This window comes from Chironomus tepperi, unplaced genomic scaffold (assembly GCF_022539635.2).
Source record: "Chironomus tepperi strain 1889 unplaced genomic scaffold, CSIRO-AGI_Ctep_v1 contig_450, whole genome shotgun sequence".
Lineage (NCBI taxonomy): Eukaryota > Metazoa > Arthropoda > Insecta > Diptera > Chironomidae > Chironomus > Chironomus tepperi.
In genome coordinates this window covers 604,237-707,227 of record NW_027226572.1, presented here as the reverse complement: position 1 = coordinate 707,227, position 102,991 = coordinate 604,237, and the positions used below count along the sequence as shown (strand labels likewise).

Here is a 102,991-nt window from a genome sequence, read left to right as displayed (position 1 = left end):
GTTCGCATTATGCTTGATTGTCTGAACGGATTAATCGGGTAATTAGCGAAAATTATAATATTATTGAAATACATAGTGTAGGTAGTATGTGCTTTAATTTAAAATTAAATTGGGAATGAACCGCTGTCGATTTTTGCTGTTGAATGTGTCCAGACTATGGACCAACGATCGCTTCATTTTAATAAGCGTTATGGCTAATAAGAGCTTATGATGTGGAAAATCTTTAAAGATTCTAATAAAATTTTATTCAATCCTCAATGAGTCTTGGCTTTACTTACTTACTGGAACCATTCTTCGATGTGGAACCTAGGATACTACAATAGGCTTTCCATCTAACTTTTATGCTGGACTTATCATAAAGCTTTTCTACAAATTATTTGTTTCTGCATCTAACTGAAATTCTCTTGGAACTATCCATGTTGAATGTTCCATTCTTAATGTGACATAAAATTTTATAATGTTGAAATTGCATAATTTCCATTGCCATGCAATTCATTTTCCTTAATTCACTAACCATAAAGCTCAATTGTGATCTATAATCTCCTTTAGATGACGTCTAAAGATACCTCTAAAGCTTGTAATAGCTATTTAATCATTTAGATTATACCCATTTCTTTTAAAAGAGGTCAACGACCACTGTAAGACTTGCTTTTAGCGTAACTTAGGGCTTGGGGAGATTCTACACGAGACATGATAAGTGAATGGAATCTTAAAGATGTGTGTCTTCTAAAATCACCTAATGTCAACTTTTTACCTGATTTGTGATTCAAAAGCTGTTTTTAAACTACTCTTGACTCAAATTGCTTAAACAGTAGTAAGCAACCACTTCAAAATGCGACATTCTTGAAGTTTTTCCTTAAAAGTTGGAACCAAATTGAGTGCTCTTGTTATGAGTGTCACTTCAGGAAGTTTCGCATGTGAAAAGCGTTGTAGACGCGCTTAATCACGGCTTGAAGTTGATTTAAATTCTATATCGAGTCAAGTCGACTTTTCCATACAAAATCCGAGTCAACTAAGAGCTCTGCACTTAATAAAATGATAATGCGCCAAATTCACACAACAACAGTTAATTGCAAATTGCTACTAATGATAAAACATACCTAAAAAGTATAATTCTATGCTCTTTAACTGAGAATATTCATTTATTTATTATTTATCTATGTTGAGTATGACATGTATATTTGTAGATTTATATACACAATACCTTTTCTAATATTTGTGCTTGTGATACAAAAAATTTATTTCTTTTCTTTTATCATTTTCCTTGCTTCATATTATGTATGTTTTGTGCTGAACAATATATGAATATATTGAATCAAACACAAGAATATTATCTTTATGAAAAATCAGCACAAGATTCATCATGATGAAAATTATTTTAGACATATTCAGGCTGAATATAATATAGAGAATGAGGTAGAATAAGTTAAATGAAAAAAAGGAGGGTGCAAAAATTTATGCATACACATATTGAAAGAATTTAATATTAAATTTCCTTTTGAATTATTCAACAAAATAAGAAAATTTCTCTTCCTCGTGTCTTTATATCAAGTTTCTGCTTAATAAAATATCGCAAAGAGACACAAAATGAGCAAGGAATGAGGTGAGATTGTATAATCAAGTGATTGGAGATGACGTGATAAATGAGAATATAAGAAAATATTTCTACAAAATTTCTTGAATTTTCTTAAAGATTGGAAGAATTTTTTGATGATTTACTTTAATTAAGAATGCAAAAATGACTAAAATTTGATTTATATGAGTTAAAAAGACCAAAAAAGTGATCAAAGTAAGCGAAATAATACAAATAATCAAGAATGATTCATCAATTCCACATCCTTAGCCTACTCAAGTAGGCAAATCTACTCTATAACTAGTTAAAGTCTAGTAAATATCTAGTTAATGACTGTTTCTATCAGTTTTTTGTCCAAACAAATTCAATTTAATAAATTGAACATTTTAACGGTCAACTCATTTTCAAATTTACAATTTAAACTTAGCTCCACACCCCTTTTTGTATTCATTTCAATTTCAACTTCAAATCATCAATTACTTTCAATAAATCAACAAAAATCTACTTTAATTTAATTATTAGACTTACTCTTTATTGCATCCTATTATAAATGAAGCCATTCAACAATTCTATTACAATAATTGTTCAAAGAACTGAACAAAAAGTTCATATTCTTCTAAAAAGCTTGATACTCGTCTAATTGAAGTCTTAGAATGATTCAATTCATAATTGGAGTCTTTTAAGACTTCATTCATGAATTGTTGTCTAGTTAAATGATGAAACACATGTTATCAAGTTGTTTTGTTGAATGGAAGTTTATAAAATTATTGGGAATATCAAAATAAAACTCATTGAACTAAAATCTTTAATATCCTGCATATTAAAGCCTACTATTAAAGTTTTCTCGATGAAACCACATACAGAACAACAACAGTAAGAAGTAAAGTTCTTTTCAATTGTTGACAAGCATCTTTAGAAATTAGAATAACCAAAATAGCATCAACAAATCGAGCACAAGAAGACGACAAAAAGTAAAAATATTTTCCAGACATACTAGAAAGACTTTTCTTTTCTTCCACATTCAGTCTCGTATTCAATTTTTCACAATAACAGACAATTCTACTTCTCTGCCCCTCTTATCAATGATAATATCTTTTTCCTTGATATGTGGAAGGGAATGAGATGGTTTATTGGTGAGGATTGACATTTTGTCCGGAAATATATGGACTAGGAGTAGTTTTTGGGTTGGGATTGATAATTCTTGCGATTATTTCTATCAAAATGAATCTACTTCCTTATTTTGATGGCTGTACGGATCCACTGTGATTCATGACTTCCTATGAATGTCGCCAAAAACTAGCTGTATGGCTTGTCAATTCTTGATTCTAAATGTAATACTATTGCGATCAACAGTCTCTTTTCATGAGTTTTATGCCCGCTCACGTGATTTCTTGCCAGGTTTCTTGCAAAAATGAACATTTAAGACTTCTTATTCTTTACACAGAAAGCTTACGGCGTAGATATAGTCGAAAATCTGACCCTAGGCCAACGTTACTCTTACTCCAGAGTCAAGTCAGACTGGTGTCGGATTTTTGGACATTTTCTCACATTGTACTTACTGGGTTAATAGAACATGACCAACTAAAGATTCTTGAATAACACAAGCCAGTTAATTGATTCAAAAACTGGCATCAGACTGTTGTGACTTTAGCATGATATCGGTTTCAAATCGGAGTCACGCTAGTCTGGGACCGGATTTTTGATCGATCAATCGATAAGAGCTATCCGAGGGTTCACTAGATACAGTTGCATGTGGACAACATTCTTAGATTAAAATAATGGCTGATCAGCGATTAAAGACACTGTCTACAGATTGATCAAGATAAGGGTGGAGTGGAGTGTGGTAAAGCGATTTGACTCCCAAACCACCCTTCCCGATCCTCTAAAAACGTCCCTGATTAAGATACTTAATGCTTACAACTTAATTCCACAACAAACCAACAACTCTATTCACGATTCAACAGATGATTTACTAATAAATTTATCAGAAAAAAATGCGTCCCAAAAGCCCATCCTCAACTTTTCCCATCTCACATCTACCTTGTATTATTATTAAAGCTTCACCATTCAAGTCCTTATAGATACCAACAGACAAATAATGATGGTGATGATGATGTTATTATTCATAGGAAAAGCCTTATGGCTATTTATATGGTATGAATACTGCCATTACTCTCCCTTTTTTTCTGTGTTGTATACGTTCATGCTTTATACATTCTTCTTCTTTTTTTTTCATACGTTCGTTGCTAACAATCGAATAAACAAAAGTATCATTATTCATTATTTGTATCAAACAATTGCTTACTTCCCTCCTTTTTTTTTTGTTACTTAGTCTGACACATGAAATAAAAGGTTGAGATGTACTATTTGTACATACATAACAACTACATTGTGATTGTTCTGCAAGACAACGACCAATCTTTCATTTATCTTGCATGATTTTTCAGTTTTATGTGGATTAGAATGAAAATGAGATGAATAAGCTGACTTTGTGTTTTTGAACTATTTCGTGACGTTGGTTGAGAGGATTAAAGCTGATTATACGTTGAATGACTTTGTTTGTTTGGATGATAAAAAGTGGGTGATAAATATGCAGACGGTTGTAAAAATTTCAGATGAAGAGTGACTTAGATGTGGAAAACATTTTTTATAATGTTTTGCTAATGTGTAGAGGTGCTAGATTGACATTTAGACTGACATCACGTGCAAACTGACACAGAGTTGGCAGGATTCTATTCTAGAGCATCCTAAGGTTTACAATACAAAAGCGCTGCCGAATTTGAACTGACATATGTACATGCTAATAAGTTTACATGAAATAGACAGGAAAGCGTAGCGAAATATGAACAGACAGATATAAGATTAAACTGATGGATAGCAGGAAGAATCAAAAGCAAAAAACCTTGAAAGCTGACCAAAGTACTCTTGGAAAGAAGTTGTCGGATAAAGACAGTATTGTAACTTGGTATTCGTAAATGACAGACGGAAGTAGCAAATAGATCCAGTTTCAATCAAGATCTATCCTCCCATGGATCACAATTGATCAGTACGTACGTCCATCGAAGTAAGTAGCCTTAAAATAGAGGTTGACAGCCACGTTTGATTAAAAAAGGATATTTGAAAAATTTCCCATGCCGAGTTTTGAACCCTAGGTCTGCTAGTGAATGATGATTAAATCCCGTAGAACGAAGCCACTACGACACCAAGCCACTTTGACTGGATGTGTTGTATTGAACAAAATTGACTAATTATCAAGCACTAGGGGCATATTCAAAGAGGACGGAATGTTTGAAACCGGCCACTGCAGAGTTCCAAGCACTACAGATAACTAAAGTCCACCTTTATTTTATGAGTCAATACATACTTTTCCATCTTTTCATATCAAAATTCTCCTTCTTGCATTAATTTCATCAACACATTTTCAATTCTAAAAAGTTTTCCATTTTTCCTGAGAAAAAAGACATTCGTGACACAAAATTCAAATCAATTTATGTGAATGTGTGTCTTTCCTTCCTTTCATTGTATCATCAATGAATAGAAAGAAATATGCAAATTTTTTTGAAAAATACTCAGAAGATCTGCATAATTTTAGCCCAAAGCAATCTCTTCCTCAAAATCAATAAAGATTTTTTTCTTGATGAAATAAAAACCTAAATAAGCTTCACAATAACCTTTTTTTCATTCATTCACAAAACATTATCTCAGCGTATCCTCGGCACATAAATTTTTTATTTGAAAAGGAGTCAAAATAAGAGGAAAAAAAGATTTGGGGTTATTCTGTTATTGCGTAACAAAAAATATGGGGACTTTTAGACATCCCTCTCCCTCTTCGTAAAAACATTTCTATGCAGAGGCATATTCGGTTGTCAAGTTCAAATCCACTATGCTTTTGACTCCCAAACTCCCCCCTCCAGAAAGGGAGAAGGAGAGGTTGTTTGGGGTCAACATTCTCCCTTGACCCATAAACCCCTCTTCTCCTTATTGACCAACAATCCTCTCTTTTTTTTTGATTTTCAAACCCTTTTTACCCTTTACTTTTTCTCTACCTTTAGACCAACAAACCCCTTCATCCAATTTGATTTCCGAACCCTTCTTTCATTTTTGACCCTCAAACTCCTCTTCCTTGTTTTATTCCTGAACAACCCTTTTTCTTTTGAACCCGAAACCTCTCTTTCACTTTTGTCCCCCAAAACACTATTTTCCTTTTGACTCTTGAAACATTTTTTACTTTTTGACCCTAAATCCCCTATTTCGTATTCGACACCCAAATCCATTTTTTTACTTTTGACTTCCAAAAACCTATTTCTCATTTGACCCCAAATCCCTCTTTCCCTTTTTGCTCCCGAACTCCTCTTTCCTTTTTGACTTCTTAACACCTCTTTCATTTTTGACCCTCAAACCCCTTTTTCCGTTTTGACCCTCAAACCCCTCTTTCTCTTTTAACCCTCAAACACCCCCTTCCTCGTCCCTTCTTGGAGAAAAACTCTTCAACTCGTTAGGGTATTTCGTGAATATGTCTAGGTATGCCATTGTTGATTGTTTGATTCCTATCAAAATCTTAACATCCCCCAACCCTTTTCCGCTTCCCCAGAGCAGCAGTGAGCAACCTTCGACCAAAACAGCATGTGACCTAAGGCTCTTGTCATTTTGAAATATTTTGATGGCTAACTAGTGAACCCTAGTGTGTACTTCAGTTCCTTGTGTGCCGCGACACACATATTGCCAACCACTGCCTTAGAGCGTTCCGAAACAACTGAACAACCCCCAATTTCCAATAAAATGAAAAATATTTTCAACATGATGATAAATACATACCTCAAAAGCATTTTCACATGCACCACAAAACTCATCAAACATCCTTATCTGCTTGTCCAGTACAACATCCAATAAACTTCATCAATTTTGCGTGAAAGAAGGGAAGAAGAAAAAAAAATATTTTATGTGCTGAAAATGAATTTGTTGTTTCGTGCACTACAAATAACCAGTCATCAAAATGATAGATCTGTTTACGTTCTTCCTTTTATCTCCTGTGTGAATTCATCTATTTCAAGTATAATACTAGATACGGTATGTGGTTCAAATGAGGCCATAGTCAGTTGCTATATGGATAACTCACTCTACCCTAAAAAAGCTTATGCATCTCAACTCATCAGGCACATCAGTCACGTTTTTATTATTGTTTTGATGATCAATTTACTATTTAGGATAGAATCACGTTCATCGTCCTGTTTATTTCATTTTGTAACATCTTTGTTCATCATCTCCTTCATCTTTCCCATCTACTCCTTCATATCCTATGGATCTATCATATAATTCTCCTTTAGAGCTTTGTATAGCAAGCATATGTATGATGTATGCCATGTAATTCAAGGATGTGTGTGCAAAATGGTTTTGAATGTTAATGAATCAAAAGTTTAATTACTTCAAACAGATGCTTCACATTTATCAGCTTAGTGTCTGATGATGTAATGATGATATATATGTGTGTGGATGTGCAGCACATGTGTGTGGATTCTGTTTTATATGTGATGAGTTAACTTTAAAGGTAGGCAGTTTTGAGATATTTGAGATGCGCGTGGCTTTTGGTTGGATTGGGAATGTTGTGTAGTTTGACTGTTCTGTTGTGGATTGTAGGCAAATTTTAGGTCAGGAGGTTGTGACTCTGGTGGATCTTTTATTTATTACATTTAAATATCTCAACTTTGTATTGGAAATTGACATGTGATTGTCGGCGATAGACACATAAACAGGCCTCATCTGAAGGAATTCATGGTCTCAAATGAATTGATAACTTCCTGGTGCCTAACTACTCTTTATTTAAAGACATGTTTCTTATTATAGATACATGCTTACTCGTAGGCACTGTTCACGATGCGGTTTGGACACCTCAATCTCTTGTTGTTAACGTTGCGATGTAGCGTTGCTGCTGTGCGACTTCATTATGTTGCTTGGGTTACTTAATTCATTTGAGCGATCTTACACATCAATTGGAATTCATGAATTGGCTAGCAGTTAACTTAGATGAAGAATAAGGACAGCTCTAACGTTGGTTACCACCCGGAAGGCACATGGCGTGGAAAAGGCAACGCTGATTTGAACTCAGACTGGATTTCACCAAATTTGGTTTTAAGCAAGAGTCACTTCCACTACCAGTCAAGAATTGGTAATTGACAAGCGGTAGCTAGCGATAGAGCCAGCTTTATGTGCCAACTGAGGGAGATCATCATCAGATACGACCAGCGAAATAATAAAGTCACCAATTCAGAGTAGCGACAACCTGGTGTCCAATTTTTGATCGACTTGCCCTATTCCTTTAAGTTCAATGATTTATCCACCTCCAAAATTAAATTCTCAAGCATTTTTTCAAATTTTAAACCCCAAAAAAGAGCCTCACCTTCATCCACATGAGCCATCAAAAGAACGAATTAAGTTTGATGAAGCATTAAAACTAAGCGTCTGACGTATAAAATGAACAATTTATTATATGAATTTATTGAGGCACATCAAAAATTTTATGAAAAGAAATATTTCAAAATGTTGAATATTGAAAAACTATTCATCGGTTCTATTTGAAATCATTGATTTCTTTTTTCTCGCTTTCTCCTTTGCATGCATGCATGAGAAAGCTTTGAAAGCTCATCACAATTTTTTTTTGAGGTTTTTCCATTTACGATTCTTTAATTTTGCCTTTTGATGGTGCTTTCGTGGTATTTTGTGGCATTGAATTGATGGTTTTTATGAGAAATGTTCATTTAAAGTTGTGGAAATTGTTGAAGAATCTGATTTGGTGTTTGATGTAAAATAACGGCTTTTTGAAATTTGAAAAGGTCAAAATTGAGAAGATGAGTTTTTGAATTTCAAATGACCGTTTTTTTTTCTAAAATTGTTATTTTCAATTGTAGTGGAATTTTGAGATTCAAAATTGAGAAATCAAAATTGGCATTATCATTTTTTGAATTTTTATTGACCGCTATTTTTTGAAAATTTGAAAATTTAAATTTTCATTTTTGATTGCAATAAAACATTCGAAATGATTTCTAATGGCTTTTTGAATTTTTAAAAACTTGAAATTTACAAGAATAGATTTTTGAATGTTCGATGACCGTTAATTTTTAAAATTTTTATAATGGCAATTTTTTGAATCTTAAATGACCGTTATTTTTTGAAATTATAATTTTCAATTTTTGATGGCAATAAAAACTTTTAAAATGAAAATTCGTTACTTTTTTGAGATTTAAAAAATCGAAAAGAGCAAAATGAATTTTTAAAATTTAAATGACCGTTATTTTTTGAAATTTATTTTTTTCAATTTTAATGGCAATAAAAACACATTTTTCAATTCATTTCCCAAAAAACTGCGTTCAAACAATTTCATCCACGTCCAAAAAACCCTCAAACATCAAATAAATGCACACCGAGTTATGAAAAATAACGTTTTTTTTTACCATGCACAAAATCCACAGTATGGAAAGAAACCGATTCGCAAATTTACAGTTCAATAATTTATGATCATGAAAATTGAAATGAATATGAAGTGCATAATATTCAGCATTTTCATCCCTTTTTTATACTCAATATCCCGTATATATTTCAATAGATGATAAAATAGACACACAGAGAGGAAAAAAGTACTTTTTTTCATAAATTTTATTCGCAAAATTGCAATTGAATGAAGAGTTGGGTGAATGAATGAAAAGCTCATTATAAATACAGTATGGATGGAGGTTCATTTATCTTATAAAGAGGGATTTTTTTTAATAGTTACAAAAAAAGAGAAAATTTGTTCGGATATGAGTTATGAGCGAAGGATACAAGGATGAAATGGAGAAAAATAAAAGTAATAAAGTAAGCAAATTTAATTTACAGTAAGCAGTGAAGCAATGTCAAGGTCTAATCAGGGATTTGAGCTTGGCAAAAAAAGGAAATTCAATTTAGTTCTTTTATTCATCAAATGAAATGATTCTTTTGATTTAAATGTGAATTAAAATTGAAATTCTTTAAAATTTGTTGAAATTTGAATTTGAAAATTTTGTTGAAATTTGAATTTAGAAATTTTGTTGAAAATTGAATTTAAAGATTTTGTTGAAATTTGAATTTGAAAAGTTTGTTGAAATTTGAATTTGAAAATATTGTTTAAATTTGAATTTGAAAATTTTGTTGGTATTTGAATTTAAAAATTTTGTTGAAAATTGAATTTGAAAAGATTTTTGGAATTTGAATTTGAAAAGTTTGTTGGAATTTTGAATTTAAAATTTTTGTAGAAATTTAAAATTTGAAAATATTGTTGAAATTTGTATTTGTAAACTTTATTGAAATTTAAATTTAAAGATTTTGTTGAAATTTGAATTTGAAAATTTTATTGAAATTTGAAATGAAAAAGTTTCTTGAAATTTGAATTAAAAGATTTTGTTGAAATTTAAGTTTGAAAATTTTGTTGAAATTGAAAATTAAAAGTTTATCAAAATTTGAAACTTAAAAGTTTGTGTAAATTTTAATTCAAGAATTTTGTAATCATTTGAATTTAAGAAGATTTTTGAAATTTGAATTCAAAAATTTTGTTGAAATTTGAATTTAAAATTTGTTGAAATTTGAATTTTAATAGTTTGAACTTTAAAATCTTTTGAAATTTGAATTTTAAAAGTTTAATGAAATTTGAATTTGAAAATTTTGTTATAATTAGAATTTAAAGATTTTGTTAAACTTTGAATTTGAGAAATTTTGTTGAAATTTGAATTTAGAAATTTTGTTGAAATTTGAATTTAAAAATTTTGGTTGAAATTTGAAATTTAAAAGTTTGTTTAAATTTGAATTTGAAAATATTGTTGAAATTTAAATTTAGAAATTTTGTTGAAATTTGAACTTGAAAATTTAGTTGAAATTTGAATTTGAAAATTTAGTTGAAATTTGATTTTTAAAGCTTTATACAACTTTAACCTTAATTGACATCAGTCATTATATCACTCATTATACCAACTTTCAAATCTCTCCTTTCCCCACAAAAAAATTCTTTCTATTCATCCCAATCATTCTACACATCCACCTCATCGGGTTAAAATTAACATATTCACTCTTCAAAACTCATTAAAATGCGACACAAAAACCACAAAATCACAAATAATCATGATGATGAATTGGTAGGTCAATAGAATTGAAAGTAAATTTCCATATAATATTCCTCTTTAACATAGCGATTAATCACAATTGTGGTGAAATACTTAATGCTGCTAATCTGGCATTTGTAAAATTCCACTATGTCAACAAATCAATTGAAAATCACAGCTAGACATACCATCAATTACAATTCATTCATTTTCATTTGTGCATGTATATGTGGATGTATAAAATTATTGGGAAAATTGTCACAAATGATCATTTATCATAATTGCTATGATGCATATACACATTTATCTCATTGAATCTTGATAAATGTGATGTGAATGAATTGAAGTCTACAACAATATTCAGTCGTATGTCGATATGTAAATAAGTTGAACGTACGCAGACATCAATCAGGAATGGTACTGGGTTGGGATTATGGTGATGCTGTGAATTGATATGTAGGCAAATCTATCAATATAATGGTAAGGCTTCGATGGCCTAGTAGTTAGGACAACGGACGAGAAATCTACTTTTCATGATCTGTGTTCGATTCCTTCTGACGGATTGATCGAGCATTACTTAAAGTGTTGACCCAACAGGCAACGTACCGCTTTTAGGTACCGTAGTTGGTCTTTGTGGTTACACTGATAGATCCAGCTTCCGACGAACTCTAATTTCGACAATCGGCCCTCGTGCGCCTTCACCAAAGAAGTAAGTAAGTAAGTGGTCTTTGAAAGCGTGCTCTTTACTTGTTATGGTTGTCGATATGACAAAAGGATGCAACAATAGGATATGGATACAACAATTTACATTCTACACGCATATGTCTGATCACCTGCCTATGCATGCCTTTTAATCAACTTCTATTGAAAAACCGTCTATTGATGGATTTAATTGACATTGTTTTCTGCTTTTAATACAATTTACTCTCAAGCTGGTTGTCTTTTCATGAGTGATTTCGTGCTTGCGTTCATCCGTCAGGTAAGCCATCCTTTTGTCCATGTGTTTTAATTTCTAAGGCTCATATTGTATTGCATCCAGTTTTAGGAATCGACAAGTGTAAGCCAGCATAAGAGCCAACTTCAGGCAACATCCATGGGAGGGCATGAATCATAGTTGATCTACACGTCCAGCAAAGTAAGCATGCCCATAATCAGGGTTGTATCCAGGGGACGATTTCTCAGGTTATGGCACTGTTCGACATGCATACACCATTAGGACGGTACAGTACACCTGGTATTGTAAATTGGAATGTATACCTGTGTCGAATCATTGGTGCACCATTATCGTACCAATAAACCTTACCAGGTACATCATTGGTACACTACTTTATGTACCTATACCGTACCGAATCATGTCGAACAATGCCGAATCATGCCGAACTATGCCGAAACATACCGAACTAATACGAAATGTACCGAAATATAACGAAATGTACCGAACTAAGATGAAATGTACCGTACCGTGTCGCACCTTGATAGTATCATGCCGTACCAACATCGCAGAATTCGGCTTCAGGACTTCCAGCAAACTGATTTCAAAACTGTTCCTGTTTAGACACAACCATCCCCAACTCTGCCAGACACTATATCCACAAACTATATCCATAAATACACACACAATTCATAATGTGTAAAGTAAAACATCAAGCATGAAAACGATATATGCAATAGCCGAGAATATTTTATCAATTCATAAATTGATACATAACTCATGACACGAATTTCAATTATGCATAGAATTGCCATTCCATTCACATATCAATTATCAACTAAGAGCAATAATTCTTGTGGATATAGAGAGACAGAGGAGCACGGAACCCAACATATGTATACAATTTTTATTCATGCTTAACAGCAGCAGCATGTTTCAATTAATGAATATAAAGGAAAGATGAAAAATTAGAAGTTAGATGGAGGGACACGACACGATGTTTGAATGCTGGTGGCATTTAAATTGTCCTTTTTTAAGTCTCTATTCTCTCATTTTTTTCCCCCATTTCAAAATTAATTTTAGCGTAAAATTTAATTGCTGTTGCTTGCCTTGTGCTACATACTCTTATACATGTTCATAACATTCAACAAAGCTTCTCCTTATTTTTCAGTATATTAATTTACAGTCTGCTGGTTTTTTACGTTTCTTTTTTTGATGCTTTTCATTATTAACAAAGGAATTATTCTTTATGTATGCAAAATTCAATTCTTTTTGTTTTTTGTCCTACTCGCGACGTTTTATAATTTCGTTGAGTTGCCTTTCTTTTGTGTTATTAGTCATGTAGCATATTTTGAAGAGGATGTGCAACTTTGAGGTTGAAATTTGTTTGTGGCATTAATATACTTACTTACTATCTTGGCTGCGGCGCTCGTGGGTTCATTGCTGCTCGGAGAGAACGTCTCAAGCCGACTATATCCTTCGAAAACTCCTTCCAATTTGAAATGTTAAGGACTTCAACGAATCTGGTTAAATTTATGATTTTGCTGCATTTAAGATGGTAAAATGAAGTCGCCGACAGAGGCATAACTTGAAATTATTTGATTTTGTGGCAAATTATCCTAGCAAATTGAAGAATTTTGTTCAAAAACGTTAAGTTTACTCCCATTTAAATACTTCCTTGTGCCTTGATAATGTAGTATTCAAGTTAGGAAGCTCAAACATTAAACAATCTAGTTCATACATTTGTCTGAATCTAAACACTAATTAGATTCTTAGTTAACTTAACGATCATTGCAAATTTGAAATTTATTTCGTTAAATTTATGAAAACATGGAGTCAACTTCAGGTTGATCGAATAGTTTTAATCCGTACATTAAGTCAAAGAAAGCATTGTTTCAAATTATTTTAGTGAATTTTACTCAATTAAAGGTTGATTAAAGTAAATTAAAGCTTGAATAATATTAAAGAAGGAAGACTAAGGCATGAAAGATTAAAACAAGGAGAAATGAAGTAAATATAATCTGTGAAGAGTCAATTAGAAGCTAAAATTTTGGTTCAAACATCAGATCAAGTTTTGGTTCCAATATTCGTAGATTCAGTAAGAACTAAAGCTAGAAAATTGTAAGCTGATTAATAACTCCAATAAATATAAAACTTAGGTCAACGGAAACGAAATATTCAATAAGATTTGATTTAACCTTTAAAATTCACAAATTAAGTTTGAGTTTAGTTCCATTTTAATAAACAAGTCTATTAAATATGTAATTAGTAAGTATATTTAGCGATCTAAAATTAAATTGATCAAACCACAAAATCAGAGAGCATTTAACAGGTTGGTAATTACTTACTTACTTCGCTAAACGTGCAGATCAATTGAGATCAATGTTCTTCATCAGTTTCCGTTTAAAGCTGGATTTTCCGCTGTCTTCCGTCGGTCAATCATCAATACCAAATGCAATACTGCCTCTATCGACAGCTTCCTACAACAGGTTAGTAGATAAACTCAAATGACATCCCCTCAACTCTATACTCGTCTATCTCATTACCTAACCTTTTAAACCTTAAATATTCACGCGATATCTTTATTCTATTGAGCCAAATTTTCATTTCAACCTTACATCCCAATTCCTTTTCCGTTATTCAGCTATATTGAAAAACCCATTAACACTTTTACCATAACCGTAATAGGTCATTTCGTAATGTGATCACGTAGTTGTTATTGTTTTGATGACCAATTTTCGTACGATGAAATAGCTCACGTTCCATTTTTTTCTCCTTATTCTCTCACTTCATTCTTTCTCACTCACTCATTGTAGGGCTATTGGAGGCATACAAGAACACTGAATATATTCTAGATGTATTTTTTTCTGCTGATTTGGATAAATATCGCGTAGGCATCAACATCATTTCATGTTTGTTCTTATTATCATGTGTTTATCCATCTTACTTCCATGTTCCTTATTTTTACTCTCAAGAAGATGTTGATGATGATGACATTTTACCATCATATGTGTCCCCTCTCAACGATAATTTTCATGAGGAATTGGATAACATACATATTGTGATTTGGACTGAATGGGAAGGACACATGGTGAATTTATAAGTGACTGAAAGGCACAGAATGACTTTCTTGAGTCAGAGTTGCAGAAGAGGCACCTGGCATAGGCAAAAACCGTACAAATTCTTGATAAATTGTCAATTTTTCCTAAAAAACCATACAAATTATCAAGAAATTGTACGGTTTTGGCCAAAATTGCAAATCGGATCTGTCACATGCAAAAACCGTACAAATTCTTAATAATTTGTACGGTTTTCTTATAAAACCATACAAATTACTAAGAAATTGTACATTTTTTGTCTGTGCCAAGTTACCTGTTTTCCAACTCTGTTCTTGACTTACTTGGATAAGCAAAAAAATTTATTTTTTTCAATTTCATATTTTTGGATGAACTTCTTCTTGTAAAAGTGGACATAAATTTATTTTTGATGGATTTTTATGGACGATTTGACTCCGTCTGAGTATGATGGGGTTGTTGAAGTTTGCTTTTTTTTTTCTTGAAGAGGAAGTGAACACTTTTTGAACTTTTACTGCAGTCATTTAGTTCAGTTGACATTGTTGAACTGTGAAAATGTTAAAGATGTATTTTATGTCTGCATTTAAGGTTTGTTGAATTTTTTTAATTTAAATTTTATGGAATTAAAGCTTTGAATTAACATTCTAGGAGATGTGAAAATTGTTGAAATTGTTTGAATTCTAAATTTAAAATTTTTTTGACAGTTATTTATTCAAATTTGTTTTGGCCGTTATTTTAATTTGTCATTCAAATTCTTGACTGTTATCTTTAAATTTTTATTGAAAAATTATTCGTTCAATTTGTCTTGACTGTTGTTTGAATTTTTTGACCGTTATTTATTCAAATTTGATATTTTTATTTCAAATTTATTTTGATTCGGTGAATTAAATAAATTTTTAATCGTTTTCCAAATATTAAGCACAATTTAACAATTTTTCAAACATTCAAAATTTGAAAAAGAAGCAATTTGTCATCATTTCAGACTTAACTCTATTGACTTTATAACATTAAGTCACTTTAAAAATCTTCAACATTTTCCTCTCAAATCGATCAATCAACTTTTAAATCCTTACATGACAAAAAATCCCTTCATCTTCTTTAAACCCACAGTGCATTATCATTCGTCGAGAACATCTTTTACATTCACATGAACTCAGTTGTAATATTTTTGTTTTGAATTTTGAATTATTTTTCTCCATTTTAATCTCTTTTTATCGAATTTTAAATTTATGCAAAAAGCAACAAAATGAAGAGGAACAATTCTTATTCCGTTTCGTTCCATGAGATTTGTTTATGAGATTGCGGAAAAAAATGTATAAATTTCTCTCGTTTTTTTTTCATATTGTTAAAAAAGTTTTTTTATTTCACTTTTAATACTTTTAGCTGCTTTTTCTGCTTGTTCTTTTCAACTTCCAGCAGAGCATTATTTTTTTTTTGCATGTATCGATAATTCTTTTTTAAAGAAGGAGAACTTTTTTTTTCTTCTTATTCTTGGGAAGGATAATACAACAACAATGAAGAAGAATAAAAATTGCACAGCCATAAATTTTACAGAAAACAACGAAAAAAATATTCCATTTTTGCATAAGCAGTTAAGCTAAAGCTACGATAGAGGAACAATTTGAGTTTAATATTCCTATAAACATTGAGACTATAGACGCATTTTTATCAGAATTGTCATATAAACTCATTAAAATTCATCTAGTTTCTACAAATTTGAGATTTATGACGTTATATGCTTAAAAATCAAAGTTCAAAGTTAATATTGAGGATTTAAGATTCAACGGTTACTTTCAATTTGAATTTTTCTAAAAACACGTGTTTTTCTTCACCTCAAAAAGTTTTTTGACATTTTTAAATCAACTAAAGCATAAAATATCCAAAACTTTTGTTTTCCTTGCTTAAAAAAGTGGCAAGCATCTTATTTTATCAATTTCAAGCATTTTGAATCCTTAATTTGAAAGAAATTGACAAATTTTTGAAAATTTTAAGGTTAAAAATTCAAGTTTTTGTATTTTTTATGATGAACACCTCAAATCTTGCCTAAATTACTCTCTTAACCATCCAAAAGTCCAAAACGCAACCTTTTTCATCCAAAAATCCAGTTTAAAATCCAAAAGTTTGTAGGAAGTGGAAAGTTTTTATCCTCACTGTTGTTCTTTTTTTGAAAAAATGAAAAGTATATCGATTTGTGTATATGCTTAGGAAAAATAAATCAATGCTCCTCATGCCATTGCCAACAACTTCTCATATATGCTCTCCTTTTTTTTCAAGGTAGATAAAATAATTTCTGCAATTTCTCTACCTCGTTCCTTTTCATTCTTCGCTTGTCGATATATGATTTATCTGTTTATATCTATTTCTATAAAAAAAAGCAAGATTTTGGAATAAATTCAAGTTTTTTTCCTCTTCATACATTCATGATTCAAGGAGAAGATTCTTTCCGTAAGAATAGCTAAATCGATTTTGTTGAAAGATGTGCATTATGACAGTAAATAAATGCAATGAAAACTTATATATCTGCATGTTATAATGATATTAGAGTGATTTATTGTAGGTTGAATTGAGAACAATTTTATATTTTACATTTAAGCTTATATTTTTTTGTGTTCGATGATTGATTGGAAATGTCTGCGATTTGTTTTGATGTTTATTGAGTTTGATTTGTTGTGCTGTGCTTTTTTCGATGATTTTTGTTTTGAGTGTCTTGTGGAAGTGAATTTCTACAAAATTATAAGTTGATCGTGCATTATTTATCTGATTGTACTGAGTTCTAGATGGCACATTGCGTCAATTATGTGGATTAAGATTAATGTTTGATGACTTGATGCCACAACTCGAAGTCGACTCGAATTTGAAATGGAGTTGAGTCGAGTCAGGATGACTTTTCTCTACAAACTCCGAGTAGGCATCGGGCTCTGATTGATGCTGATTCCATGCAATATTTGCGAAATTTACGTCGAACTGAATGCGATTTAGTCAGAGTAGAATCATAATATAAAGCTATATATTGACGAATTTGCCAATTTGAGAGTAAGCCCTCTGTTACTGAGTGATTAGGCAAAAGAACAGATATTTGTATCATCCTGTTGTGATTGCGTGAGTTCGATTCCTATTACAGACCGATCTTTGTTAGAATGCTTTTCCAAGATACCTTTATCCTGACTCCACTTGAGTTGAAAAGGTGTCTGAGCCCCATTCTTTGATACATTGGATAAGGAAGGGAAAAGTATCTAGGAGAGTTCTGTACAAACATGTTTAAATCATGTGACACCTTGGTGGTATGCGACGACCGAAACAGAGCCCGGGATGCGATTCATGGCGTAGAGATATTGTGCAGTATGTCTAGTTTGAACAACACTGGACTAAGATATGCAAGATTAGAATCTCCTTGAGGAGCTAGGGTTGAGGAGTTTAGCATGTCATAGAATACTTTAGGCAGGATAGGTGAGACTTAGATCACCTAAGTGGGACATCTTAGGATGGGGATTTCATAAAATCCATGCAAGAGCAACAAACACTCTTGCATTCCAGTTTCATCCACAATAATTCCTCTGTTCATCGTTCAAAAAATATCCAACAATTGCAAAACTACAAACCAAGCTTTGATTTTACATTTTTCTACTTCCACAAGAATTTACAGAAAAGTTTACCAAAATATTTATCGCTGTTAGTCATCGAATAAAACCAAAAAAAAAGAAAGTTTTCACTGAAAAATTTACCGCATCGTAAATGAACAAAAAATTTTTATTTTTTTCCATTCTTTCGTATTTTCTTGTTCCTCATCACATAAAGGAATCTCTAAAACTCAAAGCACTGCGGATGTTCATGGAAACGGAAGAGATTAAAAAAAATTTGTTATGTAGAAATGGCTTCGAGAAACATTTTTACATGCACTGGTCTACATAAATATGATGTCTATATCCATGTACAGAAAAAATCATCATCATCAACATCATCATCATCGTGCCATCGTTGTTTGCCATGCTAACTGCAGCAAGTCGGTTCTTTTGTGTGTACAACAAAACTATGTGGATATTGTCTATGTAAAAAAAATATCTATGCATATAAAATTGGGGATAGAGAATCAAGACATCTTTTTATGTCATGCTATGAGAATAGCTTAAAAGAGGTAGAGTATGTAGGATGCTGATGATGAATTGAGGTTAAGGCGCTCTTTGAAGGATTAGAGGTGGTTCTTGCTTTGTCACTGATGGGAGTTGTCCTCGGAGGACAACTGCTGTTGATTCACGTCGACCTCCGAGGACAACAACCGCCGATGTGCGTCGGCCATCGAAGACAACGATCGCCAAAGAGCGTCGGTCACCTTTTCGGAACTGACCGGTACCGGCATTCTAAATCTGGTGATTTGAAAATTTTTTTAAAGTCAGGACTTAATTTTGGATCATTAAGAGAGAATTGACATGTATCGAAGTGCCGCGATGTCGGAATGTTGAAATACTTCTGTATAGATTATAGTTCGAATCCCAAAAAGTATTTCCTCGATCAGAACACATTGAGATTCGGTCTATGTTCGGACCAATTGGATGTTACAATCAAAATCAACTGGCTTCCGTCCACAGAACGAATAATAATGTCTAAAAACAGCTTCTTGCTTGCTTGGTGCCATTTCCATGCCAGATTTGACTTTCCAAACAGGGTTCCTGATGCCGACAATAAGACTTTCCGGTCTCGAGGTTTGTCGACTTTAGGAAATTCTTTTGCAATTTCGGTCCCGGTCTCCAGAGTTAATTAAGTCCTAGACTTCGGGAAACCTTACCTTCCAGGTCCTTTATAGCCATCAATTCTGTCGCAACATCCACAACATTTCAACATCCATCGATCAAATTCCATCTCCACATCAAACAACCCCAATTCAATCCACAATGTCCCCGAAAACAATCCCTCATATCATCCACAATAACTTGCTAACAATTCTTTTTTCACAGTCTGGTGAGCCTTCATGGCTCTAACAGTGTACAAATGCAAAGTATTATGGCGATGTACGTCATAGGATTAGAGATTAGATGTTGTGTAAAATACTAAAAAAAAAAAAGAGAGAAAATTTCTCATTCTACCATAAATTGCACAATTCAGCGAAAGGAATGAATGGCAACGAGTCTTGTGTCTCATGCTTTGAGGAGCCCGCTTCTATGGAACTATCATAAAGTGAAAATCTTCATGTTTATTTGCTGTTTGCTAGACAACAGTAGAGAAAGAAGAGAAATATAAAAGTGATGGGAGAGGGATTTGTTCGTAAATGAGGTTATGTATTTGAGGGAGATGAGGGTGGGTATGGGTGGTGTGACAAGGGGAAGAATTTTGAATATGTGTGAGAAGCTCGAGCAACACAACAGTTGATGTGACATCGTTATGTTGCTGTGTTGACGACAAGACAATCGAACGTGGAGGTGGTCTGAAGGATAGTTTGGAGCCATTCAAACGGAGGCGAGGTGCGGATGGCAAAAGGAAAAATTTGGAGACGTTTGTGAACCTGAGCGACACACCACAGTTGCTGTGACATCGTTATGTTGTCGTGTTGACCACACGACATAAAGGTGACTCGATTCCAGTTTTTGATCTATTTTAAAGATAGGGGGAGAAGGACAAGTGGCAGATGTCGAACATGCACGATACAACACAGTTGCTGTGGCATCGTTATGTTGTTGTGTTGTCGACAAGACTTTAAGATGACATGAAGGTGACTTGATGGTAGTTTAAGACCCATTTCAATGAGTGGGGGAGGGTGGCAAGGGTTAGAAAGTCAGCTATGATAAGATGGTTTGACCCTCTTCGTTAGGGACACCATCCACATCTCAATCCCAATAGACGTCATTCACCCTCAATCCCATAATAATTTCAACATTGTGATGTGGATGTCTGAGCATATCAAGTGAGTTGAACTGTGTACATATGTGTACATTTAGCATGAATAAAGCAAAGAACTAACAAGCGTAATGAAGAGCGAAGATGTTAAACATGATTACGAACAAATTTTTGTTGTTCTTGTACTCATGACTTAGTCTTAAAGACATTCTCACATATGATAATAATGAAGAAGGTTGAATCAACTTCCACTGGCCCCGTTTTCTGTTCCTTCATGAACGACGACGACGACGACAAAACACAATAAAACTTTTATCATTATTACTTGTTTATATGTTCTTCAGTTCAGTCAGTCCTCCTCCTTCATTCTTGTGAAGTTGAAAGAAAGTTTTTTCCTTTCTTTTCCGACTTCTTCTTTTCATTTTTATTTCTATTCTTCTGTCAATTTGCTTTTATTGCTTTAGTTTTAATATTGTCACAAGGGTGTTGAAAAGGCACAAACAGTATGGAGAAATGAAATAACAATAAAATAATGAAAAAGGAAGAAAGTTTGCAACTAATAATTTTATAGCCCGTTTTTTGTGATGTTTTGAGGTCGTGGTCTTTGTAGTTTGTCTGGTTGGCATGTCTGTGGCATGCTGTTGTGATGTGTTGGCGACAAATTGATTCTGCCACACGAGCTTTTACAGAGCGGAACAACTTTGAAGTCCGGATTTCAAAGTCTTAGAAGGCTACGCGGAGATCCACATAGAGTCTGAATTCCAGCTAAAGGCTCTTTTATTTTTATATCAAATGGAAGTCTCCAACTTTTGGCAGTCATATGGCCTAAAAAGCTCCTTTCCAAAACCTTCTTCATTTGAGTCGCTCGGACTTAAAGCAGTTAAATCCAGTAAGAGGGATTTACAATAAAGAACTCATATTCAATCTGCAACTAAGTGTGAATCATGTCAATAGGTCAGAATATGCTACAAAGAATTCGAAAACTAGATTATTAAATCTCGCAAGAGAAAAAAAGAGAGAATTTAAGATTATCAAGAGCATTTAAATAAGCTCTTAATCCCAGATCCGTAGAGTCTGCTTAAATGTGTCAAAGGAAGGATTTATTACAATGTTTTGGTTCTTGGAAACTTTAAATATTGTTGATCTAGCTATTTCAGTTTTGCAACACTTCTAAATATTGGGATATTAAGTTGACATCTACTCGGACACATCATTGGATACAGACATTTATGTCGTCAAAATAAAGGTTCGAATCCTACTACAAATTGTAAATCCAGGTTTGAATTCGGTTTTGTCGAGCCCTTAGTATTTAAGAATTCCTCCCTTCCGTAACCTCCTGCTTCTTTCTCCGCTAAGACTCAATAAGGGAACGGCTTCTTACTCGTTAATAACATAATAGCCAGCGAGTCATTTTGTTCACCGAAAAGATTCGATAGTGTTTGTCCAAATAGAGTGGGTTGGTGTTTGTTCCTCTTGGATACGCCTCTAAGTGAACGATTCCTAGTATTACATCCTTTCAAGAAAAATGCAGATCATTCACGAATTTCAATTACAATTTATTTCCAGATGCGTCATTGACACTTGAATAGCCAATCGTGCAATTAATAATTGAATCTCAACAAATACAGTCTTTATGCTCTTCAAAAGCTTATAATAAATACTCTCCCATCTCATTCTAGTCCACCAAAATCTCATTAAAAGAGAGAGACCTTATCAATTAGTAATATTTATTTTTTCAACAAATTTTAATCCACAAAAGCTTGATTAATCGACTAGTTTATGTAAATTTACAACCTTGTGGTTTGCTGCCAACTATAATAATTTTAAAAAAAGTCATGAAGTAAGTCAAAAAGCTGAGAAAATAACAATAAATTTTCATGATTTATTTTCACAATTTTTAGAACATTCATCAGATTGCAGCTATTATATTGCCATTTAATATTAATCACAACATGTACAATTTTAAAATGTAAATATAAATCGGATGTGGTATGGCAGTCATACAGTTGTGATGTGACGGAATGGAATGAAGAGAATGGAAATTATGCAAGAATTTCATCAATTGAAGGTCAACATTATCCTGACTATACAAATATGAATGTTCAAAGTTTACGTATTGAAAATACCGATAGAATTGAGCATCTAACAAATGATATATTTACAAAATTTAAGAATCTACGTTATCTCGTCATACATTCAACGACATTGAGATTTCTATTACGCGGTGATTTTATTCTAGCCAAGAATTTAATGAATGTTCATATAACACACAATGCGATTACAGTTTTAGAGGATTATTGCTTTCATGGTGCTGATATGTTGAAAACATTGAATATGCGAGAGAATCGTATACGAAATGTGAGTGAGAATGCATTTAAAGGATTGACAACATTGAAATTTTTAACGCTTACATCAAATGATATTGAGTCATTGCATCCGACAACGTTCAATGATCAAATTTATCTTGAGCAATTGTCATTGTCGTCAAATAAAATTCGACATTTGGATGAGCGTTTGTTCAGCAAAAATCGTAATCTTGAAGTGCTGTTTCTCGATAACAATCAATTGATGTCAATCAATGGACGAATGTTTGACAATAATTTAAAATTGAGAGAAATTTACATGGATAACAATCATATTAAGCATATTGCAAATGTGCAACATTTTCTTGTGAATTTGAAGGGTTTGGAAGTTGCTGTTTTTAGTAACAATAAGTGTGTTGATTTGATGCTTTTTATCATGAATCGGTTGCATCCAATTTATAGTGAAGTGTTTCAGAATTGCTCGTGAAAGATTGGTCTTTTTTTGGATGAAAATAGAGATAAAGGATTGAATATTTAATGGATTGTGACTTGTTAAACCAAATTTCTTCCCCTAAAATTCAATGTAAATTCTTTAAAACAGTCTAAATAAATTTGAAAACTTCATGTTTTAAATGTAATTATAACTTCATAATTAGAAAATTTGTAACGTTTTAAATAAATTTGAAAATTTCACAAATTGGGAGCTAACTTCATGCAATAGAAAATTCAAATAATTTTTTACCGTTATAAAATTGAAATTTCAACGTAAATTCTTCCTAACGATCTAAAAAAATTCAAAATTCAAAAATAAAAAGAGCTAACCGTTAGAATTTTAAAATTATATTTTTTCGGAATTTAATTCATATTTAGATGTCTACGAAGTTAAAAGTTGAAATTTTCTTGTTTAATATTTTACAAAAAAGTTATTTAAATTAAATTAACAGCAAAATTCAAAGTTGAAATTGCATTAATTTTATTTTACCCAACATTCTAAACAGAATTTTATCTCAAAAAAATTAAATAAAAATAAAACGATTTTTACAACTTTTTAATTAAATTCTCACATTTTAAAAGATGAAAAATAAGATTTTTTCCACATTCCCATAAACTGCATTTACATTCTAGCTTTTCACACATCAGGAAATAAAATAAAAGAAAAATTCTTTATGCAAATGCATTTTATGATTAAACTTTTCTTCCTTATTCTGTCAACAATTTCTTTTTCATTCACTCACTTGATCAAATAAAAAAAAAGAATTGTGAAATGTAAAAAAATTATGAAAAGTATGATGAAGAAGGGATGGAAGTACGAAAAAAAAACATCATTTGTATGCATTGTTAAGTGCTTTTAATCAACATTTTGCATAATATTTTCTTTTGTATTGTTGAGAATAAATTGACAATTTTATTTAATGAATACTAGGAAATAGTAGAATCAGTAGCAGTGCAAAAATACGCAAATTGCTTCAAATATGAATTTTAAAAAATTAAAGAAAATTTTAAAAAATGGAAAGTTTGTATTTTTAAAAAAATTTGAATTTGAAAAAATTTTTAAAAAATTTTAAAATAAATTTTAAACAAATTTAAAATATTTTAAAAAATCAAAAGTTTTCAAATTTGTAATTTTTAAAACTTAAAAATATTTGAATTTTCAATTTTAATAGCTTAAAAATGTTTAAATTTCTAATTTCAAGTTTTTTAAAAACTTCCAAATAATTAAATTTTCAATTTTTAATTTAACTTTTTAATTCCATTTTTTTAAAACTCAACTTCTAAATTCGAATTTCTTAAAAAATTTCAAATAAAAGTAAAATTTTTTAAAAAATAAAAAAATTTTTTTGAAATTTTTTAAAATTAGAAAAAATTTAAATTTGAATTTTTTGATAATTTGAAACCTTTAAATGTTTTGTATTTTCAAATCTGAGCAAACATTAAATAAATGAATAATAAAATTGCAAAACATAAAATTGTGCATAAGAGCCATTTATAAAGGTTTTAAATACTTTTTCTTACACTTATAAATTCAAATTTGTATTTTTTAATCAACGCACTAATTTTCCTTCCTCATTTGCATTTTATGCAACAATGATTATGACATTTGATATAGACCATAAAAACATTCTTTTAAAAGTAAATATACGTTTAATGCTGTTAACTAACTTCACTTTTATTATCAACTTTATGCTTAGAGCCGACCACTAATTTGTAATAAAAAACATAAAAACTCAAAGCAAATTATAGTTTAAACATTTTTTTATTTTATAAAATTTTCAAATAGAAAATCATATCCTATAAAATTGTTCATGCGTATAATAAGTAGTAAAAATTGCATGCAAACTTATGATGAAGGATTCGACTCATATGATGTGACTTTTATTATTATTTACAGTTTTTATTTTGACTTTTATGATTGCTTTACACTTTTTTAATTAAAAAAAAAAGTATATGGATATTAAAATTTTCAACATGTACGTTTTGAGGTTAAGTCAAAAAAAGACTATGAAAAAATAAAGTAAACTTTGATTACATTAGCATATCAAAACAGAAAAAAAATTATAGAGTGGATAAAAATCTGTTTTACATAAGCAAAAAGAAAAAATTTTTATTCACGCAAGAGGATTATAGGTTAGAGATTAAGGTGAGTAGAGAATTTTAATGTTATTTTGAAAAATTAAATGCGCATTTTAAATTTTTAATTTTCTAACGGTCTTGTAAAATTCAAATTTTTATCGGTTTTGTTCAAAATTTAAATTATGAAACAATTTTGTAAAATTCAAATTATGTAACAGTTTTGTAAAGTTCAAAATTTGAATCAATTTTGTAAAATTTAAAATTTGTAACAGTTTTGTAAAATTCAAAATTTGGAACATTTTTGTAAAATTCAATTTTTGTAACAATTTTGTAAAATTTAAATCATGTCTCAATTTCATTAAATTCAAATTATGTAACGGTTTTGTAAAATTTAAATTTAAGAACAGTTTTGTAAAATTCAAATTTTGCAACAATTTTGCAAACTTCAACTTTCTAACGGTTTTGTAGAATTCAAATTATGTGAAAATGACTTTATAATATCAAAATTAAATCCAAAACAAGACACAACAACCCTCAATCATCCACAAACTTTTGCTACAATAAAATCATAATTAAATCAACTCAAGCTAACTGAGTAAAGTGAACGATAAAAAGGAAGTTCATAAGCTGGAAAATAAAAAACAAAAAAGCGCGTCTATAAAAGTGTGTAAATAAAACACTTTCTAATGCCTTTTTCAAGTCCTGCGGGTGTTTTTTGAATTATTTTTCATTTTACTTGCGGTTACTACTAAGCAATAAACAACGTTTTTTTCTTCATCCCCTCGCAAAGTAAAATAAATTCTGCTATTTAAAATCATTTTCATCAAGCATTTAGAAAAAATCAAGTGAAGAGATGAGAGGAGGTGGAGGAAGAGAAGGGTAAAGACGAAAATGAAAAATAAACACTTGGAAAAGTGCTTTTTTGTGTTTCAAAACCCTTTCGATCATTTTGTTGGGAAAAAGAAGCAACATTTTGAATTTTATAAGCTAAATTAAGTTGAAAATGTGAAGCTTTTGATTCAAATTATCAATTTTAAGATGAAAAGTTTGCTAACGGTCAAAATAATTTCAAACAAGATTTGAGGGGAAATCAACTTTTTGTAAACAACAATTTAATTGAAAAATTAATTCAGTAAGCATTGAGAAACACGTTTTTGACAAATAAAAGTGAATTAGACCCGAGTGGACACAGCTAGTTAATGTCTACTATTAGACACCATTCAACTAGCCATTTATTTTGCCAAAAATATACACGACAACGTAACAAGACATTAACGAGACTTTAACTTGACACATGGAAAGTTGATTTCTAAAGAAATTTGTGTGAAACCATATACTTCACAAGTGCAAGCAGAAATTACAAATAGAAATTGTGTGAAACATACTTCACAAGAGCAATCAAAATCACTTTTATAAGAGCAATTTTTTTCTGGAAATTTTTTTAATACAATATTCAATGAATGGTGTGCACTTAACGACTTTTGTCAAAAACAGTTAGTTATGTGACTTGCTAGTAAGGCATTGTAATTCTGATTTTTTCAAAATAATTAAATTAACAAATGTCTTCATTTATAAAATGATAAATGGTTATGGTTAACTAGACATTAACTAGACATTACTGTACATAGTTTTATATGGAACGTTCCAAAAATGTCATTAGTCTCAGATACGGTTAGTTACATAGGCTAGTTTATTGGAAAGTAACCAGCCATTGATAGGCAAGTAAATGGCAAGTTTTTAACTAGATGCCTGTCCACTCGGGAGATAGTTTAATTAAGTGAAAAACAGTTTTAAATCAATTAGTGGTTACAGCAACAGCAAAAAGCGTAGGAAAAAGAAAGAAAATGAGGCAAAAATAGAAGAATTTAGTAAATTTAATGATAAATGAACTTTTAAGGTGAGTTTTGAGTACTTTATTGCTTTTATTAGCTACATAGACTACTTTTTATTAAGATTCTTCTTCAATTGTTCTTAACACTGCTGTTCCTACAGTTTAAAACTCCTATTTATTTCATTGTTTCAATAATTTGTTGATTTTCATCAAATTCACATCCAAATTCATCTAAATTACCAAAATTCCAACTCCAAAGTTCCCCAAAAAATCATCACAAGGATATATTAAACAGAAATAACCCCAATCGCTATCACGTCGTTCAGATGATGCCGTAAAAATACCAAAACCAAACCCGAAAAATATAAATGGAGTAAAAGAAAAAAAAGTAAGCTTTACCATCACATTGCCACAGATATCTATCTATGGCTTGATAAAGAGTGAACATAACGAAGGGTAGGAGGTTGAATTTTGATGATGTGAAAATAGAAGAAGTGAAATTTTCTTTAATTCTGTTAAAGCATGAGAAAAGTTCTCGGTTTTTTTTAAATGTAAACAATTCATTTCACCATTCTGTAAGCAATAAGCTCAACAAATATCTCACAAACGATGGTTGATGTTACGCGACTTTTTCTTTACCTTCATTACATTTTCTATTCAGTTAAGGAAGCGATAGAAGTACCAGTAGTACTTTTATATTCAATTGGCATCTACATGAGCAAATTACATTTTCGCGTAAAATTTTTCCTTCCCTTCTTCTTGTTTATTTAGCGGGATTTTTGAGGATGTTTGTGGGTTGGGGAGTTGCAATTTGGGTTTTTGGGAAGTCATCGTAATTTTCTTGGAATTTAACGGTTTTGTAGAATTTGAAGATTTAAGTTTTAATGGATTTTTTGTAAAGATTGCAATTTAACGGTTTTGTAGATTTTAAAAATCAAATTTCAATGGTTTTGTAGGTTTAAAATTTTCAAATTTTAAAAGTTTGGTAGAATTTTAAAATTTAAGTTTCAACGATTTTAAATTGTTTGGATATTCAAATTATAACAATATTGAATATTCAAACTGAACACATTTGTAGAATTTGCGATTTTGTAGATTTTAAAAATTCAATTTTAACGATTTTGCAGATTTTGAACATTCAATTTTAACAATTTTGTAGATTTTGAAAATTCAAATCTTTGCGATTTTGTAGAATTTGAATATTCAAATTTTAACGGTTTTGTAGAGTTTGAATATTCAAATTTTAAAGGTTTTGTAGAATTTGAATAGTGAAATTTTGACGGTTTTGTAGAATTTAAATTTTACCGGTTTTGTAGAGTTTGAATATTCAACTTTTAATAGTTTTGTAGTATTTGAATATTCAAATTTTAACGGTTTTGTAGAATTTAAAAATTCAAAATTTTGAAAAAATTATAAAATTCTGCGCCTCCAAAATTCCCCATTTCAATCCCGTTTTCCATCCCAACTTGAGCTTCTTTTCGCTTCCTACACATCACAGAGGCTCTATGTCTTACACAATACAGTACGATGAGATGGTTTGGAGATGGAAAGAAGAACAAAAGATGAGAGAAAAAATTCCACAAGATACTTTCTCGCACGACTTCATCTCATTTTATCTTGTTACTCGTAATAATTTTATATTTTATTTTTCCTCATCTCGTGCATCTATGATCATCATATTCTATTGCTTGATGTTTTCTTCTTCATCTTACGTTTTTTTATTGTCTACATTCAGTCTTTTTTTTCGTGGATATTATATTATATTATTATTAGATTCTTTTTATTTCTTTATACTCTATGTGTACATATTTGTATTTTAAAATACGATAATAGAAACAATTGTTGAAATGACTTGGTGGGATTATATCATTTGGATGGGAGCTTTAGATGGAAATATTTTTTTGATGCTTTTTTTGTGCTTTAGATTGAGTTGATTTGAATTTATGATGTTAGGAACTTTTGGGAATATTTGAAAGTAGCATGACATTGTCGGAATGAGAGCTACAAGATTGAGTTAGTTACTTACATAGTTGGTCATGTTGATCAATTGCGATCCATGACCTCTTTCTGATATCTCCTAAAGTTAGTTCTAACGCTAGCTTCCGTCTGTCAATCACCAATACCAAATGCAAACTGGCTCTATTTCTAGCTTCCGTCTGTCAGTTATCAATACCAAAAGAATATTGAGAGAACTTGGATAGAATACACCTAAAAGTATTAAGTTACGTCAGTAAAAGATCAAAACGAAAGCCTGAATTTATTCGAAAACTAGATTTGAAAATTGTATCCTTTATAGCAGAGTTATAATTCTTTATAGCAGAGGCGTTTTGACGCTCGAGTCCTAGCCCCAAAACAATTTTCAAAGTCCCAAGATTCAAAACAACCCCACTCTCTTTCGCCCATCTTACAAAAACTTCTACTACTTCCCTGCTACATGCAAATCGAAACTATTGTAATTTTCATACATAAAATTGAACAACTCAATAAATGTGACAAAACAAGCCAATTAAAATGGCTAAAACAGCTTAAATGCACCCAAATCGGAAAAAAAACATTCACTGGGATTGAATCCAAGTCGTTACTGATGGAGTAGGTCATCAAATTGATGATCATTATACTAGAGTGCTTTCGGAAATTACGTAAACCTTTGGAAGGATGAGAAGGGTTACAATTTTATTTCAAAGCACTGATTTATATTCATTGTTATCAAGCGTTACGATAGGAAGGAGTCTGAAATCTAGGCTATCGTTACCTAATTTTCGAATGGTTTCCAACATTCCCCTACTACTTTTAGCTAGAAACTGACTAAAGTGTGAGGACATGTTCACTTATTACAGACCAGGGAAGGAATAGGTTGGGATATTTATAAGGATCAATCTAGAAGAAAGAGGAGGAAGAAGAAGGGGTTAAAATGTCAAATTTCTCCATTACGTCATAAATCAACACCCCTTAAAGTAGAAATCATGATGATCAACTTCATTACAATTTATAAAGTCTTATCCAACTGATACTTGAGAAAAATTCTAATTATATTCTAATTTTAGCATCATAAATTCATTCTAATTTTCATGTCTTTGTCCTTTACACGTGGATTTCCATTCTAATTTTCATGTCATGACCTTTTTCGTTAATTTTTCATGTAAAATTTTTGTTCTTAAAGCACAATCCACAAAGAGAAATAAAAAAGGAAAAATGGGAAGAAGAAGATAAACGAGACAAATAATAAGAAGGATGGCAGGTAACAAAACAGCATCACATTTCTGTTATGATAATTATTAACGCTATAACCGTTCATGAATATACATAATTTATATCTTTGTATCTTCTTCCTACTCATTCCTTTTATGCTGCTTTTTTTTATATCATCATTATCATAATATGATAAAAATTTTATTATTTTTTTTATAATTCCTTCATATACCGAAAAACAAGCAGTTCCTTCTCATTTGCAGAGTGTGGACGTCTCAAATTCCAATCAAAACAAAAATTTACGTTACAAAAAAAAACGGCCAAAAAAAATTTGAATTTTAACGACAAAAATATTTTTGAAAATTTTAACGACAAAAAATATTTTTGAAAAAAAAATTAACGGTCGTTTTTAAGACAGTTTCACACTCTGCTCACTTGTACATAAATTTTATGTATAACGAGAATTGAGCTTTGTTGAATTAGCAGATAAATGAGATGTTTTTTTAATTATGAAAACCTGATTTGCATGTTGAGATTATTATGCATTGAAATAATTATTATTATAAAGTCTAATAGGATGAAATGTCTATCATAAAGCTCATTTTACTCTTATTTTGTTGTTTTAATGATGGATCTTATTTGTTATGAGAGTTTTACATTTTTTGGTATTGAGTCGAAATTTTGTAATTATTTTGGGTGATGAATTTTAATTTTTTGGCTTTAAGATGTTTTTAAATTGAAATTTCTTGGAAGTTTAAACTTTATGAAAAATTACTCACTTTTAAAAATAAAAGATTTAAATTTTTTTAAAAAAAAATTAAATTTTTCCATTTTTAAATTTAAAAATTTTTCATTTGAAAAATTTGAGAATTTTCAATTTGAAAAATTTGAAATTTTCTTTTTGTATTTGAAAAATTTGTAAATTTTTCAATTTGAAAAATTTAAATTTTTCAGTTTTTAAAATTTGAAAATTTTGATTTTGTAAAATTTTGAAATTTTTTCAATTTTCAACATTTAAAAACTTCAATTTTGTAAAATTTTAAGTTTTTCATTTTTTTCAAAATTTGAATTTTCTTTGATATTTAAAATTTTTCATTTCGTAAAATTTGAAAGTTTTTATTTTGTAAAATTTGAAATTTTGTAAAATTTGAAATTTGAAATTTTTTTAAATTTTCATTCTTTAAAATGATTTAATTTTTTTAAATATCAAAGTTTTATGTTTTGTAAATTTAGTTTTGAAAAGCTTTGAAAAAGGATATTGGAAAAAATTTAATAATTGAACAAAATTTAAATTTTAAAATTAAATAAATTTAATTTTCAACTTTTTCATAATTTATCTTCAATGAAAAATTTTCAACAATTTGTCAAATTTTTTAATTCTCAAAAAAAAAAAAATCCTCCACGTTCAAATTCTACAAATTAAATTAACATTTCCAATTCCGATTCTATTCAAAAAAATTAATACAATTTCATCTTTATTCCCAACTATACTATCATACTCCTGATGACAGTCATATCCGTAACGGAAGGAAGAAAGAAATGAAAAGAGATTTCCGAAAAAAAAACGTAAAATTTTTTTCCTTATTTTCCCTCCTTTAAAAACGATATCTATAAATTATCCATTTCATTCTTCTTGATGAACCACCTTCACTTACTTTTTTTGTGCCTTAAATTTTCTTTTTATTATGAAAAAAAAAATTTATATTTTCCTTTCCTTTATCTCATCATATCACTGTGTTTGTGAATAAGATGAGGATAGAATGTCCATGAATAATAATAAAATTTTATAATTTTACTTATTTTTCATATTAAATTTAGATATATGAGGTATGAAGGGAGAGTAAGTTGAGAGATGAAGTTGAATGAGACATGGACTTGGAATTTTGTATTGGAATCAGCGCATTTAGTCGCATTTAGTCAGGAGTTAGGAAATCATAAGAAACTTTAGAATTCTGTCTAAATAGAGCAAGGAAACGAGGGTAGAGGGGTTATTTTTGCCAAGGCACGCTTGATAGTAACACAACGACCATGAGACTAAGTTCGGTCCTTAGTCTAATGTTGCCAAAAGATCCAATTTTGACATGATATTGTTCATTAAGCTGTCGAAGTACGTCTCATGTCATATGTCCCATGTCATATGGATGTTTTCATGTCATATGGTCGCCTCCATGTCATATGACCGTTTTCATGTCATATGACCATCTACAAGTCATATTTTCGTCTCCATGTGGTCATCTCCATGTCATATGGCTGACTCCATGTCATATGGCTGTCTCCATGTCATAGGGCTGTCTCCATGTTGCATGGCCGTCGGAGATTACATTACAAAGACACATAACTGCTTAAAATCTAGTTTTGATCTATGTAGATATTGAATAGTCATTTTGAATTCAGCATCGCTATAAGCTTGCCCAAAACTAACTTTATTTATTAATTCTATTTCCAATTTTCAGATAGAAATTAGATCAAATTTGGCATTGTTTTAATCACAGACGTCTTAAATTTTATTACTAATTTTCTCTGTCGCTAAGCAAAATTTAGGCCAACTCCTTAACCTCCTATAAATAAACCATGTGTCCTACAAATATATATCTAACATTTTATAACCCCATGTTTAATAACATTTATGTCAAATCCATAAAACGACTGTCGAAGTCACCAAGATCGGCATGTTCGCTATTTAGCGAAAAATTTAGCCATGTCGCTATGGTATTTTAGCCGGCTAAATTTTTCGCTAAATTTAGCGAGCATTTTTAGCCGGCTAAATTTTTCGCTAAATTTAGCGAATTTTTTTAGCCGGCTAAATTTCGCTTAATTTAATGAATTGACAAAATGTGTTTTTTATTTCAACAATTTGGTTATTTTTTTTGATACTTTCTTGGAAATGATTTTTATCTTTCTGGATCTTGTTTTATTGATTCCGAAGTGACTTTATCATTACTGGACCGTGTTTTTTAGTTCGTGGATGCATTTTAACCTTACTGGATCTTGTTTTTTAGCTCGTAGAAGTGACTTTGACCTTACTGGATCTTGTTTTTTACTTCGTGGATATACTTTGACCTTACTGGATCTTGTTTTTTATTTCGTGGATCTACTTTGACCTTACTGGATCTTGTTTTTTATTTCGTGGATTTACTTTGACCTTACTGGATCTTGTTTTTTAGTTCGTGGATATTAAATAGTAATTTTGAATTCTGCATTGCTATATTATCTTGCCTAAAACTAACTTTATTTATTGAGTCTATTTCTAATTTTCAGAAAGAAATTAGATCAAATTTGGACATTCTTTAATCACAGACGTCTTAAATTTTATCATCCAATTTTCTCTGTCGCTAAGCAAAATATAGGCCAACTCCTTAACCTCCTATAAATAAACCATGTGTCCTACAAATTTAGATCTAACATTTTATAACCCCATCATTTACCAAAACTAGGAATTTAATAACATTTAAATAATTTAGTCAAATCCATAAAACGACAACATATAATTTACAATCAACAAGCATGTTTCCTAAAATGTCATAGTCATTCAATCGATTATTTCACAAAAAAAATTCTATCCTGTCATGGTCATTAACAGGAAGTATCTCCAACTAGGTCATTGCTAGTTCACTCTGAAGGTTGATGGACTGACTGTTTATTATCGATTTTAAAATCAAACAATATCTTGACATTTTTTTCTAAAAATGGACAGACATGCCAACAATGGACAGCATCTCTTGAGATAATTTTTTGGATCTTTTTATGCCTTAAAACAGAGGCAAAAAATAATACAGGAAAAAATTGTCAGAAAATTTATTAGTTGAAATAATAATAAAACACACACGCTCCACGGCTACTAGCCATCATCCTCATTGCGTATATATGGAAGAGGCATTTACGGCATTTTTATACACACAAGAAAAAAAGGAATCCTCAGTTAAAATAATAAACCCGGAAAACAGTATGACTTATGGGCTATTATGAAATTTCAGGCGATCTTTATTGTCAATTCTTGACCCTTTTTTTGCCATTTCCGACATACTTCTCATCTCATCTTCAACATTTTCTTTTTCATCGTTCCTTTCTCTTTTTATATTATGGAAATAAAAAAAGAACATTTTGCCTTCATCGAAGACGCTCGAGCATATTTTAGGTCATTCATGGACTGTAAGACACTGAATGTGTTAAAAAAAAAAGATATTGTCAAATAAAATATTTAATGTGAATTAAATTAAGAACATAAAGGATAATTTGTTTCTTGTTAGTGATGGACTGGATTGTATTGTCTTCAATTTTTGATTTTTATTAACCTAAACAGCAGTACGTGTTCTTGGGGCACTGCTAAGTTGCAGTATTTTAAGTTAAGACACAAAGTTGCCCTGACGACAGCTTGACGGCTGATTCTGACTCAATTAATGGCGTAAAACTGCGATACGTGAAACTGCGCACGGAATATGTATTTTATGATTTAACACGTTAATGAGACTTAGTCAGTAAAGCAGAACTCGAAGTCGACTTCGAGCTCTGGAGTAAAGGTTCTCGAGACCGAGACTGAGAAGTCTTAGGTTGGTAGATGTGGTCATTCGAACACTTCCCTTTTGGTCTCGGTCTTGTCTTTAGGTTTCAGTCGCGATTCTTCTTTAGTCTCGAGAATACTTCGGGAAACTCTACTAGCCAGAGGTGATTACAGCTTAGTTTTAGCATTTTACTGACTCTTGAAAGACAATAGATTCTCGATTCAGCAAATTGTATGACCCAGTTTGTATCACAGCCTAGCTGTAGCACCTAATCACACAATCCTAGTTAAAATTTATAGAACAGCGAAAAGTACCTAAATCCCTAGATCTTTCCCTGGGATCGAACCCGGGTTGTTAGGTTCCATTGGCCGATACTATAACCACTACGCAACTGCTGCTTTTTTGCTGCTTATGATCATGTCGTGTAGTTCTAATCAGATTGTGAAATTTTTTTCTAAAAATTCTAGTTAATTCGAGAGTTCTCCGAAGTCTCGATTTCAATGATTTTTAGAAAACGTGACCGAGACTCCGAGAAAATTCTCCGAAGGCTCAAATTTAAGATGACAATTTAAAGACTTCCTCAAATACTCTTAAATCTTCAACAAATGACCTACTTTAATACCTTTAATCACAACAAATTTAAAAGGACATTTGCCAGACAGACTAATCGTTCAAGATTCATAATTAGTATCCTCTGGCTACTTTTCTTTGTTTACAGCAAATATGTCTGTCGAGAGAAAGGAAGTTAGACAAACATCCGCATGCCCATTGTGTTTGTGCACAAAAAGGCAAAAAAAAAAAATAAAAACAAATAAAACCAGAGTTGGAAAACAGGTGCCAGTGACAGGCAAAAACCGTACAATTTCTTAATAATTTGTAAGGGAAAACTTAAAAAAATTATCAAGAATTTGTAAGGTTTTTGCTTAATTTTGCTTAATTTTTTTTTAAAAAATAATTTGTATGGTTTTGTAAGAAAAAACCATAAAAAATTATCAAGAATTTGTACGGTTTTTGCCTGTCATAGGTGCCTGTTTTGCAACTCTGAATCAAGCCTACACAAAAATTCACTTAATAGGTCATGTCTGAATTAGATGAATCATTTATTAGGTCTGATAAAATTGTTGGGTATCTCGAAAATATTTGTCAAAAGCATTCAATCAATTTTAAATTGAGTCATTTATCGTCAATTAAATTCACAGTCTCTTTTGAACATCAATGATGCAGCAATTCAAAGTATCAGTCAAATTCACAGAAATTTTTAATTTGAGGTACACAAAAAAAGCACCCAAAAATCGATTACTGTCAGAGAATATGTTTCATGGGAATATAATTCATGTAAACCTTCGTCTGTATCTATTCAAGCATTTGCATATGAATTTTCATCATGTCACTTTCAATTTACGTAAATAAAAGGCGATTATTTGATGTAATTCTATCCAATACAGACAAGATCCCTAAAGGAAATAAAATGAAGATTAATCTTTACATTAGCTTTTTTTATGAAAGCTTTTGTGTCCAATCAATTCAGACGAAATCTCAAAATGTGTTGGTTTTGTGTAAATATTTTTAAAATTGTACCTTAAATGTCATATTGATCAATTTGTCTGTTGCTTATTCTCGAAGGACAAGCTATTAGTCAGGGCATGTGTATGTATGACATTCTCGTTGTCTCTAGATCAGTGGTGGACAACCTGTGTGCCGCGGTACACTAGTGTGCAACTAAAAATTCTTGGAAATGTCATGAATCGGATGTTGTGTGAGGTTTCGGTCTACGCTTACCACCAAGATGTGCCGCAAAAGAAAAGCTTGAGCACCACTGCACTAGATAGAAGCTCTGAGCAGAGTCAGGTTACCTGTCTAAATATAATTGGCTTCGACTAGTTGTCTAGTCGACTATTTGTCTAGTTACAAACTTGACATATGTTTGACTTACCTTGGACTTACCTGTATACCTTCTTGTTTTGTCATAAAATGTTAAGTTCATAACTAGCTATACCGTTGACTAATTGGAACCAGTTTTAGGCTTCTAGAAACCTCAAAAACAGAATAATAGTTTAGATTTACATTCTGTCAAATCGAGCATTTCAAAAATCAATCCCAATAGCTTAGTGTAAAGTGTATGATCCGGAATTGTAAGATATTGGTTCGATTCCTATTCAGAACAAGTTGTTAGGAAATCGTTCTTTTTTCTGCTCATAGACAAGGCTGTAGTTATAAACTCAAATAGCATAAGTCGGTTAATCGACCTAAAATTTTCCTGGTTCTGACCTGATTCTGGCGTGACTTAAATTTACTTAATCAAGCCATAGTTGTCACATAGATTTGGAGCTAGATTTCTGAACGATTAACCGACTTGTGCTAATAAGGTTAGCACCTTGAGTCTTGTAGTAGAAAAAAAACTTTCCCATTGTCTTATTCCAAATCGAGATCGAACCCGCTTCCTAAAATTTCCGGTCATAAGCTATTACCACTAAGTTTTCTAGATTGATTTGTTCCATTCAGAAAAGTATCAAAATGAAATGTCTCCAGCTTGGCATAAGTTTGAGAGTTTAAAGCTTGACAGTTAAGCAATAATCAATCGATCGAATATCAATCTGTAATTCCCATACCTCTCATTTTCATCCCTAGTCGTCGTCTACACGTGAACAAAACCAAAGGTTAACCTGACATTTTCAAATATTCATGTCCCAAAAACAAAAAAATCCTCAAAGCTCCACAGCAATAATTAAAAAAGATTAATCTCAATTCAATTGTTTTCTCAAAAAATTCCCACGTGGTCAAAAGTTTTTAAGCATTAAAAAAAAAAGAAATTTTCTATATCGCCATGGATATAATTTACATGTCTATGTATATGAACATCATAACCCCGAGCCAAAAACAATAGTAAAAGGAACAGAAACAAGGAATACAAAAGAATCACATATGCGGTGAGAATGAAAAATCATCAACAAAAAGGCAAAAGTTCTCTCGTGCAAGACATTCGTGTCAATTTCGGGTCTCGTGAATCTTTGTGTTGAGTATGCGCTGTTATGTCACGAGATAATGATGATAGCAAGCATAATAACATAAAAAAAAATGTTCTGAATTTTATTTTTTCGTTTATCTTTTTTCTTGCAATTTTTATTCTATTTTGTCCCAAGCACATTATTCAGTGATTGTTTAACGTTCATTCCGAGTGGATGTGCTTTTTGCTCGCGTGTCAATTATCAAAAAAAATAAGAATTTGAAATGAAATTTATTTGATTAAGTCGGTCGGTAGCACAAAATAGTGAAAATATCCATCAAATGTGAATAAGGAATTGTGGATGTGACATCTCGAAGTACATCAAAAAAGATAATTTTTTTTTGTGTTTTATATCCACTCATAAAATTATTACCATAAAACATTATTTTGTCGCATTGCTCATAAATCAAGTGGAAAGAAAAAAAAAATGTTTTAAGTGAGTTACAAAAAGTGTAAAACTGTCGTCGCTGAGATATGGAAAATTCAACTTAACAGCAGTGACAAAAAAAGAAAAGAGAAAAAAATTCTTTCTTGCTTCCTTCTCATGTGAGTGGTGTCGGAGAACAGTGTTGTTATGTGGCTTTTTGCTTGGACCAAGGAGGAGGCTGTGTTAGAGTTGATGGTTGTGGGAAATTGAGATGTGCATAAAGTTGAATGAAATGATAATTGGGTTGAAGTGTGTTCGAATCCTAGACTATACAGAGTCTAGATTAGTAATTCAAAATCTTGATCAATCTTGACTAATAATCCCAGAATTTGGATCATTTTTCCATAATCTATATCTGTTAGGTGGTCTGAGTATCATCTGAATTTCTAATGATCTGAACTTCAAGGATCTAAGAATATTCAAGCCTCAGACATAATCATCTGAAAAATACTAAAATTGGATAATTATTCACAATTTTTTCGATTATCAAGAATTGCAAAAGTTGTGAAAATTAAACAATTTTATGAATTTTTAGATGAGCTTCTGAGCATTAGAAAAATCTAATTCTGAGTCAAACTAAAAATTTGGATGATCATCTTTCATAATTTTTTAGTAAATTTTCAATTCAATTCAACACTTTTAAGTGAATCGGACCACAATTTATCCAATTTCTAGTTCTTAGTTTCAAATTTCATGAGAAGTCAGATTATTTTGACAATCGACCACAAATATTAAGTTTGTAACTAGACATACGATATATTCCGTTATTTAATTAATGATATAAGTCGGAACTAAAATTGTAACTAGACATACGATCGGCTAATTCTAGCTTGAGCAACATGAATAGACAATCTTCCAAACTCAGACTTAGCTAAGAATAGGAACCTGTTCAATCCTTTCATTAATGCCCTACGGTACATAGTGGATTAAAAGAAATTAATCATCAATTCCAATTTGTTCCATTCGATTAAATACTTTCTCTAAATGATCTAGACAGTCTAAATAGCATAAGTCCATCATTAATCAATTCAAAATCCGACATCTGGTTGGCGTGATTGACAGGTTTAAACTGAATCTGGCACCAAGTCAGAGTCACACCCGTCTGGAACCTATTTTTTGATCGATTACTCCATTTGTGCTATTTGTGCTGGTTTTTGATCTCCTAGTCATCTTAGTATTTACTTCAGCTAATACAAACCTATATCCTCAGTCTGTTTGTCTGATCACGGAAAGCACATGGTGTAAAAATTGTGAAAATTCTTCTTGAGGCCGTCTTGACTCCAAATTGAACTTGATTCGGTGAAAAATTGCTCAAGTCAGTCTCAGACTGAACTATTGTCCTGATTTCTATCTTCTGGTCTTTTCCTGACAGTGTGCTTTACGAAGATGCTCTAAGCATCTAAGCTAGACATCATCTCCACAGACACAGATTACTACCCAAATCAGCTTACATAAGATTGTCTCCTAAATCACATTTCTTGACTAAACTCTCAAGTGTGTCCCCAAGCATCAAGCTTAACAACACTGCTCGGAAGCTAATATTTATTCGGACAAGCTTGAAAAGCAGCAAAAAACAAAGAATGAAGATGTTGAACAATAAATTATTGTTTATGAAAAAAATGTTATTAAATATTCATAACAACGAGAAAATACTGAAGATGCAATGAAAAGCTCTTTCTCTCACTGTGTGTGCTGTATGTGCTGTATATTAACTTATTATTATTCCCATTGAAATCCATTCTTTCATCATCACAATTCATAAAGAATCACAATTTTTTTTTGTGTGGCTAAATTTCGCAATGATGAAGGCATAAAAATGGAAAATTTATGAGCCCTTTTTCTTGTGGCAAAAAATGAATGAAAAATCCTTTGTAATTGATAATGACAAAAGGTACTTTTTGGAACTTTATGCTTTCATGAAAAATAAAATTTGTTATCAGACTGACTGTGGATATTATTCTGACGCATGATGTAGTCATAGACACCATGATATTTTTACGCATTTTTTGACACAGACAGTTGATGGGAAAAAATGAGGAAGGGAAAATATTGTGATATTTTTTTTGGCATGGAGATGCTTTGGTGATAGAAAATTCTTAAGGAACTTTCGGTTCTTTTTATGCGGAAAAGGATATAACTGGGGCAGTCAATTGATTATTTTGACTTGATTTTCTCAAGATTTTCTGTTTTATTTAAGACTTTTTAGAGTCAATTTTAGTTGGACTTATTCAGTAGCGTATCCAAAGGATAACGAAGGTAACATTCATTAATAGACTCATTAATAGGAGTGGTTTCTTGATTCATGACTTCTTTACTATATAATGATCATGAGTTCGAAACTAACAAAGGGACTACAAGCAAAATAATCATCAATGAAGAGTTTAAGGGACATGTTGCAGTTCTTGAGATAAACAGGGACTAATTCTGGGGTAAAGGACTGTCGTACTTCATACGACGGGGAAAAGGAAGCCTATATACGTTAGTCTTATTATTGTTTAACTCCAGCCCTAACTCATTTAAATTGTTGATACATGAAGAGCTAATTTGCCGTGTCAGGATGCTTCTAAACAATATATCAATATTACCAATTATGGCATGCTTGTTGCTTGGACAAAATTTTTGCCTGGGAGGAGGGGGGTTGGGGCTCGACACAAAGCTTGGAGTCGATTCAGATCTTGCATGAAAAAGTCGATTCAATTCGACTCGACTCAAAATAAAATTTTAATACTGAGTTCGACTTTAACCTGTCTCCTTAATTGAACAATTTTCTTGTTAAATTGACTTATATATCCTCAACTAACCACGAAAAGGTACTCCTAGCGACTATGTTGTGTTTAAGTATTTAGAAATCAAGTTTATGTTTATTTAAATTAAATTTCATCAGCATTTAAGAAATCAAAACACAGAAAAGCGTAAAAAATTAAACAAAAAGGAAAAACTTTTTCGTGTCACAAAAACAAAGTTAAAAATAATAAAAAAAATGTCAAGTAAAATGCGGAAAAGAAAAATCTCTTTTTTGTGTAGATTAATAAAAGATTAGCATGTACTTTTTGTTTACCTTTCTTTTAAAGACTTCAATATCAAACGTAAGGAAAAATATAAAGTCCCTAAGCAACAAATTTGATGCTTTCAACTTCAAATCATGATTTGTTCATGTCAGATTCATTGTTTATGTCAGTCACAGTAATATTTTTTACCAAGACATTGTAAAGTGTCATCACTGCTGGCATGGAATTCTGAGAAATTTTGTTTGTTTTTGACCTTTAAAAGATAAAAATAAGGAAGTTTTTGAGGGAAATGGTAAATTTGAAATTTAACGGTTTTTTGGAATTTGAAAGAACAGAGTCATTAGCAGCCAACTTCACGTTTGTTTACACTTGAAATTAATCATAATTAAATTAATTAATTCTAGCATTTTAACACAATTTTTATCGGTTTTTTGAAATTTAAACAAATTTTTACCAACTTCACGTTTATTTGAAATGAAAATTAAATTGATTCTAGCATTTTAATTCAATTTGGAAATTTAAACTGATGTTCGCAGCCAACTTCACGTTTGTTTACATTTGAAATTTGACTTAAAAATTCATTAATTCTCGAAATTAGGAATGATTTCAAGGTTTTAAGCTGTTTAACTTGCAAGTTAGTATCAGATCCAACAATATCTAGTGTTACTAAGCTTTCTCATCCTTAAAAGCATGAATTTTAAAGCCACAAAATTATTTCCAAAAAACTACAAAAAATTTAAAATTTCTGCAAAAGCTATTTAAAGCATTAAGCAAAGCAGACTCAACCGCAAGCAAAAATTTAAAACCTTTTTCCTATACAAAATAAGTGGAGCAGTAATTCATGCATGAATATGAGCACCAACACATGTGAAAGTGGTTAAAAAAACTTTTCATTTTATTTATATTCCAGTAAAAATTGCACTTTTTTTTGTGCATTTCGTATCTCAAATTATTATGTATATTTCTGTTTCTGTCTGCATGTTGTAGCAACCAGTAACAACATACATACAACAGTCGATGTAGTTTATTAAAAAAGTTTTTTATCCTCATACATGCACACACACACACACACAAAAGTGAGAGCAGCACAAAAAAAAATATATAAAATTGAAATCCTTTTTCATACATACATTCTGGCTTCTTGTTTATCGTCGTGGCATGGAAAAAATGTTTGTTTTTTTTACTCATTCTAAAATGATGCAAAATGTCCCCGTGTTTGGACATGTGGTTTTAGCGCATTTTTGGGTGGTGACAGTAATTTTGTCCAAAAAGGAAAGCGGATTTGCCCCCAAACTCCTTCCTTCTCCTCTCTAAACATACCCCAGTCTAGCGATCGTCATTTGATCATCAAATAACGGAAAAATTATTTTTGAAAATTAACGGTCAAAAAATTTTCAAATTTCTGAGAGAAAAATTACACGTTTTTTGAGTATTGAAATCAAAAACTCATTATTCTAAGCCATTTAGTCATGGTATTTGACTGATAAATGAATCATTAGAACATTGACTTGATGCTACAAGGCAGTTGCTTTGGATAGTGACAGGAGGTAACATCAAGATAGAAAGAGAAGTCATTTCATGAAAACCTAAAAAAATTCAAGAATTTACTAAAAAAAGTGGGAGAAGAGGGGGAATTTTTCTCTCTTAACCCCTCAAAATAAGCCCTAACAAGGCTAATCCTTCAAATCCGAGCTCTGTGCGATAGCTTGATCGCACATCAGCCAGCACTACCCATGCCTACCCAGCTTCATTCTAGCCTACCCAGCTCTACCCTAGCCTGCTCAGCTCTACCCATGCCTACCCAGCTCTAAGTAACCCTGCCCAATCAAACTGAAATTAAATCTGTCATTTTTCCATTTTAAAAATGCGCTAAACATTCCCGTTATGTTCTTTTCTATAGGAATCAGTTTATCAGATGAGTAGAAGAACTGAGAGAAAAAATTGAAAAAAAATGAAATTTTTGCATCATAAATAGAGAAAAATAACATGAAACTTAATCTGAATATCACTTGAAAGCCATTGCATGTCTCGTATTCATCCCGAAAAAATAAGAAATGAAGATAGTAGAATGAGAACAAGTGAAGACCGACAAGAATGAAGTGACAAGAATAACAATAAATTTTATGTACATTATAAGAAAGTTGAAGAAAAATAAGAAAATTTTATTTGATACAAGGATACTTTTTTAAAGTTGTCGCATTGGTCGAGTAGCTAGTTATAGAAGACAAACAACATACTCAAGAAGACACAAGACGTGAAGCACAGGAGAGGACAGAAATTCATAAATATAGATATCAAGTGAGTGTCTTTTTTATATTTTTTTGTTGATTTTTTTTTTTTATAAAATTTTCAATAATTTTTGGTGCAAGTTTGGAATTTGTGGGGTAATATGAGGGTATATTGAGGGGTGTCCAACAACTCCAATTTAACAATTCTTTTAATGGAAAATTTAAAAAAAAATTTTAAAACAAATTTTAAATTTATAAAAAACAGATTTTTAAATTTTTAAAAAACAAAATTTTGAATTTTTAATTTTTTTTTTTGAATTTTTAAAAAAACAAATTTTTAGATTTTGGAAAACCAAATTTTTAAAAAACAAAATTAAAAAATTTAACTTTTAAAAATCAGTTTTTTCATGAATTTTAAAAGACAATTTTTCAAATTTTTTAAAGAAAATTATAAAAAACAAATTTTCAAATTTAAAACATTTTATAAATTTAGAAAAACAAGTTTTTAAATTTAAAAAATCAAATTTTCAATATCAGAAAATCAAATTTTCAAATTTTAGAAAAACGAATTTTTAAATTATAAAAAATAAATTCTTAAATTTTAAAAATCAAAAATTCAAACTTTAAAAAAACAAATTTTCAAATTTAAAAACAAAAAAATTTTCAAATTTTTAAAAAAAAAAAATTTTAAATTTCAAAATCAAAACTTTTTTAAAAGTTTTTAAATTAAAAAAAATAATTTTTAAATATTTAAAATGTTTTCATGGGTTTTCATATTTTTAAAACAATTTGAAAAAAAAATTGAAACATTTAAAATAAACATTAAAATTTATAATAAATGAGAAGTGACGTCTAGGTCAAAAAGAAGACAAAAGATAAAAGAAAAGTTGAGTAGACTCGACATTTATTTATAATAAATTTTGTAATAAATCAATTTTCACGTTCACGATTGTAAAAAGCTTGTCAAAAAATTCTTTCGAGTATTTTTTTTTCTTCTATTTATGTTTTTATCTCATTCCATCTCATGAAATATAAATTAATGTTCAATAAACTTTCGCTTTAAATTTGGCTTAAGAAATTTTTCCTCGTCTTTTCACTTTTAAGACGGAAAAATTGAAAAGGAACAAAAATTTTACGGCGTGTTCAACAAATGAGAAAAGAAAAGGAGCAAAAAAAAGTTTTTTTTATATTCAACGCTAAGTAAAAGTTTTTCTTTTCATAATTTAATTGTTTTTAAAGATCATCTTGTGAGAGGAAGGAGCTTTCTTTTCATTTTTACTGTTGCTTTTTAATACTTTTACAGAATATTAATAAATAATGAGGGAAGAAAATAATTTTTTTGATGTTAGTTTGATGGATTTTTGAAGAGATTTTTTGAGGATTGAAGTGATGTGAATTGAAAAAGGATTTTTTAAAAAAAAAAAAAAAACTATGAAAATTTTTGTTTTTTTTTTCAAACTTTCAATTCAAAATAAAAAAGTAAATTTTGATTCAAATTTTTGTAGTTCTCTCAGTTTTGATAAATTTAAGTTTTAACTTTCGGTAAATTTAAATTTTAAATAAAATTCTACAAATTTTATGAAAAATTCTACAAATTTTAAATTTAATTTCATAAATTTTAATTCTATAAATTGAAAGTTTTGAAATTTTTGAATTAAAAAAAATAGTTTTAAAATTAGAAATTTTAAAGTTAACAAGAATTAAATTTAAATTTTAATTCAAAATTCAATTGACTTAAATATGATACTTTTAAGTTTGAGTTAGCTAGAATTTTAAAATTTTAGTAAAAAATTAAAATTGAAGTTTTGAAGAGTAAATAAAACATATGTAATAATAAAACTCAATTAAAATTTAAATATAAAAATTTATATTTAAAACTATTGAATTAGATGTATAAAAACAAGTATAAGAGAATTCAATAAAATTCAAATTTAAATTTATAAATAAGAAATGTTAAAATTGTTAAAATTTAAATTTCCTTAAATATAAAATTTCCAATTTTACAACTTTTTTATATAATTTAAAACTAAATTCTATAGACAATTTAAATTTAAATTTGAGTTCATTAATCAAACTTTGAAAAATTAAAAATTTAATTTTAAAAACAATTAACTTTTTAATTTTTTTTTTACATTTTAAAATCAAAAATTTATTGATTTAAAAATTTTAAAATCGTTAAAAATTTTAATTTAAATTTTTTTTCACGAATCAAATTATTTTCAACGTAAAATTCAAACTTGTAAGATTTATTTTTAATTTTGACTCTTTAAATTCAAAGACCTAATAATCAGTTCAAAGACCTAATAAAAATCTTTCCAAGAACTCTAAAATGAGAATCCAAAAAGGATTGAAATTCACACAAAACACCTCAAATCGAGGTAAATAAATCACAAAAGCCACAAAATACTTCCAACGGAAAGCAACAGAAGTAAGAAAAGAAGAAAGACACACACAAAAAAGAAAGAAAGTAAGCAATTCATTGCCTGAAGCACCCCAAAAAGTTCATTTTGACAGCAGTCATAATTCATAAAAAACTCATTGATTCGTAACAATATGAAAATCATTTTCGTGGAAATTTTCTCAATTAACTTTTTTTTTTGTAAATGACGGAAAATAATCGTTGAATACTAATGTAAAATATGCTGATTCCACCTCCATATAATCCAAAATATCTTAAGAATATCAAAAGCTCGACAGCTCTTTAAAGACTAAATTATCTGCTTATGAGGTTAACAAAATTAAGAAGCCACAACATTAGGTAGGCTTGCCTTAAGCTTTTAAGCTCATTTTCGAATCCTTTTAAATGTATAAAGTCAATAAGAGACATAAGCAATTAAGACTTTTAACGTGTTTGAGGATGACCTGAAGGAAAAATTTAATTTTTTTTTGTGTCTTGCTTCCTTTTTCCTTTCTTATTAAAATCCCCAGAGCTCATCTCGTATTCGTCCCTTCTGTCCTTTTAGTAAGGAAAATTATTTCTTTTTTAACCATGAATTTTTCATTTTCATTTAAATTTTTTTTTGTCTTTTTTTTCATTCTTTAAATCAAATTCATTAGAGATGAAAAATTAAGTTTTATTATATGGAACCTCTTTCCATCCTCCCTTTTTCTCTCTTCCCCCCTCTCTTCAAATAATATCTTATATGGGACATTAGAAAACCCTTAAATATCTAGGAATTAAGGGGCTTGTTTGGAGGTTTTGTAGTTATTGTGGTATCAGTGGCACCAGGAGGGACTTTTGTATCAAACGCAATAATTGAGAAAAGTTGCATTGACTCGAAAAAACTCACAAAAAATTACAGATTTGACCCCTTTCCTCAATATTCGTCCCGACGTGACACATAGGTTGTCTTCGAGTTCTTCCTAGTGTACGTTTCAAATTAGATATACAGTACATGACATGACCATGGCTTCGAATCGAATTTGGCAAAATCCGACCCTACGCTAGAGTCACCTTGGCTTTTTCACGTTGTTTGTCATTAGGGTACGAATTTGAACAGAATTTTGGTCTATTCGGCAAGCTTCATAATGCAAATTGTCGCGTTTTATTTACCCCAGTGTGAGGGACTTTTTATTGTTCGCAACACATCTTGGTAAGCTTCTACCGAGACCGCACACGAAATAGAGTTCATGGCATTTCCAAAAAAATATTGACAGCCTATAGGTGTCTACCACCGATCTCCCGAATCCCAAATCTCATTTCCTGTCTATCTGTTGGCTCGACCGATAAAAAATCGTCTAAAAATTCACAGAACAAAGCATCCTCAAAATTACCTTAAATCAGCGTTGTCTAAACTTTTTTGTGGCCACCTTGGTGGTAACTTACTTACTTCCTTGGCGACTTGTCCTTGTCTACTTGGGTGCCCATTGCCGCATTTAGAATACGTCGGAAATAGTAAGACCTTGGTGGTAAGTCTCGACCAATACCTAACATCACTTACAGTTAATGTTTTTCAAAACAATTAGTGTGCTGCGATACACAATTTAGTCAACATTTCCTTTAATGAATAATCATTCCATTACATAACATTTAAAACACCCCACACGAAACACGGAAACAAGAAAATGCTAATTGTAAGGAAAATTTTCGGGTGAATTAGAAAAAAAAAAGTTTTGTTTAAATATATCTTAATTAAAGGACATTGTCCATATCGTATGTCAATTTACCCAGAACATTTGTAAATGTATGAATTGAAATTCGATTCATTCATTAAGTTGATATAGAAGATGTTATAAAGAAAGTGGGTAGGAGGAATTGTCGATGCGAAAAATGTTCATCAATTAAGTTGGATGGAGAATGTGTTAATAGATATCATTTTGAAGTAGTTTTTGGGAGTTTTGTGAGGGATATTGTTTAAGGAAAGAGAGTGCTCATTTGGATATTTTTCTGGAGATGGTTCTTGTTTTATGAGTAGTTTTGAGAATTTGAGTATAGATTAGAGCTAGAAATTGACCCAAATTTCATATGAAGTTGAGTCAACTTGAATTGACTTTTCCTAAATTTTTCCATCCAAAATCTGAGTCTCCATCAAGTTCAAATATAGACCAGGAGTGTATTTTGATGGGATGTTGTACCAACCCCCTTTTCCCTTATTTTGATACATTTCATTTGATTAGGAAACCCTTCTGCTCTCTGAAATTCTAAAATATTTCTGGATTGAACTCTAATATGGACCATTTTGGACTCACTATACTAAGGATGATGAATTTGTTTATTAGTTAATTCAATGCCAATATTCAACGACATTGTATGGGATTAAACCCAGGCTTAGAAACTCCGCGGTAATATCGCTGTATCTATATAAATACCGTTAAATAACCCTAGTTTCCTAGTGGAATTAAACCTAATTGTATGTTTTAAAAATGAACGAAGTTAAAGAAATGTTAGAAGATTTTGCAATGTTAATTAAGGGGAGGAGAGTATTAAGCATCATGGTGTGGGAGCATTGTGGATGGAGAGGTCTAAATCCCTAGCGAATGTTTCCTAATTGATCTATAAAGAGATTAAAGATCGCTGTAAAATATCAAAGTACCAAATCACTTACTTAACCTCCAAATTAGTTTTTTTTTTTAAATTTGAATATATCTTGAATATCTTTAAATCCTCATCATCTTTCAAATATATTGACATTTCCACGTGCTCGCAGCTATAACGGAACAAAATAAATTTCGTCCACCGGAAGAAGCAAAAAAGAACAAAAAAAAAAATCAAAATTCACAGAACCTTTTTCTCCCCCATCCAAATAAACTACAGAAAAAGGAAGCCTTGTTAAGCATGAGTGTAACAATAATTGTTAATTTAGGATCGATTCTATAATTGTTAGCACATCCTACATTTCCTCCACCTACTTGCCTTCTCTTCCCCTTGTCTATAGCTTGTAATGAAATTCTTTTCTTTCTCTTCCTTGCCTTTTTTGCTCTCTCATGTTTAACTTTTTTAATATAATTTTCTCCTCTCATTTCCACTGTATTTACACAGCTTCTGTTATGCTCGGAAATTAAAATAATTTTCATCATGTTCTCCAACCTCCATTTTCGAGCTGTTTTTTTAATGTCCGTTTACTTATTTATGTCATTTGAAAAATTATCCAACAATTAAAGCACCAAACCGTTGTCGTGAGGCTATAATTTGGTTATAAGCTTAAAGATCCCCTATCACAATTCATTTTCCTTCTTTTTTGTGCTGCGATTGCAGAAAAGTAAGAAAAAAGGAAATAAAGACATTTAAATAAAATGACTTCTTCTTGGCATCTTTTGGAAGTTGTTAGCTTTTGGGGATGTTGTAGGAAACATTTTGATTTTGGAGACTAGCTTTAATGTGAGTTTGGGTTCTGTGTGCATTTTGTGGATATTTTGAGGTCAATGATGTCGATTTTGATGCAGAAGTTGTCCTTTAGCTTGTTATTCGCTTTGCTCGTCAGTCTTTCGGCCAGTTTGACAATTTGTCCGTAAATCTGTCCGCCAGACTGTCTGTTAATCTGGCCATCAGTCTGCTCATCATTCTGTCCGGCGGTTTGACAATCTGTCCGCGATTTCAGTCTGTCCGTCAGTCTGTCCGTCAGTCTGTCCGTCAGTCTGTCCGTCAGTCTGTCCGTCAGTCTGTCCGTCAGTCTGTCCGTCAGTCTGTCCGTCAGTCTGTCCGTCAGTCTGTCCGTCAGTCTGTCCGTCAGTCTGTCCGTCAGTCTGTCCGTCAGTCTGTCCGTCAGTCTGTCCGTCAGTCTGTCCGTCAGTCTGTCCGTCAGTCTGTCCGTCAGTCTGTCCGTCAGTCTGTCCGTCAGTCTGTCCGTCAGTCTGTCCGTCAGTCTGTCCGTCAGTCTGTCCGTCAGTCTGTCCGTCAGTCTGTCCGTCAGTCTGTCCGTCAGTCTGTCCGTCAGTCTGTCCGTCAGTCTGTCCGTCAGTCTGTCCGTCAGTCTGTCCGTCAGTCTGTCCGTCAGTCTGTCCGTCAGTCTGTCCGTCAGTCTGTCCGTCAGTCTGTCCGTCAGTCTGTCCGTCAGTCTGTCCGTCAGTCTGTCCGTCAGTCTGTCCGTCAGTCTGTCCGTCAGTCTGTCCGTCAGTCTGTCCGTCAGTCTGTCCGTCAGTCTGTCCGTCAGTCTGTCCGTCAGTCTGTCCGTCAGTCTGTCCGTCAGTCTGTCCGTCAGTCTGTCCGTCAGTCTGTCCGTCAGTCTGTCCGTCAGTCTGTCCGTCAGTCTGTCCGTCAGTCTGTCCGTCAGTCTGTCCGTCAGTCTGTCCGTCAGTCTGTCCGTCAGTCTGTCCGTCAGTCTGTCCGTCAGTCTGTCCGTCAGTCTGTCCGTCAGTCTGTCCGTCAGTCTGTCCGTCAGTCTGTCCGTCAGTCTGTCCGTCAGTCTGTCCGTCAGTCTGTCCGTCAGTCTGTCCGTCAGTCTGTCCGTCAGTCTGTCCGTCAGTCTGTCCGTCAGTCTGTCCGTCAGTCTGTCCGTCAGTCTGTCCGTCAGTCTGTCCGTCAGTCTGACCATCAGTATGTCCGTCAGTCTGTCCGTCAGTCTGTCCGTCAGTCTGTCCATCCTTTTCTAGTCATCACGAGTGAATGGAGATTCACTTGCTCCATCAATCAACATCCAACCACTTCCAATTACTTCATTAAATCATCCAAAGCTTACCTAACCATAAAACCACCTAAAAAAAGCTTCAATCACATCAATGTCCACAAAACTAACCTCATACATTAGGTCTCTTTCAAGCAAATCATTTTATTTCCGCAAACATCCTGCCATAAGTGTTGCCATAAGTAGATCAACATTGTAAAAGATGTAATAAAGATCTACTTCGTAACGGAAATTTCAATAAATTTACAAAAGGGACTTACAAACAACCTGAGTGTTGTCTCTTCTCGGAAAATAGCTCGTAGAGGAAGCAATCATCATCATCATCATCATAGATAAAGATTCAATGTGTGTTCATCGTATGCATTTTGTGTACTGCGAAATACATTTTTATCTGATGTCACTTGACCTTATTTTTGCAACTTGATATGGTATGTCACGTAGTTATGGAAATAAATTGACTTTTTGGAGCTTTTGTTTTTTTGGGAATGTTTTTTGGGTAATTGGGTTGGAGTTGCATTTATGGATAGAATTTGGAGATAAGTTTTGAGCGTAATTGATATGATAATTGAGGACAGATGTGTGATGGGCAGAGAGCTAATAGAATTAGGATAAGCTGATTGACTAGTAGGGTGGGTGACGGACAGACTAACAGACAGACTGACGGACAGACTAACGGACAGACTGACGGACAGACTGACGGACAGACTGACGGACAGACTGACGGACAAAAACCCTCTCCCCACCAAGTGCATTACATCATAAGTAACTGACCCTCTCTACTCACTTAACGTTATTTTTTGACAGACATCCAATTAACAATTCCCAACATCATCCAAAAACAAAATAAAATCGAAAATTTCTCATAAACAATTCATGACGTGCCAAAAAAAAATTATCATATCAGGTCATTATCACATGCAATTTATCTATTGCATTAAAAATCCATAAATTTTCATTCCTCAATATTATTTAATTCGTGTCCTATTTACAGTTAAAGTGATCGGATATAAATTCTCAATGGAGTTGTCAGGGGTGTAGTCAGGGGAAGGCATTCAAGTGGTGGGGTAAGCTCTGAAGTTAAGAATGTCAGGGAGTCTGGGAATTAGGGCCGTCAGGAGGTAAGAGTAATCAGGGGGTTAGGGAAGTCAGAGCGTTATGGTTAGGGAATTTAAAGGGTTAGGAGAGTCAAGGAGTCAGAGGATTAGAGGAGTCAAGGGATTGGGGAAGTAAAGGGTTTAGGGGTGTCAAGTGTCAAGGGAAGTCAAGAGTTTAAGGGAGTCAGGGGTTTAAGGAAGTCAAGGGTTTAGAGGAGACTGATGGTTAGGAGAGTTAGGGGGTTACAGGAGTCAATGGGTTAATGGAGACAGAGGGCTAGAGATGTCAAGGGGTAAGAAGAGTCAAGGGTTTAAGGAAGTCATGGGATTAGGGAAGTCAAGGGCTCATGGGAGTCAAGGGTTTAGGAGAGTTAGTTGATTAAGGGAATCAAGAAGTTAGAAGAATCAAGGGATTAGGAGAGTCAAGGGGTTATGGGAGTCATGATTTCAATATGAGCGATCTTCTCAAAAAATTCTGAATCTTCTCCTGAATCCACCCAGGCTACTTATATATCTCCATTTGTGTATATAAATAATCCAATTCAGCACCACGTGAAGGCACACAAGAAAAAGAAATTCTCGAGGATTATTCTTTTTATTCATCATAAAATAAAAAAAATCTCAATAAAGGCATTAAAATCTACTTGTCTCATAGAGAACCGCTTTACTGCTAAATGTTTCTTTTATTCCATTCATCTCTTCTACATCTCATTCAACATGTTTCTCCATCCTCCCCTTCCCCCACTCCACAATCAACTTATTTTATGAAGATTCTTGTGTATATATACAAGAGTATAAACAGCCTTCTGTCACAGACTATCGTTACGTTCGGTGCTCATCATCATGAATTTAAGAGCTTGTAGAATTAAGAAAATGGATGAAAAAAAGACGAGCGACAAAATTAAATCCACCCCTAATTTATATATATAAATTTTTTTCGGGTATTCTTCATCGCACTTTTCCGTTTCTTATGTCTTTATTCTTGTATAATAAAATGGAATAAATCAGAATTATATCATCATGGCATTACAAGAAGATTAGTTACGGAGAGGATTTTCATTGTAATTCTCTGATATGATAATCATCTTAATAAAAAGCTCTAAATTATCCAAAAAAATATCAACTTTGCTTTTGACGCTCATACGAGGCTTCCTCTAGAGGAATATTGCTAACATTGAGGTGAGAATTATCGTCAATGATGGGTTTGAGGTAATGAAAATTTTTTGTGTTTTTTTGGGGATGGTTTATTAACAGGGAAAATATTTTTATTAGCCTTGAAGCTTATGGGAAATTATCCATCGTTTTATTATGGTTGGAAGGTTTAGGTTACTTGTTGAGTAAATATGCGTCGAGACAGACGTCATGTAATGTCCTGGCTTAACAGATGTAAAAATTTTGAATTTTAAAAAATTTAAAATTTTTAAATTATAGCGGTTTTGAAATTTTTGAATTTTAACGGTTTTGAATTTTTGAATTTTCCAAAATTGAAATTTTTGAAATTTTCGAATTTCCCAATTTCGAAATTTTTGAATTTTAAGATTTTGAAATTTATGAATTTTTCAATTTTGAAATTTTTGAATTTTCCGATTTTGAAATTTTCCAATTTTGAAATTTTTGAATTTTCCGATTTTGAAAACTTTTGGATTTTCCGATTTTGAAATTTTTAAGTTTTCCAATTTTGAAATTTTTGAATTTTCCGATTTTGAAAATTTTCGAATTTTCCAATTTTGAAATTTTTGAATTTTCCGATTTTGAAATTTTTGAATTTTCAGGTTTTTAAAATTTTCGAATTTTCCGATTTTGAAATTTGTGAATTTTAGAAATTTAAAGGTTTTGTTTTTCATCAGTTTTAAAATTTTTGAAGTTAAAAGATTTTGAAATGTTTATATTTTAACGATTTTGATATTTTTGAATTTAGAGAGTTTGAAATTTTTGAACTTAGAGATTTAAAAATTTTAAATTTTAACTGTTAAGAAATTTTTGAATTTTAACAGTTTTGGAATTTATGAATTTGAAAAAAATTTAAATTTAATGTTTTTGTTTTTTCGAAAATTTGAATTTTAAAGGTTTTAAAAAATTTAAATTTTTAACGCTTAGATTTGAATTTTGGATTTTCTCAAAAATTTTGAATTTGAAGTTATACTTTTACCAGTTTTTATGGATCTACTCAAACCTAATAAAACTCTTAATAAAGTTCCCCAAATCCACAGCGACAGACGCGCTCTTCTTGTTGACATTAAATTAACATGTTTATGGGATGAGACACGTGGTGATGAGTATGTCTTGATTTATTCTGCACGACTTGGATACTTTTCTTTTTCACTCGACATTTTCATCTAGCTTTCATTGACTTGTTTGCCTTAACAAGTCAACAAAGTGAAGATTTTCTTTATGGTTGTTTTTCTCACTCACTAAGTTTACTGTTGCGAAACATGATTTGATGGCATTGACATCTGTGTCATAAAAAATTCAAAGAACTTTTTTTTTTTTTCGCAATCATTGAATAAATAACTTACGTGGAGGTAGGGGGAATCAGATTTTTCATTTAATGAATTAGAGATGAGATTTTGAATTGATTCAGCTATTCATGAATGACTTAATGTTTATTTCTATTGAACTTTGATGCTTATTCATAGTATTTATTGCCATAGAGAAAGATTTGATTGAGTGAAATTCTTCTAGTTATTATTGGAAAGGGTTGGTTGTTTACTCACAATTATTGTAGGTAAATAAGTATCTTATTCAATAGACATTCAAAAAACTTAAAAATTCTTAAAATGAAAATTGAAAAATTCAAAATTTAACGTTAAAAAATCAAATTTTTGAATTTTGACAATTTCTTAGAATTTTTAAAAATTCAAAATTTTAAAAGTTAAAAAAATTTAAATTTTCATACAAAATCGTCAAATTTTGAATTTTTACAAGTTAAAAACTATTGAATTAAATTTTAAACTTTATTTTCTTTAAAGTTCAAAAACTTCAAAATTTAAAATTATAAAAAAAATTTGATAATGAAAAGATTAAAATGTTAAAAAAAAAATAAAAATTGTTCAACTTCAAATTTTTAAATTAATTTAAAATTCTTAAGTTTATAAAAAGTTAAAAAATTCAATCAATTATCTAAAATTGTTTCAATTTTTATTTAATTTTTATTTATTTTAAAAAAATTAAATTTTTTTAGATTTTTTAAGTTTTGAATTTTTAAAATTTTAAAATGTTAAAGTATAAAAACACAACATTCTAAAGAGTTGAATCCTGAATTTAATTATTGACTTTTCCAATCGAATTATGCAACTTGGATGTAAATAAATCGATAAAAAGCTTGAAAATCCCTCGAGAAATTTTAGTTTTTAAACAAACAAAAATTTAAATTCCCATTTCTATGAAACTTCAGTTTTTTCTACAAACTTGCTTAAACCACCGACTTTATTTTTTTCCCCATTCTTTCAATTACAAAACTTCTGTTTAACACTCATAAACTTTACGGTATAAAACCTTGTAAGGATTCAACTAACAAACAACAAGTTTTTTTTTTTTCATTCTATTTTATTATTTTTAATGAGGAAAAAAAAGAAAAATTTTTTTTTTATTAAAATTAAAACTTGCTTGTTAATTAATTAAAGTTTTGAATGAAATTCAAGTTGTCACAACCTTACACCATCACTATGTACCACATTTTCTTGTGGTTCAATGTGAAGTTCTTGTTTGGTGATAAAGAAAGTTTCTTTATTTTTAAAAGATGTTGAAAATGACATTTTCTAACAAATCTATTTTAATTATAAAGTCTTTAAAACTTTGAAGTATTTAAAAATTGGATTTTATTAGCTTTAAGAAAATTACAAAGTTTAAATTTTATCTTTTAAATTCAAAAATTTAAAAAAATTCCAAAATCTTAATTTTTTAGTTAAAATTCAAAACTTTAAAAAATTAAATTATTTTTTTAAAAACTTAAAATTAAAAATTTTTTAATAGTAGCTCTAAAATATGTGAAAATTTGCTTCAAGTTTAGAAGCAAGAATTAAATTTCAAATTAAAAAATTTTTAATTTTTCATTTGTAAAACTTTCATTTTCAAATTTGATTACAATTTAAAAAATAAGTCTTTAATTTTAGTTCTCAAAATCGCACTTTAAAAAGATTATTTCAATTTAAAAAAGTCAAAAATCGTTAAAACCTTTAAAATATTAAACTAAAGCTTAATAAAGCCTATAACGTCATCCAAAAATAACTACTTCATTAATTTAAAAATATTTCACAACTTACATTGCAACAAAATAAAGTAAAAATTATAAAATTTTATTTACAACTCTCAATGAAATCCTCTTACTCAATTCAAGTCTATTCATTTGCGAGAAGCCAATGAAGCATGAAAAATTCATCACCATAAAGCTCTATTTTCATCAAAAATAGTTTTAAATATTTCATCAACAATTTTTTCATCTGAAAATCGCTTTACAAAAAAAAAATAAAAAAAAAAATTGTTTTAATGCCAAATTGTGTCACGAGAATAAAATAAAATATGTTTTTTGTTCTCCTTGTTTAATTTAAAATAACAAAAAAAAAAGAAAAAAGAAAAATCGCAATAAAAACACAACCAAAAGCACTATCAGCATTCGAAAGCTTTTCCTGTTTTTCGAAATAACATTAACCGAATATTTGTGTTTTTTGCTTTTGCCATTAAATTTTTAAGACTCATCTCAATTAAAATTTAATGAATTTCAAAATGCATAATATGCGGATACAGAACCTACCCCGAATGTTGCAACAGCGGCAATTTTATGTGTATAGTCACATAAAAAAAAGCTCATTTTTTTTTATTTCAGCAAATATGCTATAATGAAATACTAATAAACTCTTTCAGTCTATGTTTCATATTATAGACTAGTCTGCAATATATTTTATTATTTTTTTGTTGCTGCTGCTACTGTTGTATATTAAGCTACCATACATGTCTGTGTCATGGTTGTGATGAGGAACAAGTGATGTTGATTTGGTTGTTGAGGGATTAGAACGAATTTTTAATGATTTTAAAGGCTTGTTTATTTGTTAAAAGCTCATTTAAGCTATGATTGTCTGAATATTTGGGGAAAGTGATTTAAATTGCCATAATTACAATTCTTTAGCTTACAAAATTAAACAGTTTTCAAAAAAGCTTAAATTTATGGAAAAGCTCAATTTTTTCAAATAGCTCAAAAAAGCTAAATATTGCTAGAAGTTGATAGAACGCTCAAAATTGTAAAAATGTTCAAATATTTTTTAAAAAGCTTTCATGTGTCACAAGGTCATAACTCTTTCAACATTTCAAATTTTACAAAACTCTAATACTAAAATCTCTAAAATTTACAAAAATTAAATTTTTTGAGAATGCTTAAGTTTAACTTTGACAAAAAGCTTAAGTTTCTTAAATAGCTTAGGTTAGTCATAAAACTATAAGTTCATCAATTGTCTAGTGTGTCAAAAAGCTCTAATTGTATTAAAATTCTTAAGTTTGTCAAAAAAAGCTTTAATTTTATCAAAATGCATTATTTTGTCAAAAAGCTCTACTTTTGTCAAAACGATTAAGTTTGTCAAAAAGCTTAAATTTGGCAAAAAGTTTGAGTTTGTCAAAAAGTTCTAATTTTGCCCAAAATCTCTAATTTTGTTAGAATGCTTTAGTTCGTCAAAAAGTTTAATTTTGTTAAAAAGCTATAATTTTGCCAAAAAGCTTAAGTTGATCAACTTAACATAAGCTCTTATTTTGTCGAAATACTTGAGTTAGTCAAAAAACTTAAATTTGTCAAAAAATTTTAGGTTTGCCTCAAAATAAAAATTTGTTAAAAATCTCGATTATTCTTAAAAAGCTCAAATATTTTCAAAAAGTTCAAAACTCAAAATGCTCAAAACAAGTAAAAAAATATCAAAACATCCCAAGCACAGCAGAACATTGCATAAATCTGTTGCATGTAAATTAAATTATATCGAAAGGATTAAAACATCCAAAAGAAACTGCACCAAAAAATATACACATGATGCGATATATAATGCGGTTGATGTTTATGAACTTTCTTTTCCTTTATTTGAAAATTTTGATGGTGCTCGGGTATCTCATGTCAGATACTTGCTTGGTATATATTACGACATAATCGTGAATAAGAAACAAAACCGGATTAAATAAAAACACGTAAAAATTGAGTTTATTAAAATCTTTAACAACAAATGATGAGCTTTTTCCATTGTTTTGAATTTTCATTGAAAATTCCCGCTCAATATTTTATGCGATAAAAATGAGCTTATGATGGGAATTGTACCCTTGAGTATATCCTCGTCTGTATAATTTGTAAAGCTCTGCCGCTCCACTGATGCTTTAATTTTCAATTCTATTCATCCGCAATAACCCCACCTCATCCGTCTCGCTACAATAGTAGTGATGTGGTTAATTTTATTTTAATAATTAATCAATAATTTTCGATACATTTTAGTTGAATTTTAAAACCAAAAAACATTTTTAGATGAGAGTGAAATTTTGCGGCTTTTTAGCTGTGGTTGTGATGAGTTCATTAATTTATTATAAATTTTTGATTATTTATGGAGCTTTTTATTCTATATAAAAATGAGAGGTTAGCCATGCTTTGTTTAATGAAATGAGATTTATATTTGAAAATTTGATTTTTTTGAAATGTATTTTAAAATTATTTCAATTCTAAATATAAAATTATTTCAATTCAAATTTTAAAACTGTTTGAATTCAATATTTTTATAACTGTTAAAAAATTCAAAAATTTAAATTTGCAACCCTTAAGAATTCAAATTTTTTGTAACCGTTAAAAATTCAACTTTTAAAAACATTAAAAATTCAAATTTATTTAAACCTTTAAAAATGTCAAATTTTTTTTTAAAATGTAAAGAATTAATTTTTTACTTCTAAATTTTAACAATTTCAAATTTACCGTTAACAGTTAATAATTCAAATATTCAAAGATTTTTAAAAATTGAGAAAAATTAAGGTTTTTTGATTCTTTTTAAGCAATAATAATTCTCAAAAAATCCCAAGTCGAAAACCTCAATTTTTGATTATCATAAATACAAATAAACACATTTTCACTTTCAAGATTGCTGCAATCAGAAACTTAATTATCATTTCATCGACCTTGTCTGCATCAACTGCAATTCTTTATAATTATTTTCCTTTAATCAAGAAAAATTTTCAATTATATTCCAGTCACATTTTTAAAATCAAAACTTTATAATAAAGATTATATTTCTACAACAAAATTGAATTTAAAGTAAAAACAAAACGAAGCTTTATAAATTTTTTTAATTATAATAATTTAATTCTACCAAGTCAGTTATCCACAAAACTCCATCAACTAGCAATAAAATAGAAATATTTTATTATGTTCAATTCCCACAAAATCAGCACTTGTAAGGACGATAAATTGATTAAATTTTTATTGTAAGCCTTTAAATAAAGCACATAAAAATAAAAATTACTTTTCATTCGAACCCCTTTTTTCAATGGCAGTTTTGTGGTGGAGGATTTTGTTCTTTTTTGATGATAAATAAAGTACGGAAATAAAAATTCTGTCTCAAAACTTTTTCCATTTATGGAGGCGGCAAGAAAAGGAGTGGGATGGTTATTAACAAGAAGCACAGAATAATGAAAACTTTTTTTGGGGGTTTGAGGAAGCAAATGAGCATTAGGAGGTATAAATGTTGATAACTGATGCGCAGTTCTTATAAATAAATTGATTTTATGTGGAAGTTTAAGGTTTTGGATGTTTTTGAAGCTTAAATTTGTTAAAAGTTTGAATTTCGATTTTTAACGGATTTTCTAATTTCAAATTTTGCAACTTTTATATTCAAAATAATCAAAAACTTCAAAATTATCCAGCAGAAGTACAAAAAACACAAACTCTTGCATCAACAGCTTATTAAAATTTGAATTTTAAAAACCACGTGTTTTTCCTCACTTCGAAAAGTTTTCTGCATTTTTTCTTGAAAATTCGACTTAAACTATCACTTTAATACCTGAATATTGTACGAAAACATGGCACAGACAAGTTTGTCAAACTTTTAATCTTCTACAATTGACAAAAAGTTAATTATGAAAGATTTTCTCTCAACCACGTGTTTTTCTCCCACTTGAAAAAGTATTTTCCGATTTTCTACCAAACAACGACATTCAAAATCCGATTTTAAGTTTCATAACAATCAAAAAGCATAGCAAAAGTCTCTTTTAAATACTTTTAATCCTCTATGAGCAGTAACATTCAGTAAACCAGCCAAAATAAACACATAACCTAAAATTTTTCACAAAAAAAAGTTGTTTGAAATATGACGACAACATTCAAAGCCCAGAAAAGTACTACAAAAAAAAAGGTTTTTTTTTCTTTCCTTCTTCATCTCATGCCTCCCCAACATCAGTACGTTCTAAATGTATACTGTGCTCAATAAGGATCAAAAATTATTAGCTTAAATGAGCTTTATGTAGCAGTTCATTGTTTCTCATTCTCTTACCATCTCAGTTTCAACAATAGCAGAGCATTGTTTTTAGCTTTTATGGTTATATTCTCAGACGGTAACTATTTCCATTTCTATACAACTTCCTTTCAAGATGCTTATTTCAGCAAACCATTTCCTCCATCTACATCGTTCTCATTCTCATACTCCTTGTGTGTTAATGTTCTGTTATTATTTTTGATTATCACTGAAATGAAAATCTTCGTAAATAAGAAAATGAAAATTAGAAGTTTTTTTTTGTGCTGCTTTTTGAGAAATGAGGGCGGTAATGAAGTATGAAGCAATCCCCGAAAAGAAAAAAAGGTGAAACGAGGGAAACTTTTGCTGTTGATGCCAAAAATTATGTATAAGAATAATGCAATGTAGAGGATACTTATAGCTTTTTAATAGAGCTTCAATCTGTTTCTATTATATCACCTAATGTTTCATCCTAATCAGCACAATGGATTTGATAATTAAGATTGAATTATTGGGTGGATAGGGGAGGGTATGGATGCAGATAAAGAGAAGATGAGAAAATTAAGAAATGTTCATTTATTTTTGGGTGAAATTTTGGATTTTTTGAGGAAGATAATTGACAGAATTATGGGTGATTTAGATGGACTTAAGGGTGGAGGTGCTGAGGAATGTCCAGTCCTTATTAGCTTTTGAGCTGGAGGCTCTGCGATTAATAATCTATTGAACCACACCCTTTAGACCCACAGTTCATTAGGATCCGAAACACTTGCGAGCGCTGCACATTGGAAGGACACATTGGGTCCATCATTAGACCTGATGTACCCTGCAATGTATCCAGTTACAATTCGTAAGATTTTGTAAAGAAAATCATCTCCATGCTAGTTTATCTCTTGTATACCCCTAACAGGCAAAGTGTCCGCTTTTTTGATGCTGTATCATGGAAGCATACTCTGCCTGTTAGGGTACCAAGCAGTTGAGACACATAATGTGCCAATGACCTCAAAACAGCACCCAACAAACAAACCCAGCTACGTAACTAGAGCGGTGAAATTGAAAAAGTACTTCGAAATTTAGTAATGTCTTGGGATTGAACCCAGGATCTTAGGAACGTAAGGCCAACGTTCTACCATTTAGGCCATTGATGTCATTTCATCAATCAAGTCAAATAACTAATTTAAATAATTTTTGATCGGTATTTTTCAAAATTCTTTGATTTTTTCAAATATTTTCTGATTTTTTCAAAAATTTATTGACCGTTATTTTTTCAAATTTTTTAAAATCATTATCTTAAGAATCATTCTCAATTTTCATATCAAAAATCTTACAATATTCACAATCAGCCTTCGAAAAGTCAAAATTAGGAAACAATTCAGCTATATCAGTCCATTTAACAGACAAAATCTCTTCATAATTTGCCTTAACTGCTGCTTTTTGTGATCCAATTACAGTGAAAATTGTTGACGTGACGTTCATTTTAAAAGCTTTAAGAATGTTTGCACGCGCTTTAAGCATTTCTACAGCAATTCCCCTATGACGATAGTTCTTCTTTGTTGTCATTCCAAAGTCTGTTAAATATTTGTCTGTGTTGTATTTTGTGTAGACATCATGTAGATTTTTAAAGTATTGGACAATTGATAAGATGTCACGGTTGTGTTCAGTCTTGATCTGTTTTGGAAATAATTGTGGAATTTTAGAGAATTTTATTGATTTTATGACTTAAATCTCACCTCAAATTTAGCCTCCTTCTCATTTTTAACATGAACATTAAACAGACAAATTCCAACAAGTTCATCGCCTTTGTAACATCCAACAGATAGCTTCATGTTCATTATTGATCGCCAAAACAGCAGTTTTTCAGTAATTGCTTCTGGACAGTCGGTTACACCACGACATTTATTGAAACTTTCCTCTGGACAGTACTCAGAAGCCATCATGTCAATTCCTTTGCTATAATCTTCCTCTAATAAGTCTTGAATTCGGTACTCAACAATCTCATCATTGTCTTTATCTTTTGCACTAAATTTATGGTAAATTGTTGGGAATGGAAGGTCACTTGGTCGTGTAAATCTTTCCATTTTGGAATTAATCTGATTTTTAATTCAAAAATTCTTGATTTAAGTTATTTTTCACTTGTTCAGTCGGAGTTTAACTGTACAAATAAAAACAATTTAGTTGGGAATGACCAGATTGTGTGTAATGACACGTATACTCTCTTACATACTTACTTATCATTACAACTGTGATCAATACTATCAAATCAATTAATATTCTTACACATATGCAGTTGATGCATATGTATCTATGTATGTATGTTTGCTCACACTCAAATTTTATTGTTAAATTAATAAAGTGTGTAAATGCCCTGCACACATTAAAAATTCAAGATGCTGTGATATCTGAGCAAAGTGGAATCTTGAGTATTAAGAATCGTTTAAGAGTATGGCTTCTGTGGTCGGGGATTAGGCAGCATATCAGAATTCTGTCCGAAGTAGAAATGATCGAAAATCCGGTCTCAGATCAGCGTGACTCTAGCACAAGACCAGATTCGAAAAAGTCTCATGTCAGACTAGAGTCAAATTGGTCCAACGAAGGATTTTCGACAGCTCCTATGCCATATGTTTCCCAATTCTTTAACATTTACAATTGGCGGAAATTGGCAACGAGTAGAGAAGACAACATGTGTTAGGTGGACGGTTAATCGACAAAACCGGAATTTTGGCAGCCTTTTCATGTGCCTCGATAAACCTTATCGATATAGTTACTTTTGCCGACTAGTGTGCCGCGGCATATACGCTGATATGGACTCTTGTCGCTATGAAAACAATTCGTACAGTACTCACGTCACTAAATAAGCGTTGCTCTGATTTTTAAGATTGTCCAAATTTTTGGACATTTGATCTTTAAGCCTTAATAAAAGTCCTTATCAAATTTATGATAAAGTTTGATTTTTTCGAGTATTTTATTTTATTTTATTCGATTAGATATCAAGTCATGCAATTTTTTTAAATTAATTTTCATTATCAAGCTTCATATCAAGAATTTTGCAATATTCAGTATCAGCTTTCGTAAAATCAAATTGTGGAAAGTCGTCAGCAATGTCTGTCCATTTTACAGACACAACCTCTTCATAATTTGCCTTAACAGCAGCCTTTTGGGATCCGATGACTGTAAATACTGTTGAAGTAACGTCAACCTTTAATGCTTTAAGGATTGGAACTCGAGCTTTTAAAAATTCAGTTCCAATTCCTCGGTGTCGGTAACTCTTCTTTGTGACTAGTCCGAAATCTGACAAATATTTGTCTGTGTTGTATTTGGCATAGACGTCGTAGTTGCCTTCAATAGTTTTTAGTAGAGTTAGAAGATCGCGGAAGTGCTGAGTTTTGAACTGTAAATAAGGAAAAATTTAAATAAATTGAATTTAATTGGGTTTAATTCAGTTGTGGACAACCTGTGGGTCGCGTGACATTAGTGTCTTGTTTTGGAAATGGCATGAACTGTATGACGTGGACGGTTTCGGTTGAGGGTACCAGCATGGTGTGATGCGATGCAACATGTGAGCCACGTGGCACAGGTTGCGTGGAACACAGGTAACATTGTGGCACACATTGGTTGTTTGCACTCGAACGAAACCACACACGACATCCGATTTTTGTGTGTCGTGACACTAAGATTGTCCACCACTGCTTTAATGTATGCTAGTGTTGCGCAACCTTTTTTGTTTCGCGACATACTTTGGATGGTTGCCTCGACTTTAACCACACACAGCATGCTGTTCATTGCATTTCACTCTAGCGTGTCGCGACACACAGGTTGTGCACAACTGTTCTAATTTATGGCAGTGCTGCAAAACTGAAACAGTACACAGCATACGGTTCATTGTTTTTTACTCAAATGTGTCGTGACACACAGGTTGTCCACCACTGCTCTAACTCATACTCACTCGATTCAGATCCACTGGCTCATCATTCTTATCATAGACAAGCAGAATATTTACACCAATTAGCTCCCCACTTCCATTACTTTTGTAACATCCAACAGATATTTTAGCTTGCAGAATTAAATGCCAAATTTGCTGCACTTCCGCAATTGCGTCTGGATCGTCAGGAATTCCTCGACATCGACTGAAACTCTCTTCTGGTGAATAATCACTTGTCATTAGTTCCACTGCCTTCTCGTAGTCTTCTTCAAGTAAATCCTGAATTTGATACTCAATAATCTCATCACTGTCAAGGTCCTTTGCCTTGAATTTGTGATAAATTATTGGAAATGGAAGATCACTTGGTCGCGTAAATGATGGCATTTTTGATGCTTTAACTGGAACGGCGAGTGCGAAACTAAAATTTATTTTTGTTATGCTGAAATTTTTTGATTAGATTAATAAACACGAGAGCTATGTATATATTTCGGACTCATTCACACCGCACACATGATATTGAATTAAAAAAATTCTATTTTTAGTAGTGTTTATTTGGATTATTAGAGCTTGTTGTGTGCGTTTGGAGCACTTATGCGAATTTGTTTAGAGTAATCAGGTTCAGTGAGAGTTGAATTTGAATTAGTTAAATTCAAATATTTTTTGGTCGTTATTTTTCAAAAACAAAAATTGACCGTTTAATTTTCAAATATTCAATTTCAAATATTTTTAGGTCGTCATTTTTCGAAAATCTTTTAACTGTTAAATTTCCAAATATTTCTTATTCATTTCGTTTGAATATTTTGTGGCCGTTATTAATCAAAAAAAAAAAAAAAAAAATTATTCAAAAAAGTTTTGATTGTTAAATTTTAAATATTTCTCATGCGTTAGGTTTGAATATTTTATGGCCGTTATTTTTCAAAAAAAATCTTGACCGTTTTTTACTTAATTTTCAAATATTTCTCGTACGTTATTCTCAATTTTGATCCTTGAGTCTTGTAAACAGCTTCTGAAAGGTTGCATCAATTCCATATAACCAAAAATGCGCACATGGCACTCACCACATCAATTCCATCCCTCATTCTTTCACATCATCATCATTACAATAATAATCAACAACAAAACACACAAATTAGATCTCCATCCAGCAAACAAAAAAAGGAATTCCATTTAATCTCATAAAGAAATTCTTTAGCACTTCATTATCATACACTCTTTTTTCCGCATCGGCTTGTAGAGCTGATCTCTCAGCCAACAGCATTCCATTCTATACTCATTATCATAATCATTATCATAATAACAATAAGTCACCACCCCTTGACATCCACCCCATTAAATACAACTTTATTTGCAAGCTTGAATAAAAAAAATGAGAAAGTTTGGTGAGCTTATAGATTTGTTGGAGATTAGAGTGCAGATGTTTGGGGAAGTTTTGAGGATTTAGTGAAAGTTTTTTCATGTGATTTTGGTGCTGTCAAGTTTGGGGATGATCTTAGTGTTACTGTATATGGGGTTTCAGTTTGTTTGGGAGGCTTTCTGTGTCGTAGGCAGTTAGTACTAACCTAAATAAGTGGTATGCAGCTGTGTTGTCGAAGCTATGTGCCAAGACAAATCAAGGTGGTCGTGGGTAACCATCAAGGCGTATTGAGGCACACTGAGAAACACTGATTTTGCAGGTAAATGTCGAAAATTCAACATTCGGTCGTCGTGACACTGGTTTGGAGCTGGTTTCTGTAATATTCGGCATCAGGGCAGACCCATGATGACCTAAGTCATATGCTTCTTCGTATCAATGCTGTGTGCCATTCAGGCTAGCATCTTAATGACTAATTTACGGATTTTTCAGTTTTTATGGTTTGGAACAAGTTCAAATCCCAGTTTGATCTACTTAACATGCTTCTATAGTGCTATAGACTCACTTAGACATTATTGGCAGTTCCATGATCCTAAAAACAGCCAATCTACTTCTAAAATCTCCCAAAAATGACCTAAAATACAGTCCATCCAAGAACTTCTTAAGCTTCACATCCAAATTGTCATTCATCCCAGACAAACTATCACCACATGACCTCATTTTCTCAACAAAAAAAAGTTCTACATCCACAAGAACTTTTTGCCAGTTCAAAAAGCAGTACATTATAAATAAGGAAGTACAAGCAAAAGGTGTTGGAATGAGGCAATGTAAAAATACGCGTTGTCTTATCGCTCAGCTATACAAAATAATAATAAGATATAAAAAAAGGAAGAAAATATATAAATGAAATGAGTATGTACACAGTCAGTTAGTATCAAGTTCTTTATATAGCTCAGAAATAACAGAAAAAAAAGAAAATTTTCAAGCAAATTATTTTCATTATCACTTGTGAGAGAAGAAAACAAATGAAAATGAAACAAATATGAAGTGAAATTGCTTGGTTTTGGCTCCCAAATTGCTACTGAAATGAGAATTGTTTTGTTGTTGTTGTTGGCTCTGTGTGAAAAATTTCATGTTTATTATTTTTTGTGAGCTGTTTTTTTTGGATGAAAATGGAGGATGTGGGTGAATTTTGTCGGACTGTCCTTTGGTCTGTATGATTGTCCATCTGTCTATCTCTTGATCTGACAGAAAAAGGATGATTCTCAATTATGGAGTCCGAGTGGGATTCGAACCCGCGACCTTCAATTTGGGATAAGGTCGCATGCTCTTACCACTGAGCTACCGGGTTCTACTTGACTATATGACAAAGTGCCATATTTATCTGTCTATCTATCCTGTCTATCTATCCAGTCTATCTATCCGGTCTATCTATCCAGACTATCTATCCGGTCTATCTATCCGGTCTATCTATCCGGTCTATCTATCCGGACTATCTATCCGGACTATCTATTCGGACTATCTATTTGGACTATCTATTCGGACTATCTAACTGGACTAAATATTCGGACTATCTATCCGGACTCTCTGTCCGGAATATCTATCCCGTCTATCTGTCCGGACTATTTATCCTGTCTATCTATCTGTGAGCACATTGTGCTCGTTCTTGCTCGTTAGGATACCGTGCTTGCTAGGGCACTTACCACCCAATGACGTATGATGCCTGACGGCGGACAACTGAATGGGATTCACCACATTGTGCCCATCGGTCTGAGTCTCTAAATAAGTCATCAAAATGCGCTTCCAACCCCACATCCCCTCACAATCATAATTATCTGCCTGTTTTTGTTTCTCACAAGCGATAGTGGGAATGGGAGATAGACACAGTAGAATAAAAATGGATAATTTGGCAACAACAATGGCAGATAGTTGAGGCAGTGAAGCAATACCATTAGTGTAATTTTATAACAGCAGTACTATAATAAAGATTCTTCACTTCATAGCTGTTTATAGCTATAGCATCTGTAATCTTTATGGATTATATCGTATTGCTCTACTCCACTCAAATGGGATACGAGCTAAATGACGTTGTGGAATTTTCCATTTTTTTTTTGGGGTAAAAAAGTAAATTTGTTGAGGTAAATGAACAATGCAGATCTGATGCTGGAAACGGGGGCTGGCTGTGAAATATTTTTCTTTTTTATTTTGGTAAATTGTTGAAAAGTTTTGAATGTTTTCTGTCTCTGATTGTGTGCATGTAGGTGTCAAAGTTTTTATCATGACTTGCAAGTCAATTTTATACTTGATTAAAATGCTTCAATCTTCATTTTGACTACATTCGTATTTTGGTTTTGTTGATGCGGTTTTAACGTTTTATTTATTTATTTTTGAAATTTTGCTTTTAATTTTGTGAGGACGATTTGTGGGAGGATTGAACATGTTATCGACTTTTAATTGAGTTTTTGGAGATAGGATTTTGGAGGTTATGTTGATGGAGATTTTGGTTAAGATGAAGAATTGATTGACGAATTTGAGTGGGAATCGAACTTGCATTCTTCAATTAGATGGAATTTGACTTGTCATGCTCTTGACAGTGAGCTATTTAGGGTTCATTGACTATATGGCTAAATGTTGTTCTTAAGTTGATAATGATTCGTTAACGAGGAAAAGTGTGTCAGTAGACTTCTGCACTGAGTAGACATCTGCACTCAGTAGAGCTATGCACTCAGTGGAGCTCTGCACTCAGAAGTCCAGTGGTAAGCAAGGCTCTATTTTTTGTTGCACACATTGATGGTAATACCGAAATCGCAAACGACGCATGCTTTATGGCATTTTCAATTTTTTTTTTGCTATACACTAGTGCCGCGGCACACAAGTTGCCCACCACTGCAGTAGATTTACAGTTCAGAATCCTTCTTTTGATGACAATTTTGTCTATAGTCTAATAAAGGCTGGTATCCGCGTTTCTATTACATATGACCCGAAAAAGAACAAGGCAGACATTTCTCGGCAGTCGAGACTCGAACCCATGTTCGCAGGGTCGGGTAATGTAACAGTAATTTGGTACTGAAGTACTAAACCATTCTGCCATCGAGCCACTTTGACTCACAGCTATAAGAATCGCGAAACTGGAACATACTCAAGTAGGTTTCGACCTCTGACTGGACTAGGCTTGTCGGATCTCGGTCCTAAATTAGAATCAATTCAATCTGTTCATCTCCAACCCTACCTGCATTCAGACAGCTTTTGCCATTATGCTTTTAGACTTTTCCTAAATCTGTAATCCAGTCACACACCCACAAATGAACTACCGACACCCACCCATAAGTCGTAATCTAAAATTTTAATTATTTAACACCTAAAATATACTTTTTGCATAACCTAGAAAAAGGGCATCCCTTTTTGTGCTTCCTTTTGTTCATTTTAAATTCAACAGTTGCTTAAGAAGACGTAAAACTTTTTCTTTTTTTTTTATGTCATCAATTTCCTTTCCTTAATTTCATTTTCTTAGTAACTTATATTCATCGGATGTTCCTGATGATATTCAACTTGTATTATTCAGGACGGAGGGATAGTTAAGCTTGAAACGAGAGAAGAAAATCGATTTAAAGTTTCCTTTTCTTTTGCTTATTCCTTTATTTATCTTCGTACTTAAATAGTTTTTTACTAAAGAAACTATTCAAATTGTGCACTTTTTTTACATTTTTTTCTTTATCCTTTAAAATAAGACGAGTTGGAGAAGGGATGGGAGGGTGGATGGAAAAGTTTTACTATACACAGAGTGTCTTTATGCCTTATACTTTTATTTATTTTATTTTGTTATCTTTCTCCATCCTTCCTTCCTTCCACCTCCTTCAATTCAACTTTATTTCTTCCATTATTTGGAGAAGAAAAGAAGAAAAATTTTGAGGAAAGTTGAAGGATGATGAAGCAGCAAAGCGCATAAGCATGGTATAAATTGAAGATATTTGAAGAAATGACAGTAAAATAAAATTTGAAAAAATAACGGTCAAAAAATATTTGAATAAATAACGGTCAAAAATATTTGAATAATTAAATAACAAATATAATGGTCTAAATTTGTTTAAAAAATAACAGTCAAACAAAATTTGAAAAATAACGTAAATATGTTTAAAAATCAAAACGGTCAAATTAAATTTTATTAAATTAATTTTTTAAACCAAATTTGAAAACTAATCCCATAAATATATTTGAATAAATAACGGTCAAACAAAATTTAAAAAATTTGACGGTCAAAAAATTTTGAAAAATAACGGTCAAACAAAATTTGAAAAAATTAACGGTCATAATTTTTTCAAAAATTTTCTCCTTTTAAAACTCGCAAAAAATTCAATTAAAGATTTAAACTTAATACAAACAGACATAATGTGCATCAGCATAAGCACCTGCTTCCCAACAAACTTTGCACCAAACAAGGAAAATGTTCTTCGTTCACTCTTCATGAAGAAGTGAGGAGAGACAAGTTTATTCAGAAGATGAACCCATATCTAGCATTTACCTTTTTTCCTGCATACCATCTTTTCATCTGTCTATGACATTTCTCTCGTTCCTTCTTTGCCAGCACAGAAAAAAAGGTTAAAATTTCTCTCTATTTAAATATACATTCACTTTGGAATCATTGTTGATGAGGATGACAATGATTTTTTTTCTTCTTTTAAATATAGAATAGTCGAGACGATAATGGAATGGATTAGAGAATAACATTTAAAATCGGATTTTCTTTTTGGTTTAGTAGATTTCTATTTAGTCTTTTTTCCTATTTGTTTGACTCATTTAGAGATCATGAAAGTATAAGTAGTGGAGAAGTTGGTAGGATGATTAGTCTTTTGAGTGATTATTGCGAATAATTGAATTGTTTCTTAATCTTATGACAATTGGGGTGGTAATGGGAAGGGTGGCTAGAGATTTGGATGGATATTTGGGAATAAACCATGCTGTGTCGCGAAAATTTCTTTAAAACTGCTCCTTGATTTATTTAGTTAGATACTCAAATTTTGAAATTTTCGAAATTAGTTCCGAATTTTTCGAAATTAATTCTGAATTTTTCGAAATTAATTCTGAATTTTTCAAAATTCGAATCAAATACATCTGAAAAAAAAGACTGAACCGTTAGGTAATTTCGAATTTTTTTCCGAAATTAAATTGGAATTTTTCAAAATATTTCGAATTATTCGAATTTAACTTCAAAATTTTCTAGATAATTTTAAATACAATTAATTTTTCCGAATTTTTCGATAGTCTTCATAATTATTTTTTGAACTTTCTGAAACTTCTTCGAAATTAATTTCGAATTTTCTGAAATTTTTTCGAACTCAGTTTCGAATTTTTCGAAATTAGTTTCAAAATTTTCAAAATTTTCGAAACTACACTACAGTAAATTTCGAGTTCTTCATCAAAATCCTTTTCAAGATTAAAATTTCCCATTCATAAATCAAATAAAATCTACCAATATATTCAATTTTTCACTAAATTAGTCCAAATAAAGCCAAATGAAACCCTTTAAGATTCCAAAAATAAACTTCTAAAAAGCTCATCTCAAGCAAGTAAACCATCCAAAAAAAGTCACTTCATCTTCTTTGCAATGTTTATCTTTTGCTTTTGACTTCTTTGGGAGCAAGAAAAAAAGAGAAGAAAATTCGAGAAAGACGGCAACAGTCAGTCAGTCAGTGAGTCAGCGCGAGAAGGCAAAAAGAAGATAAAAGAGGCATAAAAAAAATTCCATAAAATATTTACATAAGTAAATAAACTCATAAAAAATAATGAAGTGATGGAAATAATCAGCTTCCGACAAAAAACAACAAGAAGATATTTAATTTGGCTTTGACGAGGAGTCACAGATGAAAAGGTACAGGAAGGAATTTATTATGTTGGTAGAAAAAGTGAATTTGATGTTTATTTGTGGTAACAATTTTTGTGGTTGATGGATGGTTTGTGCGGTTAAGGCAATAAAAGAAGTTAAGGCTGATTTAGTTTTGAGGTTAGAATATTTTTGAAAATTTAACGGTTCATGGAAATTTGAATTTTAAAGGGTTTTTAACTGAATGATTTGAATTCTAACGGTTTTTCCAAATTTGAATTTCATCTGTTTAAATTTCTGAATTTAAACGGTTTTTTAAAATTTGAATTTCATCGGTCAGAATTGATAACGCCCCTGAAAATTCAAAATTTCACATCATCAAATGAAAATTTAAAGTTTTAATCGCGTTCAAAATTTCCCCTAAAAGTCCCTAATATTCAAGTTCAAGCACAACACACCACGCAGTCATTCTTATGCAATATGCCAAACATATTCTCTCCATTCATAAGACATTCAATGCATATTTCAAAGGAAAAAAGAACATCCACACAATACCTATGCTATAATATATTCAAAGTGAGACTTCACAGTAACAACAAAAAAAGAAGAAAAGAAAAATTCCTGTTCAGTGAAGAGCACCTCAATGCCTCCTTTTATCTCCCTCAATATCTCATGCTTTACCTTTGTTGGCTCTATTTATTTCATCTCTATTTTTTATCAAATGCGTAGCTTTACTTTGTCTACAGCTATGTGCCCAAAATAAATAAAATTGGGTTAAAGTGGATGGCCTTAAAGTGTAGATGAGAAAAATAAATAAATTTATATTAAATTGAGTGAGTGTGTGTGAGAGGATTTGTGGAAGGTGACATAGGAAATATGTTTAGTTTTTTTTGGGGACATTTTGAACGCAATTTGACTTTAAATTTGTATTTGATGATGTGAAATGGGGTGATGGGTCAGGGGCGTAGTATGTAGCAAAATGTGTGAGGGGAGGGGAAATGCTTCGCGGTTAATGAGTAAGGGTGCACCAAACCTCTAAACTCTGTAGGCCTTTTATTAATAGTGGGATCAGAACCAATCGTTTGATGACGCTATTGACAGCTAATTGTCTTTAGACTGCAATGGAAGGCTGTGAGCAACATTTCCACTGCATGTGATTCGAAAAAGGACATGTGAAAAATTTCCCCCTGCTGAGTCTCAAACTCATGACCGCTTGGTCGGTATCACAATGATTAATACCGAAGTACGAAAGCATTCCGCCACCGAGTCACCTCGCTCACTTGGAAACACTATATTTAAGTTACAACAAAAACTACAATTTAGAAAAAAACAGAGTAAATTACAGGAAATGAAGACCTCGACCGTTCCTGGCAGAATTATGCTTTAAGTCACTGCAGGTCTACGATCTAGAGCAGAGCTCAAAGTTGACTCGAATATATGTGGAATTGAGTCGACTTTTCCATACAAAATCTGAACTCATATCCAGACAAACCGAATTATATCCTCACATATTCTTCAAAAATCATGTCCCCAACATTAAGATATGAAAAAGGACAGAAAAAAAGATTCTCAATATACAGCATAAATAGCTCTAAAAAAAGACGAATGAGATATCAACAATTTGCTGGTCCTTTTCCGAGCTCTTTCAACTTTTATCGATTTTCCAACGCATAAGGTGTCAAATCGGATAAAAAAAAGTTCCGCTTCCTCTTCGAAATAAACATTGAGTCATCCATTCAGCATAGTAAGTGTGAAAAAAAGTGTGTCAATTTTTTTTTATGGCAAAATGATACAAAATGAATAAATACGTGAGGGTCGAAGCTTATTTTAGTCGTGACTTGTATATTGAGTCTGGATTATCCTTATTTTCTTTAATTAAAGACTGCGAATAACAAAAAAAAGTTCGACTTGCTGCATCCAATGACAAATTTATTTAAAGTTTGCTTCCTTTTGTGCTGAGTTGTGCCTTAACAAAAAAGGTTCATGAAAATCGGTGAGGAGATGAACAAAAAAAAATACAGAAATTTATTAGCGTTCTTATCGAGATTTTCTTTTCACTTTTTTTTTTGTTGTTCCTTCCTATTGTCTGTACTTTATTGTTGAGTTAATATACAATGAAGAATGCCGGGAGGGAAGCTCATTGTTGGGAAAAAAATTTTAATAAATTTATTTATAAACTTTGTGGAGTCAATAACTTTTTTTTTTGTTTTTTGATCTTTTTATGGAGTTTCATTGTTGGATAATAAGGTAGTTGGGAAGTTTCTGGGTCAAATTGTTGAATTTACAACTAACAAAAAATTATTCAAAACTAATTTTACGAAGCTTTTTCAAAAAAAGAGCTTTTTTCAAAAATATTGAAGCTTTTTCGAAAATTGTAAAGCATTTTTGAAGGATTATTACGGAGCTAAAATTACGAAGATTTTTCGGAAATTACAGAGCTTTTTCGAAAATTACTGAGCTTTTTCGAACAAATGCTAGTTCGATTTGAAGCTTTTTCGAATATTGAGAAGCTTTTCTTCCCAAAATTTATGGACATTTTTCAAAAATGAAGCTTTTGTCAAAAATGAAGCATCATCAAATAATTAAATGCTTTTTCGAGGATAAAGGAGCTTTTTCGAACATAATAGAGCTTTTTCGAACATAATGAAGCTTTTTCGAAAATTATGGAGCTTTTTCGAAAATTATGGAGTTTGGAGATTTACAAAACTTTGAATATTTTATGAAGTTTTTTCCGAAATTTTTGAATGTTTTCACAAATTTTCTTAATCTCATAATCTTTTTGAAGCTTTTATTGAACTTTAAAGCTCATTTTTTTAAGCATTTTAAATCATATTTTTTATTAAAATTCTCAAAATTTATCTTAAACGAAATAATCTCTTTAAAACACACTAAAAATAACTCACACTTCAAAAAAGAAAATTCCAAAAATCATTTTAGTCTGAAAATAATTATCTCAAAAATCTAATTTAATGTATTTTTAATAGAAAAAGGTACTGTGTCTCTAGATTATATCTCATACTTTAAGATTTTTTTCAAATATTTATAGAGTGAAAAGGGTTGAGGTAGTGTTAATGAAAAGCTCTTCATAAAAATTTTAAATTATCTCATAATAGCTAAACTTTTTTAATATTAAGCTATTTTGTAAGAATTTTTCATTCGAAAAATTTGAAAATATTCTGGATTGTTCTTGAAAATTTTGAATTTTCTTGGATAATAAATTGTAATTTTAACTTAATTAGCTAATCCGATGGACACAAATGATGAAAGTTCTATGGCGGAGCTTTTAAAGCTTCACAAAAGCTCTTTTATTAACATCAAATTGAAGCCGCTTCGATGTAGCATCCACGTGGCTGTCAAATGGAGTGTTGTATCCTTACAGCTGCAAAATAGTGGCAACTTCCATTTGGTGCCAATACGAGAGCTTTGATGGAGCCCTAAAAGCTCAGTGATGATTCCTTAAAAGCTCCTTAAAGCTTCAAACTCCTTAAAGCTTCAAGCATTCTTCATTTGTGCCTCTCGGCCAATTTATATGCCAAATATCTCAATTCAAATATGAACTTAACTAATATATTTAATAGCCATTCACTTCACATCTGCTCATAAATTAAACAGCCAATAATAATAATTAAGATTTTCATCTAAAATATTATCATGCCCTAAATCATTAATTAATATTCATTTTGGCATCGAATCAATATTCTAAAATTGCCATAAATTTTACTCAAAATTGTCTTTAATGTGTCTCTTTTGGGTCATGAAAATTTATGGCATCAACCACAAAGAAAATTTAAGATGAGATAATCATAACAAAATTTACATAAATTAATGCTCGACTTTATTGCTTTAATTGACGGAGGGGTTGTAATATAATTTTGATGGGTTGGTATATGGGGACGTTCATTTGTTACGGGTCCACATACTCTATCATAATGAAATTTCAGATTCACACCCCCTTAACCTCAAAAGTGTTGTGATCATAAGTTGAATGCCTATAATGAATTTTTCAAATTTTTAAAATACGTTACAAAAATCAAAAAATCCTCAAAAACTTAGTGATCAAAAGTTAAGTGCTTGTAATGAATTTTCAAATTTTTAAAATCCGTTATAATCGGCTTCAATAGCTATGTGATCATAAGTTTAATGTCTGTAATGAATTTTCAAATTATTAAAAGTACTTAAAAAAATCAAAAAGTTGGCTATCAAAAGATTGCTCAGCGTATAATCGAATATATGACCTTTTGACCACATGTCTAGTACTTAAAACTCTATCCTCTTAGTCAACCGAAGCATATAAAGTTGAAATGGTTGAAATGTTAAATTTCTTAGAAAATCTTAAAATCCATCCTCAATCAAGTCATGATCCTAGTATTGATTCCTCCTCACCAAGCTTAAGATTCTAGTATTTACAACCCCTCTTCAATCTGTCACCAATAATATTACCGATATCAATAAAAATTTTCAACCACATTACCCAACTGAATGAAGTGAATATGAGCGAAGGAACGTGAGAAGAGTCGTAGTAATTGTGGTATCATGAGGATTATCTATAAATAAAGTAGCAAATTACATCCCTCGTTGTAGATTCCTTTTCTATCCTCGCATTCTCAACCTTCCCATACCATTTCATGTGATTTTTTTTCTTTAGAGTTAACGTTAACTGGCTTGTATTTTAATCTTCAAGTAAATGTATATAGATTAAATGTCTCAATGGAGACTTTTACATGAAGATGTTTTTTTGGGGTATAACTTTAACTGAATCTCTCTAATGTCTTTTTAAGTGCCATACACAAAAAAAAAATATATAAACTAACTTAAAATGGCACTTTATAAGAGACAAAGGAAAGTTTCTTTATTATATTTGAGTTATGTCTGACTTGGAAGTTGTTTTGGGGATTGACTGAGGTTCTTGGAAGTTCATTGTCACTTTTGGTGAACTGGGAGTGTCACTTGCTGAAGGGATTGAAGAGTTGAGTCGGTTTTTGTTTGATTCTGAGAAGGGTTTTGGGTTTTTTGGAAGTTGATTTGATTGAAGGTGGATTTGGTGTCGTTTAGGGGATGTTGGGTGGGTTTAGGGGTTGGGAACCAGAGCGACACAAATGAAGAAGGCTCTGCTAAACTAATTGTATTAATAGTAAATGGGTGCCGCCACTTTTTGGCGTCCATATGCCTCAAAAGCTCTGTTAAGGAGCATTTTTCATTTGTGTCGCTCAAGGAAAGGGCTTTTAGGTTCAGTTTAAAGGCAAACTTCCAGAAAATATTCCTGAATTATCGAAAATTGAACCAAATTCTTTATTATTTTTAATTCTACAACAAAAAAGTGCATCAAAACGGACCCTGAAAAATCAAATTTATCTGATTTCGCCTGGATTCGAACCATGGACCTTTGGAGTGCAAGGCCAACACTCTCCCATGTAGACCAATGCTCCAATTTATCTCATTTAACACAAACTGCATTAAACCAATTTAAACTTATTAAAAATGCTTTCCATACCCACCCTACCCACAAATTCCAAAACTTACACCAATCTAATTACATGAAACAATCGAGGCAAGGCAGTAAATTTTTTAAATTTCATCTCCTTTTCTTTCCTTCTTCTTCTTCTCATTACAGCGTGTAAATGAAGGACAAAAGACGTTTTAATTGCAATGAATGTAATCTGGTGGCTGATAATATGCTTGGAGATAACACTGAATGCGAGTCCTATAATTAATGTCATAAGCGTCGTTACAGCATGCCCAACTGAATGCATCTGTTTGTCACAAACTCAGGTATGTAGAGGATATTCTTTTTTATCAGTTTATGAATTTTTTTTTGTGAGCTTATCGTGACCAGAATTTTTCGTCAGCAACGCATTCCCGTACCTTGAGTGTAAAATTCTTTCATTTTCGGCTACGTTAATTATGAATGATAAAAGTATAATGTAAGTTAATTAGTGGAAACACTGAAGTGTGCTTTTGGCATGCAATTTATTTAATTTAGCACTGATGAAGGTGCGATTCTCAAGAATTTTTTATGGAAGCTGCTGCTAAAGTTTTTGAAGATTTTTTTTGGAGTATTTGTGCTGTAATATCTGAATTATTTATCGATGCTTGAGCCCGAAAATTTAATTTTGAGTCTGAAAACTATTTAATTACAAATTTGGTGTGGAATGGAGACTGTTCTGAAGAGTCCTTTACGCTCTGCAGCTTTACTAAAAACTTTTCGTATTAAATGCGAATTTATATTGAAAATTTTCATATTCAGCATTTATTAATTTTAGTTCATATAAGCATCAAAAAGTATTAAAATACTTGAAATCTTTGAAGCTATTGAGTCAAAGTTAATGAAGAAAGTTGTGAGATATGTTGACATTTGAGTGGAATGAATATGATGGAAATATACGATGGCAATTTGTATGTAGCTATAAATAGAATGTTTATTATTACTTATTGCCACTATGATTCTATTCTGAGTGATGGAAAGGAGAAGGCGGAGTCCATATGAAACCATTTCTCCATATTGCTTCCAAATGGCTGCCCAGCATCCCTAATTGTTCCTTATAGTTCGTCCAAGGCTGCAGGTCTGCAATTTTCGAAGATCCTTAATGAATAATAATTTTTAAACGATTTCAAAACATTTCAGAAAAAATAACGGTTATTTCAAATTTGAATTTTCACAGATAAACTTAGTTTCAGCCCCTTCTTGTTTATTTACAATTTTAGTGTTGTTTTGAACTTTAAGCAGTAAACAAGCTATTAAAATACCATAATTTAATTATTAGATAATTAACTAATGTAATAAACATAGTTTGACTTACTTTTAACATTCAAATTTACTCATATTCTATAAATATCATTGCGTAAATTAATAAACAGAAGCTAATTATCTAAAATCAAATTAATTGATTTAGAAATTTGATAATTTGAGTGTTTTTGACACACAAATTTTGGAAATCATTGTTTATGAAGTTATTTAACAACATTTAATTTCACTTTAGCATTTAAATATGCCAATCTTAACTCAATTTCAGTACCAAATCTCAAAATTTTCTAAATTTTTCTACAAATTTCTCCTTTTTATATCCATAACAAATAAAAAAATACACAATAATATAATTTTACCCCGACACAAAAGCACCAAGCAGAGCAACGATGACAACAATACAAATACACCTCCCATGTGAGCACAAAAAGAGCTAAAATTAAGTGAATTGCTTGAATTGCTCATTGTTGTCATACAATAATGATATAAAGGAAGAGAGAAAAAAAGCAGATAGCAAAGACTAAGTAGTTGTCATATTGTTCAAGCTATTTGACATCAGAAAGAATTGAGGAAGTGAAAAGTTGAATGGGTTGATATAAAAATTAGCACACACATTGGCAATTCGCTCACAACGTGACAATTGTTAGGATGTATTTGTATTTCTAAAGTTGTTGTCACTTTTATGAATGCAGTGTAGTTGAGGGTGGAAATTAGTGTGGGAATTGTTAAGGTTTCACTTTTTAACAAATTTCCGAGATGAGAACAGAGACTCGAGATGGAGACCAGTTGACCGGAGGGGACTGAAGACTAAGGACTGAGAAATGAGGACTGAGGATTGAAGACTGAGGACTGAAGACTGAGGATTGAGGACTGAGGACCAGGATTGAGGATTGAGGACTCAAGAACTATTAGGGATTGCAGAATATATGATGAAGTCCGGCCTCACCCAAGAGCCGTGTGGTTCCAGAATAGCTACCTGTCCAAGCACATCAAATATCACAGTCTTAAATCTAATACAGTTTCAATAAATACGCCAAACGACCCAACATAGCCTTTGTACTTCTCTACTACTATTTCACATTATAAAAATTCCATTTTTAACTCCAACTTCCCTCTCATATTCTCATCCACAAAAATGTACCTTCATTTCAACAAAAAAACTGAGTTAATTAACTGCTACATGTTACAGACGACAGAAAAAATATTCCTTTTTTTTTAAACAGACGCAGACTGAAACAGAGCAAGCCTCAGCCTCTTTTCATGTCTTGAATAAAATCTGAAAAATATTATTCCCACAGCCCAGCGGGATAAAAACCCCGAAAACCGCAAATTTTTATATGTTCCCTGCGGGATAATATTCCCACTTAGAAATGTATGGGATTATTATCCTGCGAAAATATTAATCCCACATATATTTTCAAGTGGGATTTTTATCAGGATCTTAATATTTCCACTTACATTTCCAGTGGGACCGGATTAAAATCCTGGTTTAACTTAAATCCGGGAATTAAAGAGTCCTTGTGGATAAAAATTCCACTTGTTTTTTCAAGTGGGGTTTTTATCCTCAAAGATTTTTATGAGATTGAAAATTTCGCTAAAGTCGGTGGCTAGATGTGAGCTTATTTTAGACTGAGGATTGTAGTATTGTAGAAGGTTTAATTCCAGATTTAGTTCGTGGAGGACTGAGAGACTAAGGACTCTAGCGGAAGAATTATGTCAACAAGATTTGATTGATATGTAAGATAAGAAAGAAGTCAAAATTGAGGGGAACACTTGGCTGGAAAAGCGCAAGCTCTGGTAATATTAGCGGCCACTGTAATACTATTAAAGAGCTTGTTAGTTTCAGTAAGAAAACATAGTAAAATAAAAAAGTCTTGTTCAATTGATGAGCAGACTTAGTGGAGAGACCACTTTGAGGACGAAACTGTTGTTGAAACAATCGACAGTCCCCAAGCTTTTCCAATTAAGACGAAATCAGCAAGCATGAAAGAAATAGTTGAGGCAGTCAAGAAACTGAAAATGGTAGCAGATTGCGATGCTTTCCTTCTGAGATTAAAGTATGAAATTGCTCACCATTTTTTGATTAGATTTGGTCCCTAGAGTTGCTAGAGGATTGGAAAGAGGGTCTCCAAAGCTTCTAAGAAAGTGGTCAAATTCATATGTCTCATCCTTTCTGACTTCTTTCTTATCTTACATATCAAAAATGTTCCTTCCCTTCAACAAAAAACTGAGTTAATTAACTGCTACATGTTACAGACGACAGTTTTTCAAACAAACGCAGACTGAAATAGAGCAAGCCTCAGCCTCTTTTCATGTCTTTCAACATTTATACTCTTTCCTGTTCTTCTATGTTTATCATAGAATAAAAAATTAAGTTTAAACAGACGAGAAAAAAAAGTTGCAAATATTTGAAGAAAATTTTTTGGATTAAAGTAGAGAATGGGGGGCGTTTGGATATTAGGGAACGTAACCGTAGAAGAAGTTTGAGCTCAAAGTAACATCCCTTCTTCACCCTACCCCAATCCTACCTCAACCCTACCCTAACCATACCCTAACTATACCCCAACCCTACCATAACCCCACCATAACCCTACCCTAACCCTACTCGCCAGTCCCGTTACGTAATGAGTGAATAGCCCCAAAGATTTAGATACAGCTTTATATGAGTATTATTCAGAAAATTTAGAGCTTAGATCAGTTTTAGGCAACCTTTTTTGAAACACTGAGCCCTTTAGTTGCAAACCACGACTGTAATCGCACATGCCATGCATGTTCATGGCATTTCCAAGTATTTTTGGCTGTACTGTAGTTAAGCCGCAGCACACAGATTGCCCACCACTGCCCTAGATTGATAAATGTCTATTTTAAGACTAACCTCATCTAATCCAACATTCTAATTAAAGAATTAAGCTATTATACTCAAGCAATCGCACAGACAGACAGCCATTTGCTGATATAGTCATTAAAACTGCCTCCTCCCAAAAATTCACGTCTACAAACTAAGCTAATAACGAAGACAACGAGTGTGGGTTTTGGAAGCATAATGTAATTAAATGAATAAATTTCAAGATTATTCCACAATCACGTAGCTTTCCAGACGAAAAGATATACTTTTTTTTCAATGGTTATAAAAGTAGAGGAAGGTGAAGGCATCAACACAAAATTATGTAAATTTTTGCGGTTTTTCCTTTAAAAAATTTTTTTTGGGAAAAATTTCTTCTTCTGGAAAATTCAATTAGAAAGTTGAACAAAAAAAGAAAAATTCACGATTAAGTAAAAAGGAAAATTGTGGAAAATTTCTCCATCGAAACCCTTTTTTTTTCGCAGCGATGCTTTTCGCTCATTTTTTATTATTATAATTTTATTTTCTTTTTCTTTCGGATGCTCTTTTTTGAAGAATGTGACTCTAGAGTGCCATTTTTCGTGACCTCATTTCATCATCTTTTTGACGCGTTTTTATTTACATTGGATTGTTATTGGAATTGCTGATGAGTATTTTGAAGGATTTTGAGGAATTTTCAACTGAGTTGCTCAAAAATTCTGACTTTATTCCAGAGTTGCTCGATTCATTTCATTAGAAATTTCCAGATGCTCACTTTATTCTACTGAAAACTGCCAGTTGCTCACATTATTCCACTCGAAACTTCCAGTTGTTCACTTTATTATACTGAAAACTTCCAGTTGCTCACTTTATTCCACTGGATACTTCTATTTGCTCAATTCATACCACTGGAAACTTCCAATTGCTCACTTCATTAAACTTGAAACTTCCAGTTGCTCACTTTATTCCACTAAAAACTTCCAGTGGCTCACTATTTCACTGGAAACTTCCAGTTGCTCACTTTATTTTGCTCAAGTTTAACATTAAATTCCTTACCATAAATTATTCAACAAAATCTAATCCATTTCCAATATCTTTTCCTTTTCCTTACACAGGTTTTGTGCAACACAGGTGGCCTTAATGAGATTCCCGTCAAACAATTTCCGCCAACCGTCGAACACTTGTCATTAACAAAAAATAATTTTCCAATAATCAAATCAGATGCATTCGGTGGATTGCGTGCATTAAAGAAGCTTGTATTAGATGGTAATAATGTATCGATTATAAAGCCATTTGCATTTCGTGGTTTACCACGTCTAAAAGAATTATCAATCCAATATACACCATTAACGACAGTTGCACGTTTTGCCTTTGCGGGTTTACAAAACATATCGACCATCCTATTAGGACATAATAAAATTTTACGCGTTGAGGGTTATGCCTTTGCTGGTACAGCCAATGTAAAAATGATACTATTAATTAACAATCCAATGATAAAACTTGAAACGAATGCTTTTTCGAGCTTAACAAATGTTGAACGTCTTATATTGCCAAGTGGTCTACGACAAATTGAACCAGATGCCTTTTCCGGTTTAGATACAGTTGGATTACTTAAATTATCATTTATGGATCTCGATTCATTACAGTCATATACATTTAGGAATTTACGTAATGTAAAAGTATTATTATTACAAGAATCTGATTTGGGTATTGTTGCTGAGAATTCATTTGATGGACTTACAAATGTTGAATCACTGAATATTCTTAATAATAAAATCGATGCAATACTTGAGCTCAATTTAACCGATGCCCATAATATAAAACAATTGAAAATTTATGGTAATCATTTACTTGAAACACCTGAACCAGGCACAATTGTATTGGATGGTATCGAGACAATCATTGTCCAAAATAATCATTTTCCATGTGGATGTCATATACATACGTTACTTGAAAGCCCTTTAGTCAATACAACGTCCTACGATTATCATGAATTTCTTACAAAAAATTTTTGTATTTCACCACTTGAGCTGTATGGTCTACAAATGAGTCGAATTGATTTATCGTCAATTGGTAAATGTCATGAGCAAGTGATGCGTGAAAATTTAGAGTCATCATCAGCTGGTAGCATAATGGCATATAAAATTAAAAATGTCAATTTTAATCAAAATACTGGATTAATTTGTTATTTATTTATTATTTTGACTATAAATTATTTATACTTAAAGTATATCCTGATAAAATGTCGGTGAAATGAGAATGAAATTAAAATATTTAAAGTTTCAATTTTTTGGGGACTTTAAAATACATCTTAAGATAGATAAACATAAACATTAAGTTGAGATGGGACAAAAAGGGTTTTTTGAGTTTGTGAATAATTCAATTTAAAATAAAATTTCTGTTGCTGTGATCATGATGACGAGACAAAGATAGAGGAAATATTTGAAGGGAAAGTATCTAATATTAGTCAATGAGCATATTTTGATTAAATTTTGGATTTATTTATTTTGTGCTTTTGTCTTTAAAAATTTTATTTGAGTGATGCTGTCAGTCGAGCTAAGTTGATGCTGTCAGTCGAGCTCAATCGATAATGTTAACCGAATTAAATCGATACTGTCAATTGAGCTGAGTTAATACTGCAAGTCAAACTGAATTATGCTGTCAGTCGAGCTCAGTTGATGCCGTCAGTCGAGCTAAGTTGATCCTGTTAGTTGAAGCTCACAATCTAACTAAGCAGAAGCTGACAATTAAATTCAATTAATGTTGACAGTTGAGCTCTATTGATACTGTCACTCGAGCTAAGTTGATGATGTAAGCTGAGCTCAGTTGATACTGTCAGTCAAACTTTGTTGAAGCTGACAATCTTATTCTGCAGAAGTTGACTTTGAAGTTCTAAAAATCCTGTCAATTGAGCTTACTTGATGCTGTCATTCGAGCTGAATTGATGCTGTCAGTCGAGCTTACTTGAAAGTGTCAAAATCTTTTTTTTTGTAAATTTGTTCCAAGCATATAATATTCCCAAATAAAGCGCCAAATGTTCACAAATTCATACTACTCCATAATCATACTCAAAAAAAACATTCTTACCCACAAAATTAAGTCAAAAATATATGTCCCAACAAAACAATTCATTCAAACTATTTAAGTATAATTTGAAAAGTCATAAACAAATTAAAGGATAAATAAACTTTAAAATGGGATCAAAAAATGAAAATAATTTCATTTCGAAAAACCATGAAAAAATACAACAACAAAAAAATATTTATAGAGACAAACTTTTCTGTGCCAAAAATAAGGGAGAGGATGAGTAGAACAAATAATAACAAAAAAAAAGTTTCAAAATAGTTTTCTTCACAATTTTCATTTCTTTTTAAAATTCATGTCACAAAAATGTAAAACAAACTTTTTTTTCATTTTATTTTTTTAACTCATTCCAAGTCGTGTTTTACATTGTTGAAAAATTGGGGTCGAGTTCATTAGCGGCAAGCTCACATACATACACATCCACATAATTATCTTTAGACATTCAAGTCAATAGGGTTTCTGTGAGATTCAGTTTCAATTTTATGAGGGAGGATTCAAAAGCTTTTGATAGAAAATTTCAGAGGCTTTATAGATCAAAGTAATATGAAGCAGTGCTGTCAGTCAAGCTAATTGAAAGCTGTCAGCTGAGCATGTTCAATACCGTTGATCGAGCTTATTCAATGCTGTCAGACATATAGTTCTGTCAGTCATGTGCATTCAATCCTGTCACTCGATCTTATTCAGTGCTGTCAGTTGAGCGTATTCAGTTTATCCAGCTGATCTAATTCAATACTGATAGTTGTGCTCATAAAATGCTTTCATTCATTCTGATTCTGTATTGTTAGTCTAGCTCATTCAATGCTGCCAGTCGAGCTCATGCAATGCTGTCAGTTAACCTCATTCAATGCTGGCAGTAGAGCTCATTGAATACTGTCAGTCGAACTTATTCAGTGTTGTCAGCTAAGTTCATTCAATGCTGTCAGTCGAGCTCAGTGCTGTCAATTGAGCTCATTTAGTGCAGTTAGTTGAGCTCATTTAATGCTGTCAGTCGAGCTAACTGTTTTATTAATGACTGAAAAACCTTTCTCAGGAAAGAATCATCCCAAATTGACTTCCGAGTAAAACAACTTGAAGAAACCCTATCAAACAAAAAAGTAAATGAGATCCGTATAGAGAATTATATGTTTTTGTAATAAATTGTTTCAATATTCTGACAAGCAACAACCAACTCGTGTACACAAAACTTTTCATTTACTTAATTTGTATTTTCTGAGATAAATTTCATTTATCCTATTTTTTTCATTCTTTTGAGTTAAGCATGCAATTAATGTTTTCATCATTTTCTTCCATCTTTTTTTTTCCTTCCTTCGAAACTTTTCATTTCATTTTCTCTTAATTGAGTAAATGCACGAGATAATTTAATGATAATTTTGAGGTTAGATTCGCTTCAATTTGTCTGAAAGGGAAAACTTTTTCTTTCAATTTTTAAATGAGCCGTGAAGATCAAAAAATCGAAATTTTTGGCTTTTTATATGTAGCTTTGCTATAAATTGTTGTGAACTTTTTGTGGATGCTAAATTTATTCTGAATTGAGCTTTTTTGGTTGAATTCTGCTTAATTGAGCTTTATTAGGATTTTATTTGATTGAGCTTTTATGCTGAATTCAGCAAAAATGAGACAAATTACTGTATTCAGCTCAATTGCGCTTTTTTGCTGAATTTAACAAAATTGAGCTTTATTGCTGAATTCAACTCAAATGAGTGTTATTGCTGAATTCAGCTCAATTGAGCTTTTTTGTTGAATTCAGCTCAATTGAGCTTTTTTTGTTGAATTCAGCTCAATTGAGCTTTTTTGCTGAATTCAGCTAAGTTGTGTTTTATTTTTGAACTCATATTAATTGAAATTTATTGCTGAATTTAACAGAATTGAACTTTATTGCTGAATTCAGCTCTTTTGAGCTTTATTGCTGAATTCAGCTCAATTGAGCTTTATTGCTGAATTCAGCTCAATTAAGCTTTATTGCTGAATTCAGCTCAGTTGAGCTCTAACGCTAAGTTCAACTCGATTGTGTTTTATTGCTGAATTCAGCTGAATTGATTTTTTTGCCGAATCCAGCTAAATTGAGCCTTTTTGCTAAATTCAGCTCAATTGAGCTTTTGTGCTGAATTCAGCTCAATTCATCATATTTTCTGAATTCAGCTAAAATGAGATATTTCATTGAATTTCACTTCATGGTGTTGTTTTGCTAAATTAATCGAAGTTCAATTAAAAATAAAACAACATTTATTTTTAACATAATTTTCAATAAACAACTCAATGTTGTTAATTTATTAAAATTTTCAATTTTTTTCGTTGCCAAAAACCACTCAATTAGTTATTTAATCAAACAGCACAATCCATTATCCAGCATGTCAAGGTCGATTTCAAAACACAATAACCAATTTGTTCAACGTTTAATTTTGAATAAAATTTGTAATTTTTTTTTTTTTTTTGCTGTTAAAATGCACAACAAATTGCTCAAATCAATTATTGAAATTAAATTTTAATTCATTATTTTGATGTTTACAAAGCTGTTGCATAAAAAAACTTTTATTTTTAACCCATTTCCACACAAAAACCTCAAAATTACATGCTCACAAAGCTGTACGCAAATATAACCAGAAATATTAAAACTAATAAACAAAAATTATAGCGCAAAAACTTTTATCATTTTGGTAATTTATGGAGAGAGTTAAGGGGGTTGTTTGGTTATTACGTAACGCTGGCAAGAGGGAATTATTAGGAGGCTATTAGTCCTATTGCAAGGTGCTCCCGAGAGTTAGGTGTTAACTCCAGAGCAAAATGTTTACCCCAGTGCGAGGTGTTTACCCCAGAGCGAGGTGTTTACCCCAGAGCGAGGTGTTTACCCCAGAGCGAGGTGTTTACCCCTAAGCGAGGTGTTTACCCCTAAGCGAGGTGTTTACCCCAGAGCAAGGTGTTTACCCCAGAGCGAGGTGTTTACCTCAGTGCGAGATGTTTACCCCAAAGTGAGGTGTTTACCCCAAAGTGAGGTGTTTACCCCAGAGCAAGGCGTTTACCCCAGTGCGAGGTGTTTACCCCAGAGCAAGGTGTTTACCCCAGAGCGAGGTGTTTACCCCTAAGCGAGGTGTTTACCCCAGAGCAAGGTGTTTACCCCAGAGCGAGGTGTTTACCCCGGAGCGAAATGTTTACCCCGGAGCGAGGTGTTTACCTCAGTGCGAGGTGTTTACCCCAAAGCGAGATGTTTACCCCAAAGTGAGGTGTTTACCCCAAAGTGAAGTGTTTACCCCAGAGCAAGGCGTTTACCCCTGTGCGAGGTGTTAACCCCAGCGCGAGGTGTTTACCCCAGAGCAAGGCGTTTACCCCAGTGCGAGGTGTTTACCCCAGAGCAAGGAGTTTTACCCCAGAGCTAAGTGTTTACCACAGAACAAGGTGTTTACCCCAGTGCGAGGTATTTACCCCAGTGCAAGGTGTTTACCCCAGTGCGAGGTGTTTACCCCAAAGCAAGGTGTTGACTCCAAAGTGGAAGGATGACTCCGGAGCAGATTATTGACCCCGGGGCGAAGTGTTAACTTAAATAGAAAATCTGAGATCCATACAATAGAGGGGTAAGGGACAGTTGCTAGGGGTATCATAAGTTCCCTCATTCAGCCAAGGGGAGTTCATCAGAAAGTCAATTTTCCGTGTTACGTAATACACGAACAACCCACAAAAATATAAAAATTGATTTATGAAATTGCAGAAAGTAAATAAGCCATAAAATGAATATGAAAGTGCAACAATAGCACAACAACAATACAGGACCTATAGTAAATTAATTTTAATTTTCGGAAAAGTACATTAATTAAAATTATCTCTCTATATGCGTTTCTCATTCACCCACATTCATTTGTTCCTGTTCATGTTATAATAGTAATACCATTTTATCTATTTCCCCATACTATTGTCATGTCCCCCTCCCCTCCCCTCACCCAGAATAAAATAAAAGAATTTCATTTTCAAAAATTAGAATATGTAAATGTACATACGTATATTGTATACCAGATAACACATATACATCCCCATTCCCAGAGATTTATCAGAATAATAATAATAATGGTACTTTGATAAACTATGCTTGCTCTCCTTATTCTGTTACCAATTTTACAAATACCTATCTCTAGTAGATGAAATTTATAAAGCATAACAGTTAATGAAACTCATTGCAGTGCTTTACATAAATATAATAACAACAACAACAACAATTTTTGCTTCCTATTCTTCGTGCTGTATGAGCATGCAAAATGTTATTTTTAAACTTAAGGTGTGCACGCTAGAGGATGAATTTTGGATGTCTTTTGGGTGTTGTATGATCATACCAATGCCTTTGATTTTGAAGAAGAATATTAGGTGGGTTAAACTGAATTTTGGTACTTTTTAATGAATAGATGTACAGAGAGTTCATGAAAGTAAATGAAGGTATATGAAGTTAATATTTATTGGGTCTATTGAAACTGTTTAGTTGTTTAATTGGATTCAGTGGGATTCGAACTCACATTTGCTGAAGGTGTGACTTTAAATTGCAAAGATCCTTAGACGTAGTTACTGGCAGGAATGTAACTTGATTTTTTTGAGGATAGAGAGGGATTGTGGTGTATGATCCTAAACTCCTTCTCGCTGGATACCATGTGGCTAGCCTTGTGGATAGCCCATTGCTAGCCCTCAGTATTGCAAATACCAAACATTCCGGATCCCACATAGCTAACCTTCTGGATAGCCCATACATAACCTCCCGGATAGCCCCATAGCTAACCCCCTGGATAACCTAAAGCTGATCTCCTGAATAACCCATAGCTAACTTCCAGGATACCACATAGCTAACCCCTAGATATCCCATAGCTAACTCTTAGCTACCACATAGCATATATATCCTCTTGATAGCATATAGCAAATCCCCTGAATAACGCATACCTAACCCCCTTAGACAGGAATATTCTGAATATTCCATAGTCAACCCACTTATTAACCCATAGATAACCCCTTCGATACCCCATAACTAACCATTTGGATAATCTATAGCAAACATCTTAGATACCTTCAAGCTAACTCGCACTCCTCGGTTCAGTTCAAAAAGGTGGAAGTTTGATTTCAACCTACCACCCCTATCCCTCCCTCCATCCAATATATGTACGTCCCTGCCACTTAAGGATTTCTCGAGAATTGTCGTCTTAGTTTCGATCACCGCCCCGATCTATCTATCAATTTTTCAAGAGAGGGATGGGGTACGGTTGAGAAAACGATGCCTACTTGTCTTGAGGGCTTTGACCCCAATAACCATTCCTCTAACTCCGTCCTAAACCCGCAATTCAACCAATACATCCACATCTAGTGTTCACACCCCAATAAAATAAAATTATTTCTAAATTTTCAACATTTTATTCCATCAAAAAATTTATATTTTGGTTTATGCTCGAATATTAGGTCATAAAGAAAGATGCCTGTAGACTACTTATGTCTACATGTTGTACATGTATATATGGAAATTAAGACGAAAAAAATAATTACTATGCATAAAATTCATGAAATGCTAAACTTGATGCAACAATTTATAGGAAATATTTTGTAAAAAGTATAAAAATGAAGAGATGTGCTGCCATAAAATAATAGAATAAAAATTTTGTATACGAAAAAATATTTTGTATCTATACTGATGAGTCATTAGTCAGCCGTCATCTATTCTGGATAGTTTTTTGGGTTCAGAGAGTTCGATTTGGATGGGATTGGTCGGAAAGATTGGGAATTTTTGAATAATTTTGAGTTCAAAAAGGTACATTTGGATGGGGTTGACCGGAAAAATTGGGAATTTTAATATATTTGGTTTCAAGAGTTTGATTTGGAGTTGGCCAGAAAAATAGGGAATTTCGGAATGTTTAAGGTTCAAAGAGTTTGATTTGGATGGGGTTGGCCAGAAATTTTGGGTATTCTGAATAGTTTTGGTTAAAAAGTTCGATTTAAGTGCGATAGGGTTTGCCGGAAAAATTAAGGTTCGATTTTCGTTCGATGGGGTTGGTCAGAAAAATGGAGAATTTTGGATAGTTTTGAGTTCAAGAGTTCAATTTGGATGGGGTTGGCCGAAAAAATTAGGAATTTTTACAAAAATAATTTTAATTTTTGTGGGCAATTTTTAAAAATTAAGTTTGTAAAATACAATAATTTAGTTAGGGGTTGGCCACAGAAATAGGGAATATTACACACTTATAATTTCAAATTTTTGAAGATTTTGAGGTTAAATTATTTTTTGGAAGAAAATAATACAGCATAAAGCCATAATGATGATTAAAATCAGACTATTGTAAATGTATTGTATATCATAATAAAACTAAGCAAATTATACGAACAAGAAAATTAAAAAAATGCTGAAACTGAATGAGAAGTGATCAAAGTAATAAAATTTTATTAGCTAATTAAAACTTACACATGTGCATAATAATTAAAATTTGATCACTATCAAAATAATTGCTAATTTGTCTAACTACAAAAAAAAATAAAAAAATTTTGCCATATCTCATATCACATTGACATACCAAAACATTCATGCATATGTATAAGGATACAAGATACTAGAAATATTTTGATTAGTTCAATTAATTTAAATTGAATGTTGTTTATACATATAAATATAATGGATATTATGATGCTGTGACTGATATAATTAACTTTTTTTGGAGTTTTATTCAATTTTCATGTTTTTATTTTGTTGAATTTTAGTGAATTTTCTTATGATGCGATGGAAATGTTTAGTGTAAAAATGCTTGAAATTTTAAAAAATTAATAAAAAATTTGAAATTTATAATAATTGGAAAATGTATTCATTTTCTTGCTAAATTTGACTTTTGAGAGAAGTTTTCATAAACTTTGATTTTCAAAAAAAATTTGAAAATTTTTAAAATTTAAAATTTGAAACTTTTAAAAGAATTTTAAATTAAGTTAAATTTAAATTTTTGAAATTTTAAAAGAATTTTAAATTTGAATTCTTTTAAAATTGAAATTTAAATTCTTTCAATTTGTCGAAATCTGAATTCTTTTAAAATTAAAATTTAATTTTTTTAATTTTGAAAATTGTAAAATTTTAAGTCTTTTAAAATTAAATTTTGGAAATTTTTAAATTTGAAATTTGAAATTTTTGAAGTTTGAATAATATTAAAATTGAATTTTTTTTAAAATTGAAATTTTTGATATTTAAGTTTCTAAAATTTGTATTTTTAAAATTTGAGTTTTTGAAATTTAAATTTTAAAATATGAATTTTTAAAATTTAATTCTTTTAAAATTCAAATTTAATTAAATTTTAAAAAAATTTAAAAATTTTATTTTAAATATTGGAAGTACCATAAATAAATCAATCAAATCTAACTCAAACTTCCATTGAAGGCAATTGAGCATTTAACAAACTTTTCGAAGAATGTCTAAATAAATCTTTTAAACTTAAATTGAGCTTGAATGAACCACAAAGCTTATGAAAATTTCTCTCAAAAAGTTTTCCATTAAGAAATTTGAATATGTCGGAGCGCAATTGCCATGTACAATAAATGATGAATGATACGAGATGCTGTAATATAGTTTTAAAAGTTGTTGTGGATATTTGAAGAATTAGAAAATATTTAAATGAAATGTTAAAAAAGTTTATTTAAAAATTTGTTTTTTTTTTGTTAGGAAATTTAAATTTATTTATTTGCAAAATTAAAATTTATTTATTTGAAAAATAAAAATTTTTGAATTACCTATTTGAAATTATAATCTTAATTTTCGTAGATTAAATTAACAAAAAATTTAAAATAAATAGAATTTAAGAGATAAAAAATTTATATAAAAAAATGCTGATCCCATCATATCCATAGTTTAAATAAAGAATAAATTATCGAAATCAATATGTTTGTTATTTGAAAAAAATATAAAAATGATAAAAAGAAGAAAAAAAAAAATTGTAAAAAAGTTTTCATCTGCAAGATTTGCTGATGAAAGAAAATGCAAAAATGTCAAAATAAAAGTGATGAAAGAAAAAATTTTTTGTTTTATTTATTTTTTTAATAAATTTTTGATTATATTTCAGAATTTTTAGGTTGGGATTTTCTGGTTTTTATTGTTTTCAGAAGCTCAAATATTTGAAGAATATGAAAAATTTAAAAATTTGAAAATTTTGAAAAAGTTGAATAGTTTGAAGAATTTGAAAATTTTAAAGAATTTAAAAATTTTAAAGAGTTTGAAAGTTTTAAAGAATTTAAATTTTTTTAAGAATTTAAAAAGTTTAAAGAATTTTAAAAATTGGAAAATTTTAAAGAATTTAAAAATCTTTAAAAATTTGAGAATTTGAAAATTTTTAAGAATTCAAAAGTTTTAAAGAATTTAAAAATTCTAATGAATTTAAAAATTTTGAAGTTTTCAAATTTAAAAAAAATTAAAAAACTTGAAAATTCTTTAAAAATTTGATTATACATCAATAAAATCTCAATTTCCCCATAAAATTCTCATTACTCGAGGTGCACACAATAGAAAGTTAATATCTCTTGTGCAATGTATCTCCAATGTCAATTTCATTATTTTTACTCCATTTCCATTTCATTTCATATAAAATGAGTCCCATTTGCAATAAAGATGCTCTCGAAAAATGTTTCAACTATTGTGAAACGTTTTCAATCTTAAAATGTAAATCGGTGCTAAGGGGAAAAGCAAAAAAAAGGAAATGGATAAGATGCAGATAGAGAGATGAAATCAATTTACTTGAACAAGGTAAGTTTCAATAATATCAGCATCATCATCATTATACTTACATTCATAGATACACATGCTAACAATTTCCTTGTTTCGTTTGTTTTGGAGACTTAAAATTCAACTTTTTGAGGAAGCAATGGAGGAATGTAAGTGGGCAAGGGATGGGAATGTTGGATTATATTGATGAATTGATGGAAATTTGATGAATTTTAGTCATAATTTGCAATATTTAAGGATTTTGAGGATGAATCTTGCAAAATTTTCTCCAAATTGAGTTTTAACGGTCGAGTTAGATTTGAATTTTATAACTTGAAGTTAGCTGCATGTGCTTTTTGTTTTGATTTGATTTTCAGAGTTAATTCATCATTTAAGAGGTAAATATCAACAAAATTGTACTTAAACTTAATTATTAGACTTCCAATCATTGAATTTCAGCTGAAATATGCTGTATTGATTCAATAATTGATAGAAAAATGCTTAAAATCATTGGAAAATTCCAAAATTTGATTAAAATCATACACAATTTCAAAAATTTGCTTAAAATCAATCAAGAAACGCTATAACTCGTTTAAAATCATGAAAATTATCAAATTATTGTCTTAAATCATGCAAAAATACCAATTTTTGTTCCAAATCATTCATAAATTTATAGAATATTGCTTAAAATCATGCAAAATATCAAATTTTAATTCAAATCATACAAAATTACCAAAATTTGTTTAAAATCATTAAATCATAAAATTGTTCCAAATTTTGTTTCAAATCATTCAATTAGTACTGTAATATTGCTTATAATCATGCATAAATCATGTAAAATTGCCAAATTTTGTTGAAACATCATCCAAAATTGCTAAATTTTGATACAAATTATGTAAAAAATACCAAAATTTGTTCAATTTATCAAAACTAATTTCAAATCATTCAAAACTTTCAAAATTTTGTATAAAATCATACAGAAATACCAAAATTCTCTTCAAATCAAGCAAAAATACCAAAAATTGTTTAAAATTTTGCAAAATTGCCAAATTTTAATTCAAGTTATGCAAAAAATTGTCAAATTTCTTTTTAAATCATGCAAAAATATCAAAATTTGTTTAAAAATCATCCAAAAAGTGCCAATTTTTGTTGAAAAATTTTGAAAGAAATCATGAACAAAATACTGAAATTTGTTTCAAATCAAGAACAAATTTTTCAAAATTTTCAGAATTAAATTTCCTAAAACCAAGAAAATCTCAACAAATCCACAACCTTCCACCCATCTGACGAGATAAAACACAGCAATAAGACTCTTAAAATCTCATATTTTTTTTTGCATTTGCAAGTCTTGCTGTACATCGAACAAATACAAATACAAGGACACAAATAAATACAAAAAATAGTGAAACGAAAATATTTCTTTTATTAAATTTTTTATTTTATTTTATTTTATTTTCCTAAAAGATCCAATATGCAATTTCATTTCAGCACAGAAATATGAGATATTTTTTTGCCTTTTTCCTTATTTATACCGATTCAAGCCAGAATTTCATGGTTTATATCATCTTCAATATAACAATCAAAGGATGGAATGTTGGGTTGTTTTTAAGTAAGGAATGGAAAAATTAAATATTATTGGATGCATATTTTCATCTATCTATTGTTTCTCTGGCTATGGTTAAATGCTATTTTGATGAAATTTATGCAATTTTATTTGTAGAATTTCTAGAAATTTATTGATTGGTTGGAAAATATTTAGGGTTAACTTTACAAAATTATATTAATTTTTGATGTACATATTTGTTGGGGTTACAATATATTTACAATCAATTTTACATTATTTGAGGCTGAGTTAAAAGTCGATTTAGATTTTGTGTCCAAAAGTCATCTAGACTCCATGTAAAAATCGAGTCGACTTCGAGGATTTGCTCTATGTTAAGCGACGACATAGTCGGGTAGGGTAGGGTTTCTGAAAAACCACGTTTTTCCAAAACCGCGGTTTTGCGGTTTTTCAGAATTTCAAACACCGCGGTTTTGCGGTTTTTTTGCGGTTTTCAATTTTTATACAAATGTATGAAATTTTTTGAAAAAATTTAAATTTGGAGTTTTTTGCATAAAAGTATTAAATCTTTATATTTTCTTCCATTTTATTTAGATGCAGTTCAAAATTGGTTGATAAAATAGTCAAAAAATTATTTGTTGTAAAAACTTTTAAAATTAAAGTTTTTCTTAAAACTTTGCGAGATTTTAGTCCAGCTTTTCAAGTTAATAAAAATTTTTTATTAATTTTCGAATTTATCTTCAAAAATTTACATTTTGTGGATTTATATGAATTTTTTCCATACAAAATTCTAAAACTGCGGTTTTTTTATTCAAAACCGCGGTTTTTTAAAAACCGCATTTTAAGGTCAAAAAGTGCGGTTTTGCGGTTTTTGGAAAACCGCTTCCAGAAACCCTACATAGTGGTACCCTAGTAAATACGGTGTGCTGTTCGGATTAAAAGCTTCCCAATTCAACTAAGAATAATTTTCTGACTACATCCATGCCTTTCCAATTCTTAAAAAATAATGCCTTATATAATTTATTTGATTTTTTTTTTTTCTTTTTACAAATCTACGAAAGTTTAATTTGGGATTAAATGCAAAAATATGGTTCTTAGTTTGAAAGACAAATCTGCCCAGCAGACAGATGAACAAAAAATATTTCAATTTATTTCTAAAACTTCATTTGTCATCAAAACTTTCTTTTTTCATGGTTTTGTGGAAAACTAAGAATGTTTTTGGTTGAGTATTTCTATTTTGATTCTGTTTTAGGAAAATAAAATTTTAAAACTTTGAAAAAAAAATTCTAAAATTTTATAAAATTTTTAAAATGTTGATTCAAGATTTTGAAAAATCTTATTTTAAAATTTTTAACAATTCTTTTTTAAATTTGTTAAAAATTATTTTATAATTGTTTTCAAATTTTAAACAAATTTTAATTTAAAAAGTCATAAATTCAAGAAAGTTCAAAATAATTGTTTTAAAATTTTTAAGTGTTGTTTAAAAAATTTCAATTTTTAATTTTTCTTAAATTTTTTTTAATATTTAAACTTAAAATTGATTTAAAATTTTTCAATTTTTAAATTTAACGGTTGAAAGGAATTGTTTCAAAATTTTTAAATTTTCAATTTTAAAAAATTGTTTTTGAATTTTTTTGAAAATTGTTTTTAGGCTTTTTAAAACCATGTTTTTAAAAATTTGAACTTTTTTTAAATTTGAGTTATTTTAAAGTTTTGATAAATTAACACTTTCTTTTTAATTTTTATTTACACTTTCAAAATCCATTTTTGTCAACAACAACCAACTGCATTCCAAACTTGTTAACTTATTCAATCTCCACAAAATAAAACTTTATCAATTTTTTTTTCAAAAATAATTTGCAAATCCAAAAAAACTTATTTTGTTTATAATTTTCTTTCAATTTTTCTACGGGGGATTTATTTAATTTATATTTTCAATTTTGTTTGTCCTAAAAATATCTGCATTGGTCATATGATTCAATTCCTGTACATCTCTATTCAATCGCAATTCCCACTACAATCAAAAAAGTTTTTTTTATGTTTTATTTCATTTTCTATCAATGGAATTGAGTTGAATAGAGAGATGCAAAAAAAAATAATCTAGTATTGGTAGTCGATAGACAGGAATTTTGTGCTACATAGATGAATAAGAATAAATTATTATTATTTTAGTTTGATGATTGTGCACAATAAATAACTGCATCAGTGGATTTTGTAATCGGTTATCCATTGGATTTGAATTCTATTCTCTCTAATTTTCAATTCACTCGAGTATTTGGGCTTGATATTGTATTGTGCTGAATTAGGAAGATTTTAAGAGGATTTCAGCTTTTTGCTCCGGGGTAAACAATTTGTTCTAGAATCAACAGCTTTGCCCCGGGGTCAACAGCTTTGCCTCGGGTTGAACAGCTTTGTCCCGGGGTCAACAGCTTTGCTCCGGCGTCAACAGCTTTGCTCCGGGGTCAACACCTTGCTCCGGTGTCAACAGCTTTGCCCCGGGGTCAACAGCTTTGCTTCGGGGTCAACATCTTTGCTCGGGTGTCAACAGGTTTGCTTCGGGGTTAACAGCTTTGCCCCGGGATCAGCAGCTTTGCCCCGGGGTCAGCAGCTTTGCCCCGGGGTCAGCAGCTTTGCCCCGGGGTCAGCAGCTTTGCCCCGGGGTCAGCAGCTTTGCCCCGGGGTCAGCAGCTTTGCCCCGGGGTCCACAGCTATGCTTCGGGGTCAACAGCTTTGCTCGCGGGGTCAACAGCTTTGCTCCTGGGTCAACAGCTTTGCTCCTGGGTCAACAGCTTTGCTCCGGGGTCAACAGCTTTGCTTCGGGGTCAACATCTTTGCTCCGGGGTCAACAGGTTTGCTCCTGGGTCAACAGCTTTGCTCCGGTGTCAACAGCTTTGCTCCGGGATCAACAGCTTTGCTCCGGGGTCAACAGATTTGCCCCGGGGTCAACTTTTTACTCCAGGGTCCTAAATTCACTCCGGGGACAACCTCTTCCAATTTAGCAAGCATACTCAATGTCTGTTCGGGATAATTTGTAGACAATTCGCATAACAATGCAATCGTCAGTTTCCACTTGCATAGAGTATGTAACGCACAGAGCTTGACATATGACAAAACAAAAATCTCCAAAAAAAAAATCAATAGTTTTAAAGCTTCAACAGACTAAATCACAAATTGAGCAGTCATTTACACTAAAAACTGTCCTGGGAACATCTAAAGTCAATCAAATATTCATGACCTATACACAAAAATTCATCAAAATTTATTCCAAAAATATCGTGTAAAAAGGTCAAAAGTCATTGGATGTCATTTATAAAAATTATTCACACAATTATCAGCACATTCTAGCACATATTTTAATTAAGGAACTGAATTGAAAATTTCATTTAACCTTTTTTTTTATATCCCCAAAAAAAAACCACCATTTGTGAATTCATTCATTCACACATATAAACGGAAGGTTTTATTGGTTTTTATGCTTGTCGTTTCTCCGTCATATCCGTTCCGTTTTGTTGACTTTCGATCTGTTTTTATTTAAACATTTTTTTTTTCGCAGCCCTTTTTTGCCACCTCGCCGTTCCGTTTACGTAAATTGATGTAGCCTCACATTCTACCTATCCATACAAATGTTGATCTACTGGATGATGGCTTCATCTGCATGAGAATGTTCAATGATGGCAATAATGGAATGAAATATATAAAAATAAATGAAGACTGATGGAATTGAAGTGAACTAAAAAAAAATTGGAAAGCAATTATTGAAATATTATTTTTAAATTAATAGTCTATGTTACCAGAGGAAGTATTGGATGTTGATGATGATTGTGGAGGCAATTAAACTCTTTTGTGGGGTATCTTAGCTGGATAGAGTTCGATTGGTAGCAGTTTGTTCAACAATCTTGCCCCGAAGTCAACAATCTTGCCCCGGAGTCAACAATCTTGCCCCGGAGTCAACATTCTTACCCCGGAGTCAACAATATTACCCCAGAGTCAACAATCTTTCCCCCGGAGTCAACAGTCTTGCCCCAGAGTCAACAATCTTACCCCAGAGTCAACAATTTTGCCCCGGAGTCAACAATCTTGCCCCGGAGTCAACAATCTTGCCCCGGAATCAACAATCATGCCCCGGAGTCAATAACCTTGCCCCGGAGTCAATAACTTGCTCCGGAGTCAACAACCTTGCCCCGCAGTCAACAATCTTGCCCCGGAGTCAACAATCTTGCCCTGGAGTCAACAATCTTGCCCCGGAGTCAACAATCTTGCCCCGGAATCAACAATCTTGCCCCGGAGTCAAAAATCTTGCCTCGGAGTCAACAATCTTGCCCCGGAGTCAACAATCTTGCCCCGGAGTCAACAATCTTGCCCCGGAGTCAATAATCTTGCCCCGGAGTCAACAATCTTGCCCCGGAGTCAACAATCATGCCCCGGAGTCAACAATCTTGCCCCGGAGTCAACAATCATGCCCCGGAGTCAACAATCTTGCCCCGGAGTCAACAATCTTGCCCCGGAGTCAATAATCTTGCCCCGGAGTCAACAATCTTGCCCCGGAGTCAACAATCTTGCCCCGGAGTCAACAATCTTGCCCCGGAGTCAACAATCTTGCCCCGGAGTCAATAATCTTGCCCCGGAGTCAACAATCTTGCCCCGGAGTCAACAATCTTGCCCCGGAGTCAACAATCTTGCCCCGGAGTCAACAATCTTGCCCCGGAGTCAACAATCTTGCCCCGGAGTCAATAATCTTGCCCCGGAGTCAACAATCTTGCCCCGGAGTCAACAATCTTGCCCCGGAGTCAACAATCTTGCCCCGGAGTCAACAATCTTGCCCCGGAGTCAATAATCTTGCCCCGGAGTCAACAATCTTGCCCCGGAGTCAACAATCTTGCCCCGGAGTCAACAATCTTGCCCCGGAGTCAACAATCTTGCCCCGGAGTCAACAATCATGCCCCGGAGTCAACAATCTTGCCCCGGAGTCAACAATCTTGCCCCGGAGTCAACAATCTTGCCCTGGAGTCAACAAATTTGCCCCGGAGTCAAAAGTCTTGCCCCGGAGTCAACAATCTTGCCCCGGAGTCAACAATCTTGCCCCGGAGTCAATAATCTTGCCCCGGAGTCAACAATCTTGCCCCGGAGTCAACAATCTTGCCCCGGAGTCAACAATCTTGCCCCGGAGTCAACAATCTTGCCCCGGAGTCAATAATCTTGCCCTGGAGTCAACAAATTTGCCCCGGAGTCAAAAGTCTTGCCCCGGAGTCAACAATCTTGCCCCGGAGTCAACAATCTTGCCCCGGAGTCAATAATCTTGCCCCGGAGTCAACAATCTTGCCCCGGAGTCAACAATCTTGCCCCGCAGTCAACAATCTTGCCCCGGAGTCAACAATCTTGCCCTGGAGTCAACAATCTTGCCCCGGAGTCAACAATCTTGCCCCGGAATCAACAATCTTGCCCCGGAGTCAAAAATCTTGCCTCGGAGTCAACAATCTTGCCCCGGAGTCAACAATCATGCCCCGGAGTCAACAATCTTGCCCCGGAGTCAATAATCTTGCCCCGGAGTCAACAATCTTGCCCCGGAGTCAACAATCTTGCCCCGGAGTCAACAATCTTGCCCCGGAGTCAATAATCTTGCCCCGGAGTCAATAATCTTGCCCCGGAGTCAACAATCTTGCCCCGGAGTCAACAATCTTGCCCCGGAGTCAACAATCTTGCCCCGGAGTCAACAATCTTGCCCCGGAGTCAATAATCTTGCCCCGGAGTCAACAATCTTGCCCCGGAGTCAACAATCTTGCCCCGGAGTCAACAATCTTGCCCCGGAGTCAACAATCTTGCCCCGGAGTCAATAATCTTGCCCCGGAGTCAACAATCTTGCCCCGGAGTCAACAATCATGCCCCGGAGTCAACAATCATGCCCCGGAGTCAACAATTTTGCCCCGGAGTCAACAATCTTGCCCTGGAGTCAACAAATTTGCCCCGGAGTCAAAAGTCTTGCTCCGGAGTCAACAATCTTGCCCCGGAGTCAACAATCTTGCCCCGGAGTCAACAATCTTGCCCTGGAGTCAACAATCTTGCCCTGGAGTCAACAATCTTTCCCAAGAGTCAACAATCTTGCCCCTGAGTCAAAAGTCTTGCTCCGGAGTCAACAATCTTGCTCCGGAGTCAACAACCTTGCCCTGGAGTCAACAATCTTGCCCCGAAGTCAATAGTCTTGCCCCGGAGTCAACAATCTTGCCTTGGAGTTAACAATCTTGCCCCGGAGTCAACAATCTTGCCCTGGAGTCAACAATCTTGCCCTGGAGTCAACAATCTTGCCCAAGAGTCAACAATCTTGCCCCTGAGTCAACAATCTTGCCCCGGAGTCAACGATCTTGCCCCGGAATCAACAACCTTGCCCCGGAGTCAACAAATTTGCCCCGGAGTCAAAAGTCTTGCTCCGGAGTCAACAATCTTGCCCCGGAGTCAACAATCTTGCCCCGGAGTCAACAATCTTGCCCTGGAGTCAACAATCTTGCCCTGGAGTCAACAATCTTTCCCAAGAGTCAACAATCTTGCCCCTGAGTCAAAAGTCTTGCTCCGGAGTCAACAATCTTGCTCCGGAGTCAACAACCTTGCCCTGGAGTCAACAATCTTGCCCCGAAGTCAATAGTCTTGCCCCGGAGTCAACAATCTTGCCTTGGAGTTAACAATCTTGCCCCGGAGTCAACAATCTCACCTGGAGTCATTAACTTGCTCTGAGGTCAATAACTTGCTCTGGGTTTAACAACCCGGGGTAAACATCAGTTTTAGAAATGCGCCTAGAACATTCAAAATTGACCACATTTAATAATCAAAAAAAATATTTTTAACTGAATATGTCAATAACTTTATTGATTGTTGTCAATCTGACACGCCGAAATTGAATTGTCGAGACGAATTATGATTAAAATTGAAATTGTTATTCATTTGAGAGTCGCGGGTAGTTAAAAATAATTTTCAATAACTTCACCGATTAAAAGTACTTAAAATAGATGAGATTTACCTACTGGCTTATTTAATATTTTTTAAAAAAAATCCCACCTTAATTCCACATCAGATAACTTCCTTTTTTTTATAAATTTCATCAGAAATTGGAAATTGTTTCCAATATTTTCATTTCATTATTCCTCCAAGGTACGTAAAAGCTGCTGTTTTCCGCAATTCCATCAGATAATACCATGAGATTAAAAAAAATAGCACTGTGTAATGGACAATTTTATTCACCCATATTGTGCTGATCTGCATGAAAATAAAAAAAAAATGAAAATATTTTTAAATTCAATAATAAAAATTTTCGGATGTCTGATTCACTCAAGAGGAGAAATGAAATTTTTTTACTCTTTCATAATTTTGCAAGTTCATAATTTTAGATACTATTGCCTTCAAGACAACATTATAATGCTTCTCAACATTTCACATGTGATATCAGCAATAATTTTTCATCCAGTAAATGGAACGATAGAGAGTGTTCATGCAGAGTTGGGGATTTTGAGGCCATTGTTGGTTCCGAGGTGAAGACTTCGCTCCGAAGTCAGTAGCTTCGCTCCGAAGTCAGTAGCTTCGTTCCGAAGTCAACAGCTTCGCTCCAAAGTCAGTTACTTCGCTCCAAAGTCAACAGCTTCGCTCCGAAGTCAGTTGCTTCGCTCCGAAGTCAGTAGCTTCGCTCCGAAGTCAGTAGCTTCGCTCCAAAGTCAGTTGCTTCACTCCGAAGTCAGTTGCTTCGCTCCGAAGTCAGTAGCTTCGCTCCGAAGTCAGGAGCTTCGCTCCAAAGTCAGTTGCTTCGCTCTGAAGTCATTAGCTTCGCTCCGAAGTCAGTAGCTTCGCTCAGAAGTCAGTAGCTTCGCTCCGAAGTCAGTAGCTTCGCTCCAAAGTCAGTAGCTTCGCTCCAAAGTCAGTAGCTTCGCTCCGAAGTCACCAGCTTCGCTCCGAAGTCAGTAGCTTCGCTCCAAAGTCAGTAGCTTCGCTCCGAAGTCAGTAGCTTCGCTCCGAAGTCAGCAGCTTCGCTCCGAAGTCAGTAGCTTCGCTCCGAAGTCAGTAGCTTCGCTCCGAAGTTAACAGTTTCGCTCCGAAGTCAGCAGCTTCGCTCCGAAGTCAGTAGCTTCGCTCCGAAGTCAGTAGCTTCGCTCCGAAGTCAGTTGCTTCGCTCCGAATTCAGTAGCTTCGCTCCGAAGACAGCAGCTTCGCTCCGAAGACAGCAGCTTCGCTCCGAAGTCAGTAGCTTCGCTCCGAAGTCAGTAGCTTCGCTTCGAAGTCAGTTGCTTCGCTCCAAAGTCACCAGCTTCGCTTCGAAGTCACCAGCTTCGCTCCGAAGTCAGTAGCTTCGCTCTGAAGTCAGTAGCTCCGCTCCGAAGTCAACAGCTTCGCCAACTCTGATTCAACAGACTTTCATGAGAACATAAAGAATAAGAAGACTAAAAAAAGTTCACCAAAAGTCCATCACAATTTCAAGTCACGCTTGTGACTGATTATGTTTCCGCATAATGTCTTCTTTCTTTTTTTATATGACTGTATGTACTTTGCATATAAGTTGCTGTATATATCTGAAAATTTTTTTATTGTCTATTGGAGTGCGAGAAAAGGGGGAGAGGGGGCAATAACCACCCCCACTCCTAACACGAAAATGAGCATGAGACAGAGTTGCAAAACAGGTGCCTGTGACAGGCAAAAACCGTATAAATTCTTGATAATTTGTATGGTTTTGTAGGCAAAAACCGTACAAATTCTTGATAATTTGTATGGTTTTGTAGGCTAAAACCGTACAAATGCTTGATAATTTGTATGGTTTTGTATGAAAAATATAAATTATTGTTAATTTGTACTGTTTTTGCCGGTCACAGGA

General features: G+C 32.0%; 4 protein-coding genes across 5 annotated transcripts; 2 read left to right on the top strand and 2 right to left on the bottom strand.

The window, feature by feature from the left end:
• Positions 1-22,217: 22,217 nt before the first annotated feature.
• Positions 22,218-23,355, top strand: LOC139098688 (insulin-like growth factor-binding protein complex acid labile subunit). The gene is made up of 2 exons (XM_070650950.1): positions 22,218-22,345; positions 22,407-23,355. Exons 1-2 carry the CDS (start codon positions 22,341-22,343, stop codon positions 23,293-23,295), a joined length of 894 nt encoding a protein of 297 aa, XP_070507051.1. The 5' UTR covers positions 22,218-22,340; the 3' UTR covers positions 23,296-23,355.
• Positions 23,356-27,191: 3,836 nt separating this feature from the next.
• On the top strand, positions 27,192-85,139 carry LOC139098689 (chondroadherin-like). Of its 2 annotated transcripts, XM_070650952.1 has the most exons (5): positions 27,192-27,276; positions 43,238-43,436; positions 43,514-43,635; positions 76,873-77,030; positions 81,940-85,139. In XM_070650952.1, exons 4-5 carry the CDS (start codon positions 76,908-76,910, stop codon positions 83,074-83,076), a joined length of 1,260 nt encoding a protein of 419 aa, XP_070507053.1. In that variant the 5' UTR covers positions 27,192-27,276; positions 43,238-43,436; positions 43,514-43,635; positions 76,873-76,907; the 3' UTR covers positions 83,077-85,139. The 2 variants fall into 2 exon arrangements, with proteins under 2 accessions (XP_070507053.1, XP_070507052.1); XM_070650951.1 differs by having other exon boundaries at positions 43,238-43,635.
• On the bottom strand, positions 61,451-62,297 carry LOC139098695 (uncharacterized). The gene is made up of 2 exons (XM_070650959.1): positions 61,904-62,297; positions 61,451-61,841 (listed from the first exon to the last, which is right to left on the bottom strand). The coding sequence occupies exons 1-2, from the start codon at positions 62,249-62,251 to the stop codon at positions 61,464-61,466; spliced, it is 726 nt and encodes a 241-aa protein (XP_070507060.1). The 5' UTR covers positions 62,252-62,297; the 3' UTR covers positions 61,451-61,463.
• LOC139098668 (uncharacterized) lies at positions 63,105-64,518 on the bottom strand. The gene is made up of 2 exons (XM_070650925.1): positions 64,117-64,518; positions 63,105-63,561 (listed from the first exon to the last, which is right to left on the bottom strand). The coding sequence occupies exons 1-2, from the start codon at positions 64,474-64,476 to the stop codon at positions 63,184-63,186; spliced, it is 738 nt and encodes a 245-aa protein (XP_070507026.1). The 5' UTR covers positions 64,477-64,518; the 3' UTR covers positions 63,105-63,183.
• Positions 85,140-102,991: the final 17,852 nt, after the last annotated feature.

What these genes read in the sequence shown, in the direction of transcription:
- LOC139098695 (XM_070650959.1), bottom strand. Translation starts at nt 62,251, where the DNA reads ATGGAAAGATTTACACGACCAAGTGACCTTCCATTCCCAACAATTTAC. An exon ending in AGAAGGAGGCTAAATTTGAG is followed by an intron (nt 61,842 to 61,903) that starts GTGAGATTTAAG and finishes TTTCCAAAACAG; the next exon opens with ATCAAGACTGAACACAACCG.
- LOC139098668 (XM_070650925.1), bottom strand. Translation starts at nt 64,476, where the DNA reads ATGCCATCATTTACGCGACCAAGTGATCTTCCATTTCCAATAATTTAT. An exon ending in AGCCAGTGGATCTGAATCGA is followed by an intron (nt 63,562 to 64,116) that starts GTGAGTATGAGT and finishes CCTTATTTACAG; the next exon opens with TTCAAAACTCAGCACTTCCG.
- LOC139098689 (XM_070650952.1), top strand. Translation starts at nt 76,908, where the DNA reads ATGAATGTAATCTGGTGGCTGATAATATGCTTGGAGATAACACTGAAT. An exon ending in TCTGTTTGTCACAAACTCAG is followed by an intron (nt 77,031 to 81,939) that starts GTATGTAGAGGA and finishes TTCCTTACACAG; the next exon opens with GTTTTGTGCAACACAGGTGG.